This window comes from Ciconia boyciana, chromosome 25 (assembly GCF_034638445.1).
Source record: "Ciconia boyciana chromosome 25, ASM3463844v1, whole genome shotgun sequence".
Lineage (NCBI taxonomy): Eukaryota > Metazoa > Chordata > Aves > Ciconiiformes > Ciconiidae > Ciconia > Ciconia boyciana.
Window position 1 is genome coordinate 2,701,642 of NC_132958.1, and position 130,487 is coordinate 2,832,128.

At 40.8% G+C, this 130,487-nt stretch overlaps 2 protein-coding genes across 3 annotated transcripts; both read right to left on the reverse strand.

The window, feature by feature from the left end:
* Positions 1–31,385: 31,385 nt before the first annotated feature.
* BNIP3L (BCL2 interacting protein 3 like) lies at positions 31,386–45,120 on the reverse strand. Of its 2 annotated transcripts, none has more exons than XM_072846075.1 (6): positions 44,939–45,120; positions 39,264–39,450; positions 37,441–37,513; positions 35,534–35,637; positions 34,603–34,752; positions 31,386–33,328 (listed from the first exon to the last, which is right to left on the reverse strand). In XM_072846075.1, exons 1-6 carry the CDS (start codon positions 45,021–45,023, stop codon positions 33,280–33,282), a joined length of 648 nt encoding a protein of 215 aa, XP_072702176.1. In that variant the 5' UTR covers positions 45,024–45,120; the 3' UTR covers positions 31,386–33,279. The 2 variants fall into 2 exon arrangements, with proteins under 2 accessions (XP_072702176.1, XP_072702177.1); XM_072846076.1 differs by lacking the exon at positions 44,939–45,120 and adding an exon at positions 44,399–44,564.
* Positions 45,121–51,453: 6,333 nt separating this feature from the next.
* PPP2R2A (protein phosphatase 2 regulatory subunit Balpha) lies at positions 51,454–92,211 on the reverse strand. The gene is made up of 10 exons (XM_072846072.1): positions 91,986–92,211; positions 89,425–89,499; positions 61,248–61,345; positions 57,676–57,841; positions 57,005–57,117; positions 56,554–56,731; positions 55,440–55,604; positions 54,672–54,841; positions 53,750–53,841; positions 51,454–52,453 (listed from the first exon to the last, which is right to left on the reverse strand). The coding sequence occupies exons 1-10, from the start codon at positions 91,990–91,992 to the stop codon at positions 52,174–52,176; spliced, it is 1,344 nt and encodes a 447-aa protein (XP_072702173.1). The 5' UTR covers positions 91,993–92,211; the 3' UTR covers positions 51,454–52,173.
* Between the last annotated feature and the right edge of the window lie 38,276 nt (positions 92,212–130,487).

The following is a 130,487-nucleotide window of genomic DNA, read 5'->3' on the forward strand; positions in this document are numbered from 1 at the left end:
CTACAAGTTGCACAGAGGCTGGTGGGGACCGAGCACCCCCTCACCCTGGGCTGCTCTGGAGGCGTGTTCCCCAGGCAGGGGAGAAAGGATCGCTTCCTTCCTCCCACCACCCGCTCCCCTTCCTCCCCTAGCCCCGCAATGGTGGAGTCAGGGAGTGCTCCGGGAATCCTATTGTTCCTCACTTTTCCTCAAAGCAGCGGAGCCGGAGGGCGGGGAGCAGATGAGATCGCGGTGGGGTTAGTGGGAGGGAAAATGCTGACTCATCTTTCTGGGTTTTGGGGCGTCGCTGGTGCCGTGACTCGGGAAGACCCTCTTCAGGGGGGAAAAGGGTTGATTGATGGCACTGGAGAGAGAATGAGAGAGAGAGACAGATGGGAGAGGGGTGTGAGAACCGAGGGAGAGAGGAAGATGAGCCGTTAACCAGGACTTACCTCCAGGAGCCGAAATTAGTGACCTTGCTAGTCAATTAAGCCTCTGCAATGCCAGAAGCCCCCAGTCCCTCCCTGCGGGGGATCGGGTGAGGCAGCCAAAGGCGGCTCCGGCTGAATGCAGGTTTCTAGAGGAGGAGACAGAGCGGCAGCCCCTTGCCTCCCCGCTCTTGCCCATGCTGGGAGAGTCCCTGCGCTGGGAGAGGGAGGCAAGGCGGCAGAGAGCGGGAAAGCGAGGGGCCGGGGCCGAGCGGCCGGGGCCGAGCGGCCGGGGCCGGGGAGCAGAGGCCGGGCGAGCCCCCCCGGGCCGGGCCGCCGGCGCTGTCCCTTCAGCACCACCCGCCGCCCTGCCGGCCCGACCGCCGGCCCGGGGGGGGCTCAGGGCCACGTCCAGGGGGGGCTCAGGGCCAGCCCCGGGGGGCGCAGAGCCACGTCCAGGCACTCGCACCCCGCCCCAGCCCCCTTCCGCCACGCAGCGCCTTGCATGAGCTGCTGGGCTCTAACACACCCTCCTGCTCCCCGTGGCTGGTACAGCTGCTTGTGTCAGGGATCCTTTTTTTACTTCTTCTCTCGGGTTTGTACCTAAATAAACCGCCCCAGCGGCTGGCGAGGCGGAGGGAGGGTTGCCTTAGTCACTTCCGAAGGGCTTGTTTCAGCAGACTACGCCAAATGGCTCTGCGAGTCCGGCTGAGGCTGTGGACGTGGGAGGAGAGACATTTTTATCACAGAGGTAAGTGGTGCAGCACACAATAGGTTTAGCTTGGCTGTCTCCACCTGATACATGTTATTAACACCGCTGATCTGGGTCCTTAAGGCTAATCCATATGCAATATTGCTCTGAACCAAACCCAATCACCAAGCTGTTTATTACTATGCATTATTCATTGATACACATCTTTGCACATGCATATATTAAATGTTAATTTAGAGGCATCTGTGCCCAAATGGTTACCAAGCACCTTCATAAGATTCAGGCCAAAAAAACGCCACCAAAAGCAAAAAATAAATACTAATAATAAAACTCTCAGAGCCCTCTCTCCCTGCAAACCACACCCAATTCAATGCATTGGTACCAAAAGGTGGAAAAGAACTAAAACCAAGGTCACAACCAAGTGAAGCCCTCTAATAAATGCACAGCACAGTGATAAAAGACTCCAGACTAAAAGGAAAGAAATACGCCTGCAGCTTGGCCCTGAAGGATGAAGATTATGTGCTCTGGTAACTAATGAAGGAGGGAGAAATCCAAAGACAGAGGTCCTCCAGGGGAAAAGCTCCACCTCCTTCCCTTTCTGGGACTGTAACAGTGGATCAGCCACGGCTGTAGCCACACTGATCTCAGGTGCTTTGCTGGCGATTGGAGGCCAACATATGGTCTCTCAGGTACACTGAAGTCCTGTATTATTTAAGGTTTATAAATATTAATAGTCATAGCATTGCTGATCAGGCAGTCCACAGAAGCTGCAGAGAGTGCTGACAGAGGCTCCAGCAAGCTGAAAGCCTTGAAGCAATTGTGTTGACACGTTCTGCAGTTTGCTGAAATGTATGCAGTGGCTTTCAGGGATAGCCTTAAATAAAGCTCATTCATCACTTGGCACGTCCTTGGAAGATGCTCAGATGGCCACGGACACAGGCCTCTGTGGCGGGAGGGAAAGAGAATGATCTGCCAATAAGCTAGCCTAGAGAACTCACTGTGAAGTGACTGAGGCAAGAATGAAATCCTGCAGACAAGACTGCAACTTGCAAACATTTCAGACCTGATAAAGGTCACTCCCAAAAGCTGAGCTTTCTTACCATACAGATCTGACTCACTTTTCCAATAAACCCTCAAAACACGGTCAACAATCACATATTGGACACTCATCTCCAAGTATTTCCCCTTTCCACACGCACTTGAGGACACACTCAGCAGTGTCTTCAGTTATTTTGTGTTCAGCTCCAGTTGTGCTCACAGGAAGTCTACCAAAAACACCTTACCACAGGCTGATCTGCTGAGTCTCTGATTGGCCTCACATATCAAACCAAAGATTATTTCAATCACCTGCGTGGAAACTCAGGCACTCCAAAAGAATCACTGAACTGCTAAAAGGAATCCTCCTTTGACTGTATTCTCCTTTTTGGGTATTTCACAGGGCATTTGTATAGTACTCGCTATGCCTTTACAGTCCTTTTATGGACACTGAAAAACACTGGGGTCATTTCAAAAGTTTTTATTTCCCCCTGTGAAACTCAAGTTTCAGATCTTGACAAACGTCCAGTTGTAGCAGATTTTACTCATTCTTTTTGTCATACTTGAACTGAAATATTTGGATACACCTACATGACTCCACAGCTTTATTCCTAGGATATTCTTTTTCCTACAGGAAGAGTGCTATCATGAGTAAAGCTGAAGCAGCCAGCGCACTGGGAACGTGGACCCCCAAAATCACTCTGACTTTGGGACCAGCCACAGAAACTTATTGTCTACATGAGTCCCGTTGAGCCTCTATAATGTCTGACACACCGGTCTTGTTTAAGATCCTAGATTTCCCAGCCAGATATATCAGATTCCTTACCAACTTTGTTATCATAAAAAGAGTATAGGCTGATGCAACTTACATTTTAACTTGAGTTTGTTTACAGCTAGTTAGCATGGCACAACTCCTCAGTGGTAATATATTAAAGCAGCAACTGGATATACCCATGCTCTAAGTATGGAAATAACCAAATTTTGCTGAAAAATCACCAGACACTGATAATCCGTGTGTGCTTAATAATCCCATAGGGCGTCTATTTTCACTCTGAACCACATAAATTACTATGAAAGGGACACTGACCCTCATCTGAATTTCATAAACCCAGCATCAATAAGAAAAATTCCTCAGATAACAGCTTATACTTAGTCCCATTGACAACAAAGGTGGAGAAACACTGAAGAGTGACATAAACACAACCTGAGAAACAAATCAGGCCAGCTGGAGTTACACTGGTAGCCTTCAGTCTCCACGCAGCAGATTTCATATTCCTTTCCTGTAATGAGTATTACTTGGTTCTTGCAATATCACAGTGATACAGGAATGCAGAGTAGAATAACTAACTTGAACACTTATTTGCAGATAAACTATTTAGCAATACATGAAAAATTAGTTAATTTTCTCTGTTAATATTATCCACACACCAAATAATAAAAGGAACAAAAGAGGGAAGCTGAGTGGAATCACATCATCAGGTTTTCTTAACATCTTTACACTCTGGACACTTCTGGGCAAGGCACTTCTACTAGTAATATCTCAACACCGCAAAAAAGTAAAGTGATGAATAGAGAGCTTGCACAGCCTGCCTGAAACCGCAGAGGAAAGCGGTGGCAGAACTGGCTTAATTTAAGATTCTTTTATGCTAGTGCACAAAAGTCCTAAGTGACATAAGTACTCACTACCTTAAGCACTGCAGTACCACATGACAAAAGACAATCCCTGCCTGGGGATTTGCCCCGGCAAAGACAAGAAACAGGACCACATGAAGAGCACGAGGATTTCACAAGGGTCCTTTCGCAAGAAAGTTTTACAATGATATAGAGGGGGAAATGTGAGCACAAAGATATGAAGTAGGCAAGCTCCTCGTCAAACAAGTGGAAAATTAGGTGTCTCTACTTACATACTCCCTCCGTGCTACAGTGCTGTGGTATCTGTCGCCTGCCTAGAAAAACTCAGGAGCATAGGACTCCTTCACTAACCTGCGTTGCATCAATGGCTCTAGTGATTTCTGATCTCCTATTCCGTCTGGCCAAGACATGCCAACTTACTTCTCCTGCACAAAATGACGACTGATGCTTTATTACATTTCATTGCCATAGTTACTTACACGTGCAGGGTAAGGCTGAACAATCAAACTTGATTTTAATTAGAAACAATGCAATATAAGCTCTATGTTGCTTTATTTGCCTACCATCCTTAGGTGAGACAACTGCTGCAAATCCAGAATTTTCTTCATTATTTAAAGATTAAGAACCCAGCCAGAAATTACAGCAGTATATTCTGCCATTAAATTGCCATTATTAAAATAAATGACAGCAACTACTTCCAAATCTGGGGCTCTTCCTATTGCAAATAATTAATTATTAATACTTCCAGTGGGTGCAAAATTTATCATGCAAGGCAGGATCCTATTGAAATTTGGATATTTGCAAAAGCAGAACTCCACAAAACCTACATTCTCCAGTGAAAATGAGCAAAAAAGAGAGACTGGTACAAGCCACCATGCTATCTTAAGGCATGGCTTACAGAACTCTAGCCTGGACCCTCTGTAGGACAGGGCCCCTAAGATCTAGCCAGGGCCAGGGTTTTCACGGCAACGAGATATCTGGCAGATAATCACAAACATAACAAGCCCCTCTGCACAGGGGAGATTTACCTGTCCCTGGCTGCAGAGGTACCGTGCTCAATGCCTCCAACATCTGAACAACAGCCCTAAGGAGCACAGGGCAAAACCTTACCAGAGAAAGCTGCAGTTATCCATACAAATGAATTAGGTGTATGTGCCAAAACGTGGGCTTATGCTAACTGAACCACAGCTGACATTCACACTCAGAAGCAAATTCAACTGAAATACTAGACATTTTGAAGTCAATGGTAATCCTTCAACTAAGTTTCATTGGGTCACAATTTAAGAACACAGTTTTGTCCTCAGAATTAAAGCCAGTTGATACCATGTTTTCAGCTGGGTCCACTGAGAGGAGACTCCATGGTGAAGTTAGCTAGTTGCTTTTACTGAATGTAGAGGAAGATCTTCACGATGCCTGGGAGCACAGGGTTAAAAGCAGAGATCCAATGACCGCTCTTATATACACTGGCAAGTGACTTTCAAACAGAAGCTGAACAAAGCTTGACTATAAAACCACAACCAAATTTCAAGGATGCTCAGAGCAAGGACTGTGCTGACCTCTGCAATCATCATTGCTTACAAAAGTATGCAGCCCTTAAAAATACCAACTTGTTGCATGTGCCACTGCAGTAGCCTGTGAATTTCCCTGCCTTACCACAAGCTGGGAAAGCCATCTTTCCTCTCTCTGGTTGCCTTACCTATTGCTGATCCCTGCATCTGACCCTGTAATTTTCATTTTCTAAGGTGCAGGCTCAGTGTCAAGAGGTGGCAGTGAATAATTATATTTCCAGAATATTCCTTGAACTTTAAGAATCAAACCAAATCCTAAAATGCTTCATAGGGTTGGAATTGTTCTGGCATAGCACAAAAACTGAAAGACCAAGTTGTCTACAGAGAAATCATTAACCAACTTCCCTTTGGGATATGATAATTGCTGGAGTGGTTGACAGCTTTTCTTGGCGTTGAGCACTCAAAGACAAGACACATTATTTCAGAAACATTAAAGACCAGAAGAAAGTCTTTTGATAAATGAGTAAAGTCCATTCAAATGCTGAAACAAAGCTCATTTATTTCCATGGTCCTTTTTATTTCTGCTTATCCTATGCCTCTCTTTTCCTTTATGGTTTTGTCCTCAGCAACCTCAACTAATGTAAACCAGCCCTGGTGAATTTCTGCCAATCAAGGTTTGTTGCCAGTGGGTTTCAGTCCATGAAAACAGATGGTTTGAAAGCCACATTGTGCCACCGTGCCCACAGCCAATAGTACAAATATTTAGTCAATTAGAAGGGGATTTTCCAAAGGCACAAATGGAAATTAGGCACACAACTCCCATTGACTTCCAGAGGGAGTGGAGAGCCTCACTGCCTTCAAAATCTCTCCTTACTAATTCAGTCTTTATAAAATAAATGCATGTGAAAGGCACAAGCCTGCTTTGAAATCAGACATTTTTCAGCTATTCCCAGGAAAATAATCATGGATAGAAGCAATAGGAATCTCTCTGAAGTGTTCAGTATTTAAGACAAAAGTTCCAGCAAAACTGCTGATTTCATTAAGGTCCGTAAATGTCCTGTGACATTTTGAAGCCTTGCAATAGGTTGTGTGGATTGATTATGGCTGAGGATTGAGGTATGCTTCTTCCAGACAGTGTCATTAAGAGAACTCACCCGTCTAACCACAAAAAGGCATCATTAAATATTAACATTTCCTCTGAACACCTCCCTAAGAATATGACAGCTACTGGCTTACCACCATTACAATCTGTATGAAACTGGGACTCAACAGGAAATAGCTATTCATTTGTGGACCAGAAATTGTTTAAAATTTTGCCAGCATTTTCCCAAAAGGACCCAAAATGGACAATGGCAATCTTTACTATTGCAACATGGCTTAAAATAGAGACCTTCCGAGTCAGGGAGCTCCTGTCAAAAAGCAAAGGAGAGGAATGGGTGAATATTACTGTTTATGTCCTGTCACTGGGATCTCTTAGACTGCTCCCTCTCTCTCCAAATAAGATCTTTCCATTGCAAGCATGCCAGAGCTGTGATCCACATGGCTTCACACACCTTCTAAGCACTATGTTAATAAATAATGATGACAACAATAATAGTAAGGGTCATAAAGCATATCATGCTCTATGAATGATTCACTCATTTGACTTTGAGTGTCACAGCTCTCTGGTTTCCTTTAAGACTGGACACAATAGCACTAAAAATAAAAGTCAGCAGTAAACTCGACGTGAGAAGTATCCCAGACTCACGATAAACAAATACTACTTGGTTTAACATGCTGCTACTGTACTGAAGATGCAGTTCAGCCTCACCTTCCCTTTCACCTGCTCTAGAATCGTTCTTTCCTGTCCCTGCTATTTCATGGCAACTCCTGTAGCACTTCCCACTAAGTGGAACTGCCTCCCCATTTACTAGAATGGAAACACTTAACTCTACAGAATATCCTGGGACATCATCTGCTATGTTGCACTCATAATATAGGCTGATGGGCCATAATACAGGATGATGGGCTCAGAGAAGGCTTCCTTGGACACTGAAAGCGGTTTTCTGCACTCGCAGGCAGCGATGTAATCAAGACTTGGATCAGAACTATGCTTAGAATATTCATTACACAGGCATGCACACACGCACGTCCCCTGAGCACAGAAACGTTTCCCCTGTCTCTTATCAGAGACTCAAGACTTTTCACTGCAGAGATCCAAGCTACACAAGTTAAAAGAGAGGGAGGGCACATCCAGGGTCCAGGTAAAGAAGGGATGCTGGATGAAAATGCCCAGGTGAGTTCAAAATAAGATGTTACTTATGCTGACAGTTCTGTTTATCAACATCACTGGATGAAAGCTCTGCCGGCTCATAGCACAAAAGCATCTTACCCTTAAGCTGCATTAAGCAGCTTCACCTCATGGGCTCTATGTTTGGTGATGGCTTTAGAGCCTATTTTAAACACATCACACCAGTCTGCACAGGTCGGCATGTAGAATACAGCTCTGAATACACTGTTAATCATGTTTACACACATGCAATGACTTACTTGGTGAACCCAAGGAGAGAGAAAGGGAAAGTCCATTGATAAAGGTAAATAGACTGTCATGCTTTATTCTGCAATAAAAATGCCAACCAGAGACAATAATACAGAAGAGAGAATCACTACACTGGAAAGCTAATGAACATTATGGCTAAGCTGGGCCATCGTGCCAGGTTGATACCATTTCCAACTGCAAAAACAGGGAATAACCCTACTAAAGCAAAGAGATTTCCAAGTAGTGCAACACTTTAAAGTGAAACAGATAGAACTAAAGCCTCCCAATATGCTCCAAATTATTATTGCAGCATGTCATGTGCTATATAATACTGTAAACATACACAAAAGACGCAGGCTTCTCCAAAGGTCTCAAGCAAAGATTTTCTTGATGACCCATGTTTCAAGGGACATGCTGAACTGGGATTTGGTTCAAGGGCAGAAAGAAGAATGTGAAGGACAAATAGTTAAACAAAAATTTCATGCTGGAAATTTCAAAGCAAAAATCAAATCAAGTCATCAAACCCCACAATTTGGAAAGCAAGAAAAGGAAAAACTTCATTTTTTCTTCCTTGTTTTTACAAAGGTTTCTCTTCTCTGCAAGTGTGATGTCTGGGAGTACCAATGCTAACTGTTAAGACACATCGGTGTTGCTGAATTTAAAACTTAAGCTAAGAAGAAAAACCTTCAAGCAGAAACCTGCACTGGGCTGCCTCTGTACTCCTCAGTTTCTTCATTTTGCTGACACAGCTTGAAAACCTCACCAGGCCATACTGCCCAGCAGGAGAGAGTTCAGTCACTTCTGAAGACGCCTTCAGCTAAGCACTCATATGAGGCACTGAAAATCATTTGTCATTTTTGAAAATCTCATCTCATTACATTTTAAATAGACAGGACAGACAAAGGCAGCATTATTAGCCTCACTGTACACATGGGAAATGAGGCATAGAAATTCAAATGACCCACCTAAAACCGCAGAAGAAGCCTGTCACATGGAGCAATAGCAAGACACTGGTCTAGGCTCTTGTTTGTCTCTAATCAGCCCTATTTGGGGATCCTCCTAGCCACCACCACTGCTCTGTTCACTCTGCCTCCATAGTTTTCAGCCCTTCTTTCTAGGCAGGGGCAGAAGCAGGCAGAAGCCAGGAATAACAGTAGTAGTACGAAAGAAGCAATGCAAAAAACAGACCTCTTTGTGCTGCTCTGTAGAACCCATTAAGTCTGGGGACATTGCAGTTGCTGCTAACATGAACCAATGTCCTCATGTTGCACTTATTAAATAAATCTAATCTTATTAAACTGCATTACAAGCTTTTATTTCATAAATCTGTGTGCCTCCCAGATCACCCAGAGACTTAACTCCTGAGAGGACTATGCCTTTCCTCCCCACAGCTTGCAGAAGGTACTCCTGACAAAACCATCATCCCTGGCGATTACATCGCTCCCAAGGACCAGAACAGGCTCAGAGCACTTTGCATGCATTACAGGCCAAAGCCCTAGATGCAGCTCATTGCTTTGCAGCTGCGACTGTCAGGATGGGAAACCCCAGCAAGCAGCAATGGGTTCCCTTGAATTAGGGAGGGAGGTGACAGCATGGAGGGTGCTCTGGCGAGGGGATGGGAGAGGCCCTGTGCATCTTGCTGCCATCTGTAGCATACTAATCAAAGGGCTGCCAGCTGCTGCTTTTGAAAGGAACAGTAATGTGTCACCAGCACATGGAGACCCCTCATCCTCCTCTGCCAGGGTATCCCTGCACAGCCAGAGACATATGCCAGTGTCACACCCCACTTTCCCTGGGCAGGATGAGGAGTGACACACAGAGCGATTGTTTCCCCCACCAGTGAAATGCATACTCTTTTAAACAGTAAGGGAGGATGGGAGCATCTAAGATGTTGTTTTAACATCCACATAAATTTGGTACTGGTGTTTCAAAAAGAGCACAAGTTGCATACCCTCCAATATGGGCTGTATATATGGAAATATTTGTTTAAAATCATCCAAAGAGCCTGTTGTAATTCAGTGAAAATGCAGGGTATTACTAACTCTTCCAGAAGAGCAGTACCAAGAGGTCAGGCTCTGTGTCACATTCTGGGTCAAACAGCCTTTCCTCCCCCTTGCATGCTGGGATTTTGTTTTAATGATCTGAGGTCAACATGAAACAATTTGCTAAACAAACTTCAGTGAATCAAAATGTAAAATTTCAGACTGACCTGCCTTCCGTCTGATATGAAACATCTCCTTTGGGGGCTAAACAGGCTTTTTTAAGGTTGAGTTGTACTTTTCATAGGATCAAAGGAAATGTTTGCATAGAAAGACATTCTGACTTCAAAATGAAGAACGGCAGTTTTTCAAGAACCAACATGAATATTTTAACACCTTAAAGAGAAAAAAAAGGAAATAAATTATCTCAAACAATTTGGTGAAGTGTTCAAATCCATTTTAAGCATGGCTCAGTAGATAGATTTGATATTCACTTCACATATTTGGATAAAGAATATTGACAAAGGCCTCACACTGTAACCATTGCAAACCTCTAGCATGGACAACACCCAGGCTCAAGCCAGTTTAGCTGAGCTAACATTTGGAAGACAGACAGAGTCAGGGAATGCCCCGGGGATCCCAGCATTGCCAACACTGCCCCACTGCAAGCGTAAGAACATTTCCAAACAACGAGCATGGCTTCAGTATCTAATTCCGACAACAGTGCTCTAAGGTTCACACACATTACTCTTCAGCAGCTTCAATACTGAAACTGAGATGCGAAAGAAAATGGATCACACCTACATCTCCTGACTGATCTGTGCATCTCCTTGCAAACAACCAGCCCAGATTCAGAAACATGCGATGGCCTCAGCAGTACTGGTAGAGCAATTCTCCCACTGAGATTTAAGCTACATTCAAGTGTTTTGCAGAGTTCAGTGCTCCACGCTTTGAAGTCTGAGCCCCAGAACATGGCAGAATTCTCCCCTGGTCCAATAGTGCCCAATTAGTTTTTAATCCAGATCAGTTTTTCCAGTCTTACAGAGGAAAAACAAACAATCAATCTCCCTCAAATTACTCTCCATTTTCTTTCCCAAACAGAAGGCAACAAATTAGCATTACAGTGGGAAATATGCACTGGCTGCTCTACAGTTTCCTGATTGCTTTGCTAATGTGTGCAAATGTAAGAGTTAGGCAGAGGACTCTAATCTGCAAGGCTTCTTTGGCTAGGTATGCAGTGAAATAAATACACATACTTGAGTGAGTCTTTACAAGCAAACCAGCCTCCTTTAGCACACTTACTTCTCTATTCTACACTGCATACCAAAACCTGTCAAGAGAAGCAGCATTGTCAGCTGTCTGCTACACTGCAGGGGGAATGAAAACTCGGGCTCCCTGCTTGGCTCTGCAACTGACTCACTTTGTGACCTTGGGCATGTCACTGGCAATAAAAAACTGGCTGGATGGCCAGGCCCAAAGACTTGTGGTGAATGGAGTTAAATCCAGTTGGTGGCCAGTCACAAGCGGTGTTCCCCAGGGCTCAGTATTGGGGCCAGTTCTGTTTAATATCTTTATCAATGACCTGGACGAGGGGATCGAGTGCACCCTCAGTCAGTTTGCAGATGACACCAAGTTGTGCGGGAGTGTTGATCTGCTTGAGGGGAGGAAGGCTCTGCAGAGGGGTCTGGACAGGCTGGATCGATGGGCCAAGGTCAATTGTATGGGGTTCAACAAGGCCAAGTGCCGGGTCCTGCACTTGGGCCACAGCAACCCCATGCAACGCTGCAGGCTTGGGGAAGAGCAGCTGGAAAGCTGCCCCGTGGAAAAGGACCTGGGGGTGTTGGTTGACAGCTGGCTGAATATGAGCCAGCAGTGTGCCCAGGTGGCCAAGAAAGCCAATGGCATCCTGGCTCATATCAGCAATAGCGTGGCCAGCAGGAGTAGGGCAGTGATCATCCCCCTGTACTCAGCACTGGTGAGGCTGCACCTCAAATGCTGCGTTCAGTGTTGGGCCCCTCACTCCAAGAGAGACATTGAGGGGCTGGAGCGTGTCCAGAGAAGGGCAACGGAGCTGGGGAAGGGTCTGGAGCACAAGGCTGATGGGGAGCGGCTGAGGGAACTGGGGTTGTTCAGCCTGGAGAAAAGGAGGCTGAGGGGAGACCTCATCGCTCTCTACAACTGCCTGAAAGGAGGGTGTAGAGAGGTGGGGGTCGGTCTCTTCTCCCAGGTAACAAGTGATAGGACAAGAGGAAATGGCCTCAAGTTGCGCCAGGGGAGGTTTAGACTGGATATTAGGAAAAATTTCTTCACCGAAAGGGTTGTCCAGCATTGGAACAGGCTGCCCGGGGAAGTGGTGGAGTCACCATCCCTGGAGGTATTTGAAAGCCGTGTAGATGTGGTGCCTGGGGAGATGGTTTAGTGGTGGACTTGGCAGTGCTGGGTTAATGGTTGGACTCGATGATCTTAAAGGTCTTTTCCAACCTAAACGATTCTATGATTCTAATACTAATTATCTGCAAAGATGATAGATTCATTAATTCTTTAGTGAGTAGAAAATTATTTCAGATGTGGGGATTAAAGAACAAAAAACCACAGTAACAAAATTAAATTACTTGAGATCTACTGCATTATACACTAATTAATCAGCATCTCAAAAATCAGGTTTGAGAAATGTTAGTGTTAAGGTAAGCAGCTATCTTCTAATAGGAACCTGTGCACGACTTAGCACAAACAGTATACCCATCATCTGAAAATCCATGAAACTCCAGTCAGTTTGGAGGAGCAGGATTTTAAAGCACATCATGTTTCAAAGGATCTCTCTCTTTCAATTCAGTGTAGGACAGATTCTGTGAGCAAGCCTAAAATATATTCACACCCTAGAACTTTAACAAGCAGCAACAAAATTCAAGTTAAGGCAAATCTTGAAAAATGTCTCAACAGCACCTTGGGGAGCACGGGGGGATAAATTTTTTGGTCATGCAGAAAAGATGCTCTAACTGACGATAAATTCCAGGATGCTGGGAGGAAATGGTTACCACTATCTCTAGGAACAATAATTAAGTTGGAAACTGTGTTTGATTCCTGTATGAGAACACAAGGAACTCTGTCTCTGTCTCCTCATTGGAGATAATGACTCAGTCTCTCTCTCACCTGTGACTGTCTCTCCTCCATCATCCTTTTTTTTGGTAGCTACCTTTATATGTATAGCCTCTAGCACTAGGTCACTTACAAGGTCACATCACATCATTTCAGTACTGTTCTAGACAAAAATTGTTAATGTGCCAGCACCCCCAAATTCCTAAGCTCTTTCCCCAGTTCTGATGTTCATTCTTTTGACCTGAGCAAGCCAATTCCCTTCTGTGGGATCCATCTACACATTTGTTAAATGACAGCAATAATATTGACCTGCTGCTCACAACTGGTTAAAGAATAGATTCACCCGTGCTTTATGCTGTTTTCCATGGTAGCAGCAAGTCCCAGAGGGAGAGTGTGCTGGCAGAAGGAAAAGAGCTGCATTGTGTCTGGAGAGGGGATGCCTGGATCGTGATAAAGGAAGACAAAGTCAGCCTTCAGAGCCCCGCACCGGTAGCTGCTGAACCCCACTGGTTCTCATTCATCTCGCAAAAAAACCACTATAAACTGCCACCTCCCAAAAATGCCCAGCACTCCTTCCTCCAAAGACCCAGACCTTTGCCTGTGTAAAGCTGCTTGCTCCAAATTTCTCGTCTTTGTGTACAATGGACATATGGTGTGTTGCTGAATGCACAGAGACAAAAGGAAGAAAACACAGGCTCACAAAGGAACCCCCAGCTAAAAAGCACCATCCATTCACGGGTTAAAAATGAAAGCAAGCCTTGAGGATGTTTGAAACAGCAGGGTATCAGCTGGAGGCTGCATGGAGGCTTTTCCCATTGCCATTCATAACAAAATCAGGAGGCAGAAAGTTACTATAGCAATGGCAACAGAATGCAGAATGGGTGCTCTTCAGAGGGCAGGAAGAGCTCTTAAAGAAATGCAGGGGTCTGTTTCTCTTCATCCTTCAAGGCTGCCAAACACAGATCAGCTCCAGTTTGCCCATACACCCCCCTCTCTATATAATGCTTATTGTAGATCACTGAATTTTAGCTTCAACAGCTTAAACAACACGGAAATGAGGCCCAGCTGAAGACAAAAGACAACCATTCACCCACTTACTCTCCAGGTGCTGAAGCAGCCAAAATGTAACCCGTGGCTGCACAATAAAAAGGCTGGGCCCACTTTATATGACGAAAAGCACTGGGCAGTAAGAACATCTGTGGCTACAGACCCCTCCACTAATGCACTTGTTCAGACAGTTTATCACGCCTTTAGCTTTGGAACAGATTTGTCCGCTTCCAACATGGTAAAGTTTTGCTGGTGGATGGATGCAATCCCACTGGCCAGCAGCATGACAAGTGCATTGCAAGGGATTCTGCAGCACAGATGTTCAGGATCGGATCCAAACCTTGCCATAAGTCCTGCAGAGCTGGACTCAGTGACTGACTTAACCCCTACAATGGGATTCGACACAACTAAGGCTTAAGCAGCACGAGTCCTGGATGTGGCTCATCCGAAATGAATACAATATTGTTGGTTCGGCTCTAGGGACCAAAGTTTCCACGCGTGCTGAGGCAAAACTAAGCTCATCTCTTCGCAGATCCAATTGTGCAGACACAAACGTGGAAAAGCCCTGGGGAATACTGGACCAGAAGGACTGACTGGGACGGAGACCAGCCCCCTGCAATTACAAGCAACCCCACAAGAGAAGTCTGGTTCAGATGCATCCATACAAGATCCTCTCCCTACACCACAGATCATTTTCTAAAAGACTAAAATCACAACTTAAATATTGACCAGGAGACATGGAGGGCATGTTGAAGGGCTATTAAGTGAAAAGAAAGAGACTATCAGCTGAAGAACATTACATTACGAATGTAAATTAAAGCAGCCATAATACCTGTTAACCCCTGGGTCTTTTAACAGATGATGGGAGCACAAAAGTGGCTTAAAACGGTCACTTGTGTCTCCCTCCAGTTTATCCCCATGTCAAATCGAGCAATTAAAATTAGACCTGTAGGAATTTTCCCATTCAGTCAAGGCTTTGGGCTACATTTGCACCCTCTATTACAACAGCTGCAGTCTGAGTTCTGCCACAGATTTACAGTGTAAAAAAAGAGCAGACTGCGGCCACTTTTACATAAAAACTTTCCTTTGCAATCTCTGTTTTCATTTCTTCATTAGCAGTACCACCCTCTTTAACCATTGGCAAGGCAATGATCAAACCAGCAGCGAACATTCGTCCCCACATGGTGCCTGCTTTAATTTAGTCAGGCACTTCTGATTGCCTGTCTGACGGCTTTGTTTGCCTAATAGATCTTACCTTGTCTTCTCTAATTTTTAATGCTGACCAGTTCTCCGCACAAAATGGGGGTCTGCAGCAAGCACTTATTTCAAAAGAGGCCTCGTTGCCTTGGTTACCAATCATCAAGCCTAGGCCTTTGCAAGCTCTATCGAAATCTACCTTCGCCTTGGTTTTGTTCTGTTTTTCATATTACTGAGAGATCTCTGCTCGCAGCGCAGCAGAAAGCTGGACTTAAATGAATAAATTAAATAAATAAAAAACCTGAGGGAAATGCCCTCGGATGTGCATCATTCATGAGGCCTTGTATAAATCACAAGGTCAGTGAGAAATAACAAAAACAGCAGCAGAAGACACACCGCTGTATTAGTTTAGCCACAAAGACTGCGCAAGTAGGTTTCACAGCAAAATACGCTCAGCCTACATCCTGAGGAGCTGGCACTCACTCCGCTGTTAATTAGCAGCGGTGGCGAGACAGAACTGAAACTGGGGCATCACTGGTGCTGCGTGTGCCTGAAGTCCTCGGCAGTCCCTGCCGCACAACGCCCAAATCTTCACAGTCCAGTGAAGGCAAGGGAGGAAAGAAATCCCGTTATACCCATTTTACAGAGGAAGAATAGAAGCTCAGAGGCAGGATTTTGAAAGAGCGCAGCGGATGGGTCTGCAAAGTTTGCAAAGTGAAGGACAAAGGCAGGAGGCGACAAGGCTGCAGCCACCACTTAGAGATCCTTAGCAGGGGCACACGCTCGGTCACTTCATACAACCTGTACCCCTCACCTGAGCCTGTTTTGAAACCACATCTGCTCAGTCCTCACCCGGCACCAGATCCACAAGATCAGCCTCCCCCTCTGTGAGCAGCCTCCTCTTCTTCAACAGGTACCTGCTGACATGTGGTTTCTGTTCTGTCAAAAGGAGCCGACTTTAGGCCTATGTGTTATTTCAAGCTACTCAAAAAAGCACGTAAGTCAGATTTGAAGGCTACACACAGGTCCCAGGCAAGGGGTGGGGGTGTATATTTGGCACATGTACTCAAACCAGCTTGGATTAAGAGTGCTGAACACTCATCAATGCAGCACAGACCAAATTTACACAGAGAGATTAATCAGTGGCTGCTTTTGATAAACAGATACATTGAGAAAAACATTGATGTGTCAGTGGATAGATCTAAAGAAGAAAATGAAGCCAAATCCAATGAAAACAATGCTTACTGTTTCTGTTAACTATTCTCCTGATCCTAGAAACTAGCTGTTTTCTGTATCCACTATTACACAGTTAAAAATAACATCTGATTTTATTTTTTAGCACTGGCTGGGAGAATTGATTCGGAGCCCACTAAGATGATAATGCATACTGAGAAAGGTCTCTGCATTCTTCTGCATAGACAGCAAGTTAAATTCGGTTAATCCTGTTTTTGGAAAGTACAAGCCACATTCTCACCACTGTAAATCAATGTGACTCTGTTAAAGAATCCTTCCTGTCTATGTTTATGGTATTTCAAATTGTCACACCAAGTGCAAATTATATAAGAACATGGAAAAAATAAGATATCATGCAGCTCTCATGCTCCACCTATACTGAATTAAAAAGGCCACCTCTAACTCTTGACTCTCTCTTTCAGTGTTGCAAGCTTAATTAGATCTTCCAGACAGAAACAATCCACTCTACACACAGGAGTGCCAGAAAGGAAAAAGAAAAAGGACAAGGAATTTTAATTGCACTGTAATCCTTTCAGCTAGGTTTCTTGCAAACACTACATTTCAGGGACCTAACAGACTAGAACCAAAAGCAAAATTCACTATGAACCTTTAAAAAGAAAACACATTAAAATAACTGTGATCTGCAAGATCCATAGACTGTATTAATCTCCAGGCAGTTGGCCATGCTGTAGTTTAATGTAAGGAAGTAATATAAATTAAACCATTTGTCACTCCTAACTGAGTGGAAAAAAGGAAACGGCCAATTTGTCAGCTGACTTTGCCTTCATCGTAATTGCTGTATCCATCTTTCCTGCTTCTCTGTACCTCACCACCACAGGCCGTAGTCCAAGCTGTCAGCAGTTCTCACACAATGCTTCAGATTGTTGCTGAGAAAATGTTTCATTCTATAGTTCATATATCTCGATGAGAGGCCTATAAATAGACACTATTTTCTACCCTTGTTACTGTGCTGTATCCATCACCATAACAGCAAAATCACCTTTCAGCCCTGCGTTAAGTCAATGGTTCTCCAACTACAAAGCACTAATGTCTATGAGGCCATGGCAAATGGTCCACTGAGCCACACTGCACACTAAAATAAACTACATTTTCATTATGAGTTCCATTATAACAAAAGCGGTCCCAATCTCCACAAAATATTCAAGGTTGACAACAGACTGCCAACCCAATTACTGACAATACAGCCAAAGATTTGCCAAGAGGACTTACGATCCAGCTCCCATTTTGGTTTGCGGGTGCATCAGGCAGTGCTCTGTTGTACACTAAAAAGAGTTGGGGGGATGCGTATTGGTGGGGCTTTCTTCAGGAGTTATATGACTCTGGTGTTACCCGTTGCCCAGACCCTGTCAGAACCTCCAGCCCAAATTCAGTTCAGCAGCACTTTATTCCAAGCCAGGCAGGGACTAGGGACTCGTGCCTGTTTGCTACATTCACCCAAACAACTAACCTGCTCCTTCACATGGAGGATGCAGGCTAAATCACTCAGCTGCTGAGAGGCATCTGAACTCTTCCCATGTACACAGCTGCCTTCCTTTCACTACAGTTTTAAAGTTTACAAGAAGCTTTTAGTTTTGACTATAGAGATGTCAAAGCAAAAGTCCCAATAACTTCCAAAGATAGGGTCCTGATAGGCCTTCTGCAAGACATACAGTACTAGGTGGAGCAGTTTAGCTGTGCTGCTCTTCCAGGCTGCAGGCTGTGATGACTTGGGACTTCAAAGGGGTTTTGTGTATATGTGAGGGTGTTTTGCAACCCTTATGAAAATCAGATTGCATGTGCTCGTTGTGCTTGTCCCCAATTGCCCTAGTTAATGAGTTTTTAGTGCACTGAACCCTACTTAATACATTGCTTAATAAAATGAGAGTAATTAATCAATTATCCAAAAGGGCCCAGCTTATGATCATTCTTACGCACTTATCACACTAGCCAGAGTCCTTTCCCCCCCACTCTCCTCGCCATCACAAATCACCCCTTTTTGATAACTGGCCCCTAGACACAATGAGGGACCTCTCTCCTCCAGGGCAGTTGCAGGCCGGGCAGTATAACATGGCTGCTGGCCACGCTTTGTTCCTGTTGTGTGGACAAACACTTGACCATGCTGCCAGTCGTCCCTTGCCACGCTGCTCTCAAGAGGGCACTACTGCTCAGAAGTCCCACCCAGGACCATGCCGTAGAAAGCAGTTATACATCTATGCTCTGTGATCGAGGCTAGATCTTCTTTACCAAATCTGAACTCCGCTAAGCTGTCCATGCTACTACTGGTTCGATATTAATGTTTTCATTGCAATTGCAGTCCAGTTGTGAAGTGTAAACCCATTGCACTGGGTGCTAGACAGCCCCTACTGTCTGACTGCGCCTGCTCCAAACTCCTCATCACCTAAAACTATCATTTGCTTCAATACATAAAATTACCATTGCTGACAGAGCTCCACACGTTTTTGCTGTTTCTACATGGCTCTTTCTTCAGACTATCTCCTACTGCTATGCTGACCTTGATGGATGCCAAGTCTCTCCTCCTACTTTAGCCCACTGAAGCTTCCAACCTTCTTGCATGTTCCCTCTAACTCAAGTTGCCCCTCTCTCCCCCATGGCATCACATCAGTAAAACACTTGGAAGTCATCCTGAAAGAGGAACTACTGTAAATAGCCACACTTTGCTATTTACTCGCCAGAGCTGAGAAAAAGAAGTGTCTTCCTTTATCTTAGAACTAACAAAATGAACTAGTGCTCATGCAGGAGCCTCTGTCTGTGAGGGAAAAAGGATTTCTTCCACCTCAGTGACAAATGTTGTTTCACTTCGGGGGGGGGGGGAATCCTAAGCAACCCTTTGAATCACCTAAAGCCTTTACACTGCTCGCAACATATTTCCAAAACACTCTGGAGGTTGCTATTCTTTACTGAACTCCACAGTGAACAGCTCCGGGGTACATCTGATTTGCCTGGTATCTTTCCGGACGTAGCAAACATGCAGGTTTCTTTTTTTGCGGGAGGACGAGACAGCACCTTCACGGCCATCTAACCTTAAAACTCAGGGGGCAGGAGGTGAGTAAGCCTTAGATAAAGAAACAAAAGGGACTTAAATATCAGACTTCCACTGAAAAAACCCCACCCTAATTTAGGCAAAGATCATCACAGAACTTCAGACCATTACATTTCATTCAGCTATGCCTGGATACCTCTGAATACATCAGGGTCAGGCTCTGCCAGAACAATTCATCCAGTCTATGACTCATTCCGTACTGCCCTCCTTCCCTTTGCTCGCTCAGACACAGGCAAAGGAGAGGCTCTCAGCTGGACAAGTCCTTTTGTCAGCTCATCCCTGTCATATGAGATGGGGAGGCACTGAAACCTGCAGTTCTTAATAATTCCATGGCGTTCTGTGTAGAGCTGAACAAAAACAAAATCCTTCACCCCTGAACTAACACATAAACGCAAATAAACTCAACAAGAGCGTAGTACCAGACACAGCCCAGACACAAGTCTGATCAAGGAGTGCTTAGCAGAACGAGCAAGCTAGCGCAAACAGACCCACATACCAGAATGGGTGGAACTACTGTGACACTTCGGAAATATTGGGTCTGACAGCCAGGCTGCAGCGCTGGAGGGCAGCAACTTCCTGCCATGGTGTTTGTTTTTCTTATGATTTCTGAATCAGGAAAGTCAGGCAGCTGATCCTAGAAATAACAGCCAGGAGCAGCCCAACACTCACCACCATTGTCACAAACAGCTCTTCCGAAGATCCTGATATTAAAGGGAGGGTGCAGAATAGAAACCCACTGGCCAGATGCCCATCCTGACAGGAAAAACCCTGAAGTGTTTACAGCAAGAATTTCAGAAGTGCTTAGCAATTAAAATTCCCAACTTGAGACGTCTTACAGAGGCCTAGACTATTAGTGTGCCTGCCTCCAGCAAGTTGTGCATCAAATTTCCTGGCACACAGGAACAGAGAGATGTTCTCATATCTCTGTTCCATGGCAAGGAAATAGAGATGAGAATCAGGGAAGGAAGAAGGTATTGCTTTTTTATTTTTATTTATTTCTCCACCCCCTTCATTTGTCAGACAGAGACCCTGAAAGGGGTAGGAGGAGGCCGCTAAACAGGGGCCTCAGCTGCAGGAAGCTTTAAAGCCCTGGAGACAACCTGAAATGGTGGTGAGCGTCTGTATTGCTTTGCTAATACAGAAAGCAGAGAGAAGCATGTGTGCTAGCAATGCACATGGCCTAGTTTTGCAACAGCCCTCTGAAAGAGTTTAGCTTCAGGAAACCCAAGGTGCCCTAAAATTACTACCTAGGGCATAGCAGGTTCTAATCCATAGGCATCTATCTATAATTTTCCCTATAAAGTTCTTGGAAAATTACCTTTCTGAATCAGAGGTATTTTACTAGTCAACCAGTGAAAGAACAGCCTACAGCAAGATCAGGGCATTAATTGACAGAGAATAGTTACGAGATGCTGTTCAGGCTGGAGTTGTTTGCAAGCGTCTGTGAAAGCACATAAATGAAAAGCTGCTTATTGCTTAAATCTAGGGAACTCCATGTCCCTCTTGGAAGGGACAGAACAAGGCAGGTGCTTGGAGCGATGGGAGTGGGAGGATAAACACAGCTGCAACTCAGGGAAGACAACAGTGATTTCTTTTGCAATACAAACACGTTGCTTGATTGCTACCTGGCCAAGCAAAAATAAAGGGAGGGCAGTGGCAATACCTGTCACTGTCTTTAAATGGTTACCAAGAAACTGGCTGAAGGGAAGAATACAAAGGCTCCCCTGTGGACTGACAAGCAGGACAGAAACCCAACTGCATTTGTACTGTGGTTTTACCAGCCATTACCTGCCCAGAGACACCAGCCGCTTCCTAGCTGCTAGCCCTCCCTCTGCAGACTGCTTTGTGAACCTGCTTGGATCCCATTCAGCTGACAGTCCAGACAATTTCTAAAGCAAGCCTGCCTTCACTTACGCCTGCAATTAGGCTGGCCATTGCTTTCTCATCAGATTAATCCAAAATTATGCATCGACCAGTACTCTGTGAGAGACTACAGCTCAGCACAGAGACAGCTGTTACAAGCTTTATACTCAATTTGTGTATAAAGGGCCTTATAAAAATTTGTGTTATCCCACACTGATATGTTTAGAGACGAAAAATATGCACAGATAGAAAAAAATACGACCTAACGAGTAAAACATAAGGCTGTCCAGGCTGCTGGGATTAAATGCTTTACAGAAGCATCTTTAGGCTAAATCCTATTCCTTATTTCCCTCTCTGATCCTAATATTACAAATGTGTATCACACCTTCTTTGCTCATATGACCATTCAAATAGATACAGATTTTACTCATTTTATTCCCCTTCATCTTGGGCCAAATCTCCTTGTACTTATCCTCAAAGTGAAACACAATGTAATTTATGCATTGCGTGAAACTTTTTATTTTATCTCAAAGAAGTATCCCCCCACTGAAGAGTGAAAAAAAAAAAAAGACTGCAGACTTCCTTTTAAACATTCAGAATAGTAACAGTAAAATATCTCTACAGTTGTGAGAAAATATGGTGTCAGTTTTACCTAGGTTATAGGTGATTGGGTTTTTTTAAACCTTTCAAAATTATAATCTGCTGTAGCCAAAAGCTGGATGTTCGGTTTCCTTCATATGTTACACACTACCAACACACACAAAGGTCACATGATGAAGAATCAGTGTCCATCGATTTAACTTAAAAAAAAAAAATCAAGTGAGGTTTTCTAGGGAAGTTGTTGCTTTACCAGGAGGGGTAGGTTGCAGGAGTTCTTGGTTAATCAAGATGCTGAAAGGTTAATTATCTCTCAGAATACACATGGGGTGGGGAAGAAATCATTGTGAGGCACCAAGTTGCTAGGGAGTAGAGGTTTCAGGAACAAAAGGCAAACGGGCGCTTGGGGCAAGAAATCTCCATCCCTCCCTTTGCAAAGGATCATGTGCATCTGCAGCACAGTATTAGGGATGGCTAATAATAAACCCTAGTGCCGGGCACCTGCTAGACTAATTGCAGCACAGCATGTTCGAGTGCTGTGTGGAGAGCATCTGGAGACAGAACTGAACTCAATGCAGCGTAAGAGCTCACAGAAAGAAGCGTGTTAGCGTGCTGGCTCCCGAGTGCCAGACGACTAGTAAATCTCTGCTTTGGGCTGCGGAATGCAGATCACTTTAACAAGAGGACAGAAGGAATAGCTGTCAGTTGAGACTCCTATGCTCTGTCCCTCACTCTGAAGCCTGCAGAGGCCAGCGGGAAGACTCACCCTGGCTTTGAATCAGGCTCTCTGCCACTAATGTGCTGCGTGGCCATGGCAACCCAGAATCGCTTGGAAGGTCACAACACTGGAGAAGAGCTTTGCATTTGCTTCACAAGAGGTCTGAGTGAGGTTCACTTCTGAGCAGAGATCTGGCGTGAGGCCTGGGCAGCACTTATGTCCCACAAAAGAAGGCCTGTATATAGGGAACTTGACCTACGTCTCTTATCAGTACAGTTGATAAATTAGAGCTGCTTGTATTTCATACAGTCATTCTTCAGAAGATAAGACTTTGCTTGACCCAGCTGAAATCTACAACTCCCAGTGAAGGATGAGGCGTAGCACAAACTTGGGTTACTGTAACTCTAACCCAGCACCCAGCCTGCCTAGAAGCCTTGGCCTCTCTCCCCGATACTTAAGACCAGTCCTCCTTTGACAGATGCAAGGACACTGGCCAGCATCCATTGCTCCTCCAGGACCCTTGTAGGAACTTTCCCCACCCTGACCCTCTTTGCCACGGCTTTCCCCCAGCAGCTCGGGTGTGTGAGCCAGCTCTAGCATAAGACCTGTCACGCAGGGCCCTCTGACAGCATGACGACGTCATGGACTCTAGAAAGCAGGTCTTGTAGCCAACACAGTCCTGCATGGGACAGTTCATCCATCTGAAAGCTGTTGTTCCAGGTTGCTAGCAAATTCAGGCAGAGATGATAAAATCAAATATATTTAGCCGGCTTTTAGAAGCCTGACCAAAAAGACATAGAAACTTACTTCAGGAAAAAATGGCTGATGACTGAATATAATCACAGTTCTAAGGAAGAAACCAGTGGTGCTAGCATAGTACATTTGAATGTTAATCAAGCCCCATTTCTCTTCAAGTCAAAAGAAGATGATATTTAGTGGTGCATTGGATAAAAGCCTTCAGGAGGTTTAAATTATTCTGTCCAACCAATATTCTAATCGCTCTGCCTAACCTCCAGAGATCATCATTAGGTTTCTGGCTCACTGCCCCACTGCATGTGATAAAAAGCATTTCAGGCTTACCAATGAGGTTTTCATCACTCTCCACAGGAGGTCTGGGAAGGCCGCTGGATTCTGCCTTGAGAACAATGCAGATTTCCTTGCTGATAAAAACGGTAGGGAATAGATTATGTAACAGGTTCCACGTACACACTGAAAGAGAAAGGATCTTAACATGACAGCATCAGTCATCCCTCTTCATACCATCTACATGCTAATGCACAAGTATGTCTACAGGCTTCAGCTATGCTGCACAACAGAATTTGCCATAATCCCCCAGTTTGGTTCACACAAGTAAGTGGATATCCACAAGACACCAAACACAGACCCACTGCTCTCCAGTGAGGCTCCACGTGTATTTATTAATTGCAGAAACAAGGCAATAAATTTTCGGATCCTGACCCTCATGGTACAGTTCATATGGCAATCACATTGCCTGATCACACTGAACAAGTAGTGTTGTACTGTATATGAATATGAAATATTCACATTACACTTTATCTTTCCAAAACAGAGATTAAAAATACCCTTACTGACTTAGCGTGCTAACATACGAGTCCAGTTCAGACCAGTAATTTATGACTGAAGACCATCATCTCATTACTTCACTAAGCTATGGCCCACAAAAACAGCTCACCAAAAATCGAGCTCCACACAAATTTGAGTCTCACAGGAATATTCTTCTAGAGGAATATAAATTTAGTAATTGCTTCATGGGTCATCAAATCTGGCGTTATAAGCAAAGACAGACATACCATATAATCTACTTCAAAAACTAATCAAACCAGAACAGGTCAGAGAGCACACATCAGCATACAATTTGCTGACACTAAAATTATCTACACTGGCTGAGAATGTGGAAAAAATATCACTGGTGTTTGAGATATTTACACAAAAGGATTATACAAATCCTTTGCTTTTAAATTACGTCATTAACACCTTTCTATGGTAGGTTAATATTTCCCTTTTACAGATGAGGACTGGGTCACAGAGACCTTCCTAGAGCCAATATTAAGTCAGTGGCGTAAAGAAGGCTGCTCCTTTCAGTACTCATTCTGGAAAACAAAACCACAATTCAAGTTTCTAGCCCAATCAAAAAAAAAACCAAACAAAAAACCTTAGTGCTTGGGGAACAAATTCAAAGTAAACCCCATTAAAAAAAAAAAAAGAAATGGTCAAATTCACCAGAAGGGGTAAATAGTAAAATAAACTGGTAAGAAAAAGGTGTAAACGGTGAAGTTGTACAGCTCGTACTGTTTTGACTTTCAGTGGTGTGTCAATTATGCATGCAAATTTGCATGCTCAGCTAGGTGTGTACATCAAGAACAACATACAAGCGCTTTGGGGCAAAAAAAGACATTTTCCCATGTTTGTAGAATTCAGTATCACAAAACCTGAGTCAGAAGGTTAAGAGAGACACAGGCTGGGAAGAAAATCTCCTCTGTTGCGCCTTTTCTCCTTCTTTTTTGTTACACTCACCCAGTTCCCTATTCATAAATGCTCACGACTAACATACTACTTCCAGTGCCGCTGCATTTGTCTTCCTCATGCATTCATCAGCGTAAGTATTTCCGGCAGCTCTTTGCCTACTCTTCGGAAACCCGTAACTCTTGCGCAGAAGTACTGAAATCTGATCCCCCCCCCCCCCCCAGTAATTTTACATTAACTTCACTCTGACTGCACTCCTAAGTGGAACAGTAATGATTTATAAGCGACTCTCACTTTTGCAGAAGGAAATGGCACGCTGCACCTTTCAGCACCATTCTCTCTCTCTCACACAGACATTTCTGCTGAGAAATAAAAGCCCAAGCCTGAAAAGTGCCAGAACACGATCTTGTGAATAGGCCTGCCGGGGTGACATCACTTATCATACCACTATGTTACCAGCCAATTGGGGAGGTTTCTCATGCAGCCGTTATTTCTCACCTAGCAGGGAAGCCTATAGGAAAATGCTACAGCCCTGGGAAAGGACTCACTTTTATTGTTGATGCTTATCTTGCCACACCTCCTCTCTTTCCCCTTCCCACTCCAGCGTGCATACGCGCACACATGCACATACACACACAGAGAACACAGCGGAGGCAAGACAACCATGCATAGCAAAAATCCATTTCTGAGTATTAGGCTTTGGCAGTGATTCACCTAAGAACTTCCTGCTGGTTCTGGAGATTAATATTTTTGTTCAGCAATTTCAGTGGGAGGAAGAAGCTTCCTCTTCTAAGTCCCTGATCATTTTAGCTCATTGTTATGACACTGCGCAGTTAACAGTCTTTGTATTTCTATCCCAAATATATTAAAAGCAATTCATCTCCAGCCAGATAGCCCAATCATGCCTGTAACCCTGTGAAAAGACAGCAGAGAATTTAAAGCTAGGGTTATGTTCTGACTTTCCCCAGATATCTGTTAATTTAACTAGACAAGACCTAATTCTTAGCACACAGAAGCAAAGCCCAACATCAGATCAGGGTAAACTGCAATGCTGCAAACTGAGGCTTGCAAGCGCATGCTGTGTTTACACCAGAGATACTTCACTGCAGCTGCCATCTAGGAGAAATAGGAAAGGAGCACATAATATTGTCACGGGATGAAGCAAGCTATTAAAATAATTGGTAGGAACCCCAGAGATCTCTTCTACCTGTCAGACAGTGCTCTTAAAGAAGCAGCCGTAATTGTCAATTGCTTCTCACTCTGAAATAAAATAACCATCGGTACATCAAGTAAGCAAGTCTGTATAGTCTTCTGGTAATGGTACAGCCTACTCATGTGAGAGGAAAAAAAAAATAGGCCCTCTGTGAGAATTCAGAAAGAGACTGTAGGTTGTACTCCAGGCACACAGCTGCAAACCTAACTCAGCAGCACCTAAAAAGCCTATGAGTGCAAATAGATTTTTGTCACACTCATTGCAAAAATATTTGAGCACTGCTCCAACTCCGGGTAGCATGGTCACACACGCTACAAGGCTTTACTTCTGAGTTTGCAAAGATCATGCTGAAAAATCCAACTGGAGTATCCATCTTGCTCTTACTGACTCTGATACGAACGTTTGTTCCTAACCTCATCAGTACTTACAAAAATATCTGTATTTTTAAAAAGCAGCATCCTGCAACTAGAGCTGACTAGATAACCCCAGGAAAAGGAGTTGGAGGAATACTCTCTTCTTTCCCAGCACTGGGGCAGCACAGCCACGCTGTCCCAGAAGGCCAGTTTCCGCACCTCATTCAGACCTTGGCTGTTCCACCACGCTGCTAGGTACAGGTAGGGATTATTATGGACCTCTGCCCATCTGAACCAGACTGCAGAGCACCAGACAGACAACTGGAACTTTTGTCAGTGCCTGCTTGATTCACCACCCTCTCACCAACACCTAACTAGTCTTTCTGAAATTCAAATACTGGCAGCTATAGCTTCTTCTTCATCTCATCTCCAAGGAAGAGCAAAACACTGGCAGAAATAGTGACTTATTTCTGTGAGCTCCCTTCTGTAAGAAATTCAGAGCTATAAGCAATTATATTTTATCCAGCACCACTGGAAGTGAACACTGGTCACAAAGCATCCTCCAGGCCTTCAGGAGGACTTCTCAGAGAGAAAAGTCCAGAAGACAATTCCAAGTTTGGAGATTAATCCTAATGTAGCTTACTTATTAAGCCTGCATCACCCTCTTACCTAGAAACATGAGACTACTTTCTCCATCACCTACTTCCTTTGAGGTGAAAGCAAATCAGTGACTCTTGAACACACACCCTCCTGGGCTTCACCAGATCCAATTAGACAGATCAACCACAGAAGAACAGAGTGCAATATCTGAAGCTAAGTGACCACATACCTACCTGAAGAAACTGCAGATCTCACGGAACCAGGAAATACACAACAAAACAAGGCAATATTTTGTCTCAGTAATTGAAACTCTTCATGAAAAAGGTGAGTACACAAAAAGACTGCGCTTCCTCATGTTATTTGACCAGAAATGAGAAGCAGCATGAAAATAGCAAATGAGGGAAACGGAAGGAGCACTAAACAGAGAAGACTGGGCAGACCACAGGAAAGAGAAGTGCAATGAAGCCTGATGAGAACAGAAGTATCCAAGCAATGAACTTTACGGTGAATAATGGAAAAGCAGAAGCAAGAGGTTTTCAATCAATAGTAAGCTGCAGAGGAGGCATGTTGTTCCAGCTGCAGATCTGTCAGAATGGTCCCACACAAGTTCTTTACACTACCTGAAGGACAATCAAACTGCTTCCCCTGTTCACAAAATCTGGACAAAGGATGAGTGTAGCTTCTGTTTGAAATGCCACACATGCACCTTTTATATTTTGTTTTGTCAAAAGCTCATGTAAGAGGAATTTTTTTTTGTTTTTTAAAGGAGGGGTAAGAAGTATGTTTCACCAAAGATTTTGCACACATCATTTTTCTATTGGTCACAGATACGTGACTGTCTCCCAGCATGTATTTAGATGCAAGTTACACGTCAGTAGTAAAAGGTTGTGAAAATTCCCAGACGTTTGTCTTAAAATACAGAGATTTTCATTAAAACACTTATTTAGGAGACACAGTCTATAAGGAGTATGCACCTGAGAGTCAAAGGCTCCTTCATCTGCCACAAAAAAGCATTCTGGGATCCAGTGGCTGAAATTTAAACTTTGGTCCAAAGTATGATTCAAGTTAAAGGCTGTAACAGCTGAATCGAGTGGGAGGTCCAGCACAACTCCATACACTGAAACCTTTGCAAGGATATACGTGTCCTTTAGGATATGTGACCTAAATTATATACCTTAACTGTAACAACTTAAGCAGTTGTAGGACTCACTATTCTTCCCTTTCATTACATACACCAGAACAAGCACTTATAGAATTCTCTGGCCTTAAAATTCGTTAATTTGTCTTTAGATAACAAACTGCAAGTTAAACAAACTGTACCAATGAAAAAAAAAAAGTCTCTCTAAACAAACTCCACAATCTTATTGGAAAAGTGTTAGGAAACAGTTTAAAATAGAAAACGCTGGTTTCCATACTCTCAAATTTCTGGCAGCAGCTCAAAAAGTTAAGTCATGTTTACTTTCCTTAATGGAAAACCACCACTCGCTCTCCCCCTAATGTCAAGACTAATCATGCTTTAAGTACTGCAAGCAGAAGTTTGGCTGAGTCAGCTGCGCTTAGCCAAGCTGACATACAGTGCAGGACATAAAGAGTGATTTAATGAAACGGAAATTAATTTAGCTTTTTCTTTTTCATGTGGATGCTGTATGCAGCACGAGATTTTTCCAGGAGTATCTTAAGATTTTAGTTTTGTTTTTAAAGTGGTGATTGAACTATATAGCATAGTTCAAGAGTCCTAGCATTTTATTTGGTTTTCAAAACCCAAAACGCAAAGGAGTCTTCATATATAACTAAGTACAAGGCAAAGATCCTACAAACACTTGCAGAGAATCAGCATTTCATTTTTAGATAGAATTTTTACATGTACGCACACACACAAATGTATAAATAACATTTTTATAGATAACTTTTTTCTAAAATACAGAATTCCAAGTAAATTCTAATCTTTTCAAATGTATACAGTTAGGTTTGAAAACAGGGTGTAAGCAGGACTCAACATCCTCTTGTCGCTCTCATGCGAACAGCTAACTTAACTAAATCTCTAGGTGCACTGTAGTTAAGTAAAGGTAGAAGGTAACTTTCCCAGCACGTAACATGGAAGACGCTTCTTGGTGCTGATTACAGAGCAAAGCAAGACACTACGCAGCTCATTTGTCTAGCTACATTGCATTTAGTTGAACAGATAGGCAGTATCACTATGCTGCTCTAAATTAAGTACACAAGTAAAACCCATCTCGTCAGTCTTTACTTGAACACTCTTGTACTAGAATGAAAAGAAAGTGAAGACAGTCCTCAAACTCCATCAAAATGTGACTTACACCAGAATAATCTTAGTGCAAAGATACTGATGCTTTATGCAATACTATCTTGTATTTATTCTTTTGCAAAACATTGCATTACAACTAAAAAAATTTGAAGCATACAATGAATTTTTTTTCCTGCAACACCTACTAAACGAATGTGTTTATCTTAGTTGGCTGCAGAGAAACAATCTGCTCAAAACCCCCACAACCCTGCTCTCCAAAGCAGTTTCAAAGTAGCAGTAATTCAAAACTTCAAGCTCAAGTTTCACTTAAGTCCCAGACATCTAAACTTTCTGAAAGTAGGATTTATAATTTTATCTATCTTATTCCTCTGAAAAAAAATAAATCCCACTTTCACAAAGTTCTGGATTTTTACATTAAAAACATGGAAAAGAATCACTAGGTAACTGAAATGGGCAGTAACAGTATCAGAACGGTAATATTTCACACTCAGAATGAACAACACTCCACATGATACTCCTAGGAACAACCAGTGCTCTTGAACCAAGAACATGGAGGCAGATCAACAATTAGGGTTTATGTCCCTTGTTCTTTAATCTGCAAATTTAACAGAATTAGGAAACAGAAGAGAAATACAAGGAGTACAATAGAGTTGACCAATTATACAAAATCTCATCAATTCCACTTTACATTTCATATGCCACTACGTTATTTTGCTTTAAAAGTTTTTGTTGACAAGGTGCTGGAGGACTTGGCACAGGTATACAATGCTGACAATGGAAATATTTTTGTTAAGTGCTTCAGGAAAAGAAGCGGATGATCCCAAGTCACCAAAAAAAAAAAACCCCAAGCAATCTTTCAAAAAATTATTCCAGTCTATAAACAGCAGCTTCAATGTTCATATAACCCAGAACAAAATAGTTTCATAAAACTTTATACAAAGCAGTCCTGTAAAAAAAGGAAAATAGAAGAAAGAAAGAGAAGAAAGGCGCAGCATTAAGTAACTTCAGACAACCAGTTTTGTGAGAGCTTTAATGGCACAAAATGTTTATAAGCTACAACTTATACATGTACTGTAAACTGTATATAATGTTACAAAGTGCTAACTAATTTATGAAGAATGCATAATCACTTTGGCTCAGTTAACTCCAATATTTCAACAAATGTCAATTAAAAAATTTGAATTTCTAACAATCTTCAGCTTTCACTTTTTAAAACAGTAAGTAAATATGTATTTGCTGCAGTTAAGTTAGCCTGCTGCATTTTTAATGTGCGAGTTTATGCATTTTTTTTCTTGATCCTATTTACAAATATTTTAGGCCAGTTTTCACTGAATGTAAGAAAAATGAAGCCTGCATTTTTTTTTCCAAAACTGTAAACAGGTATAAAGCTTTTTAAACAACATTTATCTTAACAAAACTTCAACTATCAATAGTTGAAACCCCTTTTCAAATTATACAACAATCTGTTTCTGTTCATTGTAAAACTAGAAGTTGTAGACTTTCATCCAAAGCTTATAGTAGGGTATCAATAAATACTGCATTGTATCATAGCAAGTGTTACAGTGATCACATATCCATTCCTCATCTATAGTTTTCACAATTTTTACTTCACGGCTCCTTCAAATATTATAAGCTGTGTTGATACTCTAGCCACAAGCTTGCAATATTAATCATCAGATATTTTGAAGAAGAATTACCTTTTAATTTAGAAAGGGGTAATTTTTTTTTGAAAAAAGTACTCCCTACTTAGTAAAAATCTACTTTTCCACTATTCCAATTTCCATACAAAACAAGGTGCTGTAATTAGAACTGAAAGTGTTTCCGCCTTTCTCCCGTCCCCTCAGTTTTTAGGACTGTAAAATGATGTACTTGATGCTATCTAAAACACCCTTCACCACTTCCCCCTTCCCTCCCCCACCTTTGGGTGAAACCCAACATCCACACTTGAAACAAATATGCAGTTGTAGGCAACTCAAGTGCCATTAGTATTCACAACTAAAAGAAAAAAAGCAGATGTCTTCAAGAGAATTTTTTGTTAGACTGCCCTTTCACCCTGAAAGCATTCTCTAACAGCATTCAGAAGTAGAGAATAAAAATAAATACCGTTTAGCAGTGGATTTATACTTAACTTTTTTACTTCCTGGGAGCTAACTAAGTTCTTTTAAACCAAATCTCAATTGGGATTTAGCTTCTATGCATCAACTGTTTCAAGCGATCACTGCTATATCAAATAATCAACTTTTTATAAAGTCTGATGCAAGCAAACAATTATAGGTAGCTGTTCTCTCCAAACTGGCTGACTATATTTTCTTATCATTTTCTACAAGTCAGCCTACTACAGTTTTTATTTAAATGAGATTTTTGCTAGTCTTAAAATTAGCATTGGTTCCCTAAATACTTAGTATTAAAGTCTATATCATATTTTTTTTAATATATTCATATGTATATAAAAAAAGAGTCTTCTATCCTTCAGAGTCATGCTACATGTTCTGAAATCCAATAAAATCTATTTAAGGACATGACTGTCCCAATGCTTTGTAACAATTTGGTACTAAAGCTTCACATTTTGAAAAGAAGTGTCACTGAAGGAGGACAAGGCTTAATGTTCCCTAAGATAAAAGTTCAACGACATTAGTGAGAGTCTATCTAACATGAGACATCACAAGTGACTTTCAGATTCCATGTATCCCCAAAGGAGATTGTACAGTAAACAATGAGAGATAGGAATATTGAAAACTCATTTGCAGAAGACATTTCAGAGCTTTACAACTTCTGAATCTTTACGCACCTGCAAGATTGTCCCCCTTAAAGATAAGTCAAACGCTGCCATATCATTGTAATTGTAAATGGTTCCACAACAAACAGAATCATATCCTTTTACACAGAGCCTAACTACACCTACAGCTGTTGGGTTTTTCCTTAATTTAAAACTACTTTTAAAAGGAAAATTTCACATTTAAAATTTTCCCTTAAGAAAACAGGTAAGGAAAATAAAAGCTTCTTCACATGCAAACAATGCAATTTTTCTAATATTTTCTAGGCATCAGACAGGTTTTCCTACAAGGAATAAGGAGCTGACTTCATAGAAAAGACAAGATTACAACAATTACCTAATATTAAAATATGCTGATGGATTTAGTTATCCTACTTTAAAATTTATGCAGTCTTTGCCTCCTGCAAATCAAATGGTGTTAGCCAATACAAAGGGCCAAGTAAATTCCCCCAAAAGCTGATTTGAACTGTTTTTTATTGCCAGTGATTTCCCAGTTTATTTCACAACCAGCTTGTTTTTCAGAAGAAAAATTCATTTTCACTCCAATCAATAATTTTCTTCCAAAGAGACTGTTAATTTTATCACCATAATACAGCCAACATTTATACCATGCACAACTGCAATTTAAGTCAGGTTGCACTAAGGAGGCAACAGCATCACTGATAAAATTAAAACTTGCTGGTGGCATTTTGCATTGAGAGAAGCCCTTGCAACATATAGACAGTTGTAAACTCCGTTCAGCAACTCTGACGTGTCTTGCAGGCCAAGAGGCAGGGGAACGGGAGGAGAGAGGGAAAGAATGTGGATAGCGAAACACCTCAACAGAGTTCCAACACAATACTGAATTCCAGAGTTAGCGAAAACCTGGATATGTAAGGAAAGGGTGAAGTCAGGGTCATGCTTAAAATGGTCTCAAGTCAAATGTACTAAATGAGACAGTAACACCTTCACAGGTCACGTGGATTTCCAGGTTTTGCACTCCATCTTTCAGTAAGTGCTGGCTGAAGGTGTGGTCAGTCGTTTTCCAATGTAGATGCTGAAATAAAAAGTATAAGGCATATCGTATTTCACAGAATGCTCCCTGTTTTCCAAACAGTCCTCATGCACTCAGCTATTCTAATTTGTCTTTCAAATAAGTCTGATCAGATTCTTCCAGGGACTTCACTTCTCTTCTACAAAATTACTTGGAAGAGTGAGATTTTCAGATGAGCTTAGAAGGACTGATGCTATCAACATTCAGTGAAAGTGGGTTTCTTCCCGTCCCAAGCTCATTTGAAAACCCCAGTCCAAAAGCTTTTGTGTCGTTTGTAGAGTACCTGGACACAGGGCCTCTTGAACAGCCGAGCAACACTCCCAGATTATTACAGTAAAACAAATAAAGTACTGCCTATAAAGGGAGGGGGTGAGCTTTAAAACACTGAGCATTGAGGATCTACGCAAACACTGACCTCTAACAAATAAATCCAGGCAAGATTTAATTTGTCGCAGAAATACACAATTTTGCTATGTATAGTACAAATATCTTTCAAGATATTCTCATATATTCTATCCTCCTATATTTGATAGTTTACAAGACTTTAAAGAGACACTTGAACTACACCCCCAGAAACAAACACAAAGCTAAATAAAAACATATTTTGAGTACATGTCTTCGCCCCCAGAAGAACATAAAATGGATAACCATAACGTAAGGATTTAAGCAAGCTGAGAGATTATGCCGGATTACACAGGCAATGAAAACATTGCTGAGCAGAGTCGTAGCTGATCTTGCAGGACACATCCAGTGTTTCATGTTTCTTTCTTTGAGTATTCAAACCTTGACTTTCAGTAATATCCCATAACTGCAGCATTAGACATTGAAAATTACAGAGTGTGCGCCATACACGCAGAACTTCAGCATCATTATTTGTACAGTGTGTTTTTGTAATGGTTAGTAAAAGTTACAGCAGTTTTCCACCTATTCTATTCTTACTTGCCCTACATTATAACCTGAAGCATTTAAGTAGAAGGCGTGGATAATCAAATGGCACATGTTATAATTGCAAAGGTTATTTGCAAATTCATGATAATCCATGCATTTTCCATGCAACTTGATCTATTCTAGAAATAAAATATATTAATGGCTGCAAAGTTTTAATTGCTGCAGTTTTGCTGCATTTCAAAAAGTGCACCAAGTCTATCTCGGGCGAGGTGCAACAATACTCTAGTTATTCTAGATAAAGCCCTTTTCAGCAGGCACCTGACATACAAGTAAAGTGGAAAAGCAAAGCCAGATGCAAAAGTTGAAGTGAGAATTAGGTTAATACTTACCCTAGTCCCAAAGCCAAAACATGAGATATGAACAGAGATGGAATGAAAACCTTAAGAAACTCTGCAGAGAAAATGCCACCTTTTTTCATTGCTCCACTTTTTCTCATACTTAAAGACACTGAACGTTTAGGATGTCTGAAATGAAATTCCCTGGAAGAAGAGGGGGAGGGGGAAAAAAATTCAACAAGACTTTTTTGTTTCTTTCCTTTTTTTCCCCCCCACACAAATGTACAGATCTCTGTAGGAACATATTTTTTTTTTAAGTACAAAGAGCTAGAGATCAAAGCAAGAGATCCCTTACACAGAGTAAGGAATCAAAGAGAATAATAGGAGGTATTGTGGAGAGACCACTTACACAGACAGGATAGAGACAAAGGGAGCAGTAGCTGAAGAGAGAGGTAGGTCCAAGAGAGGGAATTTCAGGATGTGATTTGTTAGCAAGAGCCTCATTTTTTGTTCCAAACAGAGATACAGAAGTCTGCCAGATTTAGACAGCATCCTCTATTTTAATAAAAATGCTTTGTATTCAAGGATCTCAACGTTTCCCCTTCCGTGGATGAACATTATATATTTTACATAGAAAGAAAAAAAGGTACAGAGAATTTAGGAGACTTAACTCAACACTATTCCATTCAATAAGCCAAAACTAAATCCCATGAATCCCAGCTCTCCCAATAACTATAATTTTGTCCAGAAACGTTGTAATCAGCTTGCTGTGGATTTATATTACTTTTAATAAAAAGGTAATGCTGTTGCTATTAAGATTTTCATACTTCATTGTTTTGACATTTTGTAGCCTCCCCAAAGAGAAATCTATCTTTTTCTAAGATGATCTTATTTGGAGAGCCAGAGTAATTCCAGGCAATTGTGAGTTATGATTCTTCTCTCCTTCATATAAAAGAATATTCATTAAAAAAAGAGTTTAACTCACTTGGGAGGAATGTTTTCAGGCCTACTTGACCAGTCTGACACCCAGTCAGCACTTTTCTTCAAAACTTCCAACTCTTTCTCTCCTTCTACTGCTTCTTCTTCAGACTGAAAATATACATGGGACAAGCCTTGTAACACTCAATTAGCTCCTCCTTACCGTGTTAAATTGAGAGCGATAACAACAGTGGTAAAATGATAAGCACCAAATGGTGGCACCTGATAAACAAGCAAGTGTTCTTGGCCTACTGATTATTTAGAAGAGATTTTATTATTATGCTAACAGGAGGATCTGCAGAAGTCAGTATGCCACAAATTGTGTTACTATATCCAGGACTTCTACATCACTGCAATTTGTTGGTTTGGGGTTTTTTTAAAAAAAATAACAAAAAAAGGATTATTTTAATCCTAAATGTAATAAGCCAGCATTATGCAAAAAATATTAAACAAAGTTTTTACAAATGGCAAAAACTTTAAGTTGATGGCATTCGATTTAAGGCATACAGAATGTGGCTAAAGCAAAGAAAGACAGCCAAATAAAAATGTTTCAAAAAACATATTTTGACTTTTTGAAAGGTGTTATTACTCATTTAAAATTTGTATTACTTGCAACTAGCAGCTTCTACTGGGTGCGTCCCAGATGCAGTAGGGAAAGGCAAGCACTCACTACAATTGTCTCAATCCAAAGATTTAACATTACATCATTAGATTCAAATGTTACCATACAAGAAAAAAAATAAAGTAGAAAGATTAGAGAACGCCACTGACTTTGGTACAAACTCCTCCTTAGTATTAAAACAATTTCCTGAGTGACCCTTAGTCAAATAAGATGAACCACTTACAACATTAAAGTGGGAACCATACCAAAACCAGAAGTAATCACTTATGACAGTCACAAACTTCATTAGATCGTTCTGGCTCTATACGGCAGAACTGCAACAGTCCTACTGTTCGGCCAGGTCTCTGACAAAATTAAATGCAAGGTTTCATTCTTCCAGGAATGCTTTTTATTTATACTGCTGAAGACAGCAGATTCTATTAAATGATCAAACTAAGAGTTCAGCATTAGCCTCCTCTCAGTTTGTATTATGGAGATTACTCACTATCATGTGAGCTGACAATCTGTAGAGCAATAAACTGAACACCCTGAAATCTTGCACAGAAATATAAACATTTCAAAAACAAAACAGGTTTGACACACACAGTGCAAGCAGAGTGTTAAACAATAATATGACTGCTACTAAACAGGGCATTTCTCAGCTTTAGAGATGCAGTCTCATTTTTCCCCTCACTCCAAAGCTATTGATCTCTACAAGTCAAATTTCAATTAATACAGAATGTAAGCCTAAACAAAGTTTACTAACCCTGCCTCGTTGTTAAAAATAATTGCTCTGGAATGTGTTTTAATTTAATAAAACTTTATTCTGAAGACAACCCCTTAAAAGAAAAGATAATTTAGTTAAACTCACATAAGCTTGAGTACACAAAAATTATTTACTATACCTATTTACAGGGAGGTACTATACAAAGTTCTAATAAAAAAGATTGAGTAAAAACCTGCAAGAACAAAGTAAAAGACAAGTAAAAAGCCCTACCCAAATGACTAAGGGACACCTCCAAATTTTGAATAAATAACGTTTATTTAATTAATTTGCTTGTACTGCAGCTAACAGCCAACTTTAGGGTCTCAGAATAAAAAAAAAAATGCTAGCAAGCAGTAGTTTAATGCATTTTTTTTGACACGTAAAATACATAACATTTTAGACCTTTTGACATAACAGAGAGCTTGCTCTACCCCTCAAGTACTCGCAATACTGATCTATATAAATATAGGATCTATATACAATATCCACAACTTTAAAATGTCTTTTTTAAAAGTTAATGTATTTTAAAGGTTAATGAAGAAAATACCTGAGAACTACTGTCTTTACTTGTGTGCATTTCCACATCAAAAGTTATCTGTCCATCTTCTTGAGGTGAAGGGCTAAAGAAAAATTGATTTCATTATGTCATTTTGTCATACTACACTCTGTCACCTAAAGAATCATTAGTGTAAATAGGATCTCAGCTGAATCATTTCCACATGAGCTTCTGCACGCTATTGAAATGAGTTACAGACTACACTACTCTTCAGATCACACATATCAGTATCAGAAAGTCTTCCAAAACCCCTCATCTTTTCAATGTTTTTTTCCATTTATAATCCTACCTTTCTCAACAGGGTTGACCGTCCTTCCACTGAAGCAAAGAAAGCATTGCCCAAAACTTCAACTGCTACACAAGAGATGTAGATCCCTTCCTTCTTTTAGACAACACGACCAGTATTGTGAATTATACCCCTTTTTGTATCATTACAAGCGGAAACTTCGCACATCAAACGCCTTTTAATGCCTGGCAAGGATACATATTCTCCCTGTTAGCCTCACTTTGAACATTAAAAAATTGGTAATCTACTTGAGAAATTAATCAACTATCACACCTCAACCAAGGAAATGCTAGAGAATTTAAGTCAGGAACAATACAAAATGCTGTATGATGCACCAATGCAGGTGTGTCTCATTAAAACACTAAGGGCATCTTTTTAACCTGACTTAAGCTTTCATGAAAAAGGTATATTTTAGAAATATCAAAAAAGATCCCAAAACACCACAGTTAAGAGCAACTTACTGTTTAGAACTTTTAGAAAAGAATGCAAAATATCAAAGTACCTCCCCTTTCTTGTATGTTACTTCAACTGTCACAAGGGGAAAAGAATTACCAAAAAGTTAGCAAGTGGAAAAATAAGTTAAAAAAAAAAAAAAAAGAAAAAAGGCATCTCTCTTCATTCACTTAAAACATGGGTAATGATTTAAAAAAATCCTATGCTAGTAAAAGAAACTATACAACCATCATCTAGCAAACATGCCTGGTTGGAGCGGAAAGTACTGAACTACTGACAGCTAGTTTCTTAGCAACACAGATGTAACAAACTTTATTTGCTATAAATGTAACCGTTCTATTTGAAATACTCGTATGGATTATTTTCAAACAGTCTACTACATTCAGTAATTAAATCAGGCCCAACTAATTTTAAATAGCTTTTACATCTGATCAACCACTTATATAACCTACACAGTAGACATGACAGTTAGACAGCATTCACCCAGCAAAACCAAAGGAGGCACGAGCAGAAGGGCAGCTAAAATTATATATAGAAACTGCTCAAGGATTTCCAAAACTTCCTAGAAAAAAGGTACAATGAACACATAAGAATATCATAATTCTCACATGTGCCTCGAATGGTTGTATTGTTAGGCAAGAAATATTTTGCCTTCACAGGAAAAAAGTAGAATACTGAAAACAAGGAGGACAAATTCTGAGAATCTTCTTTTCTGTTAAGTCCAGTGATATATTTTATTATGCTTGACTAAATATAAAGCACGTGTACGTAACATTATTATTAATGAGCCAGTAAAATTAGGTATTTTTTATACCATGTGAGATGTATGACAATGTGAAATTTAACTGTGGTGTTGATGTGACTTTCTCGCTCCTGGATTCCTTAACTTTCTGTAGCAATGATGTATTTTTCAAGTCAGATGTCTTATTTGATAGCCAGTTATCATGAGCCAGCAAGTACTCCAAACACTGGAGCATGACAAACTTAAGCCTGAGAAAAAGCTTCACCCCTCCATTAACATCTACAGGATAAAAACTGCAATAAATTGCATGCAGGACAGCAAACATTTCTTTACCTGTCACAGTGGGAACTACCTCTTGAACTGCTCTGTCCTGATTCATGCTGGGCGTCCAGGAGAATTTTTTCCATGTCTCCGTTGTGGATGGAGGACGATGAAGGGACATGTTCCAGACCTCCGTTTTTCCCGTTGCCATTATCGTTGCTATTGCCATTGCCGTTCATCTGTAACTCCACCCAGGAACCTGTTGGGCCAGCCAGACGTCATTTCATTAAAAGCAGCGGAACTAAAACCCATCTTAAGTTTATCAATTACACACAGAAAAAAACATGAACGTGGTAAATTCAGATAACATACACTGCTGCTGGGAGAAAGCTCATAAACATGTACTGGAGACAAGAGCGACATGTTTCTTCCTCTTTCATCAACAAAAACACCCCTAAAAAGTTATGCTTTGTCGCTACCTACCTCCGGAGCTAGTAAAATAAAATGTCCCCTCTCTCCTCAACTGTTAATACTTTAATAGGCCACGTTTCTCTCTGCAGTTTGAAGCTTCAATTATCTAATGTATCACGCAATTACACCAGTCCCCCCAGTTCCCCGTTCTACTTCTACATTCCTTTTTCAAACAAAATTTGCATCCCCTAGCCTGCTACTATACAACTCCCCTATCTGTGATTTTATATTCTCCTTCTTCCCTCTACTTCCAAAGGCCCTGAATCAAACCCTAATTTTTATACACATCAGGCAGGCCATTCTCTTTCAACTTTCAGTTCAACTTTTCAACTTTCAGTTCAACTTTCTCTGCCCTGGCCCTCTAACAAACATCTCCCATTCAATGCCATCTGCCACCTCTCCTATCCTATCATAACCTTAATGGTCATACCACAATTCAGACCATCGGAAGCTTGAGGTAGGCATTATGTTTCCTTACGCAGCGGAAGTACCATACTAACATACATTTCATTGCAGTTAGGTTAAAAGATTTCACTGCTAAAAAGCCAAAATAAAGAACCAAGTAGCATGAGAAATCCAGAGCTCTCACATGTAACAACAGTTAACAATTTCAATGTTAACTTAATTTCACTTCAGCCTCTTTTTTTTTTTTTTCTTTTTTTTTTTTTACCTTATTTTTCTTTCCTTAGCCAGGGAAGGCTCTATAGCCTACAAGTTGAGATTTACTGCTTTTTCCCTTTTTTTTTTTTTTGTAGTTATAGCTATGGGATATCCATGTGTGCACTGAAATTTGACAAAAGAGCAAGAGTGTATCAAGAACGATACAAAGCATCTGCTAAAAAGTTCGTATACCCTGTAGTTAGGTTGAGGATTTTTATTTTTGTTTTTAAATGTCTTCACTTGTATTTTATGTGCAGATTAACTAAATGCAAAACAATATTTAATGGTATGCTCATTAGTGACATGTTTCAGTTGGAAACAACTGGAAACAAACAGGTTTTGGAAATATTCTTAATTCATAAACATACCATTGAATGTCCTGAGGGGTAAACACAGAATAGACTTCTACTGCTCTATCTGTTCCAAATACTTAAATACACTCCCTATCCAATTGCAATTCCAACCTTCTCATTAAGACATATAACAAGAATCATTTCACCATACAGCCACTTTATTAGCCATGATTATGGAGTGAAAGATCTCCAGTTTCTCAAAAGCAGACTGTTTTCAATGCAACATTATTTCCCATTATCCATCAGATAATGATTTCACACATGTATATTATGTCACCACAACTCCTGTGTAATTTAATTTATGCCACCTGAAGGTGAGTGCTTTCAGGTTTTTTGTGTTTGGTTGATTTCTTCATTTTTTGAAGTTTTGACATCTTCACCACAGAGGTAAAATATTCAAGAAAGAAAAGAAAGCCTAAAGATACGAATACAGCAGCTGAAACTACTTTTTAAACATTATTTGTACAGGTTCTAAATTTTAACACTTATTTCTTGACTTCTGAAATGCACCTTAGAGTGCCTGCACTTATTTTTTGATATCAAAGTTTTGGCTCTGGGAACTCTGTCAGTGACACAGGAAGGGATGTATGTCATCATGAGTTCACCTATTTTCAACTTGATTTTGTGAAGCTGAAACAGAGTTTATCCTTAGTACCAATTATTAACTACGCCATTATACTGATGACCACGTAAGCATCATACTCTTAAGAGTCCTGGTGGTTTAAAGCCTGGTTTCCCCAAGCTGTATTCACAAACAAGGAATTTAGGGTGTGCACAGAGCTCTCGTGCACAATCGCATGATGTACACCAACTCTGTACTACATACTGGGCTTTTCAGATAATGAAGTGTTAACTGGGAAAAGGCAGCCTTTGCTCAGACTAGTCAGCACGAGACAGAGAGACCATATTCTTTCAGATTTCTGATGATCGCTGGTGTCTATGTTTCAAAGTGAAAAAGCCACATTGTAAGCACTACATCAGGAAGGTAGATTTGCCTTGTAGCAACACCTTTACAGCAAGAGGCCACACCTGCAGAAAAGCACGTGGCAACCGCAGTTAGAAGACAGTTAGGCCAGAAAGCTATACGTTCCCCAATAACCAGTTTGGAGTAGAGAGCATCTATTGGGAGAATTATAATGGTCAGGATCTGCAAAGACATCTATTATTAAAAAATCAGCAGTGAGTGACAAACAACGTGACAAGAACAGAGGGCAGAGGTGCAAGGGGACGCCTTCCTCTGACACCAAGCACAGGCAGAGAAAAGCCCAGCGGGAGATGATCAGAACTGGTTGCTCTAGTATGCAGCTACTAAACAGACCTCCACAGCACTTAAGATTATGCACAAATAAAATCTTTATTAATGTTTATCCCAAACTGACAAAACTTGCCGTTTATCTAAAACGCACTGTGGCCATACTAGGAAGGACACTCAAATTAAACCGTGAGTAGAGTCCCAACAAGTCAAGCAGTAGTTTACATGACATGCAGCACGTTCTCCATCTGACCTCACTTTTAATGAGTCCAAATACGTTCAAGGAAGCGTAATCTGACATCAAGCTAAAACATGCTACATACTCCCACTGGCAGTCACAACCGGTTTGGGAGAGGGAGCCAGAAAGCCCTAGTAGTTTCAAAGACTCTGATGAGAGGGACGTAAATCTCTGCTTCTTTAAAAAGATGCACAGGAATATATTTGAGAATAAACTGCCCAAGTAATAGAGAGTGCTTTTTGCCGCAAGCTTTCTTCAAAACTAAGGAAGTTACATTAATCACCCACATGAGAACTCTTAATTTTACCACATTTCCAACTTGGCAGTAAAATGGGAAATATGGTAGAATCAAGGGTGGTAGAATTAAGAAATATGGTAGAATTCTCCTCCCTTCACAAATCACAGAACACACACTTGGGGGGGGGGGGGGGATGGGATGGGACGGGACACCACAACTGTTTATATGAATGGTATTTTTCTCCAAAATTGTTTGAATTTTGGCCATGCTCTAAGGCTAATCATTTCACTATGAACTGACATACACTGGCTTTAATTACATGTTTTTCCCTAACTGGTGGGCTGTTTAAACAACAGTAGCTAAACATGTGGGGGAAGAGGGGTGTCATTTGGTTTATTCACTCTCTGATTTCACTTGGGGGGCGGGAGGGTATCAAGGACAATATATAAATTATATACATATATACATTTTTTTATATATACAAATACTTCAAACTAGTAGCTCACAAGAAGTCTGAGCCACAGTCAACTTGAATAAACTAAGTAGTATCACTTTTACAATGAAGTACACCATTAACCAAAAAAAAAAAAAAAGGCTAAAAAGAGAGAGGAGAAAAGAAAGCTGTTCAGATTCCCATGATGGTAATTATTAAGCAGATCTTCCACGACAGAGCTAGATGAGTTTTTGCCTAAGGTGGGATTTCTTCTTTCTGTCAATATGTAACAGAGCCTTATAATAATTAAAATATAGGAAACATCTAGAATTCCCAGAGCAAGCAAGCCTTTTTTTTTTTTGTGAACTCAACAAAGCATAGGTTCAGTTATCAGTTTTATTCCCAGGTCTTCTGACCTTCGATTCAAGTGCTAAGGGATCTTTGAATGAAAGGCCCTAAACACGCACAAATGACATACAGAACAAAATGAATAAGTGTCTAAGCTCATTAGCCTGAAAAGGTTCACTGAAAAGCTTATATAATGGCAGAAAATGTACCTATAACACCAAAGCATTGTGGAGCGGCTGAACATCTGAAAGCAGCACTAAGCCTACATAGAGCTGATTGGTTGCATTTGTTTTGTTCGCGGAGCACAGACTATCAAACGTTTCCTCTCATACCTTGTGCTCACCACCTTCAGTAATCACATTGATTTTGCTAAGCCTTTACGTGCTGATCCAGCAATAAGATCTACGTGGGCAGATCCAGCACAGGCTTACAGTGCACTCATCTCTTGTTGCTCCTATCTTACAGCAGATTAACGTGTCCCACAGAATAAGTTAACGTGCTAACAGAAAACAAAAAGGAAGTATTAAACTACAGAAGCATCAAAGATGGCAATTTCTAAAGTAAGCATCGAGTTAGGCACTAGGCATGTCGCAACTTTCAGGCAGCATAACTGTTATTTAAGTACACTAACAGCCCTGAATAATTTGCTAAAATACCTGTTTGACTTAGGTGAACATTGTTGCAAACTGCCATCGTTATCACAAGATGTAAAGTTACCATAACACAATAGCAGTGTTATGAAACAGGCATAGTTTATTCTTCTTTAACACAATTCCCATTGAGTTACAGGAGATCAACCAACTAAGATATTTCGTTGTCAGTTTAACCTCATTGTAAACCACGACAGTAACAGCTAATGATTAATGCAATTTATTCACTTCTTCAACTGCAGTATCCTTAATAATTACAACCAACGAAAGGACACGTTGAAGTAGCCGTTTGAAACGAGGGAAAAGCATCTGCCAAGTCAGTATGAGAGCCTACATAAAAACCACCGATGTGCCTTACTAGTGTTATCCTAGGAACAAAAGGATGCAGCAGAGCAGCTGACATAGATGCCGGATATAGAGGAAAATAGCTCACGTCAGTGGTATTGACTCAGCCACTGAATAAACTCATTCCCACAGTCACGCTCCTCCCCCTACCCTGCTGTATCCCCATCTTAGCTGTTAATACCAGCCACCGAATAAACTCAGTTTAACCACGAAACAAACCTGCTCCTGCTCTCCACGGCTCGCACCGAGCCACGGCGCTAGCTCGTTCCTCCGGCTGCGCTCGCCGTGGCCAATTCACCTCAGCCCCGCCGGCTGCCGCCTCAGCCGCCAGCGCTCTGTGAGGAGCAGCCCGGCCCCGAAACGAACCGGCCACGGCCCTCTCCACAGCACCCCCAGCGCTCACCCCATTTTTGGCGCGCAGCCCCCTCCGCTTTCCCAGCCCCGCACCCAGCGGCTCCCCAGGCTCTATAGACACCCCGCCATCCCTTTTCCAACCCCGCTCCCCGTCAGGCAGCCCCCGGTGAAGCGCAGCCGCCCCCCCGAGCCCCCTCAGGCCTCACCACCCGCCTCTTCCTCACAGGCCCCCCTCCCCGGGCGGACGCCGCCGATTGGCCCCCGACGGCTCGCGCGGCCCCGTCCTCCGCCAATCGCGGCCCAGAGAAGGAGGGAAGGGGGTCGCGGCCCCGGGGCAGCCCTCGCAGCCCCCGGCCCCCGCCCCATTTGCGCTCGTTTCCATACGCTAACGGCGGCCGCACTCACTGTTGAGGCCCGGCTCGGTGTGCGTCCCCTCAGCCGGCGGGTTGTTGTTGTTGTTGTGCTGCGGCGGCTCCTGAGGGCTGGACATGGCGGCGCAGGAGCGGCGACTGAGGAGCCGCTGGAGCTGGGACAACAACAACAAACCTGGACTCCGCTCCGGGCCCGGCCACCCCGCCTCCTCACACTGCGCAGGCGCGGACCGCGCCGCTCCCGCCCTCTGCCGCTGCGCACGCGCCGCCCGCCCCAGGGCGCGTGCCGTGCACCATGGCGCTCACCGTGCTTGCGCACGTCCCGCCGCCGCCGCCGCCGCGCGTGCGCCGTGGGCGGGCGGGCTGTGAGGGGAGAGGCGCGGGAGCGCGGAGGGGCCTGCGCCGTGACGGCCGACGGCTCTGGCCGCCTCGAGGACTAGAATTACCGGGAAACGCGGGCTGGAGGTGCCCGGCCCTCCCCACACGGCTCTCCGGAGCCCTCGGACATCACTGTCCTCTCAGGAGAGACAGCTGATTGCGTTCCCTCACCCTGGCTGGAGGCTCAGCCCCAGGGCTGCCAGCCCTTTTCCAGGCCGTGGATCCTGTTCTGCTTCCAGAGGGGACGAGATCAGCATTCACAACTCTGTGCAGTCAAACCCATATCGCAGTACCCATCAAGCCTCCAGCTCAGACGAGTTGCCACATGAGACATTGCAGCAAATCCTCCTCCCTAAGCGCAACGGGTGTGAGGTAACCTGTCAAACCTGCATGGCGCAATGGTACGAGTCTCCCAACACTTCTTTCCCCTCTCATCAGTCTTGCTTTTGCCTTAGATAATTTTAAGCCAAGTAGTAGGTCCATGAAACAGAGTTGAGACACTGAAAGGACTAATGGTTTTTAACATTAAAAGTAATACCCATCTTGAAATGATAGTGTTTAGCAGACAAACCAACCTCGTTCATGGCAATTTTCTTAATCATGGGTAGACAGTTAAGATGGAGAAGATGGCACCTCTGTAAGAAAATCGGACTTGTTCTTAACTGGGACGCAAAAGTATAGCTATAAAAAGTGAAATTATTAGTGTGCACCACAGTTTCCTTTCAATATAAAAATGAAGAGAACCTCGGCCTATTTATGCACATACTGCTGTACTGAGAATGGGAGTAACACTGAATTTCCATGGAAGAGACTTTCAAATGCAGTTAGATACAAATGCAAACATCCACCTTACCCTGCTGAGGTTTCTTCATTTGCAACATGAGTAGCTTCTGTACCAATTCTCTATTCTAAGTAGCTTTCATGAAATGATCATCTATAGAAAAAAAAGGTTATTTGAAAATCAAGTGAGTAATTTCCTCAAGGCAGAGCAAGTTTTCATAGATACTTGATATGGCGGTTAGCAGAACCTTTACTAGGATTCTTCTGTTTCTAATCTCGTTTTTCACTGACATTCTCTAACAAAAGGAAACAGCGAGACTAACTTCCTCACAGATGATTATTTAACTCGCCTTCACAGCTTGAGAAATCAACTTTACTAAACTTCACTCCATTTGACATCACTTAAACTCCAAGGTTTACTTTGAGGCCTAGTGTTTTTGGTGGAACTTTGTAACTTCAGTCCCACCTCACACATATACGTAAGCATTTTGCTTCCCAACAGCAGTAAAGGAGCTTTTTATATCTTAAACCCCTCCCATCAGCAGCCATGGGAATATAAATTGTGGGTTTTTACATTACTGTACCCACAGTAGGAGTTCAGTAACAGTAATACCATCAGAGACTGAACTCACACAGATACATTTCCATTAGTGTTCTTTCTTTTGTCATCTCCCCATTACACATGCAAAGAAATCACGTTTTTTCTGTTTGTGTCAGAACTATTTCAAGCTAGAGGAAAAGCTTGCATGTACAACTGTCACAATCGTCCCATACTAGAATACTGGTTTCAATGTTTTTCTTCTTCTATTCGTCTTTGCTATGTTGACAAGTGTCCAAATACTGAGATGTGGACATCTGAAATCCTCCTTTCGTAACGCTGACCTTTCTTACCAAACTGACTGCATACCCTGCACAACTGTATCAAATGTCTAATCTTCTGGAAAATCTGGATGTCCCTTGGACATCACTGGAACATCAATGTGTAGTAAAAAGAAAGCACTAATTTAAATAATTTAATAAAACAGCTGTTTACAGGTAGAAGGGCTGCAGGTAGATTCTAGATTGGAATCAATGAGCTACTTATGATTTTGGATAGAAAACCTGCCTAGGAAACCCTATCCTACTTTGCAACCCTAACACTCACAGGCTAGCATCACGAGTATTTGTCATCTCCATCACTCAGGAAGCATTTGCCGTAATACTTGTGGCATGAATATTTATCAGTAAAGTGGGACTATTAAAATTTCTGAGTCAGAAATAAATTGATCAAGATTATAGAGTGAGTCAATGCAGAGCCAGAAATAGCATTCACAAGTCCTGACTTTCAGCCCTGTGCTCTAACCACTACACAGGTTCCTTAAGGCAGTTGAATGATGTAATTAATGTTTGTAAAGTAATCTGAATCCTTGGATGGAAAATGCTATGACAATAGCAAGGTTGGAGGGACGGAAAACCACACGTTAATAGAAGAGAAACAATGGCCATAAACTCCTGGGAAAGGCCTTTTGTACTAAAGTGCAATAAAAAGGTTTTTCTTCTAGAAAGTTATAGAAAGCCTTTAAGTTGATTGAAATCCAATGAGTAACAAGCTACCTGATTTGTCTCAAAGAGCTGAGCCAAGCTAATCCCACTGTTTTATTCTCATGGTTCCAACGTGTTCTCCATGTTTGAAGCAATTTAAGTAAAGAATGATCTAAGGTCTTAAACATGCTGCGATTACTTTTATTTTCTTCATTTAGTACTTCTATGCCCCAAATCTGAAAAAAATGCTGACCTATCGCTAAGATGGATGCCACCCCAGCATCCAGCAAACACAAAGGCAGTCTTTTCCCTACGCACCTCCACTGGTTTCTTTATGCTGGAGGTAGTGACGTGTACTGGAAATGTTTTTCTTGTATTTGATATTTGGCAACCACTGATCAAACATACAGTCCTTGCAGACGACTGGCAATTCCAAAGATGACTTAGAGGGACAGTCGCAACGTCTAACTTGATCCCTTGTGTTGCTGAAGCACCCACCTCTCGTCGGTAACGTTTTGCCTCCTACTGCAGAGCACTGACACAGAAAAACCCGCACCAGAAAAAACTGCGAGTGCTCTTTTCTTGTAAAAGAGAAACAAGAAACCAGTTGTTTGCAAAAGGTTGAGATTATGAAAACTCAAGGGTAGATCGTGTAGAGAAATGGAATTCACACTGTTTCTTAGTCTCTCAGCTGTATCACGGTAGAAAGAAATGCTTACTGTTTTTATTCCGACCACTACTATAGCTTTCTTCCACTGCTCATTTTTACCAGCCCGAGCCTTTCTATACCAGGTTAAAGATGTTTGCTAAGAGCAAACATAGACAAATCATTCGAGCCACTGACAGTCATTCCACAACAACCTCACTTCCAGCACGCCTCTCCCCACCCCGCTTCAGTACGCCATTCCTTTGATTTACAACAGCTGATTACATGGGAAAGGGCAAAAGGCAACACCTCCTTCTGTTCAATTGAAGCCAGAAGTGGGTGTTGTGAATGGGGAGACGATACACCTTCTCTACAGCCCAAGAGGAAGAGCTGAACACCAATGCACAGGAAATTACTTCCTAGCTATGTTGTGCCTAAGAATGCCCAATTCCAGAACTGCTATTAAAAAAAAAAAAAAGTAAAAATATGAGTATTCCATCATCCAGCAGCCCCTCTCCGAGAGGGGGAAAAGCACAGGTTTCTGCTTGTCAGCATTAACTGAGCTTTTTCTAATTAGGTTGAGAATAAAAGAATATGTATTTAAATAATAAATGCTGGAGTAGAAGTTACAGTCCTGCCTCAACAGAACAATAAGGGAAGGCAGGGTGTTGCTGCACATTCGACATGTTTTCAAGGCGGTAGCCACTTCACAGCAGGAAAATGGTGAAGGGACTGCACCTGCAGAACTTGCCTACGCCTCAGCATTGTACCCGTTGGATAACCAACTTACACTGAACTTTTATTGTTGCCAAGAGGATGGCTGTGGTTTAGAGTATGGCTGTAGTTTTGCAGATGCCAGCCCCGTAAGTGGTAGCTGTTGGCATTTAGGTAGCATCAGTGGCTTCAAGGCGGGAACAGAACTCCTTCTCTGTATTTAGTCCAGTATTCAAGGACTGAGAATCGAGAACTGGCACTGGTTTCCCTGGGCACTGGAGGAGACCGCTAGAATGGAGCGGCTGCGTTTTGGTAACGGCATGTTGGCAGAGGGCAGAATCACCCCACCACCCCCCCTGCCCGGCAGGCTGTCTGGGACAAGGCCCAGAAATCACAGCACAGCAGCTAGCAGAACGGGGCACCATTCAACATGCAGCAGGGAAGAGATCAGTCATTGCAAAAATACCTGTAAACAGAGAAAAGGAGAGGGACAGGAAAGAGGATAAAAAGCAACCTGACAAAACGTATTCTATGCATACTTTTATTAATAAAATATAAGATTTACAGCATATGTCAATGGACAGTGTGCTTAGAGAATTATCTAGCTGGATAGTATGACACCAAAGTCAGTAGCTGGTTTTAGCGAGGATAAATTAAACCTCGAATGACATGCCAGGGATCACTGCTACTGACAAAACCAAAACTCTTTCCCAAGGCTGGCTTTAAAACCCCTGAATCCATCCCAACATGCACAGCTGAGGTCCGAGAGGCAGTTTCGCTTGAATGTAGTATTGCTAGGAGGCTGCACTTTGTTCTACGTGAAATCTACCTGTGTGGTTTTCTGCGTCGTCTTCGCATCCTCACTTCGTTTTGCGTCTGTGCTAAGCAACTGTTCGGGTATTCAGCGCATCATTCGGGATATAGATACACACAAGAGCAGCAGTCTTGACACCATGACCCTCAATCTTCCCCAAATAGCAGTCATTAAACCTGTGCCGTTCTTCACAAAATGGAGGTGAACTGTACCAGCTCTGATGCAAAAGCAGCATCTAATTACTTCTTTGCCCTTGCAGTAAGATAAAGAATAAACCTTGGCCCTGATCCTGTGAACACCTATACACATGATTAATGTTACTCAACAAGTTGTTTCCTTAGCTGTTAGCAAGTACAGTCATTAGAGTAAAATTAGTCACATGCTATGTAAGTAGGAGTAGGCCTACTAGTTTATTCACCCATTGGAAAACAGTTGCTGTCCCTGGGGCAGTTAAATTTTTTACAAGGCTAACAGGTGAAAAAAAAAGAAGGTAAAATCCTTACAAAGGCTCATGGTCAGGCATGCATATTACAAGACAAATACTGTGTTTAAGAGAACCAGATCTAATAAATATTAGAATCTTTACATTTTCAAACCACCGCACAAGGACTTAAAGAAATTAAAGTATGGTTGCAATAGTAGTCTTGTTAACAACCTCTAACCCAGCCATAATTTTACAGCAGAAACAGTATCTTAGTTGATCAAATAATAGAGGCATTATAATAACTACCTATAGCTAAGCCACAGAAATAATTTAAATATAGGTAACTGAAAAGTGAAAATTCTCCCAGTCAAGGTAAGTTCACTACGACTTTAAACTTCATTCTGAACATTTCCGTGAAGGAAGAGTAAACCTAAAAGCACAATTAGCAAAAATATCTGGAGGTAAAAACTCATGAGCCTTATAAAGCATCAATATCTAGTTCATCTTTGGATAAGCCTTATTTGCTGAAGAGTTTAAATCTCTCAAATAACTATGAACACTTATTTCATGCAGCTTCTGTACTCCACGTATTTTCTGATCGTTGCACCATTTAACATTTCTGTAAGGGCAATAACTTTGCAAAGCCAAAAGCAACACTTGCATGGTAAAACTACATTTCCACGCAGTTACTGATAGCAATAAAATACAGAAAATAGAGCATCTCAGAATGCAGTGCAGTAATTATCTATGTAATCACTTGGTAGTTTGTACTACGTAACAGCATACTGCCAGACAAGAATTCAGACAACTTTTTAAAAAGCCACAGGGGACTTTGTACTCCAAAGAAGGCATTAAAGGTATTGTATCCTAAAACAAGGCATTAAAGAAACCGGGATGAAACCAAACGTTAAGATGTTAGTCCCATAAAATGGATTTTAAAACCTGAAAGTTCTATTCCCATTCCAATTTAAGCAAGAGTTTAAAAAGAGCCTTTAAGGGTACCAGAACAGTAACTGACCTGTTCAGATTATGGCAAAATCTGACAGCAGCTTATGGTTTTGAAGTGGAAGTGGTCAGCGCATACTACGGCTGGTATTCTTGTCATTCACAAATGAATGCAGATACTTGTGAAATCCCTCCCTCTCTTCATTCCCGTGAAAAATAATTAATACTGGTTAAAATCATTACAAAAAACATCATTTTATTTTCATGCATCTAAGGTAAAACACAGAGTATTTGTATAAAGAGGTAGATTAAAAAAAAGAAAACAGATTCTCCATTCTTTGTCACTTTTATTCAGTAGTTTGTTTGTTTTTTTCCTTATTTTCTCTTTTTTGGTGCCAGACATGGCAAGGAGTGATTACAGTCAACTGTTTATTAAAACATTTGTTGCAACACAGACCCCCTTTACCACTGACCCCAAACGGACCCATTTCGTGTGCTTTATTTTGTTTTTCTTTTTCTATACACCACCACCAAGGCTAGGTGGAGGGGGATGAAAGGGAAAGGGGGAGTCCAGGAGGCCAGAAGGAGGAGGAATGCTACAAGCCACAGCAAGAATGAGCTGTATTTAATAAAAAAAGGGGGCCACGAATGATACAGTAATGAGGTTACACAATTAAATCCCATAGCATGATTGAAGGCTTTCCCTGTGTTTGACGTCATCACAATGGAAGGCATAAAAAGTGGAGTAAACCGATGTCGATACAGTCCAATCTAGTCCATTAGGCAAGATGGTGCAAGTAGTCATTTAAATTAAAAAGTGCCCTATCCTCACCTAAATGGCTAGCAGACATGGAGAAGAACGCAGTGACAGATCAACAGAGCTTTCTCCATGTAGCTATAAAAGTGTGTTGTCATATGGCACATTTTTAAACACGGGAAAGGGGTGCCATAATGGACCTCTCATTCTCTTTCGTTTACAGGTACAAATGCTAGATTCAACTATTTCAACTATGCAGGAAGTGGACTCTTCAGTTAGGAATGCCAACCCTAATTCATTTTGTCTTGAAATATATACAAGTTGTTTGTAGTAGCTACAGCAATGATGTTTTCCTTAGGATGCCAGGCTGTGTGTAGAATCTTCTTGTTGAAGTCTAGGCTGTCAACACTGATTTCATCCTTCTTTCGCTTACCGCTTGCGCATACTTTACGTGGCTTCAAAACGGTACGGGGTTTATTGTTTTCCCGGGATGCCTCTAAGGTGATGTCTCGCTTTGTGTTTCTGTCAAACATTCTGAAGAAGTTGTTGTAAGATCCTGTCATGACAATGCTGCAGCGAGGGAGAAGGAAGAAAGTAACAGTTCAGTTGAAAATAACCTCTCCTTTTATGAAACATCAGGGTCCCCACTAAGATCATGCCTTATTACGTAAGCAGAAAGCAAGCATCCTTGCCTACACCTTCTACAATCTAAAGTGAAACTAAAGCATTTGAATGTTTTATAGATTTTTTTTAAAAAAGCTACATTTTTCCTTAACTGGACCTTTTAAAGGTACACACTTTGTTACCTAAGCACTTCAATTCCAGTGTCATCATTCAATTTGCTTCTCATGCGCACATGGGGAAATGATCTAATGAAAGCCAAACACATCGGATTTTTAGCCATGTAATTTTAGTTACACACAAGCTGCATGAATTTAGGTACTAATTAACATACCTAGTTTGTGCTAACACCTTAGAGAAGATCCTTATTCTAGATCAGCTTTTCAGTAAGACAAATACACTTACAAGTTTCCCTGTCCTTCCTTTGCCTCAAAAAAATATTTGGGCAGATACCGAGTTAAAAAAAAAAAAAAAGGCAGCTATGCCTGACAATACTGATAGGGCTACAATGAGCTGATTTAGATCTTGCAAATAAGCAGCTAATGACATAATTAATACCAAAGCGATAGCTGTCTTAAATGGTATTATTGGCTAGTCAACCATGCCCAAGCGAGGCAAACTTGACAACTCATTGTAAGAAAGAAAATTCCTAGAAGGTTTTTCCCAAGTGTTCTACCTTTTGACAAGGCAGCTTAAAAAGAACACACACACAGAGGTGTAGATTCTTAGAGTATCAATCAGACAACAGGGTTTGAGTACATGGGCCTTATTCCCATACAAATCATTCCAAAACCAGACCATAACAGATGACAGAGAACCAACCAACATCCCTCCCCCCCCCGGAAGATAAACACTAGGGATAATAAACCTAGTGGATTAGGGTATTGGTAGTATTTCACCAGTTAAAGTTTGCAGAAAACCATCTCTAATTTTACTGCTTCGCCCATCTCTCCAGTTTAAGCAGCTGGAACATTTGATTAATACTTCATTCTGGCAAAGTGACAAAACTCAATTTCTAGTCAAATTCTACATCTCTTTAGTACACTAAGGCAATTCTCTATAATCCTATGCTACAGCATCAAGGGTTAAGAGCTAATATACATAAAGTCTACTGAAGTACTAAAACATTATCCAAGCCAGTCCATGAATAAAACCAGACAGATATTTGAGGCCATGCTTCAAATTGCCTGTTTTAAGAATAACTTGGAAAAGTCTTAAGTGCATATAGAGAAGAATTAAACTTGCCTGTCTGATCCATTCCAACAGCATTCAAATTTGTCAAAAATGCAATCATTCTCATACAGTGAACAAAGTTTACTTCTGAGGTATTCATGCACCTGGAAAAAAATCAGTTAAACTGAATGAATTCTAAACTTGCATACCTGTAAAATAACCTTCATAAATTCTGTTCCAAAAGAAATTAAGTATCTGACAGTGCTTACACCCTATTCACAGGAGCACACACAGCTCCCTCCTCTGACTGCATGGATAAAGAGCAAAATGAACAGATGCATGAATTAACATATTCTGCTCTACAGAGATTTCAAAAGAACTCAAACAGTAGCAAGTCACCCAGGGTGGGGAAAGAGACATCTCCCAAAACTTGGCAATTCTTCAAAATGCTTTCCCTCCCTGAGCAGCTGCCGTACCCTTACTACCCTTTCAGATATCTGAAAGGATTTATCAGGCTTTGCTTCTTTCTAAAAACCATGCTTTGGTGACTGATCTTCCTCCTATGTATGATGAAGAGCATCCCTGCACAAATTTTCTTATGAACAAAACACCACAGCAAATTTCAGTGCCAGCTAAAAACATTTTCTGCACAGGAAAAGTTTTACCTCCTATTTTCTCCAGGAAAGAACAGGAGAATATAAAGTCAGCTGAAGTCTAAGAGAAATGGGCTCTCTCATGGCTGAAGATTACCTTTCCACATTTCCACTGTGTAAGAGGGAGGCTTTTTCATACCCAAACATGGTTTTGGGTTCTGCAATCAGCCTGCAAATAGCAAGATCCTTTAGCATGTGTGTGGCACCCACAAATCTCATTGATGCTTTGCCTGGACACAGTGATCTATAGACAAAAATTTAACTGCCACAACAAGACTATTAGTAAGACTCAGCATCCTTCAAGGTTTTAATTTCTAGCCTACATCATCTTCACCAAATACCTGGTATGTTTCCACAGGTCTATTTTCCATATTTAAATCCCAAATCTTCACTGACAGGTAATCTCTAGTCATCATATATCGACCACTATGGCTAAATTTGACATCAGATATGGAAGAGATGATTTCAGAGAAAAATGATCTGTTGCTAGGATCTTCTGGTTCTTCAAACACTGCATAAAAATAAAATAGGCATTTCAACAGGTTAGTTTATGTCTCTTCCAATACAAGATACATCCAGATTAGGTTAACACTTTCTCAATAAGCTTGCCACATTGGGCTAGTCCATGTGCATTATATACAATAACTTTCAACGAGAAAGAAAAAGCCTTATAATACAATTGCCATACTCTGAAATATTTTATTTTCATAGCAAGTCAAGGTCAGCTTCTAAATAAGTGAACTACTCGCTAATATTCAGAGTCTTCATTCACACATGCAAGACACCAAACATCAATTACAGACCAAACTCAACTAGTATTAGATCTCCTGAAGTCTGCAGAAAGCCATTCCTAGGCCTGTTGTCTAGGCAGACTCCCTGGCTTAAGCTGCTAATAATTTTATTCGCTACTTTTACTCTGGCACAATATGAATCTAATTTCAAGATTTATTTCGATTTTACATTTTAGATCTATTCAATATACTACAGAAATCCAATACAAATATATACACGCACACACTTCAGTGTTTAATATCGAGTGCTTAGTTTCATCTAACAGCAAGATCTCATACTGCACAAAACAACAATAAACAATGCAGGACAGAACTTACATTTTGAGTGTCTGTCACAGAGTGCCGATGCTCTCATATCACAGAGACGAATCGTTCCTTTACTGCTGCTGTATACAAATGTATTACAGCTGTTTGGGTGGAACTCTGCAGCCGTTATCACTTCTGTGAGCTCTTCCATGTTGGCAGGCTTAATATCTACAATATCTACAGCATTTTGTTAAGAAATTTTCTCCAGTTTTCAAAACACAATTTTCAACTTTAAATGTATTCAGCAATGCTTCTTCAGTTCACCAAAGTATATCTGAAATAGCCAAATAGAATTAAACAAGCCAATAAAAGCAAAATAATACTTGAAATTTGGAAGCAGGACAAGACTTCCATGCCAAAGACTGCAGGACCCAGTCAAAAACTGGATACAAGGTAAAATCAACTCCCACAATTTGTCTAGAAAGCAAGACTGTAACACTGCATTCTGTATCAGTTTGAAGTTAGCTCTTGTAACAGCAAAAGCCTGCTAATTTTTCACTCCGCTTCAGCAGTAATTAATTCTATACTACATACATGTCACCCAAGGTTTTTCACATAGAACTTTATTTTGCTTAAATTGTAATTACACTACTACATTATAAAGACGGCATGTGCGATTTCTGCTCAGGATCCTGCCAATTTGTCCACAAATCTCTGCTCCCAGCAATGGGACTGAATAGATACTCCTGTGATCCTACTGCCTGCAACATTTGCAGGTGCACATGCGAGAGGGGCTGATGGTTAGGTTAGAAGGTAAAAAAGAATAAACGTTATTGAGCTAAGGATGGTACTCCTCTGACTTGCTTCCTACTGCAAGTCAAGAACATTTTCACAAGATAGTTTACTGTAATACTGCCTTCCAGAACTGCTCACCTAACTGGAAACCTTAAGCTTTTTTTCTCCTTTAAAAGAGTCTGGTTTTCACCATGCAAATTATTAGTTCTCCTTATATTGCTCATGCTGAGCTACGTCTCCAGAAGTAAAAGTCCTTACAACTACTAGGGAGAAATAACCAGGAAATGGAGAAACACACTATGTAAAAAGCTTTTCATGAAAGGAAATAAAATCCAACAGTTTTGTTGTAGCCAAGCTGTTCCCATCATACAAAACAATGCAAAAAAGATACTAAAACTTCTGTCTGTAATTTCTAGGTGCCACAGGTTAATCCGCAAGTCATCTGCAGATAAGTACGTTTCATAATCGCTATTAATGGAGATGGAATTGATGTGATATGTGTGAGCATTGGCAAATATTCTTCGTGGACTAGCTTCAACCATGAGGTCCATGGGCCTGAATACTGGCACCTGCAAAATACAAAGCAATGGAAGTCTGAGATGCAAATGTACTACAGACACACTGGTGCTCAGAATCACAGTCCTTCAATACAGTAAGCCGATTAAAATATCTCAAAACCACCTCAGAAGTGAGTGTGTCTGCCAACTGGCATCACAGAAAATGTGAAGTTAATAATCTGATGGGGCAGTTACTCACTGAGCCACAGGCTAATCTGTGTGCCGGGGGGGGAGGGAGAGGAGAAATCACTTGAATGTGGCTAATTGACAGAGTGAACTACTCACCCGTAGTGTTGTAACTGTAGTAGGATCCCTATACCGTCCATCTTCTTCCTTTAAATTATAACCCTCTGGTCTTTTGTCCCTCTCACTGATTTTCCATAACTTTATTGTTTTATCTGAAATGAAACAGCCACAGTTTCAAACCAAAGCTCTAGCAAAGATACTAATCTTCACAGTTGATGCACTTCAACATGAAGCCTTCAAACAGGACAAGACCACCTATGTGTACCAAAAAAAGACAAAAATACTGCTTGGAGAAAACAAGACAAGATAAAAAGCATTAAAAAGACCTCCTCCACAGTTTGTTCTTTTTATAAAAGTTATAGCAAGTTTCAGTTAGAATTAGGATTGTTATGAATGACTAATATAAGCTCTCACGCAGTTAGTTATACACATAGGAAGGTACTGAATGACAGCTTAGCTAAGCCCCATTGCTATAAAGCAACCAAGTCAGAAATGACTAATATACCACCCCATGCTGTGGGGCTTCTGTATCCAGGTAAGCCAGAACAGCAGTACAGTTAAGCAGCTAACTCTTGTGTAGCCACATCCCTAGATACTTGCATGTAAAACCAACTGCTTCCAGCCTTTCAAAAGTGGAGAGGATTAGACAAAATCATAATAGCGAACCTATGTAACAATAGGTTACTGTGCAAAATTAAGTCATAACTTACCATTTGTAGACAATAAAAACTGAGCAGCATTTTTCTGGGGTAACCACCTAATTTTGTTGATCTTCTCTTCAATTTCTAAACTTTTCAAGTAGTCAAACTCTGGTTCATGGCTTTGAAAGGTACTGTAAACATTGTATTCTCCTCTACTGTGAGACTGGGTTTTGTTCTAAAAAGAGAATTAAATTATCAAGATATGTATGCAATGTACAGAATGGTTTTCAAGGCTGTAAGCAGAAGCCAGAGCTAGATATTTATGCAGCAAGATATATAGGCAGACTGCTAATTAGCATAAGAATAGGTTAAGACTTCTACACTCTATTGCTGCCTACGCCAGATTTGCCGCAAGTATCCTTTGGTGTACAACTTGCCTTATTTTAACGAGCCTGTAGAACAGACGAAATGAGGATCATCTCTTTTGCAAGAACTTGATTAGAGTTTCTACTATTTTGGCTAAGAAAGCATCAGAGAAGAGACAGTTACCACAGCAGCTTTTGATTCCTAAAGTTTCAAGAAACTCCCCTCAACCACGTCAATAACATCTCCAGCAAGTTCTCATATTAATTCTGAGCAGCCGAACTTAAACATTCTAGGCATGATAAGTTTTCTTAAAAAAAAAAAAAAACAAAAACAAACCCACACACAAAAACCCCAAACAAACAAAAAACCTCAAAAATCTTCATCATTCTCTCATCTTTAATTTTTCCACGTTTGTTTTTTAACAAGAATATTCCCCGAAAGAACTACACAGCCACACGTAACGCAAATCTACTCTGTGGCTAAGTTCGGCTTGCTAGGCACACTATGGAAATCCCACATGTCACCTCTAAATTTACACAAGCAGCTCCACTATTCTGGTTTATAATCTCCACATTCCCCAAGACCTTCTAAACTGCTTAAGAAGCTTTTTCTTCCCGATTCTGGAGATGAGGGGAAAAAAAGCTTAACACCTCTGCTGAATGCATCTTTGACATCAAAAGTCACACCTGCAGTTAGCCTGTTCAGGATGGAACTGTTTGGAAAACTGAAAAAACTCCAAACTTGCATGATTCCTCTTTCTAAAAGCTATGGCTTAGGCAGTGGCTTCCTAGCACTAATATTGCATGCATGGACTGAACCTCAAATTCCCTCCAATGGCTACAGTGCCAGAAAACTGGAACCATTTCTGAAATAGTGCTCACTAGGTGTACCTGAAATCAATTCAAGCTTAATTTTGTGATGTATTCCTGTTCTACCCATTTCAAGAGGTTGCACCATCAGATGCCTTTCCTGTGATATGTTCTTGACTAGGGACTTTGCTCCTTCCTTCTCTTATGTGTCTCATGTCTCATGTCCATCCATTCATCTCATCCCTTAACACCTCACAAAAACATACTTCTTGATATGATCCTTGCTAGCCCACATTTGTCACATTCCTTGCATCATTTTCTCTTGCTTCATACCCTTACATTAATAGCTGGCAGAAATTCTTACATTTTACAATAGGATGTGGGGGAGGGAAAAGTGGACAAAGTGCTTAGAAACAAAATTTGGCACTAGAATATTGTACCACACCTATCAATTACACTGGCTTTCCCACCCTAGAGAATGGAAGGAACTTTGTTCTAAGTTTCAGTTAGACCTATAAGCAGGGTCACTGCATAGAACAGGCAACTTCTAAAGTAAATCTATTGTGCTTTAGGAAATGCTGGTCATGATTCAGGAAACTCTCCTTCAATTCCATACTTGCCGTAATGATCGAGTCTTAAATATACTTCTTGTGTATTCTAGTAAAACGCTACAGGACTAGAATAATAGATAAAACCAATAATATATGAAATCCATCCTTGGGATAAAAGCAAAATGTAAACCATCAGACCGTCTCACAGCACTCAAAAAAAGAAAAAACCAAAACCAAGAAGAGGTGTTGGCCCAAGTGCCTTATGTTAAATTCCAATTTAGGTAATTACAGGCTGCCCACGCAAATTCCTCCTTCAGTTTCAATTAGATACAGTATTCATTTCCTGCCGGATACTTATGTAATGTCATTACAACTCCGGGTTGCAGAAGGGCTGCCACATTCCAACCCAGAGGTGGCAGCATTGTGGCAGCGGGTAAAGTTACAGGAACTTGTATAACTCTAAACAGAGTGCTTCTGTTGTAGTGTTTTTCTTCCTGTATGTATGGTGTGTAAAGCACTCTGGAATGCAGCGTGATAAAAGGCGGTACATAAATCCAACCAAAATACTTCAACAATTGTCTTTTAGATACTCTTACATATAAAACTTGCTCTACACAGTAGTGCGTATGGTGTAACTAACTACTAGCATTAGGGAATCCAGTCCCCATTGTTCATTCCCTAAACACTAAGGAGTCAAATTACACCAAAAACAATTCTGTGCAACTTCATCTGATAACCCAGGTGGTTCTTACTATGGCTAGATTCGCCAGTCCTAAGGATATGACCGGTCGTAAGGATATGAGCCATGGGTTATGCATCAAAAACAAAAGTAGCCATTTAAAGACAACTCACTTGAGAACAGGCAATTAGCTATTTAAGCTTTAAGCTACATTAAAGGATCCTTAAAGGATGCAAGCTCAAACTCAGAGTTTAAAACAAAGAAACAAAAAAACCCCCAAACCCAACAACAAAACACCACAAGAGTTTGTGCCAGAAACTACAGGAAGATTACTGTAAGGATACTCCACATACTATGTTCATCTCGGACTCCGCCCAAAGACACTTAGGAAGAGGCTAGTCAGTCAGGAATATCCCACTAGATGGCACCAACTGACCAAAGCGATGTATTTGTAAAGCGATGGTACCACACTCAAATTGCCTGCCTACCAGCAGAAAGCAACTTCTTCTGGGGAACTGTGGAATTCTTAAGGTTTAGGATTTTTAGAATTGAAATTGAATGAAACACTACGGAAAGAAGTAACAGCATGCCTTTTCTAGGCAGTGAGATGACAGAAGTGCCTTTTTATCGTCTCCCTGAAATCAATTCTAACCAAATCAACTTCTAACCACTGCCTTAGTTAAAAATCAAGCACTCCATCTCAGCTTTCCCACCTCTAACATAGGAGTTGAGGCCCTTTCCTAGCATTAGAAGATCTGTCCGCAGAATTCCGCAAAGACCAAAAGAACAAGTATAAAATGAAAAGATACCTTTGCTACTATGATACTATTATTTTACCTGATTGATATCAGAATGGAAAAGGACATCTTAGGTCACAGTTACATACTCACTTACGGGCAACTTATTTCCCCAACTACAGTGAAATCTGAAACAATAATCACAGCCAAGTAGAGTCATTGTAAACAACCAACTTCAGCTTCCCCAAGGTCTTTTTTTGTGTCCTACCCCCGCTTTTTTGTTTACAGCTAGAGCGTTTAAAGATAAATTAATTTCTAACAGTGTCACAAAGTTATCAATAATTTCTTTACTCTTAAATTTCATTATTTTAATCACTTATTACACAGGCATGCACTTTGTGTAAAGTTTTTTATAAAAGCATGCTCCTTTTCTTTAAAGTTAGAGAACAAATATGAACAGAAGAGAACATTAAATATACTTTAAGTAGTCAGCACTCACCTCCTGCTCCTGTTGAAAGATGACAACTCTACCTCCTTTGTCTCCTGTTGCTAACAACTCTCCAGAATGGTTAAATTCTACTGTAGAAATTATATCCGCTGCATAGGAACAAAAATAAACCCCACAAGTTAATAATTCTTCTAAATACTAAGTGGCCAAGAAAGCTACAATTATAAGTAAAAAGGAAAATGCATACTTCAATTCTGTTTAAGTACTTATGTTATAAAAGTACTTAAGTATAACATAAGTACTTAAGTACTTATGTTATAAAATACAGGCAGGGATTTCTTCAAAAATATAGAAGGAATTTTTTCAAGCTTTATATTTGAAAACCAGTTACTAGGTCACCGTGCCAGAGTTACGAGTTCAGTGTTGTGCACTAAATTGGTTTTAAAGGTTTTATATCGTCACTTCTTAGAACTGTTTTTCTGTTATGACTGCTACTCTAGTATAGCACAGAAATGGATTTTCAGTATGTACTGTAACAGCAGAAAGAGACTGTGTATATACATACTCCTACTTTTATTTTCTCCATTCTTTCTGATAGAAGATCGATACAATCATTACCCAGATGATCTCAAAGCCTTTTTTTTTTTTTTTTTTAAGGACTCTGTACACATTTGACAACTTAAGGGCAAAACATATTAGGGTGGAGATGTTCAGACATCAGTGTCTAAGGAATGCAAGGATGTGGAACAAAAATAGCTAAAGAAAATTAGGAAATAAATTCAACAGACTGTCTCTAAAAAACTTGAGTATTTCTTCTGGATGAGGAAGGTTTACTTTACCGCAAGTATTTTTATACAAAGTGCTAAAATTAAATTGTGAATATACCTTGACAAAAAACCAGTCATGCCTAGTATCAAATTGATCTATTTATACAGCAAAAAGAAAGGACAAATTACGACTTAAGCTCAAGCACACCAATTCACATTTTCAAACGCACACATCCCCCTCATACTTTCAAAGAGTAGAATCAGAAGCCAAACTATTCTTTGAACACCAACTTCAATTGCAATACAACTATATAAATCTAATTTTCTGCAGAAGAAAGTTCCTAAGATTTTTACATAGGCAAGTCTTCAGGCTATGTCGCTTTCACATCAGCCTAACACAGATAAACAACGTATCCATGTTTTCTATTGGATGGTTTCTTCATTCTCAGTTTTACAGTTAAAAAAGGTCTGGTACCTGCTCTACAGACTGAAAGCTACTGCCAAACAAAAGATACTCACTCTGAATCTAAACAAACACTTGTGCAGCGTATCACGGAAGCTATGTCATCATAGACAGCAATAGGGTTATTTCATTTTGAAGAAGTGAAACGTGCAGGATTTTCCTCTTACTCAATTTAATACCAAAATGAAACTTACATCATTCCCAGGTTGTCCCAAACACATGGGCGGTGCCCTCTGAGGACATTAGCAAGCTGTTCTTTAATAACTGCATTACACAGCACCTACAAGCGTGCAGTGTATCTGTCTGAAAACAGCACAATGCAAAGACAGCCTAGACAAGCAAGCCAAGCTCAGCTGCAAAATCCTCAAACAGAGGCAAAAGATGCAGAGTCAGATTCTTGGCACAAACGGGTATATACAGCTCAGTTGTGTTTTCTAATATACAGCATAAAACTGCCATATCACAAAGGATAAACACAAGATTATCCTATCTCCATCGACCTCCCTTGCCATGATTGTCTGGCACTGCTGAAACACAAACAGGTTGAAATTTCTCAAGAACACTGTTAAGGACATAAATATGATGGATGTAAGCTTGTATGTACATAAACAAGGATCCAGATCACACAGATAAAAACCTTAACTTGAGTGCACATAATTCCCCCCTCCCCTGGAAGGTAACGGTTACTTTAGCCATTCATTCACATATTTATGAACAAGATGAAGTGATTTATCTCACATCTATAAGACTTCAGACTGCATACCATTCAGCTGAAGATATGGCATTCAATATGTACATTTCACAGGTGAACAGGGCATAAAGATAACATACAATTAATCAAATCCAGTATGCAGAAAGAGGGAAGTGCAAGCCAAGCAATCTGATTTTGACTACTGCATACACCGCAAACCACGTTGCTGTAATCCTCTGATAGGAGAAGACCTTAAGGAAGTTATCAATTAATTGAAGAAAAACAAAATAACTCACCTCTCATAGCGAGAAGTATACAGAATAATTACTATTCTGAAAAACACTGAGAGATTTAACACTGCAAGCTAAGCCAGTCTTAAAACAGAGAAGACGATACAGCAAGTTATCAGCAGATGTAAATGTGTGCATGTATGTGGAAGGAGAACAGCAAAGAAAAATTTGCCTTAAAAATCTCATATATCCATCTAAAAAGAGATGGATAAATTCATCATAGTACTTATTTGGTGAAAGTCACTGAAAAGTTTTACAAGGTGAAAAGCCTTAGGCTTGCAGCCTTAGCATTAGCATAGGCAGCACCAACAGCCATAAAAGCCTTAAATTAAGGGATAAAACCTCCATTTTCTTAGGTCTGCTGATGTAATATATATTCTATTTAATTACACAAGTCTCATATATAGCAGAAAGCTAACCACTTTTCTAGACAATTCTAGAAATTCTCACTTTTTGCATTTATTTTAACTTTCAAGATCATCCAAGCTTGGTATCAGTCCTCTCCCAGCTGATACAAGTCCTGCTTTGTCTATAGGCTCAACCGCGTGAACGAACTTTCAGTACTAACATCCCCACACCTCCAAAAAGTCCAGCAGCCTCAGTCAGTGGTGACAAGGTACTCAAAACTCTCCAGTGCCTGATTGACACTATGCAAAAGATATTCTCAAGTATTTGGATCAATTTTAAATTAGAAACAAAATACATTCCTTATAGCAATCACAACAGAAAATTATTCATTAGTTTTAAAATTCAAGCTACATCTATAGACTCTGACGTGCCTTCTACAATGTAATCTTGGACTGTTCCCTTTCCAAGGACAAAACAAACATGCTAAAAAAGTAGGCAGAAAAATTCTTTCTCCTTAACTAGTCCCAAAACAGGGGCGAGATGCATATTTTATACAAAAATCAGTACTGGAGAGCAAAGCAACCAACCATACATTTTAAATCCAATAACTCACCGTTAAGAATACCGTATTCCCATACCTTGGTCAAAGAAAGAGACAGACATCAAGGCACTGGTGTTGAACTGGGCGGATTTAATAGTGTTTGAGAAGTGACAGGGGAAGCATTTCATCTTCTGCAGTGCACTGATTCGCTTGTGTATTTTCATCTGTATTAACACTCTCATTGCCAAATAAAATCCATGTTATCCTTTTCTTTTCAAATGGTAACTCTAATTCCCGTTATAGTTACACGTAGGGTTATTTTAGTCCTTCAGCGCTGCAGTGGGCAAAAGAGCATCTATAGAACGCACTGCCTTCTCTCTGCCTCCTCCCTTTTGTGCATGCTATTTTTGCTACAGTCTCTAGGTGGGAGTCTTGCAAACACAGAGGGCTGCCTCTCACTGTCCAGCAGCTTGTAAATGATCCCTTCTGTACGCAAAGAGCACTAGGGAGGAGTATCTGAGGGAGAAGCAGATGTATAGATGCACTATTGTCACCAACACCAATGGCTTTTGGAAATACGATGCATTCTATTGTTTACTGCTGAATTCATTTCAATGCCCTCCTCTTCAAGCACCAGTGTCAGAGATAAATAACCACCAAAACCTTATCTGATAACCATAGCCCTCACAGGGTACAGTTAGATAGCATTATCTGTTAACAGAGTTCCACAAAGTTACCCATGCCTTGAGAGACCAGATTTGTGTCTCCTCCCCCCAAGCATCTTGAAACATCTTTGACACCAAGATGAAGCGTGACATTTCAAGTGCTGAGATTTTAAAACACTACAGGGCAACATCAAGCACACAAGACGAAGACATCATTCTGACAAAAGCAAGAAACAGGACAGAAATGTATATATCAGTAGTGTACCTGCAACACCTGTACTAAGTTTCTCTCTCTTGCATAACTTGGAATAGACAGCTCAGGGGTTACTATAGTTTTTAAAAGTACTTATTGGTACAGATGTATACGGTTGTCTTTTAGTTCCACTTAAATATCCCTTCATAGACGCTTGTTGTTAACACTGTAGAAACGCTTCTGAGACTACTAAATACTTCGAAATAATAGTTTTCAGTGATCTAAAACCAAATGGGGGTGGGGATATCACCTACACAACCTGATGTCCATTCACTGTTGTTGCACATGTACATCACTGAGGGAAAATGCTTTGCCGCAGCTTGAGTGAAATGCTATAATCAAACACAGAACTACTGTACCGTTGTATCCTTACCTCAAAGAAACAAAACACACTACAGCCAAACCAAGCCAGTGATCTGAAAAATCCCCCCGAACTGTAAAGAGAGGCTTCTGGTCCCTGACCTATCTGTACACGCCAACAGGGCAGAGTCTGCTTTCCCACAAGTCCTCAAAACCTCCTGCCAGTTCCCCTGGACACAGCAGCTACAATCTAGTTTCTTGCAACTTCTGTCAAGGTTGCTTTTTCTTCTGCAGGTGATCTTTATTTTTCACAACCTGCTCAAAGCTTTGTATGTATTGCTTCAATGATATATCTTCGCTTTAAGTGCTCCAACAGAAATCAAAACCACCGCAAGGTCTGGACGCTTACCTTCACTAGATTCAAGTAAGACTAGCTTTTCCCATGGTAGACATGGAGACAGGAACCTGAAGAACCAAAGGAATCAAAACAAGGTGTCTAGCTTTGACAGAGAACAGGGCGGGGGAAGACATTTATCTCAAAAGTTTTGGTAATGCTTCAAATAACATGTTCACAGTTCACCATGTGAAAGGGAGACATACCAGAAGCTCTCAAGCAATTCTTAACCCGTGGCAGACACACACTTCTGCTGATTAATCATCTCACAAGAGAACAGCCACTCAACACAAGCCTAACTTGTTTCCTAGTGGGCTTCTGAAGATAACAATCACAATGTCAGAATTTTTAGTCAGTATTTATTACACCAACTTTTGGTATTTTGACTAATTCACCTGTCCTGTCAGGCAGGATACAGATGGTTTGAAAAACTGAGGTGCTGGGCCAGTGCACTTACGAAAGATGACCAGGTCAAATGAAAATAGGCAGATTACCACTGTTCAAAGAGAGATGAATAAAGGAATCCGACAGACCTCAAATGCCTTTTCCCCCTCTAAAGGAAAGCAATGCTTGAAGTAAGAAAAACTCAGTGACAGATATTAAAAAACATTTTCACACTTTGGGGGCCTTCCACACTTTTCAGTGAATGCTGAAAAAGAACCACACATGCACTATCACAAGCAAGTTTTCTGAAATATTAGAGAAAGGGCTGTGCTGAAGTTTTACCACTGTCAACAAGTCTACGGAATAAGGGAACAAAGCAGCTTTATCAATCCAAACAAGCAAAAAAATACTGTAATCCAATGACTTAGTTCCAGAAGGCCCATTGTGAACCTGAAAAGCAATTCTGTATTAAATTTGTTTCCAATAATAGAATAAAAGGTATTTTATTAGTACAGAAGAGGCTATCTATTTTAATGTACCATGAACTTTATATAAACTCTGCTTATAAAACATACTTGGTAGGCAAAACATGTCACCTACTCTACAGCAGCAAGTCAATCATGGCAGTGAACAAAGAACGTCTTTATTTCACCAGACCTAAAAGGTTTCTGTGCAAGTTTTTGGAATCACGTTGATCTGCTGCCTAAGCAGAGAGCAAGTAAATCAGTATGTTTACACAAGTGGAGCAATCTCCTGATGTTTCCAAGGACTGAACAAAGAATTGTAGTATTTAAAAAGCATTTTGGTACTTCTTCATTGTTTATACACCTTCCCAGTGGCTCAAAATACCATTTCTGGAATTTTCCAAAGGAGCAACTCAAACAAATCTCATCCATAATATAGAGCAGATTACTTACAGGTTGGTAATTCTGTCCTAAGGAGTAAAAGGATAATTCACTGACCAAATGTGGAGCCCACTTCCTCAGTTTGCCAGCCTTAAGTATAGAAGAAGCTATTTTGATCAAACTAAACATCAATTGATCATTCCAAGTATACTTCAGAAACTGTCTGGAACGGGAAACATTAAGAAACCAACTTTTAGGACTATTATTAAAATCCAAGGAAGCTCAAAAAGCCTCAAATTGGGGAAGCAGCACAGGAATGGATAATCATCATGAGGGATAAAGACAGTGAAATATTTGAATGCAACGCACAATTACTGAGCATACCTGAGCCATTCTTCCTAGATTATCTCAAAAGATAAGTCAACACGCTCAAAACTGAGCAAGAGTATCTGTCCAGGAGAACTGCAGACCTTAAATGTCTGGAAATCACTTGTGAATTGTTTGGTCCTTTCTAATCCAAAGTGAAGCAAAACCTTCCTGCTTCAGACTACTGAACAGATACAACTTCCAAAAACTCAAGCTCAAGTCACAGCTAATGACAGAAAATTGTGACTTTTTATTGGACTTTCTCGTTTCCAGTAATTATTTTATTTTGGAATTATGTACTTCATTGCTGGGGGGGACGACGACGACGGACACGACACCACCAACCAAAAACACTAGAGAAAACAAAAGCTCCTCCAAGGCTTCAAATATTTTAAAAAGCTACACAATGCACTCTGAATGTCTAAGTCATCCCAACATCACCCCATTGTTTGCATTATTTTGATTTACCACACTTATCAAGAGTCCTAATATATTGTGTATCAAGTCTCTGAAGCTAGATAGTAAAGTGTTAATCTAAAAGTGAACAGGAAGGCTGTTTAAATAAGATTAAGAAAGAGTGACTATACATGTGTGTTTGCAGAGAACAGAGCTCCCAACACAGGATCCCACAACTATATGCACCAGGGAAAGAATAAGAGAGCAAAATGGCAAGCACTATTTAGTACTGATGGTATAAAAGAAAACACCCTCTGCATTCCAGCCTCATCCCTAATTTATGTATGTAGAGAGGGGGAAGGGAACACAAGGACTGTATACTTTAAAGTTACCATGACCGGTTTTACTATTGACTTCATTTCCCTTTTCTTTATTCACTTTCAAGAGTGATTCTTTGCATTCATTCCGTCTCTCAGAAGTGACTAGGCAACAAAACCAAAGGCAGCTGGGATAAGGCATTCCTACTGTTCAATTTACTTCCCAAGTCATTCTAGAAGTCCTTTAAATAGATCTCTTCTTTACTAGGAGAGGGCATTAAAAATATATTAATTCCTCAGCAATATGAGGACAGGATGAAATACATGCAACACAGAAGTAAAGAAAGGAGTTACCCTTGTGGCAAAAATTTTCACTTCTGTGCCACGAAGCATTGCAAGAGCCAGCTGGTTACTTGTTCTCTCCTAAGTACCAGCCCTGCAATGCTGCTGCACACAAAGAGCACACAAAGCACCTTAACAGGGAGGGGAGTGGAATTTGTATGATGGCCAGCTAGCTTCACACTGCTGCTGGCCTTAGCAGTGTTAGAACACAAACATGCGGGAGCCGAAGACGCAGTTCAAGCAGCAGACAGTAATTAAGCTGGTTTTGTTGGCTTGCACAAATCTGGGAAATCTACATGCAGGCAGAAAGATTTACAGAGTGTTCTCTAGCGTCCACGTTCATTCCAAGTACTCCAGGCCCTGTGATGCTGAAAATAAAAAACATGCGATCATCATGAACTCATCATATTCCCCACTGATTTTGAAAGCATTCTAGTCCTGTTTGGTAAAGATGTATTTAAATGTTGAGACTCTCCCAGTCCTATTTACACATGTGTCTATATGCAACACACACACACAAGATGCCAGTCTCCAAATAGTGAATACATGTAGTACTTCACATCTGAAGTCCACTGCATAAACCACTCACCCTAAGTAAAAGAACCAAATATAAACCTTGTCAAGCAGTCCTAAAAACCCATACTTTCCCTCCATTTCTTGGACTTTCCTATATTCCCATTTCTTTTCTTTTAGTCACTCTTTCTTCCCCCCTTCTTTGCCAATCTTTGAGGAAAAGTATCACTTGCTAGAACAGGCAAGTCCTAGTTCAACTAGGAGTTCAACTTTGGATTTGAAAGCCTGAGTGATTTACTCATTATTATTATTACACACTTTATTTTTAACTTTATACTCAGTTCCCTAAAATAAAGGTTGGACCCCTCCTGATAAAGTTTTTTCCTGTAGCTTCCTAAGTTACATTAACGTGACCGATGCCTACCTTGCAACTCTGACTCAGTTCACAGTGGGCCAACAGGTAAGCAGGGCTCTACTCTTCAATGGCAAAGCATGGCTCACATTGTATCCTTAAACACACCACATCCTTCTGAGCTTACTCTTTATGCTGTCAAATCTACATACTAGCAATGACAGTAAGAACTCTGGTATCACCAGCGTTCAGAAGTAGGAGCTTGAATCCAACCACTTTTTTAATGGAAGCAGGAACAATACAAGCTAAGGGAAGGAACCAGTACTGGAAGACAAGTATTTCACAGGATATATGTGTATTAGGATGGCTTTGGATTTACAGATGCATTTATAACAAGTTCTTAGATAGTCTAGAGATAACGCAACTTAAGTACTAAGCTCAAAACAATGTTATTCTGTGGTTTTGTAACTTCATGCAAACCACTTTTTGTTAAGCCTTCCTAGAAAACACAACAGTTACTGAGCAGCAAACTTCCATTCCCTCCCACTGAAATAATACAGCGATACCAGCCTTAATCTTGTTGCCATTGGTTTTATGTAAGGCTAGTAATTCTTCTAAATAGCTTTACTAGGCTCAATGCTCAGAGAAGAATACAACTCCAAATCCATCTGCCCTAGCCAACAGAAGCTGCTCCTGTCTGCAAAGCAATAGTAAGAAGATGGCATTAGAACTGCAGAGAACAGAACTGAAATAGAAGTGACTCTCAAAACCCTTTACAAGTTCGAATAATAACAAATATGCAGATGAAGTATTTTACCAAGGTAATAGTAAAGCAGGGAACAAAATCACCATCTACCAAAATACAGCGCCTCTCATCTGGAAAAGCAGCTCCTGACACATTCAGAAATCTTCAAGTGATCTTAAGTTAACCGTGATACCAAGGCAACTTCCTCATTTAAACACAATTCACAGAAAGCACACTTTATGTTCAATATTATAATCTAAGTTGTCTAGGGAGTAGCATACTAAGTATTTTAATTCTTGCATTTGGTAAACAATTGCTGTGCCTCACTGGACAACTGCTGTTTGTGGGCCAACGTTAGTAAGCTTCAACATCTCCATTCAGGTCAAGTTTTCACCATCAAATTTATCACCAGTTTCTCCCGTGGTCTATTTTCGGACCAAGGCAAGAGGCCAAGCGTGCTAAAACAACAGCAACTTTCAGAAGTAGCAGAAATCACTACACGGAACACTACAATCCCCACCCCTGACAGACATTACCACCAACTCAAACTTTTGTGAGTGATCCCTAACACATTACAGTTATATTAAGCAGTTTGGGTTTTGCTAAGCTAACAGAGTTTGTTAAGAGTGAACTGAAGGCTTTATATGAGCAAATTTGCTGGGGGGTGGGGGACAAGGAACATGCTCAGGAGCAACCACATCTCCAGACAGCACAGCTGTATTTGCAAAAGGCTATCAAGCCCATAACCAAAATGCCAATTAGGTGCATTTCTGTCTATATGTACAGTCTCCACAAGCTTACACTTACAATGGTTTCCTAAGCAAGGTCAGAATTTGGCATTGCTAGAAGAGAAAGGAAATTGATTTAAACCTCAGACCACCGGCTTCCTGTCTCCATCTATAGTAGGAAATTCAAAGTCTCCAGTATACATGACTCCAAGACACCTGTGGCGGCATAGAGAAAACAGAGATGACAAACAGGAGCAAGTCAAAGCACTTTGAAAACAGATGTGTCATACACTAGTGTGGTCCATGCTTCCTACCACTTAAAAATGATATAAAATTGCTTTAAAGTTTGATCTTTGTGAAAGGAGTTAAAGCATTCACATTAAAAATTAGTATGAGCTTTGAGAAAGAACTTCTACTCCTTAAATTGATGTAAAACTGTGATCCACCATGGAACTGGTGAAGCAACACCTGTACCACAATTACTGTAACCACTGGGCTATACCTGACTGTAGAGGTTTTATTTCTGCTCACCAAATATGGCACTGCATTCCATAAATTCCTTTTATGCAAACTTCACTGTAAACTTACAGAAGAGAAAAAACCTATAGGGCTATGTTAGCTGAAAACAATCTTGAACTGGTGCCTTAAAACCATTTCATCTGATAAGAGAATTAAGTAGTTTTCATTTTGGTTTTTTTTAACCCCAAATTTGTTATTAATAACGCGCTTCAAAAATTACTATGAAAAATCCTCTCATATTAAACTCATAAGAACAGCAGATAGAAGAATGTTCTCTCTATATAAACAAATGCAAAGCTGTTTGGTTTCTGGATAGAAATCATTAACCCTCATCACCTTGATTAATTACTTTCTATTTTTAAACCTTAAGACAAGACATTACTGCAGTTCCTTTCAGAACACATGCATAGGAAACCAATAGGCAATTCCCCTTCTTCGCTAGGTTAAAGAGAATAAACTGACCACAGCAGTATCTTTAGTTCACAAGAAGCTGCAAACCAACAGAGTTCCCAGTACCTTCTCTTGCCCCTAAGCTAGACATCTAGTCGGGAGAACAGAGTAAGGAGCAGTCAGTCTAATCGCATTCAGAGAAGCGGGAAACTAAATACACTTACAACAGATCAGTCCAGATGCAAACACCACAAAAAACTACTGACGACTTGGCTGCCACACTTAGGCACTGCATATTTAACTAATAAGGTTAACCTAGCTCCAGCATTAGTTCACGTAAAAAACCTAACACACTGTGGAACTGGCGAAACGTTAGTTGTAGCCCTGTCGGTACAGTTCCCAAGTCCTCTGGGAGCTGCCTTCACCTGTGTATTACTAGGACCTCTGAGGCTGTATTTTACACAAATACCTAAGCTGATCTATCCTATGACCCTTCCCATCCTGGAACTGAGGGGCTGTGGGTGAAGCTTCTTATAGTCCTCCACAACTCTGGCAGACTACCATTATCCAAATACTTCAATCTGCAAGCTACTGCAAAGTGAAGACATTACCAGTTCAAGACAGAGCCATTTTTCAACTCAACACAAGCTGGATCAGCCTGAAAGTACCTCAAACTCAATAACAAGGGATTATTTAATACTTGACAACAACTCCCTTGAGTCTCTAAAGACATCCTCTGCCTTGAAACCACAAATAGCATTGTTCTGGACTTTTACAATACCCTATGAAAGGCAACTGAATCTCAAGGTGGTCTGAAGCACCATCCAGATAATTTTAATTCAAATAGTTTCTAGTCTTTGCAAGAGGCCTCTATGTGTTAACTTGAGGAACAAACCTGGTTAGGAAAGCAACAGCTAAGACAATTCCCCTCTTTAGGTCTTCATTACTTAGGTTTAGAGTTTTTCCCCTGAAGAATACCCTAAAGAATCTATTCAAACAAATGGGATTCGACCTTACTTTATTAGCACTGCAAGCATATTTAGAAAGACTAATAGATACGCATACATACACAGGGAACATTTTACTAGGGAAAAAAAGCAAATGATGAGCATTTAGTTTAAATCTCTTAATATACATGCTTCCCCAAACTCAAGTATTCCTTAAAATATGACAGGAAGTGCCTATTTGCTTTTCCTATTCACACTAATTCAGGTCTATTGTTGGCTGAAACAAAGGTCTTTCAACCTGCATCACCCGTTCCCAGGACATTTGACACCAGTTTATTAATATCATAAACATAAGAAGCGTAAGTGGCAGAGATCCAGACCCACTCCTGGTACTCGTCTTAAATAACCTTAGAAAGGCGGGTGAATAATGTCACAGGTTGTGGAACTACAACATTTATTCACAACTAGGAACAAGCAGTTAAAGGTCACAGCTTCTCCTTGAGCCTGTTCTTTGCAGCCACTGCAATACTATATAATAATAAAAAAACAAAAAAGTCCAAGTCTGTCCACAAGCTTTCCTATCTCCAACCAGCAGAATTGTTCTGCTTTTAAACAGAAAGGTAATCAACAGCAAATCCACCATTTCAGCATTTTTAAATACCAGCCAGCTGTTCAACGTGAAAGCTGTCTTGTGATGTTCAGAAAACTGAACCCTGTAATTCATCTGCTGAGAGATTCCAACCTGTGAAGCTTAAATCTGTTTTCAGGTGGGGAAATGGGAGAAGAAGAGTGGCCCTCCTACTGAGGATGTGTCACACCTAGTTTTGCATCCATCTCCTTTTGATTGCAAGGAAAACTCCTCTTCACTCAATGTTAGGATTACCAAAAAAAGATTGCGAACAGTAGTTTCCACCCTCTGGATAACATCACCTTCAGAGGCTATGCACCCCTAAATTAAGTTGCTATCTATCGTTCCATCAGAAAGGACGTTTTTGATGTGAAATACAAACAAAAAGAACACAAACATCAAGTAGAGAAAATATACTACCTAAGCAACATCTGTGTTTAAAAACCTAAATGCATTATAATTCTTACCTTACTCCTTTCGAAAGCATCATCTACTAAATAAAAAACCATCTGACATTTTAGGTACCTGGCCTAGGTATGTTTGTGCCTCACTCTTGTCACAGCATGCATCAGTTACACTTAATCTGGAAAAATTAAGTGTGCCTGTTTAGATGCAAATAAAGAAGCCCAAAACCTTAGACTTCAATCAAGTGCCACAGAATTCTGGCAACCACCAAGGTTTGTAACAGCCCAGAACAGTCATATCACCAAGCCTTCTTTGAGTGGTTTAAATACACTAAAAAAACCTGAAAACACATGTTCTTTGGTGCTGCAGCAACAAAACTCTACCTAAAACCAACTTTTTTTTTAAACCCCAAGTGAAATCTTAGCTAAAATGTAAGCCCAGTGGACTATGAAGTCCATGGTTTGCTTGAAGGGGGAAACTGGCAGTGTCAGTGCTCTCTGCTTCTACAGTTTCTACTATAGAGGAAGCATTTTAAGTATTACTGCAGACGTAGTGATAATTGACTAAATGGCACAAGAAAGAAAAAGAGCTTCCTCCCCTTTGAATTTTCCTGTTTCAAACATCTACTATTACATGGATTGTGCCTTTCAATCATACATTATCCCTTTAAACAAAGTAATTTTACTAAGCGGTACAATATACACTCCACACTAGTTATATTTCCATTACAGAAACTCTGTTCAGCCAGCAAAACCTACACTGATTTATGAGAAGTCTTCCTGGACAAAGACGACAGAAGGGCTAAGTTATATTTGTATTGTGTAGAATTTAGTTGGGGAGTTACTCATCATTTTTGTCCTTCGTACAATCGCATATAGATCATACATACCTAAGTAAAGGGGAACAAAATTAACTCTAGCAAGAACTAACTTCATGCCCACAATTACTTCATATAAGATCCCCTTAGGTGCCTGAATGTTGTGTCACTATCACTCACAAAACTGAAGGACTTACTGAGCAATACAAGGAGAATTGAAACAAAAAGGCTTACAAATAACAGATTTGATTATTTCTGCTCTAACACAGCATTTGTCTAGCCTTAGTACTCTGGTACATGACTTGTTCCAACATATTTTCTGCCTGCAGAGCTTTACTTTACAACTTATCATTAATAAAGCTACAGCAAAACTGTTTCTGCATACCTAACTTCCAAGAAAGTAACATCTCAATTTTAGCACTGCTGAGGACAAAAATTCAGGTTTACTGATCTTCCAGAATAAACTTTATGCTGGAACAGAGACAGTAAATAGCCTCTATTCAGAGGAGAACAGCGCTGCCATTTCTGACCTCTCTGAAAACATTCCCACTGACTTGCAAATAAAGGACATCCTATTAACCATACACAGAGTGAAGATTCAGGAGACCAGAACTCCATCTCAAGCCACTGCTCTCTGGGAAACCTGTATTCTTAGAGCTAAGTCCCAGTACTACATACTCACTAGGCTCCTTCAGGATTTATAATGCTTACAGAAGTGCTCCATAATTCTCATAAGACACGCTACAAAATGCAAGTTATACATAGTATGAGGATTCCCCAAAATGCTTTAAAAGAATTGGACTAAGTTTAATTCAAGCTTTATTTCTTCTCACTGTGATAAACATGTTAGCAATGTATCTATTTTCCAAAAACAGGCTAATTGCCCCTTGCAGCAGAAGTGTGTTGCTGTATTGCCTAGCTGTTTCATTTATACTTCCATTTTCTTAGGGAACTGTTCTCAGTATGCCTAGGAGGAACAAAAAGGAAGGTTCTTGGAGGAAAAAAAAAAAATCTCAACAAGCTCGGAAATACCATTTAGGCCTTAAAAAAGAAAAAAGTGTCAACAGTTAAGCTGTTCTTCCCACTAAGTTATATCCAGTTAATAGCACGAAGTCACTGCCTTGTATGGGTATCAGGACTAACTTCCACTCAAGACCAGTATGCAATCCCCACACAGAAATTTTAGGTGTTCCTTCACCGAAAGTTCTTTTAGACATGAAAAAAGTCATTCAAGACTATGGGTACCTAAGCTCTCAAATATATGCTTCTGAGACTGTAGAATCTCCACAGATGAAGGCTTTTTAATAAACGTCCAACAGGAGTAACAGGTATAGGTGAAAGATTTGCATTTAGAGAACATACTAACAAGCTCCCAAAGTCCTGTCAGCCCTATTCTCTGTGATACCATCCTCATTCTGTTGTGACAGCTGATAAACACATTTGTTTGATAACCAAGGGCTGAGAAGGACACTGAAGAGCCTACCACTCAGCGCATGGATTTCACAAATGCCAAAGTTATTTTCATGCTCTTTGATTCCCTTTAAGAGGGGATTTCTGCTTTGTTAAAAAACTATTTATTAGCAACAGGACTAGCAGAAAAATCAGCCCTGTGAACTAGGCAAATCACCGAAGTATTTACTCACCTCTTCTTCTAATTCACAGATTGTTTACAAGCTTCTCTTCAAGACTACAAATTACCTTACTCAAGATAGCTTACACCAATTATAACTGAACATATCTACACAAAAGTTGCCCCTGTATTACTTATTCAAGAGGATGTTCACCTACACAGCACTGAAAAACCTGTACTACAAAATTAGCTGTGTATTAATTCACATAACCAAACATCCAATCAGTAAAAATTTTAAAAGGATGCTTTAATTTGGATGTCTGTTCATTGAAAGAATAAATCATTTCTATTTTGAGTTGTATTTACTTGAACCATTAGCTAATGCCTGAAGTCATTACCTAATGGCTTTTATTTAAAAAAACCCAAACAAACAAACAAAAAACCCCAAACCAACAAACTTCAATACTAAAAGGAAAACATACCTGCTTCTCTTACATTTGCTCATTTCCCCCCCTCCCCCCCTCCATGCTCAAGACAGGTGATTCATGAGTCCTTGAAACTAATTTCAATCAGTAACTATTTACCTCTCAATTCCTGCTGACAGCCCCCCCACCTCAACCTGTACAAATATTCCTCACATCCACTGTAGTATCTACACTGAAGTACACACTAATAACATAGGCTAAACAGTCCCCTCAGAAGACCTTACTTTAGATCTTTTCAGGGGCTTGTTTGTGTTCCGAAGTAGTACAGAGCTATTTATGGAAAAATCTCTGCTGGAATCACAGCCAGAATTTCAATAGGCTGCAGAGCACAGAAAAGCCAGTGGTTAGTCTTCTGTTTGCAAATAACAATATATTTGGAAATAACATACTGTGCTATTGTTTTGCATGTACATAACAGAAGCCTTTAGGCAATGCCTTTCTTGATTCGTCACTGAGAATGCTACAGACTAAGAGCACTGGAATATCTTGATTTTCTCTTCTTGCTGAAGCCATTCCAAAACATGCACTGCAAGTTAAACATTACTAGCAGTATTTTAGAAAAATACCATAGGTTGGCAATGCCTTCCAAAATCAGCTACTAGAATTCTGTGACTTGGTGTGCATTTCTGTTGTAGATATAAAAAACAACTCCTAGAAACTATCACGCTGTTTCAGACTCTATTCATACGTTCTTTGACCAAAGCTTTTATTTCAGGTGGAAAAGCTAAGGCCAAAACTTTCTAAGGATTTTAATCTTCATGTGTAGAATGCAAGAGACCATTGTACCTCAGACAACGTGTAAAGCGCCTCCTTCTAAGGAAGGAAAATGAAAGCAAAAATCACTCTTACCTACCATACCGGAAGGGAGGGAGGGAAGGAGGGAGGGAGGCACACTCACTAGATGAATTTCAGGCAGCCTGCTGGAGAGCACAGCGCCTGTGAAGGTCACAAGTACAACTGAAGTTTCCAGCAGAGATGAATACACAGTTCTGACTATTAAGTGACCGTGGAATAAAAATTTCTGATTACTTCACTCACTATGGGCACTCACTCCTTTATCAGTTCATTTTAATACTTAATGCAGTGGCACTTGGAACCTGAAAAAATAGTCTTCCCTTTACCAGTTGCCTCCTCTTCTTTTTCCCCACTTGGCAAGTATTTTCCTGTGTTTCTATTCTGGCTCAAGCATACATGCCTCAGCTTCTTAAAAAAAATTTATTAGACAGAGGCTATTAGTAGTTTCTGGCCTGGACTTTCAGAGATTCTTAACACTCACTTCTCTAAATGATACAAAATGGAATCTACAAATCTTGACAACTCTCTAAGGCAGATGCTTATGTCTATAACACATCTTAAAAATATATACACAGTCTACTAATCTGAGCAAAATACTGACCTTTACTTTTAAGTTAATTATTTTACATCTCTCACCTTCTCTATCTATAGATTAGGACCTTTTCTTTGGCTTTTGGAAGAGTTGTATACAGCTGAAAACAAGATAGAGAGTATTTAGTAGTATTACTGTCCTGCAAGGATCTCAAAGTTCCTTGCAATAACTTTTTAAAGTTTTGGAACTTCATTTTGGGGAACAGGCACACTGGTCTTAAAGATAGGAAAAACAAAGCATGGAGGGGTTAAAATGACTTAGTGACCTTCCAGATGAAACAACTCTGGATGATTACTTTCAGTTATCTCCATTTCTAGTCTTCCTTTTTGTCAATCCCACCCCCTCTCTCTCTCCCCCTCCCCCCCGCCCCGATAATTAAATTTAAATCTAAACTTTAAACTGGGTAAAAAGTCAAAGAGTAATAACAGCTCTGTAAGAAACGTGAGCCTCAGTCAAAGACACTGGTTAGAAAGAACATGAATTGGAAAGTGCCAAACAACTTCCAGCTGAATGTTATATAATTGTAAAACTTCTGGAAAAATAATTTCAACATATACATAAACAAGCTTACAAGACCAAAGAGGGCTGTGTACACAATCTTCTCTTGATGACTGCTTCAAAATGATAGCAACCAGCAAGAGGGAAAGATTAAGCCAGAAGTGCTCCTACACAGGATGCACTCACTCTTGTCATGTCATTTTTTCTAACAACAGGCATGCTTAACAACCCTTGTGCAGGAACACCGAGCAACAGAACAGAGAGATGACCTAGTAGCACAGTTGTAGATGGCAATTTAGAACATACTTCCCTGATTTTCAGAAACAGCAGAAAGATGAGAATGCTACAGAAACAAGTAGATGTCTATTATCCCCAGGTTTGGTATGAGCTTCTTCAGGTCAAATCAAGGAAAAGAATCCACAAGCTCCAGGGACCCAACAACCTGATGTGCAGAATCTCAGAGCGGGTTTTTTTGTTTTGTTTTGTTTTAAATGCTCTCTTCTGTCTTCCCACTGCACTTTCCTCTGAGGCATCTAAATATTGTCAGAGACAAAATCGCTGGGTTAAGCACAGCATGTGTTCTGCTCCAGTAACAGAACTGGCATGTTACCAGCCCCCACCATTTTCAAGATTGAGTTATCACTTCCAAAAGGGTCTGGAGTAAAATGAAAGATCCCGGACATTTCTTGAAAACAAAAAGGAAAAAAAGAAAGATTCAGCTAAAAAAAAAAAAGAACAAAACAAATAAAAAACCCCAAAAAGAACCTCAAAACAAATCCATGAAGCTGTGATAAGAACAGACTGAGAAAAAAGCAGAAGGACTGTATAGAAAGTTTTAAAATTTTGGTCAAAAAGCCATTCCTGCCAGTTCCACATTCCACTAAAACAAGTTATGAATGCTTCGCTATTACCTCTATAAAGCAGTGCCATTTTCTCACTGCTAAATTATATAATTAAAAAGTTTGAGGGCTTCAACTTCAATTGCTGTTTGTTCACACTGATCTTTTAGAAGAGGTGTCCTCAAACATGAATCTCAATTCACTGAAAGTAGAGTTTTCCATATGAAAGGCAGTCTATGAACAAGCACACATCAACTGTAAGCCTGAAAAGGCTGAGGAAGAGGCTGAGCAAGTTGTTCACAAGGCCATAGTTTCACATGTTGCCTTAAAACCATTATCATAGCCCCAAGAGAAGCAATCCATCCATTCACCTCTCACATCTCTTGCAAAACCATTATCATACCTCCAAGAGAAGCAATCTATCCATTCACCTCTCACACCTCTTTCCCCATTCCTGTAGCACCACTACCTATTCCACCACAAACATTTGCTACAGTTTGACAAATCAGTCTGGGGAAGCTAACTCAGGATAAAATTAATCTGATAGCAAATAATCCAAGACATGTAATTTTCATTCAGGTCAGATTCTGAAGTGATCACTCTGCAGCTAAGTGAACATCTGTGTCAGCTCAAAGCAGTAACTGGAAAAGGTACAAGGAAGGACCATCTCTTTCAGAAGCAGCAGTTACCTGAAGTGACAATGAACCTACAGGCAAGTCAAGATGCAATTTTAATTTTACTTTCCACACCAAGGCCACACTTCACTCCAAAACAAGGTGAACATGGCAATTATTAAAAGATAATCCAAGATTTTTTCTATTATCTCCAATATTTCTATAAATGAATCCTTTCACAATGCACCAAGAACAGTACCTGAGAAGTTAGGTTTTAGTAATGTAACTCCATTGGAAACAAGTCCAGGAACTCTCAAACAAGTGTCTTTGAGAATCATTATATGTTTGAGAGTTGAAGCTAAATTGAAGCTAAAGATTTATTTCAGTACGTAGCTCTTGTCTGCTGGGCCAATTTACTTCAAAATTTTAAGTTATTTGGGAAAAAAAAAAAAGTCCTTCAGACTACATTTGTAAGCACTATTCACAAACACACATAAGTCAATTTCTGCGAATCATCTTTTAACCTTCTACTAACAGGAGAAAGGCCAGCTGAAATCACTACTTTTAAGAACCAAATACTGGTCCCTGGAATACTTTCGATATTCATCAGGGACAAAGGAAAATACAGCTACTAGCATTTAACAGACAAGAATATATTAGAAATTATTCCAACTTTTAAATAAGCAGCTATAGTCTGAAGTCTCAATTACCTTAACTGTTCCTGAATATATGCAATTATCTTTTCTCAACTTCGCAAAAGCATAGAGTGCCAACTGTGTGTGTTTGCAGATCACATTCTTCCCACAGCATTAATTTAGGAACTGCAGTTGAAAATGCAATGAGAAACATTTCCACACAAAAATGCATTTTATATACTTGGGAAATCAATCTTTCTTACAGTACAACTCTTTTAAACCCTCTTTTCCTGACCCTAAAACTTTCTTCCAAAATTAGATGCAAACCTAACTGCCTAAGGGGTTTAACATGTGACCTAAATACACTGGTTTTCTTAATGGTGCTATCACTTGTGGATCGCTAAGAGGAAAATACATTTTTATAAAGAGCGGCTGACAAAATTAATAATTTCTCCTCCGATGCTTAACAAAAGCATGGTAAGTTAGAAGAGAGAAGCTTGCAGCCACTTCTGTTTCTGTAACCAAATTACAGTCATGCACAGAAGCCTCAAATAATTATTTTCAGTAATATCATCAACTCACAGTAGCAACACCCTCCCTGATGTCTCATTAGCCAGCATCTTCGTTTTAAAGGCAAATGTAACAACCCAAAACCTTCCAGTCACAGAAGAGAACAAGGCAAGACCACCATCATGTAACACTACCTGCTGCCCAGAGCAATGTCCTAAAGCAGTCCTGTTTGGGGAGCCAGAAAGTGAGCAACAGTATAGTCAATAAAGGAAGTCCTGCTACACAAAATGATTAACAAGTGCGCACATGCACATACTTCACCTCTTAAGACACCTTTCTAGGCTTCCCCCATTTTCAGGAAGGCTCATGTAACAGCAGGAAAGAACGACAACGTCCCTTCTATTTCCAGCTTACTTGCATACTAACCCTACAAAAGTAGCACTATCTAGTTCATGCTTTAAGAGCATAACTGAGCTGTAAAGCAATATAACAAAGCTATAATTACATATATTCCACTCAAGTTTAAAATCTAGAAAACTGTCCAGATGTAGTTATTTTGACTGTAAGACTCACTGCTGCTTCTTGAAAGAGATTATTCTAAATTGGTTTGGATCAAGTATCATACTTCCTGTATTTCTCTCCTTTTACTTTCATAGAAACACGGTAACTGTTGTCTCTATTCACACAACGTAAGTGCCTACCTATGCCAGGACTTTTCATTCATTTCAATTATTTTCATTTCAATCATTTTTTTAAGAAGGTTAAACCTCAGTTTCACATAATTACTGAACACTGACTTATTCTGCAAAACTTTTCGCTCCATACTAAAAATATTGTAGACATAGTTATGGTACTGCATAGACCATTGAAAATATGAAAAAAGGTCTGGAAAATACCCTCAAGGCAGTTATAAAAGCATCTTATACTAATGAAATTGCTTTGGGAGCACAGTGTTTCCTAAAGAGGAAAGAACAAATGGTAGCCTGAATTTGGTACCATCAGTAATTGATGTTTTTACTACAGCAGGTACAGTACACAGCAGATTTAATTGTATGCACACTTAAACAGCATCTAAAACAAAGAAGGCCTAATTCTACAGCATCTAAATGTGAGACAACACATTAGTTTAGGTGAAGTCAAAACCCCAAACAAGGGATCAAGTTTTCAAATCATATTAAGAGTGATAAGACACGATAAAAGAAGATTATCATTTGTCAGATTATCTTTTTAAAGTGCTTTACAGTAAAGCAATCAGTAAGTAATCCATCTCCCAATTAAGTGGCATTCTTTTCTAGAACAACTTCCAAGAAACTAAACTGTACTGATATTAACACAGCTCTTTTTACTAACAGAGCTGGTAACAATGCTAAACAAATGTCATTTCCACATATGGCTTGCGTGGACGCTGAAGGAAGAAAACCTATTCCATGCGTACTAGTTTTGCTGCAGAAAAATGTCAGAAAGATTATTTACAACACAGTGATAAATGACATTGTGTGTGTGTCCCTGCATGTGTTTGCACATGCGTACGTGACATCTAATTTCAAAAAAAATCTAGAACTGTCACACTGCACAGCAGTTTGACAACCGGCTTATACCCACCTAGATCCATGCTGCTACCAAATGAGGTAGTCTGCATTCGCCACCTGCCCTCAGGCACATGTTTTCATCTCCCCTTCTTTACGCTTCTATTGTTTGCACATCCACACAGCCTTAAATTCAGGGATCTGATTCGACTGCAATGTAACCCAGTAAAAATCTACAGGTCCATTTGTTTTCAATAGCAGCACAGACTTGGACCAACTTCAGTCTTTGCATCCAGATGATGATGATCACCAGTGATGCAGGATCTCTGTCAAGCATCAGTGCACCATAGCAAAGCATCAACTATTTTATTTGGCCAGTATTTTTGTTCAGTCTCTTAAGAATACTGTTACAGTATTGGTAGTAGATACATTCTATTCCTGACCTTCATAGCACATGTTCAAAGTATGTAACTTGAACAGCAAAGGTTTAAAGTCCTTTTTACCAGTTGATTTTACCATTTGGAGTAGCATAGCACTTCAGAGATCAGGGTCTTGTGTTGACTGTACATAAAGTCCTACAAAGAGACCAACCGTCTTCCAGAGTTCCTCGTGTTCCTTTGAACCACTGATCACTCTCCACACTACACTGGCACAAGCACACACAGAGCACCGAGAACCAGATCAGGGTTCAATTCAGCTGAAAAATAATCCAGTCAAAACCACAATTTTAAGTATTTTTCAGCTGGATCAGCTTCCCAAACAAGTTCATCGTGCAGTTACATGAACACTTGTGCCAGCAAAGCGGGAAGGAGTGCCTCTTTAAGCAGAAATGCTGCCAAACATGTAGCCATGGCCTAAATAGGCAAGCCAGAAGAGAACAGAAAGAAGAAGAAGGGAAAAAAAAAAAAAAAGGCAGACAGTACAGCTAGAAACACCCAGCTCTTAACTCTTACTTCAGCATTGCATCCACTAGGAGTTTTATTCTTCATTTTAGTTCTCCCCAAACACATTCTATGAAGCTACAGCTACCACAGAAACCCATTTCTAGTGTAGAGATACCCAAACCAGAATCATTTAGGTAGCACCTTTAAAATGAAAAGCTATGAAGTTTCACAAAGCTGATCAAGAGTTGTAATCCACCAGGATTGCCACTGATAGCCAAGTTGCATTCATTTGTACTGTTGGAGTCTGACAGCTTGATCACTATAACCACCGTATTTACGACAAAAAAACCCCACTCCTTTTTCCAACTCATTTTTAATTTAAGCAAAAAAGATTCCAAGAACAGCAAAGCATCGTAGAAGTAACAGAACAATACCAGTCAGCATGACTGACAAGCTGAAGCGCCCTAGCTACCAAACCCATGTCGAGAGAGAGTACTGAATAACTTCGAGGGAGCTAAACAGCCACTTAGTATTTAGCTATTTGCTAAATGCTCTTTGTTTTGGGGGACTTCACACTTTAAATGCACACTTTAGTCAATCTAGACCAGCAGTTCCTAGAACACAGTAGCCTATTTCTCTCCCTAGATACAGACAGTCATTCTACAAATGGCTGAAGATAAAAGAGCTAAAATACAGAAGCAGACTTCGGAATACAGAATAGGACTATAAGCACGAGTCTTTTTATCTACAGCGTATTTCAAACTACGCCTTAAAAGCAAACCTATTACTAGTCCTTGCTCCTTCTAACTGATGTTACCTTATGAGCATACATAACATAACCACAGCCCTCAAAAACCCAAATTAAGCTCCCTCCCACAACTATACCCCAATCTTTCTTCAGCATTATTATCACAACCTCTCACACCTTTGCTACTTTTCTCTGAGAATTTTTCCTCCCCTCCTATTCCATCAATACCCATTAAAAAAGCCCATCAGTGACTTCTATGATAGTGCCATTGTTTCTCTTCTGTGACTCCTGCCCACAAACATAGCTCGGCAGAAGCCCTTCTTCCCAACTGATCCCAGCAACATCCCTCCATCTGCAAAGTATAGGCCCCTATTAATCAATTGTTGGTAAGCCTACAGAACCAGATGTGCCACCAAGACTAACAGTGTGGTAGGACAGAGCTAACCAACTTTCTCAAGAAGGCTCAGCAGCTCCAACCCGCTATTACAGATACATGTTACTTGACACAGAGAAAGCTTTCTGGTAAGGCAAGAGAAGATGGTGAACTCCAGATGGTGGTAAACTGCTTTTTACAGCAGTCCTCATTCCTGGCTTCAATTTTCCTTACTCCAAGATAACTACTTTTGTGCATTGAAGACAAACTACCATTACTGAAGCAACAACAGTTCCCATAGCTGTTCTGCAATTTTGAAGTCTGCCAAAAATAAACATGAAACTACACTTGAAAGATATAACATACCTAGAATCAAATACAGAAAGCATTCCTGAACAAGAGAGAAGTCAAATCTTGTTTATATCTCTGACCACACACACGAGCAGGCTAGGGATAGAAACTTAAGAGACTTCATCTGTTCATCATCTGCACAAACTGAAACAGACTACAGTGATGTTTTGGCTATAAAAGAGGAAATATGAAACAAGTCATAGATTATTAACAAAGCAGCACAGAATGGTTAAGCATCAGACTTTAAAATTACGTCGGTAAACAGCACCCACAGCAGATATTCCAGTACTTCTTTCAGAGACAATTCGGGCATGAAATAGTTAAACAACTCGTCAAAGACGAGCGGTAATCACTCAGCGTTAAAGCTTAGGACTTAAGTTCCTGGCTGCCAGCCTTGAACCCAGACTATCAGACTTTTACATATCTTTGGATTACACTTGAAAGAACATTTAGATACAGCAGCTTGACTCTTTTCCTTCTGCCAAGTAATTAAACAAATTTGACTTAATTTGGTCTGAAGTACAAACTCATTCCATTAAGCAAGTGTCTACTTTTCAGAGACAGTTTAAACTCACAATTCTTAGTTGTTTCCAACTGGAGCTGCCATTACGCCACATCTTGGAGAACATAACAGCAGAAGAGTAAAAATAAGTCCCATAACATTGAAACTGCTGCAGAAAATCATAATCCTTTTCTGTAATCATTCCCATAAAGGAAACTTCTACTAAGAAAACATGGTAATGTCTGCTCTCGAGTGTTTCTGGACAGTTAAGTCTTACTTGCACTGAAACAGTGATAGCACAAAAGAAAAAAATCCATGCATTACAGATGCTTTTGATAACCTGATCATCAAACTTATCAGGGACAATGACTCTGTGTTCTCCACTGGAGAAGCCCTGTCTAATCTCATGTCCTGGCTCTAGATTCTCCAGAATACACAGAACAAGTTGAGCACAGATAGGTTGTAGGACTGGGCACAAGACAAATATAAAATTAAGAAGGGAGGAAAACTTCTGTTGAGCAAAGAATCAGCTATTTGAGAAACAGATCCAGCACAAGCTACAACACCCTTGCCCTTATGCAATGGACTGCTAAAATCACAAAAAGGCAAATTTTTGCCATCAGTTAAAATTAAGGACCCCAATTATAATGAAGCTGACTCTCAGATTTCAATTTATAACCTGACTTCTGTGCTTAACACAGTGATCCAATAGGGCCAGGCCACAGCTACAAACAAGGATAAATTCCATACATACCAAGAGGAGAGAGGCTAGTTCTCTGCTCCTCACAACATCCACATGCCTAAAGTTAGAAAAGCTTTGCCACAGCAGAATGACACAGGCAGGCCCCAGACAAACTCATTGCCATCTTCTTTCCCCAAGCTTTAGTAACAGCTTTCCCCCTTCTTTCCCTTCCACCCTCATTAGCTCTAAAAGAAACACTGTCACATCCATCTATCACACAGTGCTTAGAAAGCCAGAAAATTAAAAACTATACATACCAGAGTTCATGTTTCAGCCATCAAAGCCACCAAATATTGACTTTGTAATAGACAGCCATTCTAGCCTAAGTATCTAAAGAATTATAGGTTATACATATGACATGAAGTTTACAAGGTCAGATCTGACCTCAAATCTACTGGAAGCTACGTACTAGCATTCTTAGCAAGCTTTTTAAAGTTGCTGCCACTATTACTCCATTGAAAGCGTTACTCTCCGTTGGCCTATTTCATAGGCAACATTGTAGAGAGACCACTGGTTTTGCATTCTACTGATTAATGCAGTTAAATAGATGCAGTTTCCTTGGGTAACATTTCTATTAGTTTAGTTTAAGCTAGCTTTCCAATATAAATATTGCAACATTGTATTACAAACAGGAAGAAAACAGAAAGTGAAACCTCCCATTTCTTTCAGGTTTGTTTTCTTCAGTTTGTTTTTAGTGAAGTTTCAGCATTCCACAACAAAAGTTAGGTTTTTAAATTTGAGCTCTAAAGCCATTCAAAAAGCAAAAGTCCACACCTGAGGTACTACCGTACACAAACGGGCACTGTCCTCAGTCACAGATGTGATTAGAGTCCATACTTGTTAGCTTGCAGACCACAGTGATTAAACAATCATTTAAGTTTCAGACAGCAAGATCTTTAGCTTTCACCATTGTGCCTGCCACAAAAAAGCAGACAGAAAGGCAGGGAGGGAAAAAATGTCCTCAGACTAGACTTAAAGCCACTGTCAACTTGTCCTTGGGTATTTCGAAGGAGGACCAGAAGCATGCAAAGCTGCTGTTCCAATTTTCACAAGAACCACACAAGGCTCCGTTTTATTAAAGTGAACCTTAAAGCCAGAAATATAGCTAATAAAATGAAAAATGTGACCAGCTTGATATGTTATTAACCCTTCCAACAGTATCACAGGGAGACTTTACAAAACATACCAAGAACTCAAAGGATTACATGGAAGCTAAACTTCCACTTTGATTAGACAGCTGGCTTTCAAAAATTTCCAGCATGAATCGTAGGAGCCGAACATACGGGAAGAGAAGAGAATTTCAGCTCAACAAATTCATTACAACCACGTACAATACCAACCTTGGGACCTCACTCCAGGATCGAGGCATTTAAATTTCAGGATGCCTTGCAGTATGTCAAGACTCTGGGGCTTGTACCTTAAGACTCATCCTGAGTCAGTTATAGCTGACAATGAAACCAAACTTCTCTTTGTTCTTTGGGTCACAAAATCAGAAGGCTACATCGTCCATAAAATCAAAAATGGACATTCTTACAATTTTTTGAAAACCATCCTGGCTGGCTTGCTGAAACTGAAGCTAGTTAACTCACTTACAGCGAAGGCTTCCCTGAACTCCACCCACTATGACTCCAGCAATACACTGTACAGCTGCTAACCTGTCAGGAAGCATAAGGCTAGCAAGTTGTCTTTCGTAACATGAAGTACAATACTTTGGAACAGCTAAGGAAGTTAAGGACAGACTATTTCCTGGTTTCTGTATTTCCCGATCCCTGTAAAAGCCACTTTACCATATTTATATATAAAGCTCATAACTATTATATGCATGTCATCATGCCTATTTTAATGAAGAATTATTTGCAAGCACTTGCCACACGACCATAACTTCTTCAATATTTGTACTTAATTAAGCATTTAGTTTGATATGTAATTAAAATAAATGTTACAGAATTTAAAGTCTGCCGGGGAAAAAATTATACTACATTTAACAGTAGTTTTGAGTTCAAGCTTTAAAAATATACTTCCTGAAGAATTTGAAATTAAACTTTAAAAAAATTCTTACAGCTTTCTTGTTTCCAAAAGCAATCTTTCAGCTTGTAAGTGACGGGCATGTTTGAAAGTGCATCATTTGCCACATGCTGCAGCTAATAAATAAAAACTAGTCACTTATGTTTATACTGATTTTTTTTGGCCTTTGGAAGTTCATTTGAACCACGCGTCAAATGGGAAAATAATGGAAACTGTAGTTACCGCTTTTCTAAATACAACGTTAATCTTACTTGTAAGTCAGAGCATTCAAAATCCATAAAAAAGAAAAAAAAACCCTAAGAATTACATAAGTGACAAGGCCAACTGCTTGCAAAAGAAAAATTTTAACTCGTGATCTTAGAGGCGGTGTTGTGCAAACAGGACTTTATGGCCAAAGAAATGTAGAAGTCAGCGGGGCTTTTCTCAAAAAAAGATCACAGAAGAAATGTTGCTCTCTAGCACAACGATTGAACAGCACAGAGAAAGTATGATTGCTCTAAAGATCCCCATCCAAGTAAAAGAAAATAACAAGTACATTCTTTGCAGTCACAATCAGAGGCAGCCATCTTAGCATAAGATGACATTTGTCACTGCCAGCTTAGAAAATTTTAGACAATTTCTAATATTATTTCAAACACAAAAGCCCTCTTTACTTAATAAGTAAGCATGCACAGATATTCAGATTTCTTCCTCTTCTGGTTAATAGAAGCTGGACAGATTGGGAAAATTACTTGATCTTTATCTAGTACTTAGATCTTCAAAGAGTACAAACATTAATTAATTCTCACAACACCTCCCTGTGGAACGCAAGTATCACATTCCCCATTTTGCAGATTAGGAAAAAACACAAATCAAAAGCTGAGTGACAGGGAAATCTAACAATCCTGGAAAACAATTCCAGCAAAATATTTAAGAAGCCTGAATCCAACCTTTCTTAAAAGTGTGCAGAACAGTACTCTCAAACCATAGTTTAATCTTGAATCTGGGTATCCAAATGCACATTAAATGTTTATTTGCTTGCTCAGGTTGCATACAGCAACACTGAGATATTTTAGTAAGATTGCATTTACGTCTCCCTACCTAAGGAGTAGTTAAAAAGTCAGAAAACATTCAGTAAAAAATATTGCTCTTACCTTCTGCTACATCATCATCTACAGCTCCTTTCACCTGAGAAAAACACCACTGAATGTCATTTCCTCCTCCAGCTCCTAAAAAACACAATCAAAAAAATGAGACCCCCCACAGCCACACAAAGAGCACACAATAGTTACCGATTTAAAATTTCAGGCAACGCTGTACACGCCTACTTCCTCAGCAATGCTGTCGGCACAATTACAAATTGCCCCTCCCCACCTTTTTCCTTTACAGATATTGTTTTTGTCATTAGCGGTTTGCCAGCGTTCAGTGCAACGTTTGTCAAAAACAGTGTAAGCATAAGCAGTAACAGCGATAAAAGCCTCTATCCACCAAAAGCTCGCTGGACTAAGTTTGCTAGTGGTAACTTCAACTGCGCATTTAAAATGAGAGTGCATGAACATCTGATTTCACACAAAGCTTCTTCCTACTTTAGAAGTCACAACCCTCTACAAACACACACACGCAAACAACTTAAACAGGAACTGTCAGAAAAAACTGTACATTTTTTGGAAAATTTCAATCTTTCATTCAATATAAACGAAGCATGCTATTCATTTCCTTCTTTTACAAAAACATTGAACTGAACCTACATACTAAAGGCTAAAGAAAAAAAATTTTACCACAATTTTAGAGTCTCTTCGCAGAAGTAACGAAAGCAATTATCAGCCTTAAAAAGCAGCAAATCCGAGCAGAAAAGCAAACAAGCAATCTGATGTTAACAAGTTCTACTACCATAGAAAACGGATCGAAGAGAAAACTTCAGGAACATTACTGCCTCGGCGGAAGGCAGTGATTCATTTGAACCCTGCCACCAAAACACACAAAAAAAATCACCACCCATTTCTTTTGCATTTCATTCTGAGCAAATCACTGCAGGGCTGAGTACATACAGGAAGAGACTGAAATGGGCTTGCCTCTTTTTTTTTTTTTTTTTTGAAAGCCACTGTCAAAATGGAACTTTTCGTCAACACAATTCAAACAGGCTGAGCAACAGATGGCATTTACACATTAATCCAAAGGTCTATTAGCACTTTTGGAATAACAAAGAATACAGAAGGGACTTCTTCCCTCTTCTACACTAAGTTAAGGGGGGGGAAGTCAAAGACATGGAAATCAGAAGCCCCAAAATAACCTTTTCAAAATAGACCAAGTGTCTCAGAATGTTAAGAGAAGTACTGGAATACAATCGGAGTCCAGTTTGCATTTTTTGTTTGCCTTAATTTCTTTTCTGAAGTATACAGACATGCAGGCTACATAACCTGACAAGGTGAAGGCAAATACAAGCATCCATCTATGCAAGAGATGTCAAAATGCTTTTTACAGATACATCGGAAAGGTTTGCCACACACATCTCTCTACCATTCCCCAAAACCTGTATAACTCATTTTCTTTCCTCTCTCAAACCTCTTCATTTGTCATTTAGCAGCTGGCACCATGGAAGCATTTAAAGGGGACAGCTTGTAAGAAAAATCACTGCTTTTTCTACTTTAGGCTAAAATTCTATCTTTCATACAATTCACTTGAACCAAGTTGGCACTGTTTTTTGCCCCCCCGACTAAAAGAAAAAGAGGAGGGTGGAGCATGGGCTTATGGTATAGGGGAAAGAAGCAAAGCACAAACCTAACACAGTCCCTCACGCTTGCTCCTCCAAATGCAAAGCGCTGAAAAGACAATTCATTTGCAGAGGAGGGGGATGAATGTATTTCCGAATTAAGAAATCGCTAGGAAAAGTAAGACGGAAGAGATACCTTATGCATACGCACTCCTAGCCTACCAAGGGCACTTCAGGATGCAAAATGGGGAGCAAGCACAGGAAGGAATGAGAAAGAGAACACAGAACGACCTGTATTATTTAATTACATCCTGTACCCAATTTTACTCTCATTTGCAGATGCTTAAAAGCTGCACCCTACAGAAGGGTGCAATTGTACTCTCGACACAAGCATGTCTGCACCCTACAACACCTCTCCGGGCACAGCAGCACTTCTCTGCACAGTCCTCACTAACTCCACCTGAGAAATAAATGCAACATGCAAGCACGTTTACAAATTCAAAAAGCCTGTAGGGGGAAAAAAAGAAAAAAGGCGAAAGACCCACCCTGTCTGCAAGCCTCCCGCACACTGAACTTCAAAATACACCACTTCCCCCATCGAAGCCCCTCCACCTTGCTGCTTTCATGCCCCCCCCCCAAGGGAGGGAAAGGAAGAAGGGGTGGGTGGGAGGAAAGCACGATTTCCCAGAAGGGGGGGGGGAATCAGGAACGCGCAGGCGAGGCGGAATGGGAGAGCGGGGACGGAGGAGCGAGCGAGGCAGGGGCAGTCGGCACGCCGGCAGCCGCGGCTCGGGAAAGGCAGAGGCAGGCTGCGAGGCATTCCGCGAGCTGGGGAGAAAGCCCCAGCGAGCCGGGGCAGGCGGGGGACGGAGGCGGCGCTGCCCGCTGCCCCCGGCCGGGCAGCCCTGACGCCCGGCCGGCAGGCCGCTGCCGCAGCCTCACCTGCGCCCCCCGCCCGGCGGCGGCGGCAGGGGCCGGTGCCCCGCGGGGGCAGCCTCCCCTTACCTGCCATGTTGGGCTCCCGATAGCGGCCGCGGCGGGTCGGGCGGTCTCGGCGCTGCGCGGCGGGGCCGCCGGTGCCGGGCGGGGGGCGGCGGCGGGGGGCGGATGGCGGCGGATGGCGGCGGGGGTGCGGCCGGCTCCGCTCCTGGGGCTGCCCCCGCTCCGCGCCTCGCTCCGGCCCCCCCCCAAACGCTCCACTTTCAAAATGGCGCCGGCCGAGCTGGGGGTGACGTCACCCGGCGGGGGGGCGGGCGGGGCGGCGCTCCGGAGAGGGCGGGGCGGCGCGGCGGGTCGCTCCCCGCCCCTCTGAGGGCCGGGCCGGGCCCGCACCCCGGGCCTCGCCCGCCGGCCGGGGCGCGGCGGCGGTCCCCTCCGCGCTTGGGTTGGCAGCAGCCGCAGCGTCGGCCCTTTTCCGGGGTCTCGTCCCCTGCAGGGAAAGCTTCCTCCGAGGACCCCAATGACCTCCGTCCCCTACCTGCTCGGCAGGATGCTTTGCAGGCTCACCCTTTATTTTACTCCTGGGCTGAGCCTCCCCTTGCTTCTTGTCATCGTCGTTCGGGTTTGGTTTTTTTTCTTTCCTCCACTCCCTCACTTCCTTCTCCTGCCATTTCCTCATGCAGCAGTTCCTCGCCGTAGCCACATAACCTGTTTGATGCACACTTTCCACCCTCTTGGATGCTTTCCATAACGTCTACAGACTTGGTCTCTTATTTCACTGGAGAACCCAAGCGCACCTTTGCCATTCTCATTGCTATTCCCTGCATACGCTCAGCCATGCTTCTGAGCCATTTTTAGCCTTCCTCCACCTTTCACACTGACAGCCAGCAAGATCTACAAAGAAAGACTTCCAGCCGAGCCCAGCTTGGCACAACTCCTGCTGGCTCAGAAAGGATGAAGGCTCCTTTTTAGCTCACTGGGTCCCAGTTAAAGTCTCAGCTGTAGCTAACATACAGGACTTGGATAATTGATTCAGTACAATCTATTTAAGATCTTGTGAAAGTCATCAGTCTCCCTTCACAGATGTTTGTGCAAACGTTTTCTTTCTTCTCAGGCTGGGTAGAGCTTGCTAATCCAGATTTCTCTTTGAGATTCATAAGCTCATCCTGCAAACCCAGCACTGCCACAAACTCTCTATGTGCCTCGAAACAAGTCTCCTAAGTCATCACGTACACTAATTTTGCATTTCCAGCTCAAAACACCCAAGAGGCTGCTTTTCTTAAACGGAAGACCATTCAACTGCTAGTCAAGCACAGCACAAAACACAGAACTGTGGGAATTGAACACCTCTAAACACACACACGCAGTCAGGCTCCCAATGTTTGAGAGTAAACACCGGAAAACCACAACTGGCCCGGATTATAGGCTACTTTGGACAAATGCAGCTTTATCTCTATGTCCCTGATAAAGATTGCACATGCAAATAAAATCGTTCTTGGAAACAACGATAAAATAACATTTGAAAGAGCACTCAACACATATAGGGCATTCTAAAGAACTGCAACTCACCTAAGTTTGGGAATATCTGGAACCAAGTATTTTGCTTAGTCCATTTTGAGAGCAATCCAAAAATCTAAAAACAAACACACTGCAAGTTTGAAAACGTTCACAATTAAGACAAGCTCTTTTTGCATCACTACAGCATTAAGGCCCTTCTCTTAACACCCAGGTCCATGTTTCCCGGAGCTCAAGAATAAATTCACTCAATTCTACAAATTTGTGGCCATGTTTAGCGGACACCAAACTCGGAAGGAAAGTTGGCATTCCTCTTTTTTCAGGGTTCCTTAAAAACATCCTTTCCAACCCTAAACAGAATTGTCCTGTAACCATTTATGACGAAAATTTGCAAATAAAGTCTAATTTGTCCATTGCCCTCTGTACAATTACTGCAGAATTAGGCCCTCATAGTAGAATGAGCATTGTTTCTGCTGCTAAAAAAAAAAAAGACAGCAAAGACCTGCAATTAGCTCTGTAATATAAATTAATGAAGCTTTAGTACATACCTTATAATTAAAACAAAATCGCTCTTAGAAAAGATTTAATATCATGGTGCCAGAAGGATGGATCATAATTCCAACATTTCAGGTTTTTGTTTTGAACTGAGCTACAGAATATAATGAAGTATAATAAATAATTAACATTAAATCACAGCCAGGGTAATTAGTAAGACATCTTGGGAATCACAATCTTTGCTTGGGTGTTCACTTGCTTGTTAGTTCAGACAACACAAGTACTCACACTAGCATTAATGGTTAGTGCAAATTAGCAAGAGTGCATTTCGCAGCTCTGATTCAAAGTTTGTAAGCACATATTTGCACCCCTTTGATTTCACTGGAGTTTAAGCATTTGTTCAGGTGCTCTGGGGAGATAGTAACTGTATTATGTTAAATTTATACACAGCCACCAACAGCACAAAGCTTCAATAAACATTTATCTATCCCAATCATGCTTTAAATACTAATTCTTACTTTACAGACAAACCCCTTTCAGCTCAGACTAAAGAACATCTCCAGGAAATGGGAGGGACATACAGGGACAATGATTCCCAGAAAAGCATTTCTGGTTGTATTTGTTAAAGGCCATTGAACAACATACAGAGTGGTCAGTTCACAGCATAAATCAGGAGCTGTAGGAGTTAGAACAACTTAAAACTAAAAACGTAAAATGCAGCAGGCAACCAATTAAAAAATATATATATTAATGTCAAATCACTGATCAAACAACTAAGGCCCCAAAGAAGAACTTTATCAGCAACTCATTTTGTAACTGCTTTAGTTTCCCAGTAATTCGACCTGTTAGACAAGACTGTAATGAATTACAACAATTCGGTTCAGAAATAAAGGGAACAATTATCACCAAAATTATCACTGGAATTTAGTAATAGCTGAGCTGTCTGAGGTCACATGCAGGTTAACATCAGGGCAATGTAATTCCCTACAGCGTACTCTTCTGTACTTCATTCTGTCTAGCTTGAAGTGTCTCAGCAAGAAGTTTCCATTGCTTTTTGGGAGAGTGTTTCACAGCCTAACAGCCTTTGCTCCTAGAAAATGTTTGCTAATATTCACCCCATGTTTCCCCATTCTTAATTTCACATAATTGTCTCTACGTATATAGCCACTTAATTAACAACCATTATCAAAAGAGTGCTGAGTCACATCTTAATAGTGCCACATGGAAGTTCATGCTTAACAAAAGGTCAGGCAGACCCTCATTCCACAATGAGTTTCAGGCAAACTCACACTGCATGTGGTGCAAGTCCCAACCCATCTAACCTCTTCACCTTACATCAGCACTGACCGCGCTCAAGTAGGTAGGCTCTTAACGCTATTTGCGGTGTGCCAGCTGCCGTGCCAGGAAGTTTTCTGTAGGCATGCAGAACTTTCATTTGCTTTTTCTGACAGTCAGGCTTTACTTAGCCCAAGTTCATTTTAACCAGGTCCCACCTAGTTAAAGCCTCAACTGCCAGTGGCCAGAGATTTTCAGCTAAAACCAAGGTTTAAACAAAGGTTTAAGCATTTCCAGTTCCTGCCTCACTGTCCTAAACTTGAGTACTACGAAGACATGTATTACACCCTACTTGACTAGAGCAGTTCCACTGAAGTAGCTGTTTTTTATTTTTGGAAAGGGAAAAAAGGAAATTAAAGTTTCTAGCAGTCCTGAGCATCTGTACTGTTGGGGAAATACTCAGAGGTGGCATAAAATGTCATCCTCCCCTGATGAGTCACTGGGCAGTTTAGTTTAAGTATTAACAATGATAAAAAGCAGAAGAGGATGGTACATAACTTTCAGTTCACTTTGCAACTACCAGTAATTTTCTAGAGAGCCATTTCCCAAACAAAACAATGTAACAGTACTATCTAATGGTTCTGTAACCGAGTGGCCTAAACTACTCATCATGGAGCAAACTTATGCAATGAAAGCCCACTAACGCTGGTAAACAAGCGGCTTGTGTCATCTCAAAGGTGTAAAGTTCATCGGATTAAAGCTCTGCTATTACAAGGGGAAGCCTCAGCATTTTCTTTCAGAAATTACTAAGGCTTTTTTCCTTAACTTTAGCCTGGTACAAGCAGACAAAAAGCTAATTAGGCTTGGAAAGAATTTCATATATTCATTAAAGTAGTAGTTTGCAAGACAGGTTTAAAACCAGCTCCAAAGTTGATCTGTTTAGAGCACGTCTAAATTACAATGATTGAAACCACAATTTGCGAAACATTAGTTTAATGGATTATTTAAGCACAGTTTGTACAGGATTCATGCACCTGAATTTTGGCAGGAATTTTATTTTAAAGCAAGTGCAAAAATACATAAAAGGATACAGGGAAAACAAGGCTTCTGGAAAAGAAGAAAAAAGGTCTTAGAGATAGACAGGAAGCACCTGTTTGGAGGGAAGAAAACAAGTATTTTTCAACTAGGAGGGCTTGTTTGGGAGGGTAGGAGGTGTCCCACTATTTTGGGGTTAAAAATTAAGAAGAGAGGGATAATTTGAGATGCATAGAAAAATTATGTTATTAAGTCTCTTACTACATTTTTCACAAACCGTAGTTAGTTTTATGGGAGGATGATTCCAACCAAAAAATAAGAGAACTGTTACAGGAAGTTAACAATCCTATGGTAACTAAAACTGCAGCCATAGGAGAAGGTAGGAGATTCACAAGACCTAGATTTAGCCCTTCCTGTAACTTAGTAGCTGCAATTAACAAAGCATATAGTTCAGGATAACTGGCACTTTGAATCTTCCACCTCGGGATAATTTGGACCTAACTTGGAACTCTGAAACATACTAGCAGTAGGAAAAACAAAAAAACAAAATCAAAAGAGAACAGTCATCCTAAACTAAGCACCATAAACACAAGGCAAGGCACTGAGAAAGTGTTTTTATTCTAAAAAGAATTATTAAACACTGAACTACATTGCCAAAAAAATCTGCAGCACATCCACTACCACGCACTTTTAAAAGCAGATTAGATAACTACCTATTGGGAATAGTCTAAGTAGAGCTGCTCCCTGCCTAAGGGCAAGAGATGCCTTAGTCCTTCCCAGCCCCAGTTTTCACCGTTCTACAAAGAAACCACATTCTTCAGCTTGAAAACACTGGTTCTTTGTACCAGTGAGAAAATCAAGATACACCAAAACCAATAAATCCATACTGAGAGAATACTGTAAAAAGTATTAAGATTTTCTTCTCCTATTAGTCTTTAGAAAGGGGATAATTAACATTCCTCAGTCTCCTTGAATACATTGAGATCAATGAAAGGAACATAACAGCAATACCAACAATTATAACAAAATATTATCTTGGTGGGAAAAAACAACTGTTCATGCATAGACTTAACTGATAACATGCTGCATCTCTAAGAAGCACAGAGTAACTCACAGGTGAAAAGAGCCTTCGTCCTCACCACCTTTATGAGGCACATTGCAGGAAGGGGAGGAGCTAAGATAGAAAACTGCAAAGGGCCTTGGATAGTTTTTGTTTGGGTTTGGTTGGTTTTTTTATAGGTTGGATTTTTTTTAACTTCCAAACTCTCATGACCTGTACACAGAAATGTTTCTTTTTGGGAAAGGGTTGCAGTGTTATTGAGGGAAGAGAAGTGTTCATTTTTCCTTTCTAATAAACCTACCTAGGTGATCTAAATAAGTGAAAGATAAGCCTCAGAGACTTTAATGAAACAATTCTGCTTAACAAAAGCAGGAAGTTGAAAGCAAGTGTTAAAAACACTGCTGTCTATAGGACTTTCCTGTTATTTTTAATAGTGGGTTTTAGCATCTTCTATTTTAGATTCTTACTAAGGCAAAGTACTTTTATGCATTAATTAACAAGCTATTATCCTTCATGATGAGCTGGAACAATTACACCTGTGCAGGTTTATTTCAAAAGGGATACATAAATGTAAGTCTTAGCTCAAGCCCTGTAGTTGTCTTGTGTGTATCACTGAAGCCATTGTTACTAAAACGTACATAAAAAGCCAACTGATCTAAAAAGAGCACCATCAGCTCTTTGGAATCATGTTTTTGTACTTTGAAGAAGCCTGTAATTTTACTAGCATTTTGCAGTAAGCAGTTAATTGCTAGCTCTGCATGGTGCTAGCAGGGTGTATGAACTTATCGCATCAATGATCCGACTTTGCCAGGAGAAATGTTCCTTAAAAACTATGGATTGTGGGAAGTGATGATTAAATATGTAATTTGGAATAAAATGCCACTGTAGCCTTTGAACTCAAGCATTCTTGCTCTTCGTCCTAGGCTGTAGTCAAGTCTTGTACTTTCAATCAGCTTGGAGTTGCTAACTTTTCATGGTATTTAAAGGGTGTGAACAGATTTATGTCCTAAGCCCTGGAATCACAGAAAGACATAAGAAATTCAGCTGATATTGGAATCACAGAAAGACATAAGAAATTCAGCTGATATTTTTCAAGGAGTTTTTAGCTTTTGTGATTCCAGAGGGAAATGTGAAAATGTGACTTGTTAAAAAAAAAAAAAAAGGAAAGCAAATGCAAAGAGCCTACAGATATTACCTCTTTAAAACTCTCTTGATTCTTAAGCCATACTGTAAGTAGAAGTATTAGTAGTAACTTACTCCGAATAGTAACACTATCGCTCTAGTACCGCTCGAGTCATGTGTGCAAAAAATGACGTGTGCAGGTAACCAGCATGATTGGCTTCAGTCATTCACTAACTTACTCCTTGATGTATGAGTTCATTTACCTTTTGGTTTCATTTTCCATTAACAAGAGCACAATATTTCTAGGGTATTTTTTAAGTGTTTCAAACTTTCTTTAATTTAGCAAACATTATTCAAGTATTTGTGGCTGAAACTGTTCTGAAACATTCCTTGCTTGCTTTGCTTTGTCACACGGTCATTCTGGTAACAGGTTTGTAAGGATCTGAAGGTAATGCCAGGAATGAACTGAGAAGGGAAGGAAGGGAGGCCGAAATAGCAGAATGAATTGTTCCATTCACATGGCTTTTCTGCTAGGGAATAAGTTAACATTGTAAACAGGAGAGAGGTGTGGTTTGCAGATCGGACAGGAAATCCTTAGTTCTAATCCTTGCTGTGTTGTTGATTCCCTTGGAGACCTTCAGCAAATGCTTTTTGTTCCTATTTTTTTAATTGGAAGTAACTGGGGATGCTAGCACTCAACTAGCTCATAGCAGCAGTCTTTCAGTTAAAACATTTATAACATGCTTTAAAAGCAGCTCATGGCACACAGGCTTGAAATCAACTTGGCTACTTGTCTGAGGTTATTTCCTTACCCTGCTCTGAGGACCAGAGACCTTTGGGGGCCCAAGTCACCAGTGCGCATGTATAGGCTTTGTTTTTCTCACTTGTAACAATGCAAAGCAGATGCTTTACCAGGGATATAAGGAAATGTAGCCTCACAACCAATAGCCATTGTCTGGTGTGATTTGTGGTCAGGCAGTCTGCTCTGCCATCCTTAGTACACACTGTGGCTGCATTTAGCACCCTTGTAAATAGATTTCTTAACCTTTTTCCCTTGCGTTGCAGGGAGCACACCTGCAAGTGAAGATGTGTGAGAAGGGATTATGGCTGAGGAGAGTATGTTCTTCAGAAGGACTCTTCTGTGTGTCAGGCTCTCATTAGAAGCCACACACTCTGGTTGTTGAACAGCACAGCAGTCTCTTGTGCCCCGAGACCCCACGTACCAGATGCAGCTGTCTGGCAAGCCCTTCAGCTGCGTCTGACATGTAGGGTCCTGGAACCAGCAGATGATGGTACTGGGCTGCAAATACTGAAGAAGCATAGAGACCAGAAGCATGACAGCCCTGCATGGAGTCAGGGCAGAGATTCTGATTTTTTAGTGCAGATTCTCTGTATTCATGTAAATGACCATGTTAAGTGATGAATCAGACTTACAATCTTATCATCCTACTTTAATCAGGGAGAACCTGTGGTAACATGGTCTACTAACAGCAGCACGGAAAGGCGAAAGTCCAGACTCCTAAAAAGTATGCCTTCACCTCAGGTTTCTAACTTTTTCTGTAACTAGTGCCTACAGATAGAGTTTCAGAGTTACTGAGCACACACAACTCATGGTAGTCCAGAGAAGCCCATGGAAATGTTTCTAGAACCAAAAGACAATTTTCTTCCATCACATAATTAGAGAAGGAAAACTCATTAAACAGTTGTCTGTTACTTACCAAACCTTGCTTGCAGCTAAGTGAAAAGCCAACATTTTGAGTTGTCAAAACTGCTGATAACTGTTGCTGAAATTTAGAGAACTTTCTCAGTATTCTTATTTCTAACTACTTTTATTTAAGAACCCATTTAACCCTTGCCCTGAAAAGCTTTGTAAACTAGGCTTAGTTTGAAAGACATCTCACTTTGACAACCAAAGAAACTTGGTCCTGGTTTGCATATCATTTGTCCTGAGCTTGATATGCTATCCTGAATTTAGCCATGAAGTTTTATGCGTGTAGAACTCTATTCTCTTCTATGGCTTAGTTATAAGAATCCACCTGACCGGTGGGTATCTCCCTAGTCAGTCCAAAGACATCTTCCAATGTTTGCAGGATCTGTTTTTCCCATGCTTCTCCATTCCTTCTTATATATTTTCCACATATTCCCTGACTTTACTTCCTCCCCTTCCTCCCGCTTTTTCCTTCATCTCTCCCCTTCCCCTTCAAAATCCATGCCATATCTTTGATCCTCAGAGAAGCAAAACCAGAAAAAGTTGCAGCAGGCCCAGCCATTTTCTTTTCATTTTATCTCCACTGTTCCAAGTTACTCTGCATGGAAGTGCCAGTGCATGCAGATGACCAAGTAACTCATGTGGTTTTCAAGATCAGAACTCTGATCGCTAAATTACATGTTCATGCTTTAGACAAAGTCATTCTCAGCTTGGCAAATGGGAAGCTAATTACAAGATACCAATGAAAGAGACAGTTATTTGGAATTAAGCCTGCCAGTATGTCTCAATATTACTGCCACAGACAACTGCTGCCATCCAGGAGGAAAAGTTATCACTTTCTTCAAAGACCCCAGAACTGCAATGCATTCAAGGTCTGCAGTAGAAGATATGGTTTAAAGTAGCTGTGTAGACAGAACCCCTGAGAAATAGGAAAAGGGCAAGTTGTTTAACAGTGATACTTAATTGGCCTACCCTAGAGACTATTTAAAAATCCTAGACAACAGTAAGCCTTGAATCACTCTGCTTATTGACCTTCCTCCCTTTCCCTTTCACAGTGCCTTTATCTTCTTTGCACTTACTTCACTATCTGGAATAGAACAGATTCTCCTTTGAGGTTCCCTGCACATACTGGTTTTGATGTGATCCTGTTTCTTGCTTTCTCTGCCAGTAAACAGAGATCTGGGTACATCTATCCCAGGAAAAAAATAGCATTTATTTTTTAAACCATTAGTTACTTTCTAGAAGACTCCAAGAGGGATGAAGGAGTAGAAAAGTAAACAACTCCTTTACTGATACTTAATTATCAATTCATTTAAATGACATGAATCCTGTTCTTGGGTAAACACAAGTATGTAGACAAATACTAGAACTTCCTGCTTCTAAATAATCAGATTAATTTGTCTATTTTTATTATTGTTATTCTATTTCTATTCTCTGTTGTTTGATTAAAACTAATATACTCTCAAAAAGAGTATATTAAACATGACGTAGAAATGCTCAATAGTTTTGGCTAATGGCTAGCCCTCCCAAAAAACACATCAGATCTAACACTCAGGTTTAGACTTAAAGCTGATCTTTCCTGGCATGCAAGCAACTTAAATAGTAAGCAGGAAAAAAAAGTGGAAATATGAATTTCTATCCCCCCACCCTTAAGGCACTGGTATTTTCTCTAGCTCCATCAAAATCTCTTTGCTTATGTTTCACTCCTTCAGCTGTTGGTTACCCCAGCTGCACAAACACAAGAGATGTGCTCCATTCCCTCCTGGAGGTCAAGTCTCAGAGAGTGAACACACACAACCCCAAGACCTTTTAGTATTGGAGCACCTCAGCCATTTATGATCTATAATTAGACTCCCACCTTCTCATCATTCTATCATCAAACACTGATTTCAGAGTCCTGGGGGGGGGCTCTCTGACACAAGCAAAGACTAGGCACACAACCTTGAAATTTTCTTGATGTAATCACTGCGGCAGTGTTCATTTAAATGTGAATATGTAAAGTTAATTTCAGACCTAGAAATGTTATCACTAACCGAGCACAAAAAGTAGTAATGATTTGAGTATGTTGTGCCCTTTGCCCACTCTCACATAAGTCAATATAGACAGATCTTCATTAGTTTCAGTGACATTTAGATCAGGCTTTAGGTACAAACCCTGCTGACAAGTTTAAAGTCAGGTGTTGATAGGCGAGTAGGATGTTTTGCTGAAGTACAAAGAGGGAAATCTTGGTCAGGATCCATAAATACATATACAGGTATAAGTATTGTCATTTGTTTCAAGTAAGAACTATACAGGTTTTAAAACTTGCATGGCATATCTATGCAACAATAAGAAGCATAGCAAAGAGGGACAGATAGATCCAAAAGACATGCAGGTAGCTTCGAAAAAAACTATCCGTATAAACTGTGTGGAATCTAGAGCATGGTCACACGAGGACACAAGATCCAGTTGCTATGTCTAACAAGACACTGCACTGAGATGCAATAATTAGTCATATAACATTTGCCTAGTGTGTTGCATGCAAAGTGAAATGAGTTCACCTGAACCACTAGTGCAAGGTTTAATTATTTAAAAAGTGGTTCAGGTTGACTCCTTTTACTTTGCTTAACAGCAGACTGAGAGCTTGCATGGAGCTAGAAGTATTATTCCTAGCATTAAGCCAGACCACTGGGTAAAGCTACATTTCTGCAGTTTCATTGTTTTTCCTTTACGGTTACTGAAGTAAAAAGTAATCTTCTCCCACTCCCATTGCTTAAACCAAAATGAGGCTTACATATTCATGTTCTGTATCTGTTCACTTCCCCATAGTAGCTTTTGACTCAATGACCATTTCCAGTTACATTTTGTAGTAACAGGTGCTTCAAGAATATTCAACTGCTTACAAACTTCAAGAAAACGTGATAGAGCTTGAATTTTTGCATGCCCTGACAGAGGCTGCACAGTGAGTTTGGGCCTTATTAGACTCCAGAGAATCCACACTGGAAAAGCGGTGTTAAAATGTTTCATCTGCGGGAAACACCTTAATCAAAGTTTACATCCTACTAGGCAGCGGAGAATCCAACTATAAGGCATATATGTCTTGGAGACCAGACTTTCCAAGCTCTCCTGCTTACAAAGCTGCTTGTTTCCGCTTTTGCTGTGTGTAGAGCCTCCTCTACTTGCCTGCCGTTGGTGACACTGAATCCAAGCTTGAATAGCCCTGAGGCAGAGAACCACAAGGTTAGAATAAGTCAGTTTGTCAAATTCCATGTTTTATCATAATTGCAGAAAGTTATAAGAAAGTGGAAGGCAAATGAGACACTCTTTGAAAATACAGAGCCGTTCCCTAGGCAAATCTGAGCCACAAAATAGTGCACATAAATAATCAGTGCCAGAAAATAACCCTCTACCCAAAAAGAAAAAAGTTTTCTGGTTTGAGAGAAACTTCATCTTTCCAAAACTTGGTTACAGTCCAAATCGGACAGCAACCAGAAATACATCCCACGAACTGGAAGCTACCTAGACTCTGCAGGGGCTCTGCAAAACCAACAAGCTTAATCATGTTTCCAATAGCAGGCAGGAAGGTACCAAGAACATCAATTCACTGAGCAACTACAGGGGATTCCCATGATATCTGACTTCCTGCAAAACTGCCAGGATAACTACCTTGCTGCTAAACACCATAAGCCTTTATGATCCATGCCTCTAAACCAAGCTAAGAAAGGTACTGGCTTCCATGCCAAAGGGTTCAAGACACTTCTTCCTCCACAGACTCTGCTGAAACAAAACTCTGGTTCTTCTGATCAGTCCCAATTCAGGAGAAGGACACTGTGATTGCATGGATGTTTGACAGTAGAGAAGTTCAGTGCTCTGGTTCACAGCACAGTCCTGTATTTATATGGGCACACAAGAAGGAAGGGTGCAGGAACAATAAGTCAGATACAAGCAAGGTGCAAACGTTTATGGAGCTGCAGCCTGCAATGTTTCAAGTGGAACATTTGGGTCTCAACAAAATAGCGTTTGGTTTCTCAGGGTATGTTTGAGCAGTTCTTATCAATACTGTGAACACAATAGTGAGTTTATTCAAACACATTGATGGCAACTGTATTGTACCATACCTGGAGACAAAGCTAATTATAACATTTTATTTAAAGAAAGGATGTAATCTCCATGAAATGATTTAAGACAAGAAGGCAAGGTACAGTATTTTAATTTGATGTTTCTTAGTAAATGTTTCCCACAAAAGACTCAATTTAAGTTCTTGTTCTGATTGGTTCTGCCCAAGATCTTGACCTTGGTCTGTCACATTGCAAACTAGTGCCCTACTTAAATTTGTTGCTGGCCATCAGCAAAGGCTGAGCCTCTTTCTTTCCTTCTCAGTACTTTGCCAAACAACAACAAAAGGGTTTTGAAAGGCTTTAGTTTTTCACTACACTGTAAAAAAAAGTGCATTTTAAAGCTTGGAAAAATTTCCTTTTCCCACAGGATAAGAATAAAATGTAAAACTCAAATCTTCTCTGTCTGCTATCACCCAACACTATGGAGACAGGCAGAATCCTGAAGGATTCTCAGTAGAACAATGACAGAAAAAAATTTTATTGCAATCAAAACTTTGTTTTACCTGGACCCTCTACAGATCAGATTATTTTAAAAAGCTAGTATCCAAGACCCTCTACATACCAGGTCATCTTAACATGTTAACTATAACTTCAGTTTAAAGTATGTATAAAAAACTCACTCTGTCCTCGGAAGCCACGGCCAACAGTGAACGGCCACCACCCACCTACAACCCCAAACACAGCCTCACCTGGCGTTTGCAGGTTTTATAGGCAGTGCGCATGTGATGTTACCCTTCCCTGTTCTGCCACGTCGGCCATTCTGATTGGCCCGGGCGTCCGGGACCCCTTTAAAGGGGGAGCGGGAAGGTGGCCCCCTCCCCTACAGTTAATGGCTGCCTGCCCCACGAGATGGCGCACGGGGGTCAGTAAGAGGGGTACCACAGCAGGCCACGTATGAGGCTGTAGCACAAATACCGCGTATGGCTCGGCAAAGGTCATTTAGCAGATCAGCGACAGAGCTAGGTAGTGTAGTCTTCTGAGTTCCCTGTCTGGTGTCCTACCTACAGAGCAGGAGATGAAGTTTTGCAGATGTTCGGAGTGGGTTAATAGCCAGGAGCTCAGACAGAGGTCAGCTGAGCTACAAGGTGCTGTGTGTTTTGTGAAATCCTTCTTTGGTCTGGGTTCAGTTGCAGGTTTTGAGCACTTGAAAATCTACCTGTGGTCACTGAGATCACTTTGGTAATCCATGGAACAGGCAAGAAGAGATCACAAATGGTATATTCCTTTTCCCTTTGTTTTGCGCTCTTGTCTCTGCTCTTGCTCAAAAAGATCCTTTTATTTCTTAAGTCATCTATTTACCCATATTGATTTTCCTTTTCTCTCATTTTTTGGCCATGTTTTTTGCTCAGTGTTCCTCTCCTTGTATTAGATGGAACATTGCATAAGGAGGCAATTGTTTGCTTAAAGCACTATCTCTCTATTTAGAACAGTAGAGAGTATGAGACAACTGGACTTCAGATCTACCGCAAAAATTAGAACAGCCATCACAGAAAATGAAGCTACACTGTTAATTTGTAGGGGTGTTTTCTGCAGCAGCTTGAAACATTCTGTCTCTGCTTGCTGTTTCTTCTTCTGACTTGTCTCTGTCGTGCCAACATCAGCATAACTGTTGCAAGCAGCCTGGGTATAGTACAAGTTTCATCTGATGTAGTCAAATTTGCAGTTCTATGGAGCCTGGCCACTCCTTCCCTCCCAAATCGTAGGAAGCCACTGACTTCAGTGTTGTGTTTGCTGTTTCCACAGCATGGATTATGTGATGCAGAGTGCTCTAAATAAAATGGGACCCTTGTGGAATAAGTACCTTGCTTTTGTTGCGACTGTGATGGGTGTTTTATTTAGCAGGAAAGCCCTGTCACCATGACTGACTTCTGAAATTTATTAATTTTGGATGCATCGCCAAATTCCTCTGTAACTGGTGTGATGTTGGTCTTGAGGGGAGGGTGGGGAAGCAATAAACAGTGGATTGGAAAATACCATCCACAGGGCCCAACCTGACAGCCATAAATTTGCATGAACCAGAATGATGTTTATCCAGTGTTATTCCCTGCATTTAGAAATGTGGATTTGGCCGTGAGACAACTCAAACCAAGATCTCCATGAGGAGCATTCCAGCCTGCCCAGGACTTCTGTTGACTGCAGTAATAAACCATCAAACCTTTGTTTTCCCAGTGTCTGATGTTTCTAGGACTCCTAAAGAGGGTACAGCTACATACACTGTTAAATATTATTGTTGTTCCTCATTTTGTTCTGATACATATCAACAAAAGAAAATAATCCAGGCTAATGTTTCCACTTGCATCATGTCAAAAATCATTCCAGCATTGAATGTGAAGGTTAAAAAAAAGGTAACTGATCATGGAAACAAGCTTTATTCCCTAGTGATCTGCAATCCCAATTATTATATAATGCTTTTTAGGTTGAAACTGCCTTTTTGCTTTACAAGTTATATCGATTGTAGGATCGGCTTCACGTAGCACTGAAATGCAGCCATTTCTGGGGTAGATTTTGAAATACGTCTAGTGAAAAAGATTACAGCACAGATCAAAAAGGGACTGATCCTATAGTTTTTCTTTATAAAAATCAAGGGTAAGTTCTTAATTAGAAGACTGACAGGAACTTAAGGGATCTGGATTTTGTTCTCTGTTCTGTTTCACATTTGTTGCATGAGCTAAGCAAATCATCTAATTTCTTCCTTCCTTTTCTCTAAAAGCAGGAACAATAATGGCTTCTTTAGCTAGGTTCATGTATTTCAGTTATCTTACTGCACCTAATGTTAAGGAGCCTTTCTTTTTGCTACAAGAATGACTCTGTAAGTGCTATTTACTAAGTAAGACCTTAAATTCTTTTGAATCTATGTGTAAAATGTATGCTGGATAAGATTTTATGTGATGTCAGAAAAATTGTAAAAGAAAACGAAACCATCAGATAAAACTGTCTGGGAAGTTCAAGGTAGGGAGTAATTACCCTTGGTGGAATTTGGCCAAGAACAAAGAAAATAACTCTGAACAATTGTTGCGAAGGTATGCAGGTATCGTAAGCTCTTTAGAAATACTTTACATGTCGAGGAAAACAAAGTCATTGTCCCTTTAAATGTATACAAGTAGTCAGGATCTTGTTTTTTGATTCCCATCTGAGAAGGTGTAGAATTTCGAGGGATGTGCCAAGCAGGAGGGCATAATGCTAGATGGCTCCAAACAGAATGGACACTTGCTTGGTTATTTTTGGACACATGAGTACTTCAGTCAATGACGCTAGTGTTGCAGCTGTAACAAAGAGAGGCTTCTGTTCCGTTGTGGAGATAAAATTTGAGTGGATGCATGGAGGAGGGGAGGAAAAGAAGAGGAAGACTGGATAGCATGACCCATATCACATTTTGCTAACAGTGTTAATTCATTGTTTAATTAAATAGTTAACTAAGTTCAGTGTGTGGACTAGATAGAACAATTAATTGTGGGCTCATTGCATTTTTCAATTTGTTTTAAGACAACAAAAATCAATTCATCATCATTCCCTGAATTTTGCTTACCTCACAGAGTACTGATCTAATCAATGTGACAGATACTAGCTGTCCTTTATAGTATTAATGGGTCATGGTAGAAGAGATTCCCATGTGTTAAAGAGAGTATTAGAAAAGACTGGGAAAAAGTACTAAAATAGGAATGGCAATTTGTTTCAGGTCAGTTTCTAAAAGAGGGGATTTCAGTGTGATAGTTGAAGTGGGGAGAAGACTAGGGAGAAGAGCTTGAGTGGAAGAAAGATGTTGGAGAGTCATGAAAACAAAAATCAGAAATTTTTTAATTTTTAGGAATATCTAAAGGAAAAATGCAAATGTTCCCTTATTTTTAGTGGGAATGTGGGCTGTTTGTTAAAATGCTATGAAACAGGAGGGAAGCCTAGAGAAGTTACAAATAACTTTCAGGCCTGTATAGTAAAAATATAAAATACTCATTGTCAAAATGAGAATTTATGTGAGGTTTCCAGTTAATGTTAAATATTTGTTGTGATTTTTTTGAGGTAGGGGTTTGACAAAATTCTCAAAATGCTTCAAATGAAAACTCAAGTGGAAAAAAACCCCACTCTTTCCCCTTTGTTGAAATTTGTTTTGGGTCCCCCCAAAGATAAATCCTAGGCAGGCTTGGTGAGATCTCTCCCATTTATATGTTCGCAAAGGTATGTGGCATTTCAGTTAATACTATCATCCAGGAATACTTCCAAGTTCTTCAGAGTAACTCAGGGTATTTGTCCTTGATGTACCTAAGGTTAACATTTGGTCTGTGGACAGAGTGTTAGCTATATCAGGATGGCAAGTAATTTTGAGATGGGAGTTCACAAGTTATGGATAATTTCTATTCTAAGTCTCGGTTGTCAAATGATGAGCCAACACGGCTTGTAGAACAGGGAATGTCTTCTCTTCAGCCTTCTTGAAAAGTATTGGTTTATACTTTGCAATTTTCTCCTTATTTTTTAGGATGAAATCATCCAGGAGAGGGAAGCAAAAGCATAACCAGATGAGGCAGATGTGAAACAGCAGCAGTGAGATAATAAGCAGCTTCCTTTGGGACATTTTTTGACAGTATCCTAAAAACAAGATGTGAAGGGGTAAGCAGGAATTCTGAATCACATGCACATATGAAGCTGATTAAGCAGAGGCCTGGGTATCTGAGGAAAATCAGCTTGTAGAGTCTTCTGCTACTGCTGTGTGGATTGCAGTGGGACACTGGCTTTGTCTACAGTTAAAAGTTATGTTGTAAGTGTGCCTCTGTTGGGGGGTAACCCCCCTAGTTTTCTTCTCTCCATCTATGGTCAGCCATAGCACTGAAGATGTGTGAATGCCAGTACAACTAATTCAAGTCTCACAATGAAAGCTAAATTGTACCAGCTTAAAGTGTGTTTGGTGATTGTTTAATTGCATTGGTATTGGAGCTTTTGCTCAGCGAATGAGTGGTGAAAGAGAAAATACCATACCAAAAAGCAGAAAAGTTTGATTAAGGGTGCCTGGTGAGAGCAGCTATACAGGTAACATGGTAAAAAGACAGCCCTCCCCTTGGAGGGGACAGAATTCATTATAGGCAGAATGTTTTCTGAGTGGGCTCTATAACCCCAGAACCTCTCCCTAATTTACTCCCTAACCTGAAAAAGGTACGTATTTGCAAGATTTTTGAAGAAGACGGAGTATGCATTTCCGAAGCTGCTACTCAGTTTTTAAAATATAGGTAACTCCTGTTTAATGCTTACCAGTGAAACTGTGCAGTGATGATAGAATTCAGAGCACTATAATGCCTATTACGTGGATGTTAAGGACATGTAGCTGCTGCTTGCAACGCTGAAACTCAAAATGAGTATTTAACTGGTTTAAAATACTGCAAATAGTAGTCTTGATTCCAGTGAGGTTTACACCTTTCAGTACTCTTCTCCAGTGCTGTGAAAAGATTGACTTCACAAATTCACGAATTTCAGGTAGGTTTCTGTGTTAACGTATACAATGGGAAATGAAATTGGCTGGAAAAGGTGAGCTGAAGAGTAGAAAAAGCATTTTATCATTTTTTCCTTGTCTTTACAGAAGTCTTCAATAAAATTGCTGGTTTAACTTCTAAATCAGAGCTAGATTCCTGAATCACCGCTTTTTTATTGCTACACCTGCAGTTTTGGGTGGGAAACGTTTTATATAACTGTACTATGTCATGTTTTCAACTGAGAAAAGACATGTTACTTTGCTCCCCCATTGTCCTGAGAGATCTTCTGACCCATAAAAATGATAATGTTACATTATACTCTCATATTAGACATGCAGTGAAATATATCCACTGATCATTTATCTTCCAAGCAGCTGAAAGATGATGATTGAAATTACATACTCCTTCCCTTCCTCATCACCTCTGTCTGTCCCATATCTATCCCTTTATTCATAGGGACATCAGAAAAGCTAAAGAATGAGCCCTGGAAATCTTTTCTGGGTGATGACCCCCAAAAAAGGGCTGCTCATGAGTCAAACCAACCCACTATACAGGGTTATTTGGCTCTTAAGAATACCTACTGGTTGTTGGACCGATATTTTGAGAGTATTGGTGTCCTGTTGTGAAATGTCCATCTCTTTGGTTCAGGGAAGGCTTATTTACATGTAAACAGCTCTGGAAAAAAAAAAGTGGCTGTGTTGATCTCTTCCTTTCCCCCAGTATCTGTGAATAAGTATATTCACAAGCATACAGAAGATACTATCCCAAGCATACAGAAGATACTATCTTTTCCTTGGAGCATGGCGTGGGATGTGCTAGCAGTGCAATTCGAGGAAGCTTGCTCTGATGTTACATGCACTATGGATATAAGCAGGGAGCTTCAGGCTGTGGTTAAGCTAGTGCTTTACATGAACCCTAATTTGGTGGTGTTGCTAATAGCTTCTCACAGGGATTACACCAATTGTTAAACAGCCCATAGAATACAATGCAGGCATATAATGAAGGGATGTGAGAATTACCAAATTCTTTCCAACCCATGAGCCGTTTCATACAGCACGTTTCATGTAACATAGCTATCCTTTGAAAGAATTGAATTCTTCCAAAGGCAGAGACACCCCAAAGATGATGCTTATGGCAAAAATACACCCTTTCACTCTCATAATAACTCTTAATCTTAATAAATCTCTGAAAGTAAAGGCTGGCTTTATTGGTAATAACAGGCCTATTAAAAGCTATAAATTAGCAGTACACATGTCCAGTTCATTATTAAGCCTTGTTCGGATGCAATTACAGCCTTTCTACTGTATTTTTTTTTTTTAATTCATCCTCTAGGTTTGTATGGCTGCCTGCACTGGGTGACAGCACTGTAGAAAAGTAATTAATTCCTAGAAGGTTTTTCCCATAAGGTTTTCCCATAGGTTTTTCTATCGAGGCTGAAGCAACCATACTGCTCATCTGTATTTCTCACTGAAACTCTGCAGTAATGCTGCCACCTATGGAAAATTTCACAATCCTGACCTTTGCAATCTGGCTAATACATTTGCAGCTGTGAAAACAGGATCTGAACATGCACCTCCGATCTGCTGATAAAACTCCGTATTTTTTACTGGATCTTTGTTAATCTAGCCTTGAGGTGGCTCAAATTCTCTTCCTTCCAAATAAATTAGTTTTGAAATTGAAATTGGTTCTGGAAATTGGTCCTTAAGACAATATTTTTGCTTGACAGTGGCACCTCAAGGCCCCAATGTAAAATATCACTGCCCCATTATGCTAAGTGCTGTAAAAACATCAGAAAGAGCTGGGCAGCACTTCCAGCCCCCATCTTTCCTGACACAGCTGAGGGAAGGTGTCAGGGAAAATGCCTTCTTCAGGGATATACCTGACTTGCTGCACGTGTACAATATGTTTGCTCTGTATGTACATGATGGGGCAGTTCAGATGGCACTGCAGACTGCGATGGGGCCTTGCCCTGTAACTTGGTGCCATTTTGTGTGTCAAAGTAGAAACCTGACAGGGGTGTTTGCGTATTAGGCATGGGAAGAGGCCACAATTCAGGAGTGAGGAGTAAGGTGATGTGCTAGGCCATTGCTGCAGGCTCTGCAGTTGAAAAGCATGTTTTGGCAGTACTGCCCATTTCCCACCCTGGGACCTGCAATGCACAAGACAAGATGCTGAAAATGTGTGCCTTTCTCTGCTGAGGGAGTGCAGTGGGAACTAACCCCAAAGGCTTGAGGTGGGGCTATGCCTGCAAGTGCCTTTTCCTCAGAGGAAAGTACAGCTTGGCCTGCTGCCCCCCCCGCCTTGCACATGGCCTTAGAACAGAGAATTTTAGGAAAAAGTGAGCAATACATTGATGTTACTCTTTCTGTGTTGTGTAGGGGGAAAAAAGTAGCTTTAAAGGCTATGAGGGGAGGAAGGGAAAAGTTTCCTCAGGTGTGAGTTGTTTCAGGTGCCTCCACTGAGCTGCTGGTTGCTGAGGGGAGCCCTGAGGGGCTGTGGAACCTTCCAGAACTGGGTGGGGCAGCTCCTGGCTGCTGAGGTAGTGTCCTCCTTGCCTGGACTGCAGTCCTGGCCGCTTGGGGTGGTCTTCTCTGTCAAAAAACAACCATATGAGGATGTTTCTAGGTAAGAGACCATTAAGTTTGCTGCAGCAGGGTGGTGGGATGGGGCTCACCTTTTGTAGTGCTTGAAATTTTTTTTCTCTGTTTGTGGCTGACTCTTGCTGAATCGCAGCCTGTGATCCTGCCTAAATGGTGGTGTTTTCTGTTGGCTTTTATAATGGTTTGGGCAGGGCTGTGCTAGAGGCTGGGCTGCTGCTTCTTTTTGGTAATAATAGCACTTTTGCCCTTTTCCTGGTATTCTGCTAGTAGGATTGCCAATTCAGTTGGGTTTACTGTTATCAGTATAATGGTGAAATAATCAGTAGTGAAAGTTTCTCCAGACTGTTGGTATGGATATCTCAAGGTAAGGCACCAAGGCCTGCGGAAGAAGAGGAGTTTGTTTATAAATATTCACAAGTGTTCTGGTTCTCTGGTTTAGCCTGATCTTTTTCTCAGTAAATATGACAAATGTAAGCTGCTTTTATTACAGCAAAAGTATGTACATGTAGGGCTGTAGCCACTGTGCTTTGTATTCTTATATATCTAATTCCAAACTAATATTCCATTGTACATAAACCATCACTGCTACAAATTTTTGGGTTTTTTTTTTTTCTTCCTCCTGTTATTTCTAGCTAATGGCATAGTGCTAGGAGAAAGGATGTTGTGCTAGAGTAGTTTTGAGACTTAGACTAGCATGGATGGGTTGTGTCTCTTGCTCTGTCCATGCCAAACAGAGAATTAAAGCCTAAAAGGTAGCACAGTTGTAGGTAGTGTGGTTTTCTCTGACAGCAGGTACAGGATTTCAGCTATTCTGTGGAGATGTAGTAGGCACAGTGAACTCGAGTGTGAAGTTCTTTGTTTTGTTTTAACCTAATTTTCACTTTTTCAAAGCAAATCCGGTCTACCTGTATTTCCTCAGGGAGGGATTTCTAGATATTTTTTTTTTTGTGAGCAATCTCAATGCTCCAGTTCTGGCCTTCCCATCTGAGCATGTGTAGGTGATGGGCGGGGAAAGAAGAAAATGGAGGTATAAAATTATTACTTTGCATATGTAGTGATACCTCTTTTGGAGACTCTCTTGTAGGAGGAATATTTATTGGGGCCTTAATCCTGTGAACTGTTTCATGTTTCCTGAATTAAATACTCAATAGCGTGTGCTTTGGCAGCTGTTCAGCTCATCTGCGGAGTGCTGTTACTTTAAACACAGGAGGCAATGTGAAGAGGAACACAGGAAAGTCCAATCTAGTGTAAATGAGGGCATTGCTGTTGCACTGTCTAGTAGCAAGGAGCAAAGGTTCAAATACTCAGGTGGTGCTTGTAAGACAAGGTTCAACAATGACCATAATGGGCTTTTGTGTTAGCTTAAAATCTGGCACTCAGTTGCTTCAGATAAGATTGGGCTTGCAACACTTGGTTTGTATTCTTGCACTTATTAGGCGACTTGCACAAATCCTTTCAAACTTCTTTCCTGTCCTCTCTCCATCCCTTGGGAAAAAAAAAAAAGACTTGGGTACTTCCAATCTTTGTAGACACTTAAAAATGCAGGATAAAAACTATAGAGACTGAACTGTGACATAATTATGTCTGCCTCTGAAGTGTATTTCAAGGAGCATAGTTGTCCCATATGTTTTGCTTTTGCACATTGAAATATTTTAAGCAAGTTGTTTATTGAGACCAGTATCTAGAAATCCAATGTGTTATACAGAAGTGTTACAATAATTGATGTCTCCTTCTTATGATAAGGCATAACAAGTCTGTCTGCAAAGCAATTACTCTCTTTCTTAGCTTTTCATTGGAAGGCATTAAAGACTCATCCAGACTGAGTAGTTTCTGGTTAAAAACATAATCATCGAAGCTACCCCATGTTAAAGCATCATCTGAGACTCTCAAGCAAGAATCAGGGCCCTGCTGAGCCAAGGGATATGAAGGCAGGTAACAAAGATGGGCCATATCTTCTTGCGTTTTCAGTGTAGCGTCAAGCCAAATGCAAGAAATGTCCAAATAAAAAGTAACCAAGTGGTAATAGTTGTTTGTTGCTGGTGATATTTCCCTGTGTTATGTGTGTACAGCACCAAACACAAGAGGTTTCTGGCACTATGCTGTAATGATTCTAGATTTGAAAAAATCAGAATGTGCTGTTTATTGATGTAATTTGGGGCTGCTATGAATTACAGAAAGTTTCTTCTGCATTAAGCTCTTAAGTTCTGACTAGCATACTTGAAGATGAGTGCAGGTGTCGGCACTTCTCTGAAGGGTGTTGGAAAGATAGCCTCCTGAAAGCAAGCATGCAATGAGCGTTGGTGTTGTCCTACCTTGATGAGTCTTAGCGTTATTGTTGAGGTAAGAAAATGTTTATTTCATGCTTGCTGCAAGGACTGCATGAGGGATGAGTGTGATATTTCTGTCTGTCTAGTCCCAGTGGGAAGTCTGTGCTGTGCAGGAGTTGGAGGCTGGCTAAGGCTCTTTTGTCTTTGAATGGGATGTATCTATTTCTCTTTGGAACGGAGCAAGGTGTATTTCTGGAGAGAGGCGGTATTACTGGTCTGAATGTTTTGAACGCTGAGTGGTGCCCTCTGATTACAGAGTCTGGTTTTTTTTTACCTCAGTAAGAAGCAGCAGCATGTGCCACTCTACACTGAACACAAGTGGTAGACTTGGATCATGTGCTGAGCACATCTCATTGACCATACATTGCATACAGCTGCATGCTGAGGCCTGGACTTTATTCTGTAGCATGCAAAATCTATGATCCTACTGCTTGTCACAGAGTTCTGCACTGATTCCCAGAGCATCTGCTTCTGACCTGATATCTGGGGTGTTGGCAAGACTTAAAAACAACGTATTCTCTCTTGAGTGTCTTCCCTTTTAACTCTGGTTCAGGGGCAGGTCCGAGGCAAGCAAGTCATATGCCCTGGATCTCTAGGGGGGCCTCTGCTTCTCTCCCCAACAAAATAGAAGCACCAGTCTAAAAGCCTTGGTGGGGTAGTTCCTCATCTTCCTCTGGGACAAATGATGTGTCTGTAATGGTCCACAGTAACACTGGGAATGAAGCCTGGTTGATTGCAACAGGAATTATTTCACAAAAATGACTTGACCTATCTCATGGATTATAATGTAGCAAGTCAAGTAGTTAGTGAATGTGGAGACATATGCTAGCAAGTCAATGTCTTTTCAGCCCGAGGACTGTGCCCTTTGTTTAGCTATGGTATAGTAGTAGAGCAGGAATTTTCAGAGACTGTCATCTGAATTCATGCACCGTTTTTGCATCTAATGGGGTCTGAGACCAATGCTTCTGTGCTCTTAGTTTTGTGTGAGCTGGACAGCCCTTTGGTGAATTCCAGACTACTAGAGATTTGGGCTTTTAAAAATTATTATTATTATTACCGCCAAGTCCTCAAACACATAGTCCAAGACATGGGCTTTTTTTTTTCCCTGAGAGTTTTGAATACACCTAGAAATATTAAAAATGTAAGTATATAGCAAAAGTCAGACATACTGTTATCTGTGTTGCATTTGATAAAACGTTTCGTTCTGACTACTTGTTCTGTCAGGTATTTACAATGTTTGCAAATGAAATTCAAGCCCTATACCATAAGGTTCATTTTTTTTCCCATAAATGTTTTTTATGCTAATAACCGCACAAATGCATGTTGATGACGAGGATCCTATTGTGTTAAGTGTACTATGAATGCTGTAAAAAGGCTATAGTGTTTGTAATTGGGATTTAAATGTAGTGTGTGGATGTAGCAAATGCTAGTGGGCTTTGGGGCAAAAACTTTATGGGCTAAAACTTTCAAAAGGAACTCAAGGGAATAGGGTGCTCAAATGCCTATAGAAATTGGACCCAAGAGCTTATCTGAGTGAGAAAAGTGACAGAAATGACTCCATAACTGTTCTTAATCACTCCCAAAGCAGATGTTTCCAGTCCAGAAATCCTGGTTTGTCTTGATCTGCTTTGGAGAAAATGAGAACAGTTGTTGTAAAATGGCTGATTTTGTAATAAAACATTCCAGTCATCCTTCCCCATAGAGTGTAGCCTCTGTTATTTCACTAGCAGAGTTCTGAAGCTGTTTCACGTAGACCTGAAAGAAGCAGCAAGGTAAAAGAGGAGGAAAGGTAGTAGCTTTTGATATTTTTGGAATTAGTTTGACCATGTTGTAAGACTCTCTGAGGTCCATGACTATTTGGCAAGTGTATGCTAAACTGAGTAGTGGAACTGCGAAATTAGCTAGTAAAACAGGTATAAAACCAGCAAGGTAGCGTGTGTTGCATCAAAGAGTTGTAGTCCAAATGGAGGATATAAGTCTGCCTCTGAGGAGGATACTGTAGGCTGACAATGTCTGTTTCTTGGAAGGTGTATTCTTGGCTCTAATGTTACCCTAAACCACTTCTGTGTTGGTCACTGCAGGAAAAATTGCTGTAAATGCTTGTGTGCACTAGTATCCTGGAAAGCAGCCTAGGTTTACATCATACAGGATGTCTTGATTATATCAGTAGCAGATATCCAAAGCATTTTTATTTCTTTATGGCAGTTTCAGGTATGCTTTTTCTAGTTAGAGTAGAACTGAATTTTGCAATAGTCATGTGACAACACATGATAACTTTGATATCTACTTTTTTTTTGCCTGTCACCTGAGGATCTTCAGTCACACTGCAAAGGCGTGATACACCGATTTAAAAAGTAGGGGAAAGGAGATGGACATGCTTCAGGCTGTGGAATGCCTCATTAGCAAAGCCTGGGATTGTTGATCCTCCATTTTTTGCTCCAACTTCTTATTAATGTGGTCTGTGTAGGCACTGAAAGCTGGGTCTAATCCAGAAGGTAATTCCACTTTATGCAGAACTGCTCCGAGGTGGCGGGGGACAGTGCTTTCTCTTGCTTCTGTCATAGCATAACTTCAAAGTCTACGCTGCCATTTGTGCTTGAAGGGGCAAAGAGCCTCAGTGTGGAGGAAGGCTTCTTACGTACCAGACTCCATAGAACTTGGTTTTGATTGAGGTAATTGTGTCTCAATAAATTTTCCTGAGTAGGGCTGTCAAATTGGGCTCCTGCTCTAGGGACTGGCAGAGTTGCCCCTACTGACCTATAGCACTGGTGCTGTGATAAAACGCAGTCCATCCAACCTGCTGAATTTACATGCGTGTTATACAGAGCATGTTTCTGTCTTGGAGAAACTGCTTATCGTAGATAATCTCATGCTTGAAACAGGTAGCATGTTCATAATCTTACAGCCAAAAGATGTGCCTTAAATTCATCAGAGAGGTTGCCAGTAGAACTCCCAAGATGGACAGTAAATTTGTGTGTGGCTTTTGTTGGTGGGTTGTTTTGTTTTTGTTTTCCCCCGGCAGCTAACCAAGGCCGGCAGCTAACCAAGTCCTTTCTATGTGCAGGTAGTGTCTGACTAACAGGTGGTGGCACCAGTGTTCTGTGACAGGTAGGAAGCAGGCTGGAAGTCGCAATGTTTTCAGTTTGTGGAGGATTACCTTTTGTGGTGCTATTTATCTGACTCTGCCACTAGTGCTAAAGTAATTCCACAGTCTTTGTGCATGGAGATGCTCTCCTCTGCGTGTCTGTGCTACATGGCAACAAATGTTCTACCCTCTTGGATAGCAGACAGCACTGTTCATCAGTAATGCCAGGCAAGAAAATAGTGGCAGAATACTGAGTCTCTGCTCTGGACATAAAGACTGAGCAAATGTTTCTATGAAGTGTTACTTGGGAAGCAAAGTGTATATTTACACTACTCAAAAGTGGGGAGCGGCAAGACTTTATAGGAATCAGTTTGACCTTAAGATGCTGTAAGGAAAAGAAAAGTTTAGATGGGAAAGCCTGTTGGGAGTACAGTATGGTTCAGAAGACAGAAGAGGCATCTATGCCAGAGTAACAGTACTAGGAAGGCCTTTTTTCAGGGTTACATGAGTAGGAGGTGTATGTTCATTTAGCAAGTGTAGCTTTCTCTGTGTTGAGAACAGGTACAAACTTTGTAATGACAAGGACTAAATAATCATAGATTATTAAATTCCATCAGTGCATACCAGACAGAGCTAATAAGGTGGTTCATGAGTGAAGTCTAAGCAAAGTTGTCTCGAAAGAGAACTGCAGGACAGAATTAGGTTTGTTTACTATTGAAGACATGAAGATTGTAGTGGTGGTGTGGCTGCACAGACCACAAGGTGGTGGCATTGCCCAGGTAAACAGTACGCGCCATACTCTGATTTTAATTTTTTTTTTTTCGTTTGAGCCGCAGGTTTGTCTTTTGTGCTAGCTTGGTTTTGGGAAAGGAAATCACATATTAAATATTTTAATCTGTTGCATAATTAATCAGGAATGTAAAATACACTTCTTGATGGGAGGGACTTTTATTTTCCCTTTTAGAACATTTTTCCTCTCCTGCTTCCCCCAACCCTAGTTATTAAGCAGTTTGAATAACATTTACCTGTCCTACAAAAGGCCTGAAGTTGTGCTCTGGAAAACAGCTCTGGGAATTGGGAGAGTAGGGTTGAGGCCCTGGCTTCCTGTGTGATTTCAGGCAAGTGGCTTGACGTTCGTGGACCTCTGCTTCTGATATGTAAATTGGGAATATAGCATTCCACCTTCTGTTCTCCTCTTATTGACTGTGCAGCCTCTTCAGGCATGGCATGTGCATATAGTGCCTAACTCACTAGCGTCCTGTCTCTTCTTGAGTATTCAAAGTGCTCTTGTTGTAATCTTTGTAAAATGAAGAGGTACAGCACGAAAATATCTTTCATTTAATTGTTAATCAACTTGTACAAATGAGTTGAGTGACAGGGGCTCAGTGGAGATGTGCACCACTGGGCTGCCTATATTGAGGTGGTGCTGAGCCCTATTCCTTGACCTGTGGACTTGAACCATGGATGAGCCTCCATGCTCCCACCTTAATAGTATTTTAAAGATCTGGCTTTTGTCTGTCTATCTGAACTGTCAAGGCTTCTGCTCTAGGACTGAAGTCTCCTGCCTCTGTGGGCATGCCGATAGCTGCCGTGCTCCCCACGCTTCCTCCCAGCTTGTTGAACGTGCTACTGGTGGGATCAATTTAGGTCATTGGTTCAACTACACTTCCTCTTTCTTCTGTTCCTTCATCAGTCCTCCTTTTCCAAGATCTTTCCATGGCCTCTTTAAGGGCCTTTCTCCATTGCTATCAGAGCTGCTGTCTTAATCAGCCTGTTTACTATCACCTTTACCCCGACAGTGGCATAGGCTTAGTTCAGCCCTCTCCCTCCACATGCCCTTCCTTCTAGATCATCTATCAGTGTCTGAGGAGAAAGTTGCCTGCCAAACTCTTCACACTTTGGAAAGTTTAAAACAAGATTGGTAATCTTTTCCCTTTCCTTTCCTAGGAATTCTCTTGATCAGAAGATGAGCTTCATAGGAGGGCGGGGGAAAAATGCAGGTCAGAACTCATCTGGTTTGTTTTGAAGAGCTTTAAACGATATCATATGGATTAAATCATAGAATTGTGATTTTTAAATCTTTTATGTTTGGCATCTGTCAACTGAATGGTCAGTAAGGACTTCTGCTTTTCTACTAACTGCTGCTTTTACATTTAACCTACAGGCGTATGCCTTTTTATTTCCTCTAATCTGCATTTCTTGACTTGCACGTGGATTCTGAACTCTTGGATACATGGGCTTTCTTTCTGGACCTGACTGCACAGCACAAGAGAAATTTATGCTTGGGGTTCTGCTATGACAAAGTATAAGGCTGGTGTGTGTTGTGAACTCAGTGATCAGATGTCCAAGTGCAGCTTCACTATTGCTGAAACTGATGGCAAAACTTTCACAGCTCATCCACTTCCCTTAATTTTCTATCTGTTGCACTTATGAACAACAAATGTACCTAAGATACTGGGGGACAGGAAATCAATGCAGGTGTTAAAACATGTCAGATGATCAAATATTCAGTTCCTGTCTTACAAAATAATAAGGCCAGGTGTAAAACAGCGGTTCTGTTAACTATTAAGACTTGTAAACTATATTCCCCATTTTACAAAAAGTGTGGAAGTGGAAACTTTCCAACTGTTTAGTAGAACTCTAACGTTTTATCAATATCTGAAGTTTTGCCTCTAGTGGCAGGCTAAACGCATATAATTTTATCTAAGTTATAAATGTACATATGTTCGTGCATACTGTATACATGTTAGAGTGTATAAGTGCACTGATTCAAGTTTTTAGATAATACTGTAAATACAAGTGAATGTACTTGGCTCATTTAACCAATACTTGGTGGAAAGGCAAAGGTTGTCTTGTTCCCAGCCCACAGTATGTTCCTTAAAACAGATGTTTGTGTCTTGGCTGTTGATGGCTTGCTTCTTAAATGTTATTATTTTGCAGGGTATGTGGCAAATGTGCCAATAATTGAGCCTTGGGGAAATATTTTCACATATTCATGGATAGTGTTGTCCCAGAATCCAGGAGCTCCTAAGATGCATTCCCACCTCTGCAGGTGACCTGCTGCAACTTTGACTTCCACATGCTCCCACTTCCCCTCTTACTGAATAGGAATGACACAACAGCATTTACCTAATGCAGGTGCTGAGAAACTTGCCTTGGTGCTTGTATTAAAAAGGGAAAAAGAAACAATGAAAAACACATCAAACAACCCACTTTGTAGGGCTTCTTGATACTTTTTGTCTGAAGGCATTCAACACGCATGATAACCTGACTCTAAGGAAAACTTGTGGGGGCATTGGATAAGTGTGTGTTACGCTTGGGTATTCCAAAAACAGGGGAAAAAAAGTCAAGAAATGAAAACTTAAGAGAAAGCATGAAGAAATTAACTGGGTCAGTTCTTCAAAAAGCACTCTCCCAAATTGCACTAATCACTGAAGAAAATTTGATTCTTGCTTTTATGATTTGGAGATGTGAAATGAGAAGTGTTTATTAAGATGACATATTAGTTTATACAAAGTATTTTGCCTAATTGGTGGTGTCGTATGCCGGTTACCCTGCCTGATAAAAAAATTCAATAGCAGTGGAAACAGTGGAATGTGGGTTTTTTGCTTTGAAATGTAGGTCCTTACCACTTGGCCAAATCTGCTTAAGCTTCATGCTATGCAAGACTAATAATGCCCAGAAAAATTCTTGTTTTTTTCTTATTTAATCTTGTAGTCTTATTTTTTGCCACACTCAAGTTCTTTTTGGAACTCCTTTACAAATTGCAATGAACAGCTTAGCACAGGGGAGCCCTGGACTCTTGGTTTGAGCCTTCACATGCTGTTTGAACAAGGGATGATAATAAAAGTAGAGATTTTTCATTGTCTGGCTTCCCAACCTATATTCTTGTTTTGAGCCTTGCAGCAGAATATGACAATAATAAGAATTTCCTTATCCATTAGAAATAAACATTTAAAACAGTGGCAGGTGTGCATGAAACACAAATTTCTTCCTTTCTGGTTTTCATGTGATTTTTTTTAATCAAAATATCATAGGTTTTCTCTCTGTTTTCTCACTGGAAACCAGTAAGGTGGTGTAATTACTTAATGGACACTGGTCCTAGCCTTAAGTAGGAAGTGCTGGCTGACTGTAGCAGCTGGCAGAGAGCCAAAGCAAAGTTTGAAGCTGTTTGATACCTGCAAAGGCCTTTTATTGCCTGTAGGCTCTGTCACCATTAACATTATTCATATTCTACATGGGGAAAAATAAGATGCCATAAACCATCTTGTAAAATGGCTTTCCCCTCTGGAGGTTGTACATGCTGTGCTGCTTTGCAGTTTGGCCTTCCACACACTGTGTGTTCTAGTTACCCGGCCCCCTGTCCAGCACTCTCAGTGCAGTGAAATCAAGGTCAGTGTTAGCAAATCCTGGGTGTAAGGGTGCCTGCACACAGCTCGGGGCAAAAGCTAGCATTAGGCCTCCGCTGGAAGATTTTATCTTAAGTGACAACCTGGACCACCATATGTCAGAGTGTCAAGAGAGTCTCAAATCTTGTAGCCATTGGGGCATAAGCCTGTAGGGCATCAGGCACTTTCTAGGTTCTTGGCGAAGTGTAAGGCAGGGCCCGTGTTTGAGGATGCTGTCACTCCTGTAGGCTGATGTTCTTCTCTTTCCCTCTGTCCTGTGGGTACTTGGAGAATGCTTTGACCAAACAAGGGACTGTAGTGAAGGGGAAAGTAAATAGACAGCAAGTCTTTGAAAGCAAGCGGCTGTCCTTCAGCTACTTAATAGTTAAGTTGTGTGGTCTTAAGTGTTCTGAGTTGAAGTTATATTTTCTCCTCCTGGCTTTCCTGTCTGTGCTTCTGCTTTATCCTCTTTCCCCTCATTGTTTCTTCTAATGTTTGGATCGTGAGCAGTGCAGTAGCTTTATCTCATCTGGATTAGACCTTAGTTACTAGGATGGTATACAAGCACAAAGTAAGTTCATAGCAGCATCATATGGTGTTTGTACTTCCGACATGAACTATCAGTGGAGGTAGCAAGCAGATGGAAAGTCTTAAGATGTATGGTGTGTACTTGCTGTAAGCAAATTGCTTAGCCTGTCCATAGCAATGGTAACTTACTGCTTTTCTGATATTCACTTGCATCAAGATGATCCCTAAATAGGCCTGCTAGAAGGATGTGGCTGTGGAAATATTTTCAAATGAAAGCTGGAGCTTGTTCTTACTAGAACTGATCTTGCTGCAGATTATGAATGGAAGAAAGGAAATTATATGCCATATGCTTCAACATATTCTAGTCTTCAGATGCTCTGAACACATGCTCTCGAAAACAACAGAGGGTGTTTTCTCTCCCTAAAGCCAAAGAACGCATGTGGACCACAAAGCTGTGTCTGCTCAGGGTGGTGTTCTGAAACCCTCTGAACCTGCTCGTCTGTTTTGTTGTCATTGATGTCCTGTGGACTCGGAATCAGCAAAGGCTTATTTTGTCTTTACCAAGTAGCTAAAGGGGAGGGTGCACCTGGAGAACTGGCTTTCTTCCACTCCCTTTCACCCCCCACCCCATATTAGGCAACTGGTACACAATGAATCTATAAATCTAGTGCTGCCTGTCATGAAAAGACCATCCTGAAGAGAGGCATCTTCTGATGAATCACAGCGAACGTGGCAATTCTTCCATCTACAGGAGAAACACAAAGTAGAGAAACATATCTGAGCTAATATAATGGCTTACTGTAGCTCTTGCTAAGATTTAAAATATCTCATGGTTTGTAATGAAGTTTACACTGGGTAAATCTACCCACTGCACAGCCTGGCTCTGGCTGGGCATCACAAAGGTGCCTTTTTGTGTTAACAGTTCTTCACCAGCGTGAGTCTAATCTGACTTCTGTACTTGTCTGTTACCAGCTAATTCTAATTTGATGCTCTTAGGATTCAAGTCAGTTTAATTTAAGAAATAAGCTAAAGCTTGTAGAAAGAGTTCTACTTCTCGTGCTGTATATTAATGGAGTTTGGATTTTTCTCCTGAACGCTATTAGAAGAGACTTAACTGCTTGCCCAGGCATAGTACTGCCAATCAGTATTGGGCCCATCATCTTCTACAGGTGTGTACAGATTTCTTCCTCCATCCTCAGGTTCCAGCTTTGCTGCTCCTAGTTTCTGGTTATGGAAAATGTGCTTGAGGAGCCATATCTAAGATTGTTATATACAGATTTACTGTAAAACCTACTAAATATACAAATTTACACTGTCTGTCAGAGGCGCAAAGCTAGCAAACTGGTTTTTTTCTTTATCTTTCTGTTGTAGTAGCTTAGTTGGGTTGGGGGGGCACATGGTACAGCTTTTTTATTAAAAAAAAAAAAATAGTGGCAATGCTCTTGAAATACTTTAATAGTATCAGGTTATTTAGTAAAATACATTACTTTTCTCTACCTAACTGATACCGCTGATGGAAATGTGATGCCATACAACCAGGGCAATCAAATCCTTTTAAGTAGCAGAACCACTTAGGTGTGTGTAAATCTCAAAGCATTGATGTTTAGCCTGCCTATGAATACTTAAAATCAGTGATGAAAGAAACAGTTGAAATGGTAAGCTGTAACTAAATAGCACAGAAGGCATAAAACTCTGGGTCGATTTCTCACCTCCTAGAAGATAATGTTTAGACTAAACTAGATCCTAATGACTTAAACTCTCAAAAACAAAAGCTCAGAATTTTACTAGTTATGGACCCTAACCTTGGAAAGATCTGTTGAGAGCAGTTGGTGTTACATACCGTCAGCTTCACTGCTTGTAACGCAAGTGGAAATGTTTGCAGGATCAGAATCTGGTTGTATAATTTGGCAGCTTTTGAAATACCATATACTGAGGTAGAAGTCCAGTTGGCTTTATGAAGTTAGGTGTGTTAATTGTTCTGTTCTACCAAAAAGAAAAAAAAAAAACAAACCCCAAACTTTATCAGGTTATTTAATATACATCAGAAAAGAACAGAACTGTCTCTCCAAGGTTGTAAAGCTCTAATCATGATATACTGAGCTTTTAAACTACCTCTTTCTTGCCTTATGGAAAGACCATAGGAATAGTCAGATTAGATTAGGCTTCTTGTGTATTATATCTTAGCTTTCAGTACCAGATGCTTTGAAAGAAGGCACAGGAAACTCTGCAGGAGACAGATGTTTTGATTGACCATCCCCAAAGGGTGTTTTCCTAATCCTAATAATTTGTATTATGGTTGCACCAATAAACTCCAGTTAGGGATTCAGAATCTTGATAAGTGAGCTTCTATGTTATACAGAATGGTTAAAGTTAGTTCCTCCTTGAAGCCTGCAATTGCAGCCCCTAATAATATAACCTGTTTTTATTTTTAAATCACAGAGCTCAATGCCACTTTCAGAATTGGTTTGCACTAATTTATGTAACTCTAGGTTGAAAATAGCCTTCATGAGCAATATATCCATGTCCTTGAGCAGCATTAAGTAGGCTGCCTCCGTAGTCTTCCCTGAGCCCATACTAACTGCGGTTCTTAGTGCCTGTGTGTTACATGACCTGGGTACTCTTCTAGTTGTTATGGACTCCTGTGTATTGGAAAAATGGTCCAGTGAGGGGAAGATGGTCTTGTAGGTGATGAGCATGTTAGACATTCTTGAGTACTGTGACTTTTTTGGTGCCTCAGCTTCTCAGCCTATCAAACAGTAATACTGCATGGAGTAGGCGAGTTTGTCTCTGCAAGTACCTTGAAAGCTTTATGAACACTGAAATTTAGCTAGAAAAACATCTTAAAATAAGAAAACCAAATGCTATAATCAAGCTTATAATGACCCCTCAAGAACATAAAATTGGTCTGATCCAAACCCTGTTGAAGTCACAATGTTTCCAACAATGCACTAGGCTTTGAACCAAACCCTGTAACTTTCTGTGTTTTTCTATGTGGTGAAGTTCTGGATTTATCCTGACAGTGAAAGATTAGTGGAAAGCCTGAGGTGGGTCTACTTACTACTTATCTGAGTTCTGTGAGAATGAAAATCTGTATACTTTCTTCATTGAAAACAAATATTTATTTGAGAAGACTCTGGTGTGTGTGTATATATATGCATATATATGTACGTATATGCCTGGAAAATGACAGAACTTTGGAAGCTGAAGGTTTTCTAGGTAGCTAGCCCTAGCTGGAGGCTGTTCTTTCAGCCAATTAAAACAGTGTAACAAGATCTGCATTAGATATGTGCCCCCCTTTCTATTAGAGACAAAACTGGCAAATTTGGAATTAAATGCAATTCGCATATTCCTGCTACCATACTGGTTGGCATCAGTTCTGTATTACTGTAACTTGAGAGTGTCCAAATTGAAATGTTAGGCTGTGCTACACGAAAGAACTAAAGAAGCTTACAGGTGTTTACAATTCTTATATTTTTAAACACTTTAAAAAATCAAGTTTTTACCTAGCAAGATGCTTAAGATTTGCTGACTTTTAAGCAGACGAAGTGTCCCTGTGGCATCACTTCAGAGTGACTATTCATGTAATTAAAGTTAGACACCTGTTTAAGACAGAGCTGCATTGAGTTGAGTCAAGAAATAAAAATTAGGCCCTCACTGTACAGATGTTTAAGCATGAGGTTAAGCATGTGTATATTGTCAAGTAATTCTTGTAAGACCACTCGAGTGACTAATATAGGTTAAGTGCCAGTATAAGAATGTTTGTAATACTGGGGACCACTTTTTATTTGGTTCATATGTTAATGAAATTAATTCTGCTCTCTACTATGTCTGCATTTATCCAGTTGCTTGTGGAGACTCTGACAGCTGGAGTTGGGTCATAAGTATGTACCTGGAAGTAGGAAGGCTATGATAACCGAAACTTCCCTTCTTCCCGGTGAATATTTTAGATAGTTTATATACAAAGACATACTGAAAAGCTGACCTTGATTGCTTTCCATAAACTGCAAAATGAGAGAGAGGATCCCAGCACAAATATACACCCACTTAAAGTATTTTTCCTGAATGTGCTTGTTGCTTCAAACCTCCATGTGGTTAGAAAAACAAACTTCAGCACTAAGACTTCTCAAATCTGCATTATAAAATAAAATGGAACATACACTCCCGATGGTAAAATATTATTTGCTAACGTGTTCCAAAAGCCATGCTAGGCAAAAGGCAGTAAAAGTATCTTTAAAAAAAAAAAAAAAAGTTGGATATAAAAACCTAGCAGATGTGTTTTTTCTGTTCTAGTGAAAAAAGCACCTACTTATAGGAATGAACGGGAGACTCAAAAGAGGATCTGATGGATACAGTATTTTCTCTCTTTTGGGAAAGATGAGGTGGAGAAGAAGTTATTAAATGTTTATTTATGCATTTGTAAGTTTGAAAGCATTCCTTTGCTGGCTGCTTATAAATGTGACCAGTAGAATCTCTGAAACTTGCAGGTTTTGTAAGCACTGATCAGTGTGGAGGGTTGACTCCAGTAACTAGTGCCTTTATGATGCAAGAGGGAGGGGGGAGAGACCAGGTATAACTCATGATTTTACAGCTATAAAACCATGTTTCTGGTTATTTGGTAATGGCATGGGAGGGCTGGGGTGTGTGTGTGGAGAGGATCGGTTATTTTATACTTGGGGGTTAAACTTTTTCCAGCGATCAAATGGGGGAGTCCTCTTCTGAGAGAACCTGGATGTTGATTATATAAAACCGGGCTTACAATAAATACAACCAAAAGCACTTCTGTGCTTAAGTCCTTGTTTTGCATTTTCCATTCACAGTTTGAGCTTGATTTGCTTTCATGATTTAGTTGCATGCACCTGAACTGCTTTAATCCTCTCATATTACAAACGTTTTGAGAAGCTTTTTTTTCTTAAGCTTTGTACGTTCTTATTTCACTTAAATCGAGGGTCTTGTAGATCCAGAGTAGTCTTGCATCAGTCGGAGTAGACTTCTAATCCAGTTCTATGCGTAGTGCTCTGACTACCCTCCATGCACTTCTCATGGCACGAGTTCAGAACACAGCCTGTTCCTGTTTCTTGTAGCCACGTTTCTGTTGCAGGGTATCCTGTGCAAGTAAATATTTTGTTTATGCTTACGTTAGGCTCTTGAAAGTTATTTTCGGGGACTTCTTTGTTTGTCAAATACCGTTACATTGCCCAAACTGTGATTGATGTGTGCTTGAACGCAAATCACTTGCGTTGCGAATGAATTCAAGCTTTAAGCTGTTAACAGCTTAGAGGAACATTTATAACAGGCACATTTATTTTTCTGGTACAGGTGTACCAGAAAAACGAACCTTCCAGTGAGATTGTTGGATAAAGAGGGCAAGATTAGTTATCCTTCTCCATTCTGACAGTGATAATTTTAACCTCTGATTCGTTCCCTTGAGACACCTGAAGGATGGTGAATTTTCACAAATTAATAGGAACAAGAATGAAATGCTTCCTTCTAAGTGTCGTCTTTAGGTGTAGTTTAACTTTCTCATTGACATTTTCTCCTTAAACGTGAGAGGAAACAATAGTAGTTTTAAGGTTATGCTTTTGAAGGACTTAAGTATTATCTTCAATATATATGGTTCTTCCTGCTGGGAGTTCCTAAGATGTGTCGAGTCGTGAAAGTTGACCCCGGTGTATAAAACGACGTTATTAAAAACCTACTAACAAAGACGAGCATCTCGCTTGACCACGTCAAAACTGCCTCACCTGTCATTTTGACCCCGGCATGTGCAAACGAGTGTGGCGGTCTTGAGGGGAATAGCTCTTCCTCCAGAAGGAAATGATCGGCGCGCACCGAACCAGTTGCTTTTTTTCTTCTTTTTAGTACGAGGAAGAAAATCGCTTCAAGCGATTCCCGAGCATGAAAGCCGCGCATCGCGGCGCGTGTGGAAGTTGTGGGGGCGCGGGGCTGCGCGCCGAGCGGCGTCGGTGCGGGTGGGAGCCCCAGCCCGGGCCCCGCGGCACCCGGCGGGCGCAGGGGGTGCGCGGCCCGACGCCCTTCCCGCCCCGGGGCGGCTCCGCGGCGCGCTCGGTTCGTGAGCGGCAGCCGCTCCGCCACTGTTCACCGCTGCCGATTTGGAGTCGCGTTCACTCTCGGCGCCGCTCGGCTCCGAGAAACCCTTTCCCCAAGCCTTTGGCGTGCTCTTATTTATGCCTCTAAATTGTACGTAGATCTGGGCGCAAGTACGGTATGGAAGATACGCTGCTGGAGGCTTCCTTCCTTTTACCGAGGTGTCTTCGTCAGGTCTCGCAGGGCGTTTTCCCAAGCCAGCGCGCTCATCCCTCCCGGAGTTACGTGGTGCCATTTACCGGCGGTGCAACCGACTCTCTCAGCCGAACCGCGGAAACCTCTGAAGTGCAAATCCAAATTAAGCGGCGGTTGCACTAGTATAAATGCTGCTTTTACTCAGTGAATTTACATCGGAAGAGTCCGAGAGGTGGGCTTTTCCCAAACTGTATTTAAACCAGGTGCTTGAAATGGGGAACCTGGATCAGGAGTTTACTATTTCAGAAGAATTTAAGAACTCCTGTCCTTTTAAGATACACTGCAAAGGAGGGAAACTTGGGGGGAGAAAATTCTCCCCCTGAAAGGGCTTCCTCTTCCCGGAGGCGATGAGGCGACCCGGCGCGGGGCTGTGCCGCCCGCGGCGGAGCTGCGGCGCAGCGCTTCCCAGCGCTCACAAAGCTCTCCCCCCGCGGGCGCGGCGTGGGCAGGGCGCCCCACGGCGAGCAGCCCCCGCTGGGGCAGGACGGGAAGGCTGCGTTCATTTGTCCCTGAAGTGCAAAATTCTGGTGGCAGCTGTTTGGGGCGAAGAGAGTGCATCTCCTCTGACCTGTGCCGCTGCCCCCTGACCCGCTATGAATCCCTAAAAGCAAGGCTCCCCGGGGGCCGCGGCACACGAGCCCCCATTGTTCCTAAAGCTGGCACGGCCCCGCCGGGCGCGCCCGGCCGCGCACGGGGGTTTCTTAAGCGACGAGGCTGGGGCTGAATAAGCATCTGGGTTGGGTCCGACCGGGCTCCCTTTAGCGCGTTACAGGGACAGGCTCGGCTTTATCACCAGGAGCGAGGGACTTCAGTTATTAGGAAACATTTTCTCCTTACGAATGCATCGGCCAAGGTTAGATCAAGTGGGAATTCCGCCCCCTCCCCTTCCGTCCCTGCCCCAGGTTTAAGAATAAATGCAGAAACGGTCAGAGTGGCACTGCCAAAAATGATCTTAGTACAAAGAGAGGGCTTTTATTCGAGGAAATGTACCCACGCCTATTGTGAAAAGGTAAAAAAAACCACCCAACCAAAAAACAAACCAACAACCAAAAAACAAAACCAAACCAAAAAAACCAAAACACCATAACATGCCTTGCCATCGCCTGTACATTTACATCGTATGTTCTTGTTTTCTTACTTCTTTTTTATTTATTTATTTATTTGTTTGAATATCTTACCCTGTTTGGTTGGATTGCGTGGGTTTTTTTCTTTTTTTTTTTTTTTTTTTTAGATTGAGAAATTGCATCTCAAAGATGCTAAGATCATCTCTTGAAAGGTTGGCCTCCACTCTGTAACGCCGTCAAACTGCTGTTGCTTTTCTTTAGCGTTAAAATAACGCCAGCCTCGCCTTTTGCTAACCTGGCAAAATCACTTACTGCATATTTATCAATTTGGGGAGGTGGGTTAGCATGGTAAATTTCCTTGAACAAAGATTGTGAGAGATGTATTAGTTCATCTAAGACCATGTCTGTCACTTATGTAGACAATAATTTGGAGTCCCGGCTTTGCCCTCAATCGTGCATGAATTAAGGATACATTTTAATGAAAGTTTTATGGGAAGATTTTAATTTCCGATTTTT

Bases quoted from the DNA above. Each gene is read 5' to 3' on its own strand.
- PPP2R2A (XM_072846072.1), bottom strand. The intron at 54,842-55,439 runs GTAAGTTCTGTC...ATTTTTATGCAG, and splicing joins CTGTGACAGACACTCAAAAT to TGTTTGAAGAACCAGAAGAT. The intron at 52,454-53,749 runs GCAAGTTTAATT...CCCTCGCTGCAG, and splicing joins TGTTGGAATGGATCAGACAG to CATTGTCATGACAGGATCTT.
- BNIP3L (XM_072846075.1), bottom strand. From the start codon at position 45,023: ATGTCCAGCCCTCAGGAGCCGCCGCAGCACAACAACAACAACAACCCG. The intron at 39,451-44,938 runs GTGAGTGCGGCC...CTGGCCCAACAG, and splicing joins CACCGAGCCGGGCCTCAACA to GTTCCTGGGTGGAGTTACAG. The intron at 37,514-39,263 runs GTAAAGAAATGT...ATTTTTCTTTAG, and splicing joins GGTAGTTCCCACTGTGACAG to CCCTTCACCTCAAGAAGATG.